This window comes from Candoia aspera, chromosome 12 (genome assembly GCF_035149785.1).
Source record: "Candoia aspera isolate rCanAsp1 chromosome 12, rCanAsp1.hap2, whole genome shotgun sequence".
In the NCBI taxonomy this organism is placed as follows: Eukaryota; Metazoa; Chordata; class Lepidosauria; order Squamata; family Boidae; genus Candoia; species Candoia aspera.
Genome location: NC_086164.1, coordinates 10,999,855 through 11,109,794, shown reverse-complemented (window position 1 = coordinate 11,109,794; position 109,940 = coordinate 10,999,855). Strand labels below are relative to the sequence as shown.

General features: G+C 44.5%; 9 protein-coding genes across 14 annotated transcripts in view; 7 read left to right on the top strand and 2 right to left on the bottom strand.

The window, feature by feature from the left end:
• The first annotated feature begins 3,063 nt into the window (after positions 1–3,063).
• On the top strand, positions 3,064–7,794 carry RAB33A (RAB33A, member RAS oncogene family). The gene is made up of 2 exons (XM_063313612.1): positions 3,064–3,537; positions 7,213–7,794. Exons 1-2 carry the CDS (start codon positions 3,097–3,099, stop codon positions 7,666–7,668), a joined length of 897 nt encoding a protein of 298 aa, XP_063169682.1. The 5' UTR covers positions 3,064–3,096; the 3' UTR covers positions 7,669–7,794.
• Positions 7,795–10,760: 2,966 nt separating this feature from the next.
• On the top strand, positions 10,761–14,952 carry RBMX2 (RNA binding motif protein X-linked 2). Its single transcript, XM_063313358.1, has 6 exons — positions 10,761–10,825; positions 11,412–11,527; positions 11,647–11,698; positions 12,644–12,773; positions 13,145–13,325; positions 14,198–14,952. Exons 1-6 carry the CDS (start codon positions 10,821–10,823, stop codon positions 14,608–14,610), a joined length of 897 nt encoding a protein of 298 aa, XP_063169428.1. The 5' UTR covers positions 10,761–10,820; the 3' UTR covers positions 14,611–14,952.
• Positions 14,953–17,546: 2,594 nt separating this feature from the next.
• On the top strand, positions 17,547–27,793 carry SLC25A14 (solute carrier family 25 member 14). The gene is made up of 9 exons (XM_063313378.1): positions 17,547–17,840; positions 20,344–20,491; positions 20,691–20,785; positions 22,319–22,404; positions 23,674–23,769; positions 24,791–24,915; positions 25,575–25,710; positions 26,146–26,226; positions 27,335–27,793. Exons 1-9 carry the CDS (start codon positions 17,777–17,779, stop codon positions 27,374–27,376), a joined length of 873 nt encoding a protein of 290 aa, XP_063169448.1. The 5' UTR covers positions 17,547–17,776; the 3' UTR covers positions 27,377–27,793.
• Positions 27,794–35,303: 7,510 nt separating this feature from the next.
• On the bottom strand, positions 35,304–36,612 carry GPR119 (G protein-coupled receptor 119). Its single transcript, XM_063313614.1, has one exon. It carries the CDS (start codon positions 36,481–36,483, stop codon positions 35,491–35,493), a length of 993 nt encoding a protein of 330 aa, XP_063169684.1. The 5' UTR covers positions 36,484–36,612; the 3' UTR covers positions 35,304–35,490.
• A 2,826-nt stretch (positions 36,613–39,438) lies between these two features.
• Positions 39,439–68,473, top strand: ENOX2 (ecto-NOX disulfide-thiol exchanger 2). Of its 5 annotated transcripts, none has more exons than XM_063313778.1 (15): positions 39,439–39,542; positions 48,495–48,617; positions 50,022–50,153; positions 51,109–51,264; positions 51,561–51,767; positions 52,976–53,209; positions 54,307–54,519; positions 56,901–57,007; positions 61,654–61,765; positions 62,556–62,731; positions 63,571–63,660; positions 64,591–64,647; positions 64,950–65,058; positions 66,698–66,783; positions 67,964–68,473. In XM_063313778.1, the coding sequence occupies exons 1-15, from the start codon at positions 39,479–39,481 to the stop codon at positions 68,096–68,098; spliced, it is 2,001 nt and encodes a 666-aa protein (XP_063169848.1). In that variant the 5' UTR covers positions 39,439–39,478; the 3' UTR covers positions 68,099–68,473. The 5 variants fall into 5 exon arrangements, with proteins under 5 accessions (XP_063169848.1, XP_063169847.1, XP_063169850.1 ...); XM_063313777.1 differs by having other exon boundaries at positions 39,440–39,542; positions 63,553–63,660; XM_063313779.1 differs by lacking the exon at positions 39,439–39,542 and adding an exon at positions 42,874–43,180 and having other exon boundaries at positions 63,553–63,660.
• A 1,486-nt stretch (positions 68,474–69,959) lies between these two features.
• PIN4 (peptidylprolyl cis/trans isomerase, NIMA-interacting 4) lies at positions 69,960–72,873 on the top strand. Its single transcript, XM_063313630.1, has 4 exons — positions 69,960–70,079; positions 70,681–70,754; positions 71,710–71,829; positions 72,691–72,873. The coding sequence occupies exons 1-4, from the start codon at positions 70,040–70,042 to the stop codon at positions 72,847–72,849; spliced, it is 393 nt and encodes a 130-aa protein (XP_063169700.1). The 5' UTR covers positions 69,960–70,039; the 3' UTR covers positions 72,850–72,873.
• A 3,191-nt stretch (positions 72,874–76,064) lies between these two features.
• On the top strand, positions 76,065–84,982 carry GLA (galactosidase alpha). The gene is made up of 7 exons (XM_063313447.1): positions 76,065–76,345; positions 78,304–78,478; positions 79,286–79,463; positions 80,515–80,606; positions 81,402–81,563; positions 82,460–82,657; positions 83,624–84,982. Exons 1-7 carry the CDS (start codon positions 76,161–76,163, stop codon positions 83,936–83,938), a joined length of 1,305 nt encoding a protein of 434 aa, XP_063169517.1. The 5' UTR covers positions 76,065–76,160; the 3' UTR covers positions 83,939–84,982.
• Positions 84,983–85,917: 935 nt separating this feature from the next.
• On the bottom strand, positions 85,918–90,491 carry RPL36A (ribosomal protein L36a). The gene is made up of 5 exons (XM_063313596.1): positions 90,373–90,491; positions 88,023–88,128; positions 87,283–87,350; positions 86,571–86,693; positions 85,918–85,981 (listed from the first exon to the last, which is right to left on the bottom strand). The coding sequence occupies exons 1-5, from the start codon at positions 90,373–90,375 to the stop codon at positions 85,961–85,963; spliced, it is 321 nt and encodes a 106-aa protein (XP_063169666.1). The 5' UTR covers positions 90,376–90,491; the 3' UTR covers positions 85,918–85,960.
• Positions 90,492–91,985: 1,494 nt separating this feature from the next.
• Positions 91,986–109,940, top strand: part of BTK (Bruton tyrosine kinase) — a 20,695-nt gene continuing 2,740 nt past the window's right edge. The window contains exons 1-16 of one of the 2 annotated variants that reach the window (XM_063313368.1): positions 91,986–92,001; positions 96,577–96,778; positions 98,196–98,294; positions 98,670–98,735; positions 99,581–99,662; positions 100,770–100,898; positions 102,075–102,142; positions 102,267–102,448; positions 103,463–103,525; positions 104,012–104,066; positions 104,572–104,654; positions 105,258–105,385; positions 106,183–106,257; positions 106,680–106,851; positions 107,530–107,746; positions 109,114–109,178. In XM_063313368.1, the coding sequence (XP_063169438.1) occupies positions 96,638–96,778; positions 98,196–98,294; positions 98,670–98,735; positions 99,581–99,662; positions 100,770–100,898; positions 102,075–102,142; positions 102,267–102,448; positions 103,463–103,525; positions 104,012–104,066; positions 104,572–104,654; positions 105,258–105,385; positions 106,183–106,257; positions 106,680–106,851; positions 107,530–107,746; positions 109,114–109,178 (1,625 nt within the window). In that variant the 5' untranslated portion in view covers positions 91,986–92,001; positions 96,577–96,637. The remainder of the gene's footprint in view (positions 92,002–96,576; positions 96,779–98,195; positions 98,295–98,669; positions 98,736–99,580; positions 99,663–100,769; positions 100,899–102,074; positions 102,143–102,266; positions 102,449–103,462; positions 103,526–104,011; positions 104,067–104,571; positions 104,655–105,257; positions 105,386–106,182; positions 106,258–106,679; positions 106,852–107,529; positions 107,747–109,113; positions 109,179–109,940) is intronic. The other variant, XM_063313369.1, reaches the window with a different exon arrangement.

The following is a 109,940-nucleotide window of genomic DNA, read 5'->3' as shown; positions in this document are numbered from 1 at the left end:
GGAAAAGCCTCGCCAAGAAAATGGTAGGGATTTGTCCAGGCAGTCTCCAAGAATCAGACACGATTGACCGGATTAAAAAAAAGAAGGGAAAAGGGATTCATATAATAATAGGGAACTAGTTCAGACCTCTGAGTTTTTGTTATTAGCTTTGTACTCTTTCTGCAGGTTACGTTTTTCCATTCCAGCATAATTCACTTGGGTTTAAGCAATATGAGACCTTTCAAGGTGTATGGAACAAAGTAAATCAAGTGACTGAATGAATGTTCTATTCAGTGAAATAACTCTATTGAAGGAAAATAGAACACTCAAAGCGAATATCTGTAGTTCAGGGCTGAACTGTGGAGTCCTTGGTGCTCTCTCGGCCTTGTTTTCTTGCAGACGTTTCATTGTCAGACTAGGCAACATCTTCAGTGCACAGATGTTGCCTAGGCTGGCAATGAAACGTCTGCAAGAAAACAAGGCTCAGAGAGCACCAGGGACTCCACAAATAGAACACTAGAAGTGCAAAATGTAAGAGTTGCAAGCCTTGTTTGTATTTCACCAGTCACTGCCAAAGTCTTCTAGATCCCTTTTTTTTCTCCCCACACATGCGTTATTGACACTCTGCATCTAAATGCAATCATGCCACTGTGAAAAGCTTTTGTGTTTAGAGTAAGGAAACTGGCTCCCAAATCTGTTCAGTGCTCAGCTGATCTTCCTGGCTGCTTCTCTGTTCTGGAGTTACATTCCCCATATTAACTGCTTGATTTATTTACCACTTTGAAGAGCCAGGGGAGATGAATGATCAGATGTAGTTTTAGGTGATATATTCCTGATGCTGTTGAACTCCTGAAAGAAGATTTAGAGAGGCTACAAAGGCTGTAACCAGAAAGAGTGATTTCTACTGCTTTCTTATTGAGTGATGGAATGCCATTTTTACATGTGTGCATTCAATTTATGGATGCTATAAAAGTCTTTATAGCAGCTAATTCTGGACGCTCCAAGAGATGAAGTAGTTTTTTAATTTCGCCAGAAGGCAGTTTGTTCCCGCTAATGTAATTAAACATTGGCATGCAAATAAGTGCCGAACAGCGCAAGCCTAACCACATTTATTCCAAGTTCTTGTTCATCTTAATGGGAGCTCTTTCCACGTAGGTCTTTAAGACCGCAGTCTGAAATCTTACAAGTGTACTAAAAAATAAATGAATTCTGAGACTAATGCCATTTGAATTGGGCAGAACAGCTCCAAAAGGCTAAAGGAATCTCATGAAGAATTGAGAGTTAACCAACTGAACTCATTAAAGGGCGCACATGGCTAAGGCCCCAGAATAATAAATGCTTCCTCTCTTAATCCCTGGCACTGGTTTTCCCAGAACCTTTCCAAAAGGTCCTAGAGATTTAATCTTTCAGTATGACAGAAGGGAAAATGTATGAAATTAATGGGTAGTAACCATGTTGGCTGTGTTAATACTTTTTTTTTTACATATCAATGTGATTTTTTCCCCCCTGGCATTACATCAGAGATCAAATGCAGATTGTTCATTCATTGAAGTGGGGGTGTTAACCGGGTATTCATACCCAAGCTTCTTTCTCTCTCCTCTATTCTTCTCCCTCCCTCCCACTTTTAGCGTCATGTCTTCTAATAATTTTTAAGCTTGAGAATTAAGATGCTACCCTACTCTCATATGCTGCTAAGATTTTTAATTTGCTCTCTTTCCAATGCATTACTGGTATGATACAATGTTTAAAGTGGCTTTTGACTATGGGAAGGGAGATCCAGGTTGGGATCCACCCTCATCTATGCAATCTAACGGGGTGACTTTTGGCCAGGCAGTATTTCTTAGCCAACCTACCTAACAGGGTTGCTGTTGCAGAAGAAATTGGAGAAAGGAGGGATAGGTATGTTGCCTTAAGCTTCCAGAGACAGGGCGTAAACTAAATGTATAAAATAAAATGCAGTTTTTGTCATGGGCATGGCAAAATAAGGAAGAATATTAATTCCCTCATTTGACTAATTAGTCTCTTTCAACAAATACGCTCTCCATAAAGAAAAGCAATGACATTGTTAATTTTTATGTAACCGTTGTCAGAAAATATTGTCCAGTTATTTTCTTTTTGAGCATATGTATTGAACATGATTTATTTTTTTAAAAATTGCCCAAGTTTTAAAAAGGTGATTCAGTGGCACCATATTAATTGACTTAATCAAATCCCTTCATTAATGAAAAGTTATAAGGTGTTTTACGGGCTGTACATGGACCATGATAATCAGGGCACCTTTAATACCAAGCATTTTTTAACACACAGTAATGATTGCACCATATTTCTAACGGGATGTCACCTTAGTGTTATTTTCAGGGTGCCATTCTCACCCTTCAGGACCGAGGCCCCTTTTAAAGCTGTGCCTAAAAACAGAAAATTGTGATTAAGAGAACAGGCGTGCCCCATTTTATTATGAGACACAGTCCCTTCCCTCAAGTAAAATGTCCTGCCTCTGTTCTCCCCACCCCTGAATAAAGCTGGGGGGCAGTCTGGCCTTCAGGTGTTGAATATCTGCTCAAAGCATGGGAACTGCAAAATAGTATCCTCCAGAGTCGCTGAGATGGGCAGCTTTGGAAATCAGTCAATCAATCCTCCCTTTTTCCCACCTCCTAGATTTTAGGAGTGTGCCCTCTTGATGCCAATGTCCCAACGTGGGTAGGAGCCCCTGGTGCCAGTAGTAGATGGTCCTTTCGTTACCAGCTGCAGCTTCCTCCCCTTTTGTAAGCAGCAGAAGTACTGTAGGTCCGCCCCGCCCCGCCCCGCCCCGCCCCGCCCCCCGCCCGTCTAAGGGAGCTAGACGAAGCCGGGCTTGCGCACCGCCCTGCCCGGCTCAAGGCTTATCACCGTTGGGTGAACCAGCCCGTTGTCGGGTCCGCGAACCGGGGCTCGGAACCCGTTCGGGCGGGGCGGGGCGGGGCGGGGCGGGGAGGGGAGGACGGGCAAAGGGGCGGGCCTCCAGCCCCTGGCGCCTCCCCGTGCCCGCGGGCCGAGCTGAGCGGCGCGGTACCGGCTCTGGCGGCCGAAGCTCCGCCTCGCCGGGCTGGGCGCTGGAAGCCGGCTGGCACCCGGCAGCCAATGGCCGCGCGGCCCCAGGGGCGGCTCCCGGCCGGCGAAGCGAGGCTGTTCCGGCGGCTGCGGCGGGCCGCGCAAAGGCGGCTGGCTGGAGCGCGGGGTGGGAGGCCGCGGGAGGCGAGCGGGCGCCGCCGCCCGCCCGCCCGTCATGCTCGCTCTGCCGGAGCGGCGCCGCTGAGGCCGCGCGGGCGTTCTCCGTTCGCCGCGGCTGCGCCGGAGCGGGCGGCGCTTCCTCGCCCTCTGCCCGGGATGGAGCTGGAGGCCTCGCTGGAGCAGTCGGTGCAGGCGCGCATCTTCAAGATCATCGTCATCGGCGACTCGAACGTGGGCAAGACCTGCCTGACGGTGCGCTTCTGCGGCGGGACTTTCCCCGCCAGCACCGAAGCCACCATCGGCGTGGACTTCAGGGAGAAGGCGGTGGAGATCGCGGGCGAGCACATCAAGGTAGCGTTGGGCGGGGTGGGGAAAGGCGGGGCCGAGGCAGGCGGGTTGGGGGGCCGGGCCCGCTGGGAGCATCTTCCCCGCCGCCCGGTGGGCACCGTCGGTTGCGGAGGAGATGCTCGGTCCCCCCGCGCAGGGACCTTCCTCCGCCGGCGCCGCTCGCTCTTGCGGCCGTTCGCTCGGAAAGGGCCCCTCGCGCGTACCCCGGTGTGAATGCCGTCGGAGGGGGAAATACATATGCGGAGCTCAACGGGAGGGCTTGCCGAGAGGGAACGGCTGGGAGCCGTGGCTTCGTTCATTCATCGTGCTAAGCCTTAATTATTGCATCGGTTTGTGGGTGCAGCCCATAAACCGTGATTTGGAAAAGCACTCATTCCCAGAAACGCCTGGGGTTTGGATTAGCGGGTCGTGTGAATGCAGCCAGACCCTAGTCCAATCTCCAGGGGATTGGAAGCGGACCGGCTGAGGCATGACCTCATTCTCTAAATCAGTGTTTCTCAACCTTGGCAACTTTAAGCTGGGTGGACGCCAGCATCCCTGGCTGGGGAATTCTGGGAGCTGGAGTCCACCCAGTTTAAAGTTGCCAAGGTTGAGAAACACTGCTTCAAATTGCTGAAAGTTCTCCAGCCAGGGGTCGGTGGAAGGGTGAAGAAGGTGGCTTGGTTCAGGTATCTGGCCAATGAGGTTTGCTTGGTTCTGAGCTACGGGCTGTTTCAACTTGGCCATTCGACTTGTAAACATAGTTTCTGAGTTATTTGTGTATTTGCTTATACCTGCCTTAGATTTATATGCCTTGCTCCAGGGGTACTCCCATTTTTCCCCACAACCCTGTGAGGTAAGTTGACCTAGGAAGGTGACGAGCCCAAAGTCACCTGTTGAGCTTCTGTGGCTGAGCATGGAGTTGAATTTAGTCCCACACCTTAACCATTACCCTGCACTGGCTTTCAGATTTAGGGCCTTGCATGAAAACTGCCAATTGTTCGGTAAAGCTTAATTAAGCCTTCTGATGCAGTGTGTGGCTGTAGCCTGTTTTTCATCTGATTTGAATCACTGGTTTCTTCTCCTGGTCCTCCCCCATTTCCTTACCCCAGCCCTGTCGGGTGGGAAGGATGAGTGTGAAGTGACTGGCCTGAAGTCATCTAGTGAACTGTGTGACTAATTAGGGATTCAGATTGGATTTTCCTGGTTCGGTCCTCTTAACAATGGCTTCCCCAGTTTAGTATTTTTGGAAATCTTCCCTATACTGTTGCACCCCACCCAGTTACCAAGGCATCCAAACTGCCATTTTCCCCTAGGAAAACTCAATAAATTTGTTCATATTTGTCGTGTGTGTGTATGTATTAAAAAGAATCATCATGACTGTCTGAGATATGCTTTGTGTTTACATTGGTTCATTACTCAATGCTCTGTGAGCTGTGCATGGATCTCCAAGGTTGCCTTTGAGAGGAACTGGTGTTTAATCAGTTTATCAGTGTTACTGAATCTGTAGTGCTTCATTCACATGTAGACTGCTGTTTTGTCCAGATCCGATGAAGGTACATGGGTGAACCAGTTTGGAAATGCTTGGGTGCACTCATTATGAGGGCCTCGTATATCCCATTGAGCAGAGGTCTGGTAAAAATGTGGGCGGGAGATGTTGGCAAAAAGGAAGAGAGATGAGTGGGAACACCAAGATTACAAACCCATCTGTTAATGCAGGTACTGCTGAGCATCCTTCTGTTATGTTCTCTGTGGAGGAAAACAGGATTAGATGCCTAGAAAAAGCATAATTTTTCTTCCACTTTGCACATTAGAGGGGTCATCTGCAAATTGCACCAGTTGGATCACATCTGCTTCATCCTTGCTATATTCAGCCAGTCAGAATTCTGGTATTGATAAAGGTTAGTGGGATAAATATGAATCTGGAAGAGTTAAGAAGATACTTTACTGAAATAATTGCAGAAGGATTCAGGTTTTTGAGCTGCCCTGAATTCTAGAACAAACACAACTCGTTCTGTACATTTCCATTGTTTCAGAAATAAGAATAATCTTTAGTTCCTACCTGTAATATAAACCCACATGTTATTCAAAAGTGGTATTCATATATATTAAACTTGGGTTATGGAAGCAGAGTTTATTTTATTAACATGTTACCTAGGCCAATGCATCATATACTGGTTTAGTCTGATGGCCTTGTTCACAGAACATACTGAGAAAGTGGTTGGGCTCTATCCATGATATCCAGAATTCACAAACATCTTAATCTTATTTTAGCCTGGTCTAGCACATGTGCAAACCCATTCTGTCTGCCCATCTTGTTCCTCTTTCTCGCTGTGCTGCCCAGTTGTGGATGAGAACAGGATGACCTCAAAGTAGGATGACCTCTTCTTGCAGAAGAGGGAGTCTGTAGAGGCATTGTTCCTCTTAACCTCTTGAGCATCCACCAACAGTCCCAGCTATCAGGGGAAGAAAATTCCATCTTCCTTTGCGTTTGATTTCTCCTTCCATTTCTTTTACGAAATGGGGGAGTTGCTTCTGGACAAGGAACTATTTGATGGTCTACATCCATCACCCAGTTGTGGTCCTGAGGCAAAATTATTTTAAAATGTCTTTTAAGTAAGGAAAGGAGCAAAGATCCTTCAGAAGAGGGGAATAGGCTTTAAGGAGCAGGCAAAAGGCTGAGCCTTTTCTCTCTGATGAATCCCCTTGTCCTTCCAGGATGTTTACTGTTACTTTGTTTTATCATCCAACCTGGTTTTTTTCTCTCCCCCTCACCTGAAATTCTCTCACAAAGCAGTAAGATCCATCTTATCTGCTGTTTTGCTGGGTGTGTCAGTGCAATCTCACACATTCTCTAGGGACAAAAGATAGCTTTGTAGCCACAAGAAGCTTCCAGGCCAGAATACAAAGGCCAGCTTGTGCAAAAGAGCCTTGGCTGGGGGAGGAATGAGTGCAGCCCCTATTTGCTGAGCAAGACAGGGTCTATCATGCTGTGCTGAGTTATGAAGAGAGGATCAGTGCTGTCTCTAGGGCAGTGTTTCTCAACCTTAGCAACTTTAAGATGTGTGGACTTCAACTCCCAGAATTCCCCAGCCATCATGCTTGGGGAGAGATTTGGGGGAGAACTATTACTGTAGACAGAGGGCAGTCCTTGGGTCTGATTATGGCTGTGTGTAAGAAGTGGACAAAAGAAATCAGGTCTCAGTGGACACAAATAAAGCAAATGAAATGCTGGCTGGGGAATTCTGGGAGTTGAAGTCCACACATCTTAAAGTTGCCAAGGTTGAGAAACTCTGCTTTAGAGGGTGCAAACCTCCATGTGCAAATCACTGTGGACGTCCTTGGCTGAGGATGGCCCACTTTCAGCCAGAACAGCGTTGTTATGAGAATAAAATGAAGGCAGAAAAAACATTTGCATCATCCTTGACAGAAGGAGGCAATATAAATGCAAGGTCCAACACCTTTGGTATCTGCACGTTCCTAGTGCTTCTCCCTAGGACCTGTTGGGTGCATTTGAAATGACCCATTGTACTGAGTCAAGTACACACCCCAGGAAGGGAAATTATAGCAAGGGGAAATTTAAAATAGCAATACAGAGCCGGGGATCCCACAGCGGAGGAAAGAATCTGTGGCTTAAAACTGGAACAGGTGGGACTGCTGTATCGATAGGTTTGCCAAGGCTTGTGCTCTCTTTTACAGGTCCAAGTGTGGGACACAGCAGGCCAAGAAAGGTTCCGGAAGAGTATGGTGGAGCACTACTACCGCAATGTCCATGCTGTTGTGTTTGTCTATGACGTCACAAAAATGGCGTCCTTCCTCAACCTGAAAACCTGGATTGAGGAGTGCAATGGCCACGCAGTCCCGGCCCTCGTCCCCAAAGTCCTTGTGGGAAACAAGTGTGACTTGCGGGATCAAATCCAGGTCCCATCCAGCATGGCCCTGAAATTTGCCGACGCTCACAATATGCTTTTGTTTGAAACCTCCGCCAAGGACCCCAAGGAGAGCCAGAACGTGGAGTCTATTTTCATGTGCCTGGCCTGCCGGCTGAAGGCCCATAAGTCTCTGCTGTATCGGGATGTGGAGAGGCAGCAAGGGAAGGGACAGAAAACAGAGCTTGCGCCGGCGTCTAGCAATAGAAATGCCTGTCCTTGCTGAAGTGCAGCCTTGACCACTGAATGGGGGGGAGGGCAGGGGGTTTTGTGCCTCAATAAACTGAATCAACGTTGCTCGTTTCCAGTGAAATCCATGTTAAATTAATAATAAATGTTTGTATGACTGGCACTTGGTTTGGATGTTGCTTTTTGTCTGTCCTCCTCAGGAATCTGGGCTCCTCAATTTCCCTGGCTGGATTCACCCAACATTGACCTGGTTCACACTTGATGCTAAATCTTATTGTGGGTTTATTGAATGAACTGCTTTCAGTTGGACAGACGTAGCCTGTCAATGAAAAATCACATCATGGCCTAGCATGGCCTATGAATCCAGGCAGTGAGGACATTGTAGGGTACATTTTGCTGTTGATTGGAGGCTGAAGTTCAGTTACTTGTTTGGCTTTCAAACAATCCTTGGAAAAGTTCTCTGGCAGGATGTGACGGTCAACAAGGACGGCCGCAGTGGAGAACAGAGCTAAATTGTGTGGTTTTGCGCTCCTCCTCACACTGAACCCGTTAACAAAAGACCTGAATGGCCTTGGATCTCGTGGTATCTTTAAAACTTAAAAACATGTTCCCATTCATAGATGAGAAGTCTCTTCAGCAGATGCATATAGGCTTATCCTTATTTTGGCCAACATTCCTTCTAAAAAGTAGTTGCAAAGTTATCCTTGTTACCCAAAGGGTAAGAGTGGCAAAGTGACTATCACAAGAACAGTAACCGTTGAGGAGCAGCTGGCAACATTTACTGTTACCCACTAACCCTAACCTTATTACCGTATGACACAAGACACTTTGACGCACGTGTCCCCCTTAGAAGTTGTTTCCTCGAAATTTTATTGAAGCAGTGTGGAAAATAGCCAAAACAAGAGAGCTCCCACACCTTTTTGGTAATAAGTTTCACCCCTTGAATGATGCACTAGTGAGATTTGAGATAAAGTAACTGTTCAAGGTAGGTATTAACATCAGAAGCTGTTCCTGGCCCACCTGTGTACTGTACGCTCTCATAGCCATGAGTAATGAATGACCTCTACCATGTAGTTGGGTGTGTGGGCCCACTGTTTTGCAGCCTAGCGTCTCTTGCTGCACTAGAGCAATCTGAATTCTTTCAGTGGTTGGATTTCCACCTTGACAAAGGCATACACTACACCTTAGTAAACCAATCAAAATGGCTGGGCTCATACAACATGCAAAGCTCAAACGAAGCAAACTCTTTGATTACATAGCAGGATGTGGGAACTGGATCAGTCTGTCAGATTTAGCTGCTGCGTGGAGCCATGGCCAGATAAGCTCCGGGTACTCTAAGCTCCATGGAAAAGCAAAGTGGTGCCAGCTTTTAACTCACATCTAACCAATTGATGTCTAACGCAATTACTAGCTTGCTTCAAAGGACATAGCATAAGCCCCCAAATACTGTAAGTTCATAATGACACAGGGCCAGTTTACCTGAAGGATCATCCGTCTCCTGTGGGGTCTGCCCATCTTGTTCAATCTGACAGAGTTGGCACACTGATTGAACAGTGTCATCTGATGGGACCCAGGAAGTGAGCCTTCTCTGTTGCAGTGCCTGCCCTCTGGAAAAGCAACTCCCTGAGATTTGCTATCCCCACATCCTGACCATTTGAATATGAGTCCTTAAGACCTGACTCTTCCCCCAGAACCTAGTTAGGTTGGGTGGTGGGATCCTTCTGGGAATGGTGGTGTGGCTGAGAAGTTTTTTATTCTGTTTTCTCCAGATGGTCATTACTTTTTGTCCTATTGCTGTGGTTAATTTAGTTTTTAACAAAGTACCCTGCCCAGAGTCACTGTGGAGATGGGCAGCCTTACCAATGTGAGGAATAAATGAATAAGAAAAATCAGTGATGAAATCTGAGAGTTATCTGGGCCCAAATCCCCTGAAATTTCTACTCTTAGTAAGGGTAATATTCTTTCCACAGGACTGAACAAGAAATGTTGCTGGACTGCAGCAACCATCATCTGTATCCATCATCCTGGCTAAGGTTGACAGATATTGGACTTCGGAGGGGCAAATGTTGCTCATCCCTGCTTTATCTGACTCCTTACTTGAGGGGTACCCCTCCCCCTCAAATCTGGCACCACCCTCCAGATGTCCTTAGACTACAATGTGCAGGAGATCCTGAAAGTCGTAGCCACCCCATATCTGGAGACATCAGGCTACAAAAGGGTGTGTTTATGTGCCTTGACAACTCACCACTCGAGTCCCTTTTCCAGTCATCCTGGTAAGATTATCGTCTAAGAGTGTTTACCCAAGCTTGCCTTATTGGTTTACCAACAGTAATCTTGAGGGGGAAATTTTGTAGTATCTGTATGGGAACATTCGCTGCCCTTGGAGCACTGGGAGAGTGAGATCTTGACTTACCTTCTATTGTATGCATTGCTCATCTTATCAAGCTATTCAAGCCACCCATACCCATTCTGTTTTCACTAACACACCAGGGAGATCGGATATAGTTTATACTTTTTTATTGGCCAACTCCATAGCTCGCCAGGTCCACCAAGTAGCTCTCTGGGAATCAGTTTAATAAACAGTTATTCAAACCTCGAGATTTATTTGGCTCTTGCCCATGCTTTTTTTGGTACCAACGTTTGGTTTGCTTGGTTATCTTAGGTTGCATTGATCAATGACCGTAATGACGATTTGACTGATATTTGCCCAAGCACGAGTCTATTCCCTTTTAAAAATGATCTGGGCTAGTGGCGGGAAGAAGTTTAAGAATGGATGGTACACGGCAGGCAATGAATTCAAATGCACATGCACACGGTACGTGCAATTACAGCCACAAGAGTTGGTTTTAGCACATTTCGACCCCCAGTGCAACTCCTTTGCAACCTTGCAAGGCGAACTACAGATTTTTCACCATCGATAAGCGAAGTGCTAGAGCGGCGATACAGAAAATCCCCGTTTCCTTCTGCACGGTGTTTAAGCTTTGTGTTACTCTACAGATTTCTATCTCTATGGTTCTGCTACTAAAATTCAGGGGGGGGTTGAATAGGAGATAAAGCGGAAGGAAGGGAAGGTCGCCATTGATACCACACAGGGGGCGCGGCCTATTGGAGGGAGGGAAGGCGGGCTTACGCCTGCGCAGTGGAGCGGAATGTAAGACGCATGTGCAAACCCGGGCGGACGCTCTCAGGATGAAGTAAGTGGCGGTTGGAAAACGGGAAACGGTGATAGTAAATATTTTTTGTGCGGGCGGGAAAAGTGGGAGCAGGGTTCTTTCTGAATAAGTGTTCAACTTCGGAACCATATCTGTGAATTGGGCTCACGTGGAATCAATGAAATACTAGTGCGGAACAGTGTTTCTGGGCATACACAGAGTGCGTTTTCATCTAGCAATAATCACTGCCATTTTTTTTCCGCCCCCGCAAAGGCTAAGCCTTTGAGCTACTAGGATGAGTAGATCACCCTTTTGTAGGGTGGAGACAAGTACAGTACCAGATGGGCTAGAAAATGGGGTAGCCCCAAGGTCCAACATTTGCATCTCAGGAGCCATTCAGCCCCTCTCTTTCAGCCTACCCTCTCTTGCTGGCCTGGTGTGGTGTGGAGGTCAGGGGGGGGGGTGAAATTTGTGTACATCACACGGACCTCTTGGATGAAGGTTGGGATAAAAAGAGACCGTATCAGTGATGGTTGGGTTTGCCAGCTCCTCCTGGAAGGTAGGGGTTTAAAAGGATTGTGAGTTGCAGATTGAGACTCACCGTTTTTATTCTTTTTTCCTTCTCTAGCCCATTAACCAAAGTGAAGCTGATCAATGAGCTGAATGAGCGTGAAGCAGAGCTTGGAGTGCAGGATAAGGTCTCCTGGCATGCCGAGTATAGTGACAGCGCCTGGGTGTTTGTGGGTGCGTGGTGTGCATTGAGGCATCTTCCCATCTCAACCCCTGTGGCACAGTAGTTTGATTAATCATACAGGCGAATGGCTAAAAACTGAATAATCGCTTTCCCTCTTTTCTCCTTCTAGGGGGATTGCCATATGAACTGACCGAAGGGGACATTATCTGTGTATTTTCGCAGTAAGAACAATGAAGAACTAGCTTCAGAAAATGAGAAGGCTTTTGTTTATTTATTTGAGATTGCTTTAATGTTGCTTTTCAATTAAAACCAAACGTTAATGCAAATAACAACATAAAAGGGTAATTTGCAAAATTAGCGTAAAAAGTTTACAGCGAAATCACATACATCTCTTTGGAAGTAACTGCAATTGAGCTGAATAGTGTTTACTTCAAATAGGTCAGTGCGGCCTTGCAATTTCAGCAATTATCTTGCCAGCTGTTGTCTTTACCACAGCGCTGCCAGGAAGCTGCTGCTGCTATTATACACTCTAAATATGGAATTACCCCCATTGGGAAAGTCCATCAATGAATACCAAGTTTTTAAAAAAGCCCTGAACAATAAAAAACAATTTAAATAGCTAAAGGCATCTGTTTGGCCAAAACACAGCCACGAAAAAGAATTTCATGTTGAGTGTCTTGTTGGAGAAAACCCAGGCATTTTGGGACAGCAGCTACTCCAGGGCAGGTTTTCTCTGGAATTGTTTGCTATTTTGCTTTTCTGACTTCTTTGTTTTTAAAGAATTTTGTTTTAACTTTTCTGTTTATTGTTTCTAAGCATGTTAGCTTCATTGTAATGGTTTTATTTAAAACAGTGTTTTTTTTAAAACGGCTCTCCTGTAAACCATTCTGAGTTCCTTCAGGGAAAAAGTAGTGTAGAGAATAAGTAATAATCTTACATTGCTTCTGGGAGGCTTATGAATGCTTATAGGTACCCGGTTGGTCCAGAATGCTGGACGAGCTGTGATCTAGTGAAGTAGCTGTGTTATTAGTGTATGGAACAGGGCTACAGTCTTCAAGCCCTACTTCAACACTTGTATTTTCTCAAAATCATCCCTGCTTGTGCCATTTCCTTCTTGGTCTTCAGACCCAAGGCTAAATATTGTCGACTTCCATTTTTCTGTTCAGGTATGGAGAAATTGTGAACATAAATCTGGTACGTGATAAAAAGACGGGGAAATCCAAAGGTTTCTGCTTCGTTTGCTATGAAGATCAGCGAAGCACCATTCTTGCAGTTGATAACTTTAATGGGATAAAGGTTAGTTTAGCCACTGGAGATGCACAAGTGTCTGGGAATCCTCTGGGCCTTTTGCTGCTGTGGTTGGGCTGTGACACAGTTTCCCACAAAGTGTATGTTGAGAAACACCAAGGCCTCTTACGAAAGGATGTAGTGAATTTATGCAGGGCTTCAGGGACTGTGGCAGAAAGGGAGCAGCAGGCAGAAAGTCCTCTTTCTCATATCAGCAAAAATGAAACCTCTTTCATAATAGTCCAAAGATTATCTCAGGCTTCACAGTTTCTTAAGCCAAAATCCTAATTTGCCTGTATTTGAGGGCTATCTGCTCACCTAGCTTCAGTGGAATAAAAAACATTGATAGCTTAAAATGTGGTTATTTCTAATGTTCACAGATAAAAGGAAGGACAATTCGTGTGGATCATGTGGCCAACTATCGTCCACCGAAAGACTCTGAGGACATCGATGAGGTTACAAAGGCCCTCCGAGACAAAGGATGTGGCGTTAAAACCCCTCCTCCAAGTTCAGCTGAATCCTCAGAAGATGATAAGGTAGAAGTAAAAAGGCACAAGAAAGGTGATACGTCTTTTTCTTTCCGTGGCCAGTTACACAACCTGGGAGGGGAATGGCTTGTTTAATCACATTTGATTAAGTCACTACTAACTTGATTCACACAACATGCTGCGCTATAATGTGCCTAGTTTGAACCAGGCTGCTGTGTGTTTGTGTGCTGTGTGTAAATCTCATTTTAAAACTATGGGAAACTTCCCGGTGTAGAATCCACAAGGTGTGCAGTGATTAAATGAAAAAGCATCTCTGGAAGTCCAGAATTCTGTTACTTTTCTGGCTTTTGAGTTTTATGCCTGGCTAGAGTAGATCGTACTTACACCATTATACATGTGATGTTTCAATCTCTTGATTAACTGGAGTGCTGTGTGAAGCACCCAAAGAACCTTGGGATGAGGGAGAAAAGGCTGATTTCTTATTTTTAAAGATTTGTTGCAATACAAGATAAAATAGAGCGGTGTTTCTTATTCTGAGCAGCTTTAAGATGTGTGTACTTCAGCTCCCACAATTCCCCAGCCAGAATTCTGGGAGTTGAAATCCACACACATCGTAAAGTTGTTGAGATTGGGAAACACTGAAATAGAGAGTGCTGATCATTTCTGTTAAAGGAGGTATAATGAATATAAGGGTTAACAGTCAACCTTTCTGGGTAAGCAGGAGAAAAGCAAAATTAAAGAAAAAATATCAGTGGATTCGGGCAAGATAGTTTTAGGAGCATCTCTTATCAAATAGCTTGGAAGGAAAATCACATGCCGCTTGATAGCAAGGAAAAAAATTTCTTGGAGAGATGGAATACCAGGAAATACATTAAGCAGGCACAGAAAAGCCTCTGAAGGAGATGTTTGTGGAAATCCTTTTGATTGCACTTACTGTACTTTCAGAAAAAAAGAAAAAGAAGAAGAAAGAAAAGCGACAGCATCGGAAACACCTGAAGGAGGGACCTCCTGCAGACGTGCTTTTTTCCAAATCCAGGATTAAAGTGGAAAAGGAAGACCTGGGGTATGAACGCTATGCTGGGACAAACCGGGAAACCTGGGGCAGCACATCTGGGCACCAGCACCCAAGCAGGACGCATCAAGGGCAAGAGCCCAAATATGAGAGTGGGAGAGAGCGTTCTCGAGAAGGAGGCACAGAGAGGGACAGACATGAACGCAGAGCGCCCTTCAGCGAGGAGAAGCACAAGAAAATGGAGGCCATCAAAGATAGACAGCATCCAGCAGGAAGCAGAAGATCCCGAGATCGCTCAGAAAACAGAGACAAGCCTTCCCGGGAAAAGTCCTCGAGCCGTTATTAACTCAACTGTGGTGTTCCCTCCCTGCATGTGAGAAAGGGCCATTGCAGATTGTACTGTCAGAACATCGGCTCTGTGAGATGGGCAAGGGGAGGGTGCAGCATGAAACCTTGAAAATGGAGGAGCCAGTTGTGGTCTGCTCTTTGGAGTAGGGGTTTCTCTCCCCAGAAAGGAAAACCACAAGGAACAAAACAGAACTTCTCTTTTGCCTTCCAGCTGCAGTTAAGGCATGAGTTCCAGATGCAAAGCAGCAGGGTGAGCCCCCTATCCCACACTTCAAAACCTAGGCTTAATAAATCCACTCTGAACTGTTGCCATGGCCTGCAGCTTCTCATGCCAGACTCATTTCTGCTGCTTGGACTTCTGCGGTTATCCTTCTTACATTGCAGTATAATTGTACAGCGAGGGATGAGCAGTCTTTTCAAGGCAGGGGCTGCGTTCCTTCAAGTGAGCAGTCAGGATATGCGTACCTGTGGTGGACTGGCACAAAGCAGAAAGTGTGGGCCATGTCCTTTCTCATCCTCTTGATTCATCCACTCACACATACGCACCCACACATCTGCCATGCCTCCATTCCTGTGTGTGCATACCTGCCAGCTTGCATTCTCTCACCGCTTCTCACATTGTTTGTGCCTTTTCTACTTTATTTTTTTCCCTTTCAGGCACTTTTTTTCTAGCAGTGGTGGAAAGTGTACGCAACATGCTGCTTCTGTTTCTGTTTGCAGCAGCTGTTTTTTTTCCTCCTCCTTTCTTTCTGATAAGGGAGATTTGCCAGTTGCAGCCTTATCAGGAACAGAAGGCCCTGGCGAATGTGACTTAGGCCCTTATCACTGTTAGACTAGGCTGCTGAACACATTTTACATGCACTTCCTTTGGCATATTAGTCGGAAACTGTAAATTGATACAAAATGCAGCCGCCCATCTATTGGGAGGCAAGACCCACCCTGACATTGTGAGCACTGCATTGGCTTCCAGGTGCGGTTCAAAGTGCTGGTTGTAATTGATAATGCCCCACAAGCTTTTGGTCCCAGCTTTCTTCAACGATGCCTCCTCCATGTGAAACCCACTTGTCCTGGACCCTTCTCCCAAGTGGAGATGCTGAGGGGAGGTGAGGGGGTGGGAGCTCACCAATAATGTGTTTCTACAGGGGGCTCCCACCTTGCAGACCAGCCTCCCCCAAGTGGCCTGTTTGGTATATACCTTGGCACTCTTGCAGAAAGCAGTTAAACAGAACTTTTCTGTAGGGCTCTCAAGGTATAACTGCTACTATGCACGTTAGGGATGACATCTGTGATGATTACATTATTGTTCACTGATGGTTGCATCTTTGTAATGTTATAATATGTTTGGCTTCTCTATTGGTAAACTGCCATGAGCCGGTCTGATGTGGCAGTACATAAAGAGGCTGAGCAGAGGAAATATGCAGGATGTGAATTGCAAGCTGAGGCACCAGAGCAAAAGTGTACAAGCCCAGGGCTGTATTTAGCCCCTCAAAGGCTTGTCATGACCATTAAAGAGTTCCAAATTATATTTATCAAATTGTAATTTTGAATATGTCAGCAGGGGCATTTTAAAGAAATAGAGACTAAATGTATTACGGTATTATGTATTCATTTTATTTACTTTTAATTTAAAAAATAGTGGAAGTCAGATCCATTAATTTGTCTTGGCTTTACTACCCTTTCTGGGAGCGGGCCCTGGCACATAATTAAAAGTACAAATACAACAAGCTGTGCACTTCTCCGGTAAGCCATTAAGATCTGGCACGTTTAATCAACACAGAAGATTTTTACAGAAGATAATGTGTTTTGGATAAAAATTATGTCTTCGTAATCTTTCAAACCTCTTCCCCTCCCCTACACAGATAATGAAAAGAGATGAATTGTATTTTTAAATAATATTTTAAGGGATCTAGGGTTGTTTTTTTTCCAATAAAACAAAATCTGCTAACTTCATTTACCTATTGAGAAACTTTGGTGTATGCTGAAGCCAGACTTCAGAGTTGCTAGAAAGGCACCTAACAACTGAATCAGCTTTCTGTTCTTTTATTGACAAAAGGGAAAGTGCATTCTCCTTGTCTTCAATGAAAACACTGTGCCTCAGGCTTTTGGGGAGGGGAGGGCAAGTTCTGCTGGATCATCAGAGTGAAGAAGCATAACCCCTAAAGTGTAGCGGAATAAGCCAAAATTTGTTTGCAAATGACAGTTTACAGCAGTGTTTCTCAACCTTGGCCACTTGAAGATGTGTGGACTTCCAACTCCCAGGATTCCCCATGGCTGGCTGGGGAATTCTGGGTTTGAAGTCCACACATCTTCAGGCGGCCAAGGTTGAGAAACACTGGTTTGCAGAATCAGCTTGTCTTCTGAGGCTGCACGCTACGCTGAACCACAAACCAATGAAATGGAATGGCTTCACACAACATACAAAGCCACAAAACTAAAAAGCTAGCCAAGCTTTGCCTGCTGCACGAATGCATCCACTAGGCCTTTTGACTAGTCTTAAGCACCTGTGCATGTGGCCAGGTCCTCCATACATAGTCCTAAGAACGTAAGTGCTCTGCTGCATCATACTCCTGGTCCCTCCGTTTGTGAACACCAACCAGGGGGAACTTGAATAAGCAAGATTTCCCCTATTACAGATGGAGGCACCCTCCTGAGCTGCTGCCTGCTCTTCAGCCCTTGCCATAGGACCAACCCAAGATGGCTTCTATGGATCTCCGCCTGGTCTGCTCCTAGTCTGCGGGCGATGGAAAGGTGCCCTTGGCAAAGCTAGTCACTCTCTTCCCTCTAGGCTCCGCCCCTCGCGGTTTAGCCACGCCTCCCCCGATCTTGCGGAGAACACCTTACCGGAGAAGAAGGCGGGGCAGGCGCCTCTTGTCCAGGCAAGACTTTTGGGCTCCGCCATTGGCTAGTTTAGCCCCAACCCACGGGCACGTCCAGGCGGCTCGTCCAATCACAAGCCTCCAGACTGTCCTCCGCATTTTCCGAGCCTCCCGAGAGCGAACCTCTTTATTTTAATACTTTTGGCTTCTCTCGGCTGCCGTTTGGACCACCTCGAAGCCTCTCTGGCCGGGGAAGAAACGAGGGAGCGCGACTCGAGCGCAGGAAGAACGAAGCTGCACCGGGAAAGTGGGGAGGGGGCCCGCCGGCTCCCTTCCTCCTCAGCCGCGATGTCCGCCCTGAGCTGGAAGCCGTTTGTCTACGGCGGGTTGGCCTCGCTCGTGGCCGAATTCGGTGGGTGAGATGGAGAGGAAAGGCCGGGCCACGCGCGCATGCGCTGTTTCTTTGATCCACCCCTTTCGCGTTACCGGGCGGTAGGCCACGCCCCTTTCCCCGGCGCCTAGCAACGCCCTCGCCCGGCTCCGCGCCCTTGGCCAGAGCCTTCTGCTTGTCAGGCGGCCCGGCTGCTTCGTGTCGATCCGCGGAGACCGGGCGAGGTAGGGCAGGGAAGTCCGCTGGACGGAGCAAGTCCTGGTTCAGCCCCCCCCTTAACTGTCCAGCAGATGACCTTGGGCCGTCCAGTCGCACCGCCTGCCTGGCCTAGCCGCAAGACTGCTGCGAGGATATGCGGGGAGCGGAAGGGAGAGTTGTCCCGGGGCCTTTGGAAGAAAAAGATATAAAGGATGCTGCGTGGAGGATGAAGGGCCATGTTGGGATAGGGGAGAGCATGGCCTGAGTCTCTGGGCAACCTTGGATCAGACCTCTCTCAGGCTAATCTACCTTGTCAGGCTGTTGTTGTTATTAGATTTTTTTATCCCACCTTTTTTTATAACTAACTCAAGGTGGTGAACATACCTAATACTCCTGTATCCTATTTTCTCCACAATAGCCCTATCAGGTGGGTTAGGCTGAGAGAGAGGGACTGGCCACAAATCACCCAGCGGCTTTCATGCCTAAGGGAAGTCTCCTGCTTTCTAGGCCAGCACCTTAACCACTACACCAAACTGGTTATAAAGAAAGCAGAGTGGGAGAGACTGAATGCCAACCTGAGCTCTTTAGACAAAGACAAGGCTCTTGGTCCTTTGTTGCCCACCAATGAGTTTTGGCTGTTTATTGTGGCTTTCGCTTTGCCATCAGGCAAAACCTTTTTGGGCATGAGATTTTATCACTAGTGGCGGACCAGAGAGAAACAAGAGCTAAAGAGGACTATAGAAATACAGGAAAGTTTTTTAAACAGGTTCAGGGATGCCAAGGTTTTGTCTAGGAGGCCTCCAGTTTCCTTCTCCAGGCTGGACTCCCAAAACCAAACTGCTTGTTTTCCCAACCATTGTCACTTCCAGATGGATGGATCAGCTCTTAGGATTCTGGAAGTTGAGATCCTCCATATGGAAGTAAGCAAAGTTGGGAAACATCCTGCCAAGATCTGGTATGAGGGCATAAGCTGCGTGGTTTTATTTAGCATGCCCAGCTAGATGGCAACCCCTGAACTTGGCTGATCTCAAAAACCTAAGCAGCATCAGGTCTCGTTAGCAACTGATGAGAGACCCAAGCAAATCCAGCTTTGCCTTTATTTTGTAAACATGCTTGTGTGTAAATCCACACGAGTGATGTCAGCATATATTATACCTAAGTTTTTCCATGTCTGTGTGGTTATGTAGGTTTGTAGTTTTAACATTTTTTTTTAAACGTCTTTCAAGCTCCACACCTGATGATTTTGTAATACGCCCGTGTACTTTTCTTAGCCACAGTAGATTGCTCCTGTCTTCTTCCAGGAAGTTTTTTTCTAATTCCCAGTCTAGCTTATAGCTCTGATATCTTTAGAGGTCTTCCATTCTAGTACTAACCAGGTTCAATTCTACTTAGCTTTTCAAGATCTGCCAAGGAAGGGAACAGGAAAACAAGCCAATTAGGAACTAACTGGTTATAGTACCTTTTCAGAATTAGATTGTTATTTTATGCTTTACATGAAAGTACTATTAACCTCAGTTGGAAACTCAGGTTGATAAAAAATGTCCTATTGAAAATGTTGGCAATCAGATGTCCATAAAATCACATTGCATCCATCCTACTTCAGGTTGCAGTTCAAAATACTATTAGCCATTTAAAGCCCTAAATAGCATTCATCTGATAGAGTGGGCTTTAGTCTTCACATTATGATCTTATCCATGGTTAACAGTCATGACTTGCCCAGTTGATTCAGTTTACCGGGATCACAGATACACTCAGCCATGAACTATACCATCTGGGTTCACATAATATCGTAGGTTATAATGTATTTGGCTGAGAAACTGAAAATGCAGCATACATATTGAAAAAATCACAATAGCCACATTGCTCAGTAATATCTGTGAAGTGCTTAGTTTGGAGAAGAACATCACAGTGTCAGAGTTCTCGCTGTGCAGATGCAAGCATGATACCTTACTGTCACAGGAGCTGATGTGAAGCGTATGGAAAGTTTCACGCTAGAATGTTAACAGTTCCCTTTTGCTAAGTAAAATAAAACTGGCATCCATTAAAATTGTACCCCAGAAAATCAATTAGTCGGAGTCTGGTCAGAACTTAGATGTAAGACCATTGTTCTTCACAGCTCCTTGGGCGCTTGTACAATGAAGAATAGCAATCTTATTAGATCAAGATGGATAGCTTGGCAAGCCTCAAGCTACCTTGGGCTCTAGGAAAAAAGGCAGGTCTGTGACTACTATAGTCCTACAAACTGTGGAACAGCTAGCTTGATAGAGCAGTCATTGGATCCCTTCTCAGTTATCACTATGTGATTCAGCAGCCTCTTGTTTTCTAGGGACGTTTCCTGTGGATCTCACCAAAACACGACTTCAAGTCCAAGGCCAAAGCATTGATGCCCGTTTCCGAGAGATCAAATATCGGGGCATGTTTCATGCCTTGTTCCGCATCTCCAGAGAAGAAGGCATTCTGGCACTGTACTCTGGGTGAGTATAGCTCCTCTCTGTTCCCCTCCTGTATGTACAGCTTCTTTCCTGCCATATACAGCTACTAGTTGGGTTCACAGGAAACCCACAGTGTGAGTTGTGTGGTTTGGGGTTGTTTGTTGTGGGGCTCAGCTAAAATGAAGCGTGGGAGTGCTGCTGTTTTCCTAAATAGGTTGTTGTTGTTCTTTGTCTGTTGTAGGATTGCACCAGCGTTATTAAGACAAGCATCGTATGGCACCATAAAGATTGGTATATACCAGAGTTTGAAACGACTTTTTGTGAACCGTTTGGAAGGTTGGTATGCTTGGAAGACATTGTGGGTCTTCCCCTTGCAAAGCTATAAAGTGGCAGGTAGATTAATGGGCCTGTATGGATAATTGATTTACCTGGCTGTGGCTCACATGAGCTTCTTGGACTTTCAGATTCCCAAGGTGGGCAAAGAGAGCACTAAAAATGGAGAATTACACCTAAAGGTGGGATAGAAAATCATCTATGTTCGGCATCAAGTGCTTTCTTACTGTTCCCCCCACCCAAGGCAGTGTGAATTATGTTTTTCTCCTCTTAATCTTTATACCTCTGATTCTTCCTACATAATTTTGTGGTGTATAGCCACTTGTTTCATTGCACTCAGGCCCCAAATGGTGTTCATTATCCATCGTCATCAATAGCTGCTATGTGAAGCAGAAATTGGTATGGAGCACACCAGGGTAAGCCTGCATGGATGCTTCTATTAAAGCAGTGTTTCTCAACCTTGGCAGCTTGAAGATGCGTGGACTTCAACTGCCAGAATTCCCCAGCCAGCCATGCTGGCTGGGGAATTCTGGCAGTTGAAGTCCACGCATCTTCAAGCTGCCAAGGTTGAGAAACACTGTATTAGAGAGAACATGGATGCTTTTCTAGATGAAAATGATGAGATGAAGGGAAATGCTCTTTCACAGAGGCCGGAAAGTTGCTGCAGCCAGCACAGTTTGGGCCTCCATTCCAGCTATTTGTTACTACTTGGTTTCTTCTTGATCCACACTTTTTGACATCCTCATAAATCTAGATCAAGTCTCTGGGTGTAAAGTTCTCCTATTTTCTTTTATGAAGATTATAATTCAGTGCTTTCCCTCTTAAAAGCACCATCTGCAGTCAGGAACGCTGACGCCTGTCCCAAAATGCAAAAGAGCAGAATGTCACGCTGATAAAGACCCAGGTGTTATGCTCCCCTGCCTGTCTTTTCATCACCCAGCAAAGTTACCTCTGCCTACACTATCACATGTGCTGTGTTGTGGTCTCTGCTTGTGGGAACTGTGTCCTAAATGTTTGTTTTCCTGCAGGCCCTGGGCAGCCAGTGACCCGGTCTCTTTGGAGAGTGCTGCGGTCAGTACCCCTGCCCTTCCCAGCCTAACTCTGCTCTAACTCTCGGCTTTTCCTCTCTGAACTAACTGCCTAATCTCTTCTGCTGGATTTTTTTTGGTTCTAGCTCTCAGATTCTACTGAATCTCCCATCAAAAATCCTTTGTGCATAAACCATTCAGAAAGCTTAAGGGATTGGGTGGCATTCCTTTAGGATCTAGCAATTCTGGAAAAATCAAGAAAATTGGTAAGCTACTTCCTGCTTTACTTTAACAATCTGGAAGAATGCTTTGATTGGAATCTTGCAGGTGTACAATATGTCCATGAGGCCTTACGTCCCGGAAAGAGATGGTCAGAAAATTTGAGCACCTTGTCTTTCCCTAAATAAATATTCTTTTTCCTCTTCACTTTTCCTTCCTGAAATCTACTTCTGTTGCTTTTTCTTCATGAGCAGAGTTTTGAGTTACATCTTGTTCTTCCTAATTGCAGATGAAACATTATTGATCAATGTCATCTGTGGAGTGATCTCAGGGGTGATCTCCTCTGCTCTAGCTAATCCAACAGATGTACTGAAGGTAAGAGGGATCTGCTTTGCTGGGTACTTGTTGCTTCCGCATGCTGTTTGCGCTCATCCCTGGTCTGTGGGGGCTTTTTATTTTTTACTCTCAAGCCCACAACACTGACATAGTTGCTATTTGATATACGCCTTCTCTTAATGTCAGAGAAAAAATGAATAAAGAAAGGAACAGTGTGAATACAGTATTGCTCAGTGTTGTGTTGGTGTGAGCGGCTTCCCCTTATCCTAACAGGGAAGAAATGTAAAGCAGTGTTCCTCAATGTTTTCAGGTTCAGGATTCATTGTTAACCACAGCCAGTAACGTGAAATACAAGCACAAGTATACGCGCACTTGAAGACACAGCCATTTCCTTTCTTTTGACTGAACAGAGTAAAAAAAAAGGCTTCTGTACCTTTTGACTCTGTCAAAAGGTGCAGTAAACAAGAATTTTTGTAGTTGTACGTTCTCATTCAGGACTGAGAAGAGCGACCTGCGTAAGAAAATTATGTCTTTTACACAACTTTTTAAAACTACAGGAGGCTGTCCTTCCACCGGACCATCCTTTCCCTGTATTTTCCCCTTACCCCACATAACAAAGAAAACATGGTAGTGGTGATACCGTTTTAGGCTAGAGCAGCAGTGGCATCCTGTGGTCATCATCTTAATTTTAGAAATCCTCTATAAATGATCAGATCTCTTGCGAGAGTGAGCTCTCCCTAACCTGGCAGTTTGCTTGGTAGGATGGAGAAGGAAGGAATACTGTTTTTATTATCAATGGCTTTGGCCTCATGCTTCACCAGTAGGGACAGGGGCCAATTAGAGATGGAAGCTAGATAGCCAACTGTCTAGATTACTTTGGATTATTGCACTTAGCAAAGGCTTGGACATAATGGCTTTTTCCAACTCTATAACTTGCAGCGCCGCTCTATCAATAGATTATACCCTAAGGAATTTGCCCATTAAAACTATTAGAGCATGATCTTGTGGACCTGATCCAGCCATTGAAGACTAGCAGATGGCCTTTCCCAAACTGTGCTACCATGGGGTTCTAGCAGATGTAATTTCTACCCACCTAGAGAGCACCTGGTTAAGGAAGACTGGTGTAAAGCAAATGATTATAGAGGAAGTGGGAAGCGGCGGTAGAAGCTTGGGTTACCATATGAAGCTGGGAATATTCATGCTTAGTACATTGACCTCCAAGCCAATATGTTGGGTCATAGGTGGCTCTCATATTTCCATGGACTTCACTGCTAACAAAGGCCCTTGCAGATGTCTCTTCATTTTTAGATTCGAATGCAAGCTCAGGGCAGCCTGTTCCAGGGGGGGATGATTGGAAGCTTCATAGACATCTACCAGCAAGAAGGCACTCGGGGCCTCTGGAGGGTAAGGGCTTCTGGTATTCCTTCTCACTATCCATGTGTTTTGTTGTTGCTTCCAAAGAAAAATGTGAAGAAGGCTCATCTGTCTAAGACAGCGTTTCTCAACCTTGTCAACTTGAAGATGTGTGGACTTCAACTCCCATGGCTGGCTGGGGAATTCTGGGAGTTGAAGTCCACACATCTTCAAGTTGACACGGTTGAGAAACACTGGTCTAAGGCAACATATTTTATTTTTTGTTATTGTATTTATATTCCGATTTTCCTCCGGGCGCTCAAGGTAGCACTCAAAATAATCATCCCTCATTTTATTGTCACCAACAACACTGTGAGGTTGGTTGGGCTGACAGAGAGTATTATTGGTTCAAACCTGCCCAGTGCCCTCCACAATTAAGTGGAGACTTGAACCAGCTGGTCCATCAGCTTAAATGCTGTTGTTGCATTTAAGGTTCAGCCCTTACGCCTATGTGAATTTTTAGAATCCAGAATATTTAGAATCACAGTTGTGTATAAAAGAAATTTCTAAACATGGTGGCAGCAGTCTCAAAAATGAAAAAAGTGTTGGGAGAGAGATCTCTAGTAGAGAAAAGGAGTTTTAGTACTGTTCCTTTTAACTCAGATGTTGTCCTTCTTTGCCAAAGTCCCTTATTTTTAATTTTCGATGAACGGCCAATAAGACCCTAATGCCCTAGAGGAAAGGGAATTGCAAAGCAAGCAAGCAAAATAACCTAAACCAGAATAATACATAGCAATAAATACATTTTAATTTTTCGTAATGAAATCAGGATTTTGCCAAAGAGGAGGGTGGGAAACCAGATGTATAGATCTATCTTTTCTAGGTTGTTTTTTTATAAGAATCTTGAGATTAGACCTAATGCCAGTGGACCTTTCTTTCCTTTGAAAAATGAAGCAGCCTGCAAACATCAAAGCAGTTAAGGATGGGATGAATGGAAGTTATAAGATGGTGGGCCTTTGATGGTGATGTTGTAGTTAAACCCATTTTAACTTCTGGTCTTTTCATTGACCAGGGGGTGGTGCCCACTGCTCAGCGAGCTGCTATTGTGGTGGGAGTTGAGTTACCAGTCTACGACATCACCAAGAAGCACTTAATACTTTCAGGACTCATGGGGGACACAATCCTCACTCATTTTATGTGAGTACCTGCCCCTGTTCTGTGTGATTAACCTAAATGCACTTTTCTCAGGATTTGTAGGCTGTGAAGAGAGACATGTAAATCCCACGTTGTTGGCGTGGAGTAGTCAAGTGCTCACGTTTCAGCTTTTGGCAACGTGGAGCTTTCCCTGTGACTTCTGCAGGTCTGAGATCTTTCCAGCAGGTGGATTCAGGCATTGCACTAAACCACATTGTGGGCTTGTGTAGTTTTGACTTAATGTGATACGTGAACCTAGCTGTATGATTTATAAACCAAGACTTACAGTTTAATATTATGTGTGGCCCAGACCTTATGGCATTTAAATAGGGTGGAAACAAATGTGAAGCCATGTGAGAAATTATAAGCAGCAAGAGAGAGGGACGCTGCTTTGCCAAAGCCATCTTCAGGTGAGGGACCTACATTACCTGTTCTTAAAGTTTTATGTGACTTGTGGAAAACTCAGAGGAAGAGTTGGCTGTTCCACTACATGCAATTAAAATTTGTGGCTTCTGTCACACATCTTCCCCCTCAGCTGAAAATAACTATATTAGGGCTGCTCTGAAAGCAGTGCATCACAGAAGGAAGGAATCAACCATCTCCAGTAACTCTGTTAGGTGCACCAACTTTTTAATGGTTTCTTTCTGTGCTTGGCTGTTTAGTTCTAGTTTCACCTGTGGACTCGCTGGTGCCATTGCTTCTAATCCAGTGGATGTCGTTCGAACCCGCATGATGAATCAACGGGCCGTAGTGGGGAGCGTGGACCTCTATAGGGGAACACTGGATGGCCTGATAAAGGTAAGGACTACAGTGTAACCATCTTAAGGGAGTCATGGTCGTGTGTTGCACGGGTTGGACTAATAGTGGGGGCACCCTAGTTCATTTCCACCCTAAGTCGTGGAAATCCACTCAGGGACTTTGGGCCAGTCTCCTTCTCACTGCCCTTCTTTTCGTGCTGTGCTGGGAGCAGGTTGTAGGGATAAAATGGGAATCACCTTGTGGGATGCTTCAAGTTCCTTGAGCAATGTTTCTCAACCTTAGTGACTCTAAGATGTGTGGACTTCAACTCCAAGAATTCTGGAAGTTGAAGTCCACACAACTTAGAGTCGCTAAGGTTGAGAAACACTGTCCTAGAGAAAGGCAGGATATAAATGGAATAAATAAATGCTGGGGACGACACAGAAGGTGTGGATCGGAATGTGTTTTGTATGTGGTTTCCTATCGCCTTTACAGACTTGGAAAAGTGAAGGTTTCTTTGCACTTTACAAAGGATTCTGGCCAAATTGGTTGAGACTTGGTCCCTGGAATATTATTGTATCCTTTCGTGTGCAAGACAGGCATTGTCATGCAGGGAAGGCTGGGGAATATTTTTGAAGCAATTATTGGTCATCACCAAGAGTTTTGTAGCTACATCATTCTGGGGCAAGTTTCCTGCGAATGCTGAATTATAAGTTACCCAAGCCCATTCTGACCTAATTTAGCATGTTGTGTGAACCTGTTTGTAAATATATACCAGAAGCCTCCTTGTTATTGAGCTGGGTGAGTTTTGTGAACTCACCAACAAAGCTAGGGTTAAATTTAGGTATCCTTGACCTGTTCTGCAAAGGCAGCTTCTAAATTTTTAACTGCCCCGATTAAGGATATATTAGAACCCAGTTTATGCTATCTCATGGGAACTGGCAAGAATCATGGTTTTCTTTTCTTTTCTCTCTTTTTTCTTTTTTCTTTTCTTTTTTCTTTTATTTTCTAATATAATCTAGCCTTGCAGAACCGTTTGCAGAGACATTTGAACAGTGCACCGTTGCTTGGGGTGTGCTGATTTAGATAGCAGACTTGAATTTGTGAGTTGCATAATTGTGCTGCACACTCCAGTGGGCAGAGAAGAGCTAGAGTGCAGTGATAAGAAGTCAGATTCTATCCTTAGCAAATACAGTTCCTGGATCTTTCAGGCCTGAGAAAAACCTCTGCTTAAGTGATCTGGAGGACCCTGCCAATTTTGTAAGGCACCTTTACATATTCATGACGCACTCAGGGTATTAGCTCATCTTTGGATAGCTGTCGAGAGTTGTTCCTTCCACTTAAGTGATAGACAACAGTCTTTTCCCCCTTTTCCTGCCATGGATGGGGGAAATATGGCTCTTCTGCATCAGCATCACAGATGATGACCAGCCATTATAATACCAAGTTATGAGGGGCAAATCAGGGCTATTTATTTGTTTATTGCTTTTAGTTTCTGCCTTCTTTTCAGACCAACTAATACGTTCCCTTGATTTCTGCAGTTCTAACTGTGTAAATCTCTTTGGGCTCTTGGGCTCTTTGAAATGCAAAACTAGAAATGTTATTAGCTGGAAATGAGTCAAAGAGGAGGGAGGGAGGGATAAGACATTCCTCCCTTGAAGGTATTTCTTTAACTCAGTGGCAGTTTTTTATCACCTACGAGCAGCTGAAGAGACTCCCTTTTTAAGGTGCCCATTTGGATTGGTAATCCAGCTGCCCTTCCTGCTCCCCTCCATTCCTGCATCATCATGTTTTTTTCCCCTACATGGACGCTGTCTTACCACCCCATGCTGAGTGCTCAGCATTGGGAGGGTGGCTTGGGGGGAAGGGGAGGATGGGTCCACAAATACAGTATTTAGAGCCTGGTGCACGTACATTTCCCCCAAGGAGCAAGGTGGAGCATGAAGGAAGAGCACTTGGGTCCGTGTTCGTATCTTCCATGAAGAGCTGTGAGTCAAAGATCCTTTTCACTACCATGTGGCTTTTGCAGTAGGCAATCCCCCTTCCTTTGCCCCATGCCGGAGGCAAGGGGGAAATCAAGGGGGCTGCTACAGTCCTCTTTCCATTGTCATGTAACCCTATTAAACTATTTATTGGAATCAAATCCTGTGGTGTATGTGTATGTGGTGTGTGTGTGTTTCTGCAAACATGTTTTCTTAATTCAAACTAAAAACCCTCGGTGCAAATGAAATCCCTCCCCCCGTAGAGTCTTCTCAAGCTCACAATCCCAGGTGCTCCTAACGGTTTCTGATGGTCTGCGGGAAAAGGCCTTGAACAGAGAACATAACCCAAACACATTCCATTGTACTGATTTCACCTACAGAGCTTGGTACAAGGTCTCACAGCAGCTCCCTCCCAAACAGAAACGCGCATCAGCGCCATGGCATGTGAAACGGTACGATGTATAAACTACATTGAATCAGTGAACATGACACTCTTTTTAAAAGGAGAAAATCAGAATTGCCTGTCCAGCTACGTGATTTATACACCTGCCAGAGTTAAATTAATCTCACTGAATCCTAGTCCTGGAACTACTGCAAACCAACTGTAGAGAAAGGATCACCTGTGTAACCTTCAAAATTCATCCAGTGAATTGAGAGAATTGTATCTGCAGAATTGAGAGAATTGACTGCAGGATAAGTCACACAATAAGGGCTAAATATCAGAAGGAGTCTGATTTTTAGCAGCTCATAAAAGCTTGTGCCTTTTAGTGAAATTTGTTAGTCGAAAATATGTTACTGTACCAGACTCCTCCTGATTTTTGGCTATAATCAACCAACATGGCTTCCCTCCTACAAAGAGCCTTATATTTCTCATCACCATAACCTAACTTCAAACTAGTGAGTTTCTGAGTCTTCTTGCTCAATGACTTCCCTCCCAACCTCTTTTCCAGGGAGGGTAGAAAAACTAGAAATCAACAGATTTCATGATAGACCCTTAGAATGGTAGATTCTGGACACATTAGCAGGAAGCCTCTGTTGCATTGAGTTGTCCAAATCCTCAGGTCAAATTATTTATTACCATTTGCTATGACACACATAATACTAAGACATATCATTCAGAACAAGGGTTCTATCGCTGCACAGTAATAAGGGCTCTGCAACTTCGATAGGAGAAAGGGTGAAGAGCTACGGAAAGTGTGATTGAATTATTTGTCTATGCTTCTAGTAAATGCTGTCATTAAAGATACTCTTGAGCTTTTTAAGACTGAAAACCTGAAAGTGGGAAAATCCTTCTTTGGTTTGTTTTAAACCCCCTCCCTCACCCCCTCCCATTTGCTTACTTTCTTAGAATCTTAGGGTTGGAAGAGACCACGGAGGTCTTCTAGCCCAACCCTCTCCCCAGGGCAGGAATCCTCAGACCATCCCAATCAATGGCTGTCCAATTTTTTCTTGAAAACCTCCAGTGATGGAGCACCCACGATTTCAGGAGGCAGGCTAATAGCTTTCCTCTTTATTTATAATAATAATTAATAATTCCTCCTTATTTCAAATTTGAATCTCTCTCTGTAGAGCTTCCATCCACTGGTTCTTCTCTTACCCTCGGGTTTTGTAGAAAATAAATCCATACCTTCTGCCTTATGAATCCCTTCATGTATTAGAATAGTGGAAGATTGCTATCACGTCTCCCCTTAGCCTTCTCTTCTGAAAGCTAAACTCACCCAGTTCCTTTAACCACTCTTCGTAGGTTGTAGCCTCCAACCCCTCACCGTCTCTGTTGTTCTGCTCCGAAGGACTCCCGTGAGACCCCATCCCCAAGCTACTTGGAAAGGAGGTAGTGCTACATCAAAAGAATGTCTGTATTTGATTTGTCCAGAAGATTAAAAAGGGGGCTATTAAACTGAAGTGGTAAGCAACTGTTTACCTTTGGCAAATAAAGTTGTTTTTTAGGAATGTGGCTATCCAAGACCTGGTGTGGATAGAGATGTCCTTTGGGATAGGAAATGAATCCTGATGATGAAATTCAGCTACAGCAGGTGTGATGACACAGTGGACAATAAAAATAGTCAGAGCAGGTTCCTGGGGAGAGGGGTGTTACTTCCAGCAAGCCTGTGCTATGGAAGATAATAGAACAGGATTTCGTTCTGATTGATTCTTCAGCCCTTAAGCAGGCAGAGTGTGTGTGACAATTCCATACTTAACCGGGTTCTCCGCAGCATCAGCCACAATTCAGCAATTGTACAAAATTGGGTGGTCATCTTGACTTTCTCGATCCATCTGAAGTGATTTGTGGAATTGGCATTGGAAGATTTCCTTGTCCCAGCATCCTCCACCCATGCTGGTCAGAGGGACTTGCATCTTCTTTTGTCACGCTTTCCTGGCAGCTCTCACAGATGGCATTTCTGCTCAATTCCCCCTAATGTCCTTCGGCATATTTGCTAATATTCCTCCTTTCAGGGTTTCTCCAGCATCGTTCGCCTACTCATATGTTTGTTTTTGTAAGGGCAAACACAATCAAAGGACCATAAAACTGGCCCAATGGGAAATTACTCGGAGCTTATGTTTGCATACTCCAGAATTTTTTTGACATCATTAGGGGCAATTAAGCCCCAGAGTTATTAAAGTTTGGATAAAGGCTTTCCTTCCTTAGAAGTGCACAGCCTTCAAGGTAATTCTCAATAGTTGGTATCCCATAACATTTTCCACTAGCCAGCGGCTTGTTTACAGAGTCAGTTGTTTATCACCTGGAAGGAATAAAAAAAAGGGGGCAATTAATTTCTCCCCTGCTCTGTCCCCAAAAAGTTAGGATCACCCAGATCTGAGAATTGTTTACAAGGACAGCCAAGCGATCATACTGCCCTATAAAGCACTCTTGCCTCGCCTTCTAGGCTATGACTTTTCTGAGCACGTTTAGCAGAGCAAACTTCAGGGTAGAATAAAGCATCCCTGTTCATGGGATTATAAGAATTGGAGAATGTTGACATTAGCCTTTCTCCCATCCTCCATTGTCAGGGTTGACTTTGTTCTGGTTTTCTTCCCAGGAGTTAGAATGATACAGGCCTAACTGCTTTCTCCATTTTGCCCTCATAGCAAGCTTGTGAGGTAGATTAGGTTAAGACAGTGTCTCTCAACCTTGGCAACATTAAGATGTGTGGACTTCTCCCCAGAATGCTGGCTGGGGGATTCTGGGCGTTGAAGTCCACACATCTTAACGTTGCCAAGGTTGAGAGACACTGCATTAAGACCTTCTGCTCAGGATCTTCCAAGACAAAAATGTAAACCAGGAACTCCTGGCCCTAATCGAGGGTGAGCAACTTTTGGACCCTGACTCTATTTTTGGTGGGCCTTGTGGTCTCCACTGACAGTTTGCTGCCATTTTGATGTGGAAATACATTGAAATTACCATGCAAATCTTACATAGGAATATCAGTGTGAAAAGCATGGGGAACACCTGAAACTATGCCAAGGGGGGAAAAGATCTCACTTTATGGCCCCCAATGCCCTTCCCAATGTTAAATGTGGCCATTGATCAAGAAGCTGACCATCCCCACCTTAATCTCACACGGCACCTGCTGCGCCACGCGGCAAGATGAACATTTCCCACTTGGGCTTTTAAGAATACAGCTGGCTTGACCCTGCTCTATTATGTGGGATCGCTGTTGCTCCCATACTTCTTGTCCTTATTGTCACTGATAATGCACAAACAAGGCTAATCCAGTTTGCATTCTGCAAGGTGTGGTTCCCGTCCTCCGCGGGTGTGTTTCCATAGAGAAGAAAACGCAAGCGTTAGACAGCACTGCTTTTGAAATGTCCAGTTTCCCCTTCTTGCTTTTCCAAGGCTCAGTTATCAGGATCCAAGTTATTAATAGCTGGGGAGTAAATATTGTCCATCTGTCAATTTAATTGAACAGGAAACCATCAGGATGTGACCCCTCCATGAATGGCAGGAAATTATAAACAATACGTTTTATAAACTTAATGGAATGGATCCCCATATTGGTTTGGGGGCATTCTTTTTTCATCGCTATTAACAATAGGACAACACAGAAAGGCAATTCTAGCTTATACTTTTGAGGCTTAGATTTGCTGCTTTCTGCTCCTGTTCCTATTCCCATCAATAATGTGTAAAAAAAATGTGTTTCTTTTTCTTTACAAAGAAACAGTACTTCATAGTATTTCTCCCATTTTCCCTAATATGAAAGTATGGTATGTTTATGGAAGCCAAAGGGTGAAAATCTCAACACTGTTAACCTCAAATAACCTCAAGTCGACCCTGTTCTTGTAAAAAGCAGCAGTTAACCTTCTATAGAAAATCAACCGTACATTATGATTTTTTTGGCAGGGGGGTATGATGCTTTATTTGACTTCTCAGTTTGTTTACCAGGTTTGTCTTCAAAGCCAGAACTTATCACTTAGGGAATGTTTGCTATTTCCCAATAATAGCACAACCTGGAAGCCTGCTGCAAATTTTCCCAAATTAATTAAGCATCCACTGGGGAAGGCATTTGGGCTGTCTCCCTTTATAATACGGCGGGGTGAGCAGGTGTTCTGTTTTGGTCTGGAGATTCCTGGTGAGCAGAACTATAGTGTCTTTTCGTAGTGCAATATGTTCACACAGAACTGCAGTAAGAAAGCAAGAAACATGGTATATTTTGTCCCATAGCTTGCTTCTGCACATCTTACTGGTGTCATATAGCACGCTAAACATACACTTCTTGCAATATAAAGGGGGGGGAAAAAACAGAGCTGGAGATCATATGCAGGGTTCGGCAAAATAATTTGTACCCCACCTCGGTTCCCTGGCATTTCCAGTTAAGATCTTAGGTCTTGAACCACATCCCAGAAAGATGAAGCATTGCTAGCAGTACCCCCTTTTTCTCCAAACCACGGATTCTACAGCTAAGTATTCCTCATCTGATGTGCTGGCTTTGAATAGCAAAGAAAATTGAATTGATACCTAACGTACCTATTTTCCAACCCACCCAATTTTCTGGGAGGGCTATGCATATTTCTGAAACCAAATGTTTCTAAAAATGCATTAAAAACCAAACAATAAACGCAATCAATAAAGAGGATAGACAAGTTAGCATCCACTTTTCTAGCATAGAAAGCAAATTTATAGAAATCCCAGGCAAGGAGGACTGGATTTTGGTGTCAAAATAACAACAAAGTGGATCCCAGGGGCAATTCCCTCAGGAAGGAATTCTATAAGCTGGGTGCACCCTTGAAGCTTACCCCTTTCTTCATTTGGTAGCGGCCCCCTGAGAGAAGACAGAATATGAAGGGAATCTTCCTGCTCTCTCTAAATCTGATGGAGAAGAACTGGAGGAAGTCCAATCAGTGGATTCATGCAGTGGCTTATCCAGGCATCTCAAGGGTTCTGGGCGTTTTAGGCAACACCTAGAGGTATCACCCCCAGGTTTATATAAGGATGAAAAAATAGGAAAAAGAAAAACTGCAGAGAGAGGAAGAGCTTAAAGAATGCTGAGTGTACTGCTTGATCATGGGCCATTGGCTGATTGCAAGGGGAAGAAAAGCATCTGGGAAACCAGCATGAGATCCCTGCATGCATGTTGTTACCAGTTCCCCTTGTATCCTTATTTCCTTACTCATATTTGGAAACTCACCTGAGAGAGATGGAAACAAAGGGGAGGATAAAAATAGCTTCAGGAAAGCAACTTCTGTGATATATGAGCACAGGTTGCTCCCAACCTGTGTTACTTCATCCATACTGGGTGGAATCCAGCAGGCTGTTGCCTTGGACAGGTATCCATACGCAACTCAGTCTAGAATCAATCACATCAACAAATGTCCTTAGGATCAGACCAATTGTTTTCAACTTCTTGAGGGTAAACCCTGGTGATTGCTTTATTTATTTATTATTTATTAATCAAATTTATCACCGCCCATCTCCCAAAAGGGACTCTGGGCAGTTTACAATAAAAGTGGGGGGACAAGACTAAATCATGGGCTTATAAATACTGTACATAGCACTTTGCCCACTGGAACAAAACGTTCTCATCCATCCATCCTGGACATCAAGCAGATATGATTTATTCATGTATTTGTAAGATTTAGATCTTGTCTTTCAGCCAAATCATTCATGAGGAAGGCTATGCAGAACAGACCTTTTAGCTATCAGATGACTTCTTATGGCTGTTGTAAACATGCTATTGATTTTTAACTGGAAGTTTGATTTATGTTATTGATAGGTTTTACCTGTCTTGTTTTTATGTGGTTGGGTTTTTTAATGACTTTGTATTTTATTGCTCAAAGCTATCCTGAGTGCCAATAAAGAGCTGAAAAGCTGCACAGAGCACTTCAGTATATGGCCAGGGGACCAAGAGGTACATTCTCTGCCTCTCAGAAAAGTCTTTAGAGGCCAGATCAACTTGATCCCACATATTGGCCAAAAGACTCCCAAAATCTGGAGCCAGCAGTGGAAGAGAATCAAGAACCTCAGTCCCAAAGCAGCCCCTATTTTGGATCATCCACGGATTTGGAATGATCTTGGGGTATGTGTGCATTTCCACCTAGTGTGATCCTTACCAAAGTTTAAAAGGGGAAGGCAAAGCTGTGAAGGCTGCTTCTCATCCTGCTTTCAGCACCACTGCTTGTACTGGCTTGGACAGAATAGGTAAAATAACAGAGAGGAAGAAGATCAAGCAGGGTCAAGGAGTTAGTCTTGCTCCAGCATTGGCCTTGGCAAGTATCCTACAGCGTAGTCCTGCCTTTGCTGTCTTTCCTAATGAAGGTGGTTACACGAATAAAGTGTAATTCCAAGCAGGGAACTTTCAGAAAGTTTAGAACATATTGCTTAATCTGGGGAAAATGAAGACGTGGGGGTTAATGGATATTAATGTGACTTCATTGCTAAGGAGATGGCACTCTTCAAGGACCTTAGGGAGAATTCAAACAAGCATACCCAGCTAGAATCTGAAACTGTGTGTCTAAAGAAAGAACAAGAGGCTGGATTCATTACAATATGCCATTGTTTGCTTAAGCACGGTTTATCAACTGAACTGCAACTGGCTGCATTCACAGAAAACAGCTAAGCTAAAACTAATAATGTACAGAGAGAGATTAGCACAATGTGAATGGCACAACGTGTTAAGCTAGGCTAAAAGTTGGTAGATCGATGTATTGTGGGAACCCATTCATTGTAAATCAGCCTATCACGTTTAGCCAAAAATACTGTTTACTTATTTGGACCACACATGATACAAACACCACAATTTGTTTTGTTTGACTGGGGTATTAGTCATTGTCTAGGGTTAACGCACATGGTATGAATCCAGATGATGTGTGTGAGAAAAGGAGGATCTGAAAACAACTGCTTGAATTGGGATGGGGAAAGGAAGTCTGGAAATGTGGGAAAGGTAGTACTTTGGGGCGAGCAATGACCCCCTCGTTTCTTGTTGCATGTGCAATCATGCTAAGAATCCAGCAATTTTAGTCTTATGCCCCATTAAGCATTTTTCTGGCGTGCAGGAAGATACTCCATTGGGAGTTGGATTGGGGGCCCCTCGCTCTGCGTTTAAAAAAGCTGCAACAACGTAATTTTTGAGTGCTAGTTGATTTTAATATTAGTATTAATATTTTTGTTAGTTGCCGTGAGTATAAATAAATAAATAAGGCGGAGTATAAAATAAATAAATAAATTGCTTTGTGAGTTGTGATATACGGTGTTCAAAGTGGCCCTGAACTTCTTACTGCTAAGGCAAAAAGATCAGGAAACCTGATTTCCCCACCCTCTTACCATGGAATAACTTTGCTTCTGGGTGGAAGACTTGGTGAAATGCGCAAGAGAAGAACCTTACCAGGAAATGTGCCCAGGGAGGCACTTTGTTTTTTACCAACATCACTTCTTCAGCTGGGCTAGTGAGTTGATATATAGTGGTCCCCTAGACTGGGTGGGACCAGTCCCAGGATGGTTGTCAAACTGGAAAAGAGGAAAGATTTTGCTCCTCAGGCACAAACACATCTGATAGATCTCCAGGCGAACTTCCTTCTGCCAATATCCATAGATTAGGGGATTTGCTAGAGAGTTGCACACACCCAGCACCCACAGATAGTGTTCAAGGAGGTGATGCAGGTAACAGCGCTGGCAGGCAATCTGGACCATGCTCACAACAAAGAAGGGGGACCAGAGGAGAGCAAAACAACCAACCAGGATGGCCACAGTGCGCAGGGCTTTGGTATCATTGGAAGGCTGAGAGGCTGGACAGGTTGCTGGCAGGCCAGCGTGTTCCAGTTCTCGGATGTGCTGGAGGTGCAAAGAAGCAATCTTGAGCAAGTGGCAGTGGAAATAGAGGAAGATGAAGAAGGCTGGGAAGAAGCTGACGCAGAAGACAATGAGCGTGTACGTGGGCTGGAATACTCCGAAGAAGGTGCACCGACCTTGGTAGCTCTTCTGTTGGAAGCTGTGAACCATCACAGGGAGGAAACCGATCAAACAGGCCAGCACCCAGGGCCCTCCAATGCACATCCCGACAACTGGGCTGCGCATGATTTTGAAGTAATGGAAAGGACGCCTGATAGCCAAGTATCGGTCAAAGGTGACTAGAATCACGGTGAAGATGGAGGCAGCAGAAGGGCAGGTGATGCAAGCCATTTGCAAGACACAGTACTGTTGGGGGGTCTGGTGCTCAGGCCCAGACAGCTCTTCTGCAACCAGACCTGTGATGGCACAGCCCACCAAGGAGTCGGAGACAGCAAGGTTCAAAACAAAGCACAGACCGTGGCAGTGGTTCTTCCAGATCAGCCGCACCAGCACAATAACCAGGACACAATTGATTAGCAGAATGAATGAAGCCAGAACAGCAAGGATTACGCCAAAGCTGACGCTTCCCATGCTGAAGATCCTTTTCTGGAGCAGGCTGGGTGTAGAGTCTCTAAAGCTGCCCTTAAAAATCAGGGTAAACACAGACCCTTTGAACTGTTTTTCAGGAAGATCCCCCAGGTTGGGTAGCTGGTTGGTAAAGGTTCAAAAACCAGGAGGCGAAGAGTTGGGTGCATCCTTAGCCAACCTAGCCCACTCCTTCGGCAGCCTTCAGCTCAGTAGCCTCTCAAAGCGCACACAGTATTGCTGTTGCTGGGTCTAGTCCCTCCCCCAGTTTCCAGACAACGTGAGAAGCAGCAGCTTCCTGCAGCATTACTGCATTTGGCTCTCCGGGAGTATTTGAAAAATAGTCTCTGTCCTCTGCAGATGACCTCAGAGCACGTGCATGTGTTGATGTGTCAATGTGTGAACTCATAAACGGTTTCCTTATGTTCCTGACACATTATAATGAATTCTATGGAGTTTAAACAACAAACAAACTTGTTACAAAAGGCACCCTGATAAAAAGAATTGGTGGGAGAAGTTGCAGCTAGGCTCCATGTAAGAAAAAGCTCCTCCCACTTTTTTTTGGAGTGCTACCTGTAGGATATTGCATCCAAAGATTTCTGTTTGGGCCCAGAGGACAACCCCACCTCATATTCTCATTTTATTTCTTCAGATACTGTCAAGCCCCACATAGCTGGGCAAGAATCATACTGACTCCAATAGAATACCATTATTTATGTATTTATTTAAATTTATTGGCCGCCCAACTCCAGTGGAGTTTAATGCTTATCTGGGTCTAAATATAGAATTGTGGGTGTAAATATAGAGTTTTGGAAACTAAGAGGAATGTCCTACCTTTATGCCAGTGCGGTGGCATATTTTTGAATGATTTGAAATGTTTATTCCCAGGTTTCTCAACACCTGGAGTAAGTTTCAGTTTATGAACTAAGTTGCCAATGGGATTGCCTTCTGGCTCTTCATGGTTTGTATCTACTCTTCCTTCCATTCCTTTCTCAACCCTCCCAGATATAGAAGTGTAAGGCATCAGTAAAGGGTATCCATGCTCTTCTGCAGCAAGAACAGATGCATGGCTGCAGTGGAGCCAGTGACCCATTTCCTAAGGATGTCAGAACAGAGGCCCAACACAGATAATACCCTGATATCAGGGTTTCTCAACCAGGGTTCCTAGTTGCTCAACTAGGGGTTCCCTGAGAGATCACGATTAATTTAAAATATTATTTCAAATTTGGGCAACTTCACATTAAAGAGGTTAGTTTCATTATTTTTAGTTTAAGAACCCTGTTGTTGTTTATTCGTTCAGTCGCTTCTGACTCTTCGTGACTTCATGGACCAGCCCACGCCAGAGCTTCCTGTCGGTCGTCAACACCCCCAGCTCCCCCAGGGACGAGTCCGTCACCTCTAGAATATCAAAGAACCCTGTTAACACATATTTATAGAGCCAGTTTAGTCTAGTGGTTAAAGCAATGGGCTAGAAACCAGGAGACTGAGAGTTCTAGTCCCGCCTTAGGCGTGAAACCCAGCTGGGCGACCTTGGGCCAGTCACTCTCTCTCAGCCTAACTCACCTCACAGGGTGGTGGTTGTGGGGAAAATAGGAAGGGGAAGGAGCGTTTGGTATGTTTATTGTTGTTAGCCACCCAGAGTCACTAGTTTGAGATGGACGGCAATATAAATTGAATAAATAAATAAATAAAGTTTGCCACCTTGAGTTATTTATAAAAATAATAAAGGTGGGACAGAAAATAAATAAATATACAGGCCCACACATGAAACAAATATAATTCTGTAACTTCTGGCCTCTATTTGAGCCTGAATGTGCAGGGGTTCCCCGAGGCCTGAAAAATATTTCAAGGGTTCCTCCGGGGTCAAAGGTTGAGCAAGGCTGCCTTATGTAATACTTCAGACAGGACTCCTGAGCTTAGAGCTGCCACAGTCGCTGAGGACCTTTTCATAGATGTTTTAAACAAGAGTGGCTCTTGTAGAAAACCACTTGTGTTTCCAAGAGGTACACCTAATCTTTTCCTACCTCTCACTGTTATTTGGTATTTCCTACAACCTTTTCAGAATCCTTGGCAACACCTCTCCACCTTGCTCCAATTTGTGTATGTTCTGACATGCATGTACACACACACGCAGGTAGATAAATGATGCTCCCAAGCTACCAATAAACTGGATGGAGGCCACAAAAACTACCCCTTTTAGGATTTGTTGGATTTCATAGTATCTTAAGGAAGCCCAGCACTACACAGCTTTTAAAAAGGAAGCGAGAAATCACCATGAGAAAGGCTGTTTTCATGAACAAAAGAGCAACATTAATCTAACCCATTTTTTACTGGTAAAGATTTCTAAAGTGGGTATGCAATAATTTGAAACTCTCTTCAATAAGACATTAAAAATGTCTTAAAACACAGTTTTAAAACATGGATAGGATGACAATAGCATTCCTCCACTTGCAGAGAAGACACTGGCCTTCCTCTCAAATTATTTCTCTTTAATTTTTTTCCAAGCCAACAGGTCAACCCTTTGGTAATAGCTATAATACCAACCCTTTGGTAATAGCTATAATCCATCCTCCCCAGCCTGGTGCGCTCTACAACTGCCATCATCCGAATCCAGCAGGGAGAGAAAGAGGGGGCATAGATCAGATAAGGCTTCTCCACCCTAGTCCCCTGCAGGTGGTTGGATCAAAACTCCCATCCTCCCCAACCAGGTGGGGAAAGCTCATCTGTGCCCACCACCATTTCCCCACCAAAAAGCCGCTCTTAAACTACATTGCCCAGAAGCCTGAGGCCATATGGCTACGTAGTCTCTCGAGTAGCCAATCAGAGCCTTCCCTCCGCGCGTCGGCAACGTTTCCATCCTGCGGTCGCGCTCTCGGCCACGCCCCTAGAGACCGACCGCCAATGGGGGCGCGCGCAGGCTGTTTGGAGGCGGGGCTGAGGGCGCGGGCGAGGCCTGGCCGGCGAGGCGGGCGCTGTGGCTGAGCCGCGGGCGAAGACCCCGATGTCTGTGGGGAGCCGCGGTCGGAAGCCGGTGGGACCGGTCGGCGGACACGTGGGAAGGCAAGGTGAGGGCTGTGGCGGAGCAGGTCTTGCTTGGCCACCTTCTTCCGGTCCGAACGGGGCGCCCCAACGTCCTGAGCCAGTCGTCCGAAGTACAATTCCCCTGGTCCCCAGCCTTCCTGGCAAATCTGGAGGAGGGCGTGTGGGCCTTGCTGGCTGGGAACTGAGGGAGCTGCTGTCCTGGCATGCCTGGGAGGCGCCAGCTGTCCCCACCGGCATTCCGCTTCTGGCTGGGGAGCATGGGTTTTGTAATCGTGGTGCGTCTTGAACGTGTGTCCGGGTGTGTCCGTCTACAAGTTCTGGCCTTCTGCACTGCAGACTTGCTTGCTTCTCTGGGTCTGCGTAGTTACTTACACGTGGGGAGGGACGCTGCAATTTTGGCACTTTTTTTTTAATTGGCAAGAAAAATGTTAGAAAAATTGGGATGGAGAGATCCAAATTCAGATCCTGTGAAAGTCTGTGGCTGTCTTTAGCCACGATTTATATTCTCTTTTTGACCAGCCTGTCTCCTAGGATGCTGGGAATTGGGTGGCATAGAAGTTTAATTCATCATCATCATCATCATCATCATCATCATCATCATCATCATCTATGGATTGAATCATGGCCAGTTTGTGGAGTTCCTGCAGGAGTAGCTTGTCAACGTTATACAGGGCTTAGGGGAAGGATTATATTGCTAAAGTCCTTGCTGTATATGGCCCTCCAGTCTGCACTCTGGTGCCTTGAGAGGGACTGCATCTCATCTGTATAATAATTGGTTGTCTTGGTGGAGTGGTGGGACACATAATCCAACACATGTGGAGGGCATCAGATTGGGAGCGGCTGCTGTAATGGTCAGATTCCTGAATGACTGGATGGGCATGCCTCAGTTTTAATGTGGTATTGTGTAAATGCACTTATATGCTTGCTAAGATGCTATGTGGCTGTCAGTTTCTCATCTCTGCTCAAAAGTACATGCAATATACCTCAATTTTTAAAGATTTACGTTCTGTTTGCCCACTTCTAAGTTCAGTATCACAGTTAGCAACTCCAATTTTAAAACTATGCAATACTGCCGTAGAATGTCAAAGTGGTGTAAAATAATATTTGGTTAAGCGTCTGTCCAAACAGAAAGGTTTTTACTGTAAGAAAGGGTGCCAATTATGCCAACCAGGGCTAAGAGTTCCAAAAATCAGACTTTGCCATACTTCCTTGTCCCCAGGCAACTCGTCTTTCACCATAGTTTGGACAGAGGAGAGGGTTTCTCTGTCAAAAGGCAACCTGTAAGATATCCTGGACTGAAGTCATTTAGGACTTTAAGAATTATCAACAGTCCTTGTCATCGAGCCTGGCAGCAACACTGGCAACCAGTGCAGAATGCCACCCAGTGCAAGCACCTAATAACTTTGCTGCTACATTCTGAGCAATTGCAGTTTCCAAAAGCTCTTCCATATGGAGCATGTTGCAGTATTTTAATCTGGATGTAACTAAGGTAATCCAGAGATCAGAATGTCAGATTTGGTATCTTGACCCTTTTTTGATGAGGTTTAAAAACCATACAGGATAAAACTTTAAATAACGTATTAGTGTGAACTGCAAAACCTTAGTCAGTGATTCTTGGTATGAGAATTGGATAGTTACACATGTTCCTATTTTAATCTGTGAAGAGTGCATGGCATCTCTCTGAAATCATATTCTTAGGATAGGGAAGGCTTTAATACTGAATATGTGCCTGCCTTAATCCTGGAACTCATTATCAGTATTAGGATATTTGTTTCACTTCACTTTACTTTTATCCTGCCTTTATTATTTTTATAAATAACTCAAGGTGGCGAACATACCTAATACTCCTTCCTATGCAAAGCATTTCTATGTAAGTCTGTCTAATTTAATGGCACTTACTTAGTGCAATGGATAATAGAGAAGAGTTTCCGAGTATATGCAAAATAGGATTATTCCATAGTTTTGCCTGATTATTGTGAACTTCAAAAGATAAAACGCTTAGAGCCAAAGTTATGCTTAAGCCTCTGAGCATAAGCAGGGTGTGAGTTCCTTTAAAAAACTGACAATGACCCAGCGTCACATATTAAGACCTTTAAGTTTTAGACAGACCATTTTCCTGTATTTCTGTTAAATATTATATTTATGCCCATTGCAGAGCAGTTATTCTCAGGCATGGTTAACTGCTGAGCTATTTTAAAAAAAAATGCACACTCATGCACACATAATAAAGCATCTTCCTGCCATTTTTCCTCCCTGTCTTGTTTAAGACCTTAGCCATTTGCTATTTAATGTGCTTTTGTTTACTTGGTTTATATTACTGTTGGAATCTTTCTGCTTCATGGCTTTTTCCTGAAAGTTTTATTGTTGCACTAAAATTTGTCTCATTAAAAACAGTAGGAAGGATAGCTTTGGGAGCTGCTGATGTGATACCTGAAAAATGTTTGATCTTTGCACCTCTACTCTTAGAAATCACATACCTAGTCCTTAATTTGTCGAATGTATCTTCTGTAGCAGCAAACAAGATGAAAAGTATTTTGTCTAATTTTCACTACATATGATTGGCTTTTATATCAAGAGGGTTCATGATTGTTCCTCTAGTGCTGTCTCTCACTTGCTAACTGGTGGCTGTTTCGTATCTACATCAAACATGTCTCACCAGCTTCCAAAAACTCTTGATAGAAATTTGGCATTTTGGGTAGCACTCTGTTTTTTCTTTCCTATGCCTGCCTGCCTGCTTTCTTTCTTCCCCTTCCCCTTCCCCTTCCCCTTCCCCTTCCCCTTCCCCTTCCCCTTCCCCTTCCCGTTCAACACAGTGCAGTAAATGCTTCCTGTGCTTTTAATAAGCCACCCCAAATTCCCATACATGATACCACTATAAGCGGGGTGTGTCGTTTATATCTTTTTTGTATTGTGGATGCTGGTAGAAAAGTTCCCTGCCGCTTGGGAAAACAAGTAGCTGCGCAACTGTATTTTCTGCATCCTAATTGCGTCTCTAATTTATGCTAAACTTTCTCCATCTTTTCATCAGTAGAGTTTGATTTCTTTTGCCCACATTCCACTTGATGGGAGTACATTTGGGGTATGTAGAACACCAGGTTTGAATGGGAACGTTCAGCGCTGGGAAGCCAGGTTAGAGTTTGGCTTGTCTGTTAAGACAACTGCTTGGAAGATTACCGAGCGAGATCAGGGCTTGCCAACTGCGTTCTGTCTCTCAGCGATTTGAAGGCAGAAATCAAATCCTTTGGAGATTCATAGATGAGCGTGCTGTTAATTGCTTCACCACCTGCTCTCCAACCGTCTTCCTCCTCATATTGCGGGACTCAATCTGTTAAGTATCACTGGTTGGTAACTGACAAGGACAGATGCAGAACTGGGCAGCCTTTCAGCTTTTTTCAAAGTCTCATGCCGTTGCACTTTAGCATCCTGGTGTTTTCAGTTGCCTGCTGTGGTAGCTTTGTTGACATTAAGCTCTCCTCTTGTTACCCTTCTTCTGGCACTTGGTTTTTTAGAGAGGCTCAGGATACTTGATGTGTCACCCAAGAGCTGGGATGTGCTTCTCCTGAGTGACGTTTGCATGTTGTTGGGTATATTGCAAAAGATTCCCTGGGACTGAAGGGTTCACTTGGGCAGAGTATCCTCATGTTTGTGGTGCATTTTACAGGTAAGGTGAGAATTCTAGAGAAGTGAGCATAACCAAGGAAGTTTTCCCCTCCAAAATGTTGGTTTTGAGCAGTATTTATCAAGGGGTGGTGATGTTAAACCAGGCCAGCTAAAATCAGTACTCCAGGTAGCCCTCAAATGTAATGCTTAGTCTTTGCTCGCTGATCTTTGCTCTCAGATTATATGGATTTAGCAAGAATACCATTTCAATATGATATTAAATTAAATCTGTACTCTTATCCTACTGAATTGGTAATTATGCCATCCTGAAGCTAGGGTTCCTGTCTTTTAACTTTCCATATCAGTTCTGGAGTTACAGACAGTTTTATCTTCAAAAGAATATCCCATATTTTCTTAACTTCAATTTTTTTTCCCTAGCTTTTTTAATTTCTTGATTCTTTGTGCATTGAGATTTGTGTCAGGAAGGGATTTAAAAATCTCTTTTAAATGTTTCTGTGCATTGATAGAAGTTGGGTGGAAGATATTTCTGGCTGTGGCTTGAAACACAAGGGGACTGAAGGCAAGTAGGTAACTTTTTAGTTTTTAAACTGTTGAGAAAACAATACTGTAAATATCTCAGCTTTCTTTAAATCGCCTATTGGAAACTAAGTTCTGTGTTTTATGCAGTATGCCATGGAAATGCGTTGAGACAAATAATTGTAGAAGATTTTAAATTATCTTACAGGGATCAGTATTTTGAAGGTTTGATTCCATTCTTCATAAACCTGCTTTATGGGTATGATAGTTTTGTTTTTCTCTGTGAAAATCTTTTCCGAGTGTGTTGGAGGCAGGTGATTAAAAAAACCCTGCAAATTTACAGATTCTAATGTATGCCTTCAAGATGTCCTAAGGATGGAGATGAGAGGCATTTTGGTCAGCTTCCACAGACATCACTCAATTTAGGCCATTATGTACATTGATTAATTTAGAATTAGCATGATTTGTGATACCAGTCATTGTGGCTTGTAAACCATGGGTTCTGGCTTAATTGTGGATTGAGCCTAGCTACTATAGCTGGTTCAGCAAACTATATTTAAAACAGACAGTGGAATGCTGTGTCAACTCCACCTTAGTCTGTAGACTACTCATGTTCATTATAAGGTTTTAAAGCTGGAAAGTGTAGAGATCAGCAAAGTGGTAACAGAAATTCAAACAGCAGCATGAGCATAAATATGGTTTTTTAAGAACCATTTGAAAATGGTGGAAAGTCTTGTTTTCATTTACACAATGTCTGAAAAAAGAGGATTTGGATAAATACTAGGACAATTAGTCTTAATGTGCTAATTCAGAAGGTTCTATCCAGTAAAATACAAATCTCCCTAAATTTACTGGATTTTTCTCCCAAGTAGATGATGCCAGTCTCAGTTGTGGCCAAGAGAAGAATAAAGCTGTGAAGGTGAAATAACAATTGTTTATTGCTGGAAATATTTTTAGAAGCACCAGTTATTCAGGCCTATTGCTTATCACTGATTGTATTTTTCCATTTAGGGAATATTAAGTTTAACTGTCAAGAAAATTACTGAATTAGAGGCAGATGTCCTGTTGTACTTCAGTGCTGTGATTTGATGTACAACAAGTTTCCCCAGCTCTTGCTGCTAATATGCACTGAGGATGCCACTCTCAGATGCCTGGACAGCACAGCCATCAGTTGATCCAAGAGAGATTTCTTTTCCAGTTGGCTTTTACTGGGGGGGTGGGGTGGAGTGGACTTTGTAATTCCACCTGTCCCCATTTTAAAATATCCTGGCTGAAGGAGAAAGAATTCTGTGTCATTTACTAACCCACTGAATATTGCATGGCTTTTTATGAGTTCTAAAAAAGCTGTTAGGCAGCTGTGTGACTAGCATTTTAATTCAAACATTGATATCTGCATTTAGGTGAAATTTTAGCTCCCCCATTATGAATTATCTATAGCTAGATACATAATTTAAAAAGGCATTTAAGCAAATAAGTGTGATTTACTTCTGATATCTTGATTCTTTCATACCTTTCATTGGTTTTTAATACCCCCTAATAAGATTGTTGTTGGAAAATGTGGCCTTACTGCTGGTGGTGAGTCCCTTTGCACTTAAAACTGCCAAGATAAAACTTCTGCTCACTTTGCCTTAAAGTGTTGTCAGTTTCATGCACTTTCCAGTCTTTTCTTTGCAAACTGAAAACATGTACTTTTATCTTGACCCTGAAGTGATCATCACTCAACTTCTAAATAAAGGGAGTGGGAAGACAGTGAGAACAACCATTTACAGCATTGCTGTATTATTTAAGGGCACTGTCAACATTAAAGAAATCCCACTGATCGATCAAATCTATGTATGTGATGAAAAGGAATAATTGTAAAGGAAGATATGTGTTTCTGTTTCCTTTTAGATCATGTAGAAGAGTTTCTTTTTCATGTATGAAGGAGATCCTCTTTGAAGTTGGTGATGACCATCTGAAGCTTTTCAAAAGTATAACTTCTTAAAAACCGAAGACTCATTGAGGGGCGTTTTATTAGTCAATATCAGCTTGTAATGAACATACTAGATTTTCTTTGTTCCCTTGTGCAGCCAACATGCTTGATTACATGACAAAACTATATCCCATCTTATAGTCCAGCAGCCTTCCTAATTGCTGATTACCTTTTGTGTTTCCAAAATGCACTGGCATCATAGATCAGGGGCTTCAGATCCAGTGGTTATATTCCTGGCCCTTTGCATTCTTTTCATTTGTCACTTACAAGGTGCTGGCAGCCAAAGGATGTGAATAGATGGCTCCTATTGCTTCCATAGTGTTGAATGTCTGAAGCACCCTTCCAGAGTTCCCAAAATCAAATTACACTGGTTGTCAATGTAACAAATCTCTGATCAGGCCAATTGAATGGAGTCAGGCCATTGTTTCACCTAATTTATTTTCCTATCACTAGCTGTAGCCGTTATTTTGATATTTCAATATTGCTTTTGGCTTGCTAATATTTTTAACACCATCGGATACTCTATGCAAAAGTCTTTTATTGTTTTTTGTCACGTAATTAACTGTTCTCTTGTACTGTACGGATAGGAAATCCATGTCCCTCTGAAGGCTGCTGAATGCTAGTGGTCACCATTTCCAGTGCTGGCTGAGGCTGCTGGGAGTTGTAATTCATCACCTTCTGGAGGGCCACAGATTCTGTATCCCTGATTTAGTGAAATGAAACCTAAACTGATTGGGGAGAAATCTCATTGAACTTGGTAAGGCTTAGTTGTGCTGGACAAGCATCGGATAGGAGTGGCATTTCTTATAGGGTTGGTATAGAGAAAAAATAGAGAAAGGAGTGCTGTGTATGCTACCTTGAGTTCCTAGAGGAAAGGCAGTATGTATACCTAATGAATAAATAAAACTTGGATGAATATGTATCTTTCCCTGTTATCCCAATCTCTTTCCTACGTTGAATAATAGACTGTAAGTTTTCATAAGTGCAAACCAGTTACCATATGCTACATAGCACTATTTGTGTGGATAGTAAAAAAAAAAAAAAAAGAATCATTTGCCATCTTGAGCCCATCTCTATATTCAAGCATTGTGTCTGGAATCTTTGATGGAGAAAGACTGAAAAGCAGTTCAATTAAGAGCTGTGGAAGACTGCTTGACTAGTGGATGCTAAAAGTGTAAGAATGTGTGATCTACAAAGTATGAGGAAATGTGATCTGCAAAGTGTGATCTACAAAGAGTTATTGACAAAGGGATCTGCTTGTAGTCCTTCTTTTGTCTTTTTTTGGATATCTCTCCAGATATAGCTCTGGAAAAGATAGCTATAATGCAGAAAGCTTTGTTTCTAAGATGTCCTCTAACAGCTGTGCCTTTCCCCCCCAAGATTTCATTTTTCCTTCTGGGTAAGTCAAGCCACTCCTTATGAGATAGCAAAAACAGGGGGCTTTTTAAGAGCCCCATCTCTGAGGGGTCTTGGTTTGATGCAGTGGGTCACAACCCCTGTTGTATGCAAGGTTGGTTGCAAGCCTGTCCATTCATTCTAAACCACATCTGCATCTGCTCCAGAACTTTTCAAGAGAAGAAATGGTCACTTTCTCAGTTCTGATTCCATATGGGAAATGCAGGCTTGAGTATTATAGTAAATGTTTATCATTCTGAAGTGCCTAAGACTCTCCAACCATTCCAGGGATGACTGAGGTTCACTGCTGCTTCTCTCTTGAGGGCTTTAGGATTAGCGTGATGTTTAACACCTGACACCACGATGTGCGACTCTGTCAGCAAGAGACAGGTTTGGTTGAGATGGGACACGACAGCAGAACTTCTCCACAGGGGCGCATTTCAGTATTTGACCCCAAGAAGACCTGGTTGAAAATGCTCTGTTTATCCAGACTCTTCCTCCGGCATTGATGGTAGCTGAGCATGGTCTTCAGTCAAGGAAGCTTTCCTGAAGCTTTCAAAGCGTTGCAGAACTGGCCAGATCACGGCCTTTACATCATACATTTGCTGAAATTAAAGGTGCTGGATATTCCCAGGTTCAAGTGCAGTGAAAGTTCCAAAGTGGGTCGTTTGAGGTGACTCCTGCAAGGCTGCAAGACGGAGGTGGACTTTTTTTGCGGAAGATACTGCAGGGCCCTTTCTTGAGTGATTCCTTAAAACTTTCAAAGCCCTGGACAACTGGAACCAGCTGGCTTGCCTGTTCCCATATTTGGGGATTTTCAGGGGTGTTTCTCTAGCTGCTATTGAAGATCTGAGATCTGGCAGGTGTCTATGAAGGAGATTTGTCTTTCTCGGTGACAGCAACCAGATAGTTGAATACGTCCCTCTAGGACAGGGGCAGGCAACGTTTTAGAGCAGAGGGCATGCTTGAAATTTGGAGAGGGTGCTGTGGGTATGGCTAGTCACAAGTCTGTCCTTTACCCAAAGGCAGACTTGCCCCTTGGAGTGAGATCCTTGTGGGACCGAAGACATTTCGGCCAATAGCTATATGGCTAGGCTGGTATTTTGCTTCACAATACTTTGCTTTGTGGTTTTCTATTTTAGAAAAGCCTTTTAAGAAAGGCAAGGGGCCAGGGAGCCTGGTGGGCACATTAGTACCATAAGGTAGCTCATTGTATAGCTTTGCTAAAGGTACTCACTTACTCCAAATTCCTTGGGGTGCCAAGTGAAACCTTCTTGAATCTCCCAGATTTTTAAGGCCCTCTTTTTAGGAGATTGACATTTTCTGCTTCTCAAATTATATGAGCTGCCTTGACTGTATTGTTTTACCTCAGCCCTCCTGTGTAGAATTATTTAGATGCTTTTGCATACTTTAATTTTTCTGTACAGGCTACTTGGAAAACATTTGTAAGCCCATTTTCCTTCTCTCTTAGGGCTAAACCAGCTGCCCTCTGACCTTGGTAACAGCCAGCCCCTGCCATCCAACAGCAGGGCTGGATTTGCTGAAAATGGAGGGAAGGCAAGCCAGAAGCGGAAGAGAATTGATATGCTGCCAGGTAAACTGGGATGCATGTTTGGAGAATGTGGAACACAAACTGAGCTTGTTCCTTGGAGATGTTTTGACAGTGAAGTGGGGAGATTAAGGAACACAGCCAACACCCTTCTCAGAATGGCGGGGTGTGGGGAAGTCTTGCTATTTCTAGCTCATTCACTGCCTGAGTTCTGAGGTTTCTGTTGCTTGTCACCTGATAGCTAGAACTCAACAAGGTAAAACTGTGTCCATGCTTGAGTCAAAAGGAATCTGTCTACCTGGGTTTATTGTGGTTGGTCAGTTTGATAAGCAGGGCAAAAGTGAAGGATTTGTTATCCTACCCCTCGTTTAGAAAGACCCCCACAGTGCCGCAGAGAGTGGGTTCAAAATACAGCACTTACCCTGTTGGTGCCACAAGGTAGGAAAGGAGAAACAGGAGAAAGGGTATCGTCTAATAAATCATTCCAAGCTGGTATAGATCTGGCTGTTATGGAAGAGTTGATTGGAGAAGTCAATTCCTTGGTTGTAAGAATTGTTTTGTGTAGTTCTCCAAAGTGCTGTGTTCTCATGGCTGGATGGAAGCAGAAGTCCAAAGACAATCAGAAGACCACTCGGTCTTCCTTTGTGTACTAGCCCTTTGGGCTGTCAGAGGTGTGGGCCAGAGATCTAGAGTCAAATCTGATCTGATGCAGCACTGAGCAGAGCTTTCTGACCCATCCTGAGCAGTCGGTCCCCATTGCTTCCCCTTCACTGTTAAACTGGAAGAGAGCCATCCTAAGAATAAGGGGAGGAAACCAAGTATTTTCCTAATGGAGGCAAGAATTCTGTATTGTTATGTCTTAATAGTTGAGAGTCACCACAGCAACTCTCTCCCTTCCCAGCCCTTGATCAGTTTGAACTTCTGTCACCATGTGAAATGGAGATGATCATATTCTGCTCTTGATGTGGGTCTGTTGTTCAGGTTGGGGTTTGGCTACAAGAACCCTTCTTTAAGGGAATTTTGCCAGATGGCTTCATGTGTGCAAATAACACATGTTCACTGCTCTGGATCTAGGGGTTGTGCACCTGCCATCAGGGGATCCTTCAGAGGCTGTGATCAGTGCTTGTGAAGTTCCGTCTGTTAAACTTCTATTTTGAGCTTGAACCTTGACGCCTGGAGTTCTGGTGTTGGGAAGAACAAGTCCTTACTAGAGGGAGGAGTCTATATTTTCCATTGAGTTCTTATGGCTTAAAGTACTTTGAATCTCTTGTTACCTCCTGTTCTGTAGTTGGAGTTCACCCCTACTCTTTATCCAAATATGTTTTCTCTCTGGCTCCACCGCACAGCTTCCCCCCAAAGAAAAATACTAGTTAAAAAAAATCTCCCATCGTTTTTTACTAGGTTAGAAAGCATTTTAGACCCCTTTTCTTACCATGTCCTTCTCTGCAGACAGCATCCAAACTCTGAGCCTTGACTCTTCTCCAATGGACTTGGGCATGTCTGATCCAACAGCATGGACCACTGCGATGAATAATTTAGGAATGGCTCCAATGGGAATGACAGCAGATCCACCTTTACCTAGTAAGTAGCACTCTTGGTCCAGAACAGTGCAAATGTGTCAACTGCCCTTGTCCTTGGAGAATTAATACACCTTGAATGCATAAGAACTATGCTCTGAAAGATGCAACTCTCCTTTCTAGATGAAAAAATAAATCCGTTTGTGCTAACATGTTGCAGAAGTGCTGGTGATACTTCAATGCTTTCCTATTCATTCATCTCATATTAACAAGGAAAACAAGCATAAATTGAATTCTTTTGCCATGTACAAATTGCTCTCTATTTTTCTCTTACTGAGCTTCACTGCAATCCGTGACTTGGCTCAATGGCTCAAGTCTTGACTACAGCTATTTATAGGCACGGGCAGTTTTCTGCCTTGAGTTCTGGTTGGGCAGAACTATCAGTACTACTGATAGCCAGTATTCTAGTGATCCTTATGGTAACCAATTTTTGTAGTACCAATTCTAGCTGGAGGTTATTGAAAATGGTGGTTTTGGCAGTGTTTCGATGTGCAAAATGCTATATCACTCTGCCCAGTTCAAGCTCAGGTTCGTTTTTCTCTCTTCTTTAAAGTGGATTGGGGTTCTTCATGCTTCCAGCCTGGAAGTCTTCTTTAGTCAGTCCTTGTTTTTTAACAGCAGAAAGAGCAACCCATCTAGGAGAAAAGAGGGTAGGAGAGTAACCAAGCAAGCGCTCAGTGTGTTGGCATCCACGGCTTTCATTTTAGTTACAAAACAGGAAGAAGGGATGGGGGGCAACTTGATAAGTGACTAGAGAAGCTATGGATGCTTCCTCTTCCAAAACCAGAACAGCCGGCTTTGGGAGAGAGTCCAGGCTGCTAAATAGCTTGACTTTTCCAAGCTCATTGCCTTAGGAATCTCTCACAATCTTGGGCTCTTGATTGTACTGATGCATAGCCTGCTTGGAATCCTCATTGGGATTCTTGTGCTGTCACATCTGAAATGCTTGTGTCTTTTAGACTTTGACCCGGCCCTTGGAATGATGACAGGGATCCCGCCCATTAATCCATTGATGCCCGGCTTGGGAATTGTGCCACCACCAATCCTGTCAGATATGCCGGTGGCCAAGGAGATCATTCACTGCAAAAGCTGCACACTCTTTCCACCTAATCCAAGTGAGCCTTGCCTTGATGCTTGTGACCACCCTGGAGGGATGTGGGAAATCCTTGGGGTTAGAAAGTGACCCTCCATGAGGCTGCCTGGGACTAACAGTAGATTGAGAGAAGGACTGGGGTGCTGTGGAGATCTGGTTTCTGAGATTTTGAAGGAGATGGGAGGTAATGGTGCTTGGCAGAATCAAGTTGGCCAGCTACAGGCAAGGCTACAGAGCAGTTGCTGTCAGTTTGCAGATGACCACCAGATGCCGTTTGCTCATGGAAAGTTTCCGTGTCACACTTCTTGCTGTTCATAGATCTTCCTCCTCCCACAACGAGGGAAAGACCTCCTGGATGCAAGACAGTGTTTGTTGGAGGACTGCCAGAAAATGGGACAGAAGAGACCATTGTGGAGATTTTTGAGAAGTGCGGAGAGATTGTAGCTCTTCGGAAGAGTAAAAAGCATTTCTGCCATATCCGTTTTGCTGAGGAGTATATGGTAGATAAAGCGGTTTATCTGTCTGGTGGGTATTTATTGTCTGTGCTTTAGATGGTTCAGAGAAGGGAGGCTTTGGGTAGTTAGAATGGCACAGGTCAGAAGCTGTCATATCAGCTAGGTGGCATTTTCCCAGTTGCACTCTTACATTTCTCTGATCTCAGCGATGTAATTAAGAAAGGTGTAGTTAGGTAATAATGTTCTTTTCTAATCCAGAATGTTCATGCAGCTATTTTATCTTTCCTTCCTTAATAATTTTTGGGGGGCAAAAGGATAAAGACTGTGGAAAAACACACTAGGCCTACAAGAAGCACACAATATAGGTAAATTCTGTGAATGATTGTGCAGTAAAAACCTCAGTGGGACAACAGACAGCCCTTGGGAAGCGTCTGGCAAAAAGTGTGTTCTGGATTACTGTGAAGTGCTGATGTGTGGATGAAACTAACATAAAGTATAATTTCAGACATCATCTTGAAAGGAACAGGGTTCAGGCAGTATTTGCTCTGGCTCTGATGAAAGAGGAGCTCCAGAAAGAGGATTTGAACATGCCTGCCTTACTACGTTGTTCTTGGAAATAGGTTTTTTATCGGCTATCAACCTTTTAAACTTTCCAAAGCCTACAGTTCTCCTTGAGAGGCTAAAATGTCTTAGGGCAGAGATGGGGACTGCTTGTGTTCCTGTCCTAAATGCCTGGACTCAAAATCACCCCCAAAGGCCCACATCTTTTCACCATGTCAACTGGAAGCTTTTCTGTGGTCTGACAGGCAGTTGAGGGATGAGCTGCAGAATCTGGCTGAAATTGGCTGCCTGCTTCTGCTTTAGAGGAGCACCGGAAGTATCTGGCATTACGTTTGCAATGCAGGCGGTGTTAGGAATCCCCAGGAAGGTCCTTCTCTACTGCTCGCAATGGGTTGGGCCTTGCAGCAGTAACAGCCCTCTAACCCTGCTTGTTAAGGGAATTGCTTTGAAATGCTCTGCAGCCTTTGTGGCTGGTCAGGATGGTATCTTAGAAAATGCAGACGCTGGGAATCACCAATGGGCACAGCTGGGCATAACAGGTCATCATCTCTTATGTACCCGGCTCAAAAGAGCAATATTCCCCAAACGAAGCAGCAGCTGTTTGCATTTCCTCAGATTTGATTACCTGGCAGTGTAGAAACCCCAGCGCTGTAAGTGAGAGGCCAAGGAAGAATCAAACTGCCTGACCCTGCCAGAGATTGATTCTTTGTCCGTCAGGTTATCGCATCCGGCTGGGTTCCAGCACTGACAAAAAGGATACGGGGCGCCTCCATGTGGATTTTGCTGAAGCCCGGGATGATCTGTATGAATGGGAATGCAAGCAGCGGATGTTGGCCAGAGAAGAGCGCCATCGCAGGAGGAAGACAGAAGAACGCTTCCACCCACCCTCCCCACCTCCCATGGTTAACTATTCAGATTATGAGTGCGGTCTCGTGGTTGAAAAGCTAAAAGGTACTTGGGGATGCATTTCGTTGGCGAGGTGATCATGAGAGCATGAGGGTTGTCCTCGTGCTTAAATAATCTCTCCGTTTAGCAGAGGATGGTTGGCTTCGCTTATCATGCAAGGCTTTGGCTTATTTATTTGATTGATTGATTGATTTCTATAGCCCCCCATCTCAGCGAGTGACTCTGGGCAGCTTACAACAATAAAACTATAAAACAATTAAAACAATTACAATTAAAACAGTTAAAATATAAAATAATTACAAAATAAATATACATGGCTGCCAAGCGAGCAATGGGTGGATGTTAATACAGCCAAGAGATGGGACCATCCACACTCTCGAGGCCCCAGGCCCGGGCACAAAGCCAGGTCTTCACGGCATTACAGAAGGCCAACAGGGTTGGGGACATCCTAATTTCTGGAGGGAGGATGTTCCAGAGGGCAGGCGCCATGGAAGAGAAGGCACGCCTTCTAGTTCCTGCCAACCGACACTCCCTGGCTGACAGGACCCGCAGCATACCCAACCTGCTAGATCGAATTGGACGGGCAGAAACAACTGGGAGAAGGCGGTCCCTTAGGTAACCCTTGCTTGTTTGTTTCTTGAGTGAACCTCAGTTGACTGGTTCACACAACCCATTATGCCATTTACAGACCATAGCAGTTGAGTTCCCATTTTGTACAAAGATGCATTTGGCTTGGTTTGGATCAGGCAAGATGGAGTGGGTGAACTCAGAAGATGCTTCTCCAGGATCTCCATCAGGGATCTCCCCGTCACCTGCTCTCTGCATTTTTTAACTGGAATTCTATGAATTTCAACCTAGGACCTTCTGCAGAGAAAGCAGGAATTCTATCCCTGAGCTGTGCTGCTCAACATATAAATACAGAGGAGAACATTGCAACCGGTTATAGGGTGAACCTCCTCACCCACAGTCTTCCAGAATATGCTTTGCTTGAGTGGACTGTTCCACCCACATCTTCACATGGGAAACTCTTCCTTTCTTGTGCTTTTTAAATGTCCTTGCAAAGGGATGAATTCCTTTAATAAATGTGCCCATTAAACAAGTCTGTGCATTGCAACTGAATTAGGATTTTCCTCTTCATTCAGTCGATGCCAAGTTTTTGGAAGCAGTTCAGACGTTGCTGGCCTGGCTCGAGAGGGGGGAAGTGAACCGGCGGACAGCCAACAGCTTCTACACCATGATCCAGTCAGTTAACAGCCACATCCGCCGGCTGATGAACGAAAAAGCGGGCCATGACAAGGAAATGGAGGCAGCAAAGGAGAAATTCAAACTCGCGTTGTCGGGGATTCTTGCCCAGTGTAAGTGCAAGGGGATTGCAACCAGGGGGTTTTGCTTAGTGGGCATGTACATTTCCTTGTTATATGTCCCACCAAAAGTGAGACGGGGCCAGAGGAGATGTAGATCCAAAGTATGCATGTTCATCCTTAGGGAAAATGTTTAGGTTCATTTGTTGTGCATGTCTAACAGATTCTGCCGTTCTAGCATAAAACAAAGAGATGGAGACATGGAGTGTGTTCCTGGTCCCAGTCTCTCTCCCTTCCCACCCCCCCGCCCCCCCGCCCAATTTCTGATGGGTTTGGAAAGAGGAGAACCTGAAAGTCCAAATTCTCCAGCTTAGACTGTTCTGAGTAGGGGAATATGTAGGTTGCAAAGTCTGTGCCCTTCCTTCTGGTGATGAAGTGACTTCACTCCTTTTCCACTGAGGCCTGAAAAGATGGCTTGTTCCAGAACTAAGGTACGTGGAGGCCACGTTCTTCAGCCTATTGGCTTTTGGAGGCAGATTCCAAGGCCCGGTAAATGTCATGCGCTTCCAAACCATTCACCACACCGGAAGACCAGCCCCTCATTTCTGCAGCGGAGGATGCCGCTGACCCCTTCTGGAAGGCAGCTCCATTTTTGCCAGACTCTTTAATTTCTGGGTTATTTTAGGAGCAGGCTTAAGGTTAAGCAGTCCTTTTTTAAAAAATCTCTCTCAGCTCTTAGTGATGGTGCTTTCTACAGACTCCCCTAAGATTTTGCTGATTGGAAAGGGGCTCAGGCAACCAAGGTAGGTTGATAGCCCAGCCTCCCCACCCCACACCTTTTCATTTGAGGATCTGCAGGTCATTTTGCTAACTGGGAAGTTTGGGTCTTCCAGGTAATGTCATTCTGTTGAGTTTTTCCTCTCCTTTTCCGTGTTCTGAACTGCATTCCGGTCATTTAATGCTTTCTCCAGCCCTGGTGTTGCTGTGCAGTTTGCCCTCCCCTGTTTCTCCCTGGCATCCATCTCCAAGCTTTAGAGAGAGCGTCTACAGCCCTTGAGTCAAGGCCAAGTCCTCACTTGACTCGGTAGTTCCCTGGGCAATGTTGGGCTAGTCTCAGCTTCATGCGGTCGTTGGTGAGATGATAAAAATAAAAGGACTTCCCTGGCTAAGTTGCTTCGAGTTTTCTGAGAAAAGGTGGGATTATTATGAAATAACCACCTGGACCGTCAGCTGCAGGGAGGATGGGGAGGAAGAAGTGGGAGGAATGTTCCTGTTTCATTCTCCGCAAAACTGCTCTGGCTGGCTAGCTCCGCCAAGCGAAGACTCTGCGGTCATCATAGCTGGAGGAAGGCCCAAAATGTGACATCTGGGGACAAGGGAGGTCTTGGATGTGCAAAACTCCAAAGCCCCTCCCTGCTCCCCTGAGGTGCCCTAGGATGGGGACCTTCCCCTGCCCCAGGCTGCAGTTTTGCCCTCCTGCTGTAATCTGAGACAACCAGAAATGGAGGGTTTTTAAGGGCAGAAGCCACTGCAGACTCAAGGCCCACATTTTTGTCCTTACTCTCCCTCCAACCCTCTCCCCGCAAAGCAAAGATCAGAAAGCTTGCTGCCACTCATTCTGGGCGTGGTAGGGGCTGCATACAACCTACAGGTTGGGAAGAAGCCTCTCTGTCTTCATAAATGGTGAGGTAGCTAATTAAATTAAATTAAATTAAATTAATATAAATAATTATAATTCTCACATCATTAACTTCATTTTGAAACAACGAGCAGAAACCTTGCCATCAGAAAATCTGTTTGCTGTGATTTTCCATATACGTTCTGTAAAGGTAATGCAGCGCTGGCCCCGCTGGAAATTACGCTCCCTGCTTTCGGCTTCCCAGTTGTGGGTCAGCTTTGCCCATGTGCTTTCAGACCCATCTTTGTAGCACTACAGGCAAGAGATTGGCTAGAAACTGAAAAGGAATGGAACAGGGTTTTGAGCCCAAGCTGCGCTTGCAATTACGGTCTTCTGGAATAGCCCAGCCCTGGTTATGATCCTCTCTTTGCGAACAAGACCTTCTTTCTGGCTAAGCATCTGCTTTTCTCCAGATGTCTTCCTTCAATTTTCAGAGACGTTCCTCCTGCCTTTCCCATACATTGTTCCCTCTACCTTTGGATGCCACTTCCTCCTCTTCCTCTTCCTCAGTATCCCTTCCTGCTTTCTCTCTGATGCGACTGAACCCCCTCAGATCCAAACCCCATGGGCACCCCATGCTGCTGCTGGCAACGCGACCTCTGCAATTCTGGATTTTTTCCCCCTGGGGCCTTCACCTAACGAATCATTTTTTTCAACAAAATTGCGCTTTCTTACTCCTTTACTCCTTTTTCTTGCCCCCCCCCCAACTTTGGATGATATTGTGGCCCGGTTTTGCCTGCTGATTTTGAACCTGCAGTCGAGCAGATAGTGGCCGTGTACCATTCTGCCTCCAAACAAAAGGCGTGGGACCATTTCACGAAAGCGCAGCGTAAGAACATCGGCGTGTGGTGCAAGCAGGCTGAGGTGGGTACCTCCCAGTGTGTTTCTCTTCGCTCCAGGGGCACCTCTAGGCTTGCTTCTAAAGGACGGATTGGTTTATCCCATGGGCCTGCAAGGTAAGTGGCAGCGCAGACACCAGCTGAGGTTATGACAAAGTGTAGGGTAGAGAAGAAGTTCAGAATAAGAGAGTCAAACAGGATGTGTGTGAGGAGTGCCCTTGCTCAGGATTCCTTTGGCCTTTGAAATTTAGCCGGGGTCATTTTAACTCCTTGTAATCTTCATTAGCAAGCCGATTAAAATCTGTACTCCAGGTCACACGACAGCTACTTCCTTTGCCACTTCCCACTTGATTTTCTTTCTTTTCCTCCCCCTAAATTGTTTTAATTCAAATGAACTGGGAAGCCAGCAAGCCACAACCTTGGTTGGTTTGAAAAAAGGCTAAGCGAGGGTCAGACTAGTTCATGCTTTGGAATTCCCAGGACATCCCACTAAACTGGGAAGAAAGTAATGGCAAATCACCTCTGTATTTTGCCTGGCTTTTAAGTGTGTTGCATGTGCAGCGCACATAAAAATGGGGAGGTTTGCTTGCACATCACAGTGCCATCTTGACTTTTTTGACCGTACATTGTGGAAACTTCCGCAGTCAAAAATGCTTCAGGATCTTGCCATAGAGTTTCTTAGAAAGTAAAAATGATACTGAGTTGCAGTCTGGCTCTTTCTTGGAGAGTTTGCCCACCTGGTGAATGACTTTTGGACCAAGCTGTGCTTGTGATGGTAGCCATTTGTGCCCCCCCACAATTCCAAATGTATCTCCCAGCCCTGCACGTTGAGGCCCCCGTGCTGGGCTTTATTGGGATAATTTCTGATCAGCACTGAGATCAGCTTTGTGGCTTCCTTCCTTCCTTCCTTCCTTCCTTCCTTCCTTCCTTCCTTCCTTCCTTCCTTCCTTCCTTCCTTCCTTCCTTCCTTCCTTCCTTCCTTCCTTCCTTCCTTCCATTTTCTCACCCCTCCTTCCCTGTTTTCTCCCTCCCTCCCACCTGACTCCAGATGACTCTGGGCAGCTCACAATATACTGGAACAGCATAAAAACAGCGTAACAAAACCAGGCTCGGAAGAAGAGCAAAAATGGCAAATCCAGAACATTCCACCAACAACTGACATCCAACAAAGCAGGGCTCCAGCCATCCCAGCACAAGGCCTGGGAGAACAGCAAGGTCTTTATGGCTTTTCAGAACGCCAGCAGGGTGGGAGCCATCCGGATCTCAGGGGAACCTCATTCCAAGGGACAGGCGCTGCAGCAGAGAAGCCGGGCGGGGGCGGTGGGCAGGATGCTCTAGGCCCCAGGATCAGGTACTTGCTCTGAATTCAAGTTTCATCCAAGGACTGGGGACTTGGACAGAGTGCTTAACAGTGGCAGTGATTGAAGCAATGGGTTCTAGTTCCTCTTTCTCGACTCTTCCCCTGTCTCCAACATCTGTTGGAAGAGAACAGATGAATCATGGTCAGGATTAAAGGACTTCTGCTGGGGCAGGGGTCTGAGACTGTGACCTTCCATTGGATGCAGAGGTAACGTTTTGAGCCATAGGGCCTGGTGTCTGCTATGGAATATTGGCAAGAGAAATGAACGTGCCAGGCGTCTCTTGAAGGAAAGCATCTTAGCATCAAGATCACTAAGGTGTCCTTCCTCAACCTGGCACCTCCCAGGTGAGCTGAATTACAATTCCCATCATCCAAAGTAGTGGGGGCTGTAGTTTAAACCCTCTGTCAAGCACATGGCAAACAGGCCTGGATTCTGGGATGCTTTTGGACAAATGGATTTGGATTTAAGATCCAGAGATTCTTCTGGGAGGTTTTAGGTTTTATTGTAAACTTCTGAGGGGACCCAGAAACTCAGTTGGCAGGCTGGTAAGCCAGTGAGATTCTTTGATGAGAGATGGAGAGAACCTGGACATGTTTGGTCTTGAGTAGGAAAGCCAAGGGAAATCTAATAGCCCACTGCAAACACGTAAAGGCGTGTTGCAGAAGAAGACCAGCACCTGTTCTCTCTGGTTGCAGAATATGGAATAATATTTGTGGAATAAGGCTACAGAAAGGCCAATTCTAGCTGAATGTTAGGACAGACTTTCTAACAATAAGAGCAGTTCAGGAGTAGAAACAGTTCCAGAGTGGGGGTGGGGGTTAGTGGGATCTCCTTCCCTGGAGACATTCAAGCAGGGGGCGGGTTATCATCGGTCAGGGAGTTTTCCTTTGGAACCACCACCCCCATTGAATGTGAATTGGACTCAGGGCCTGTATCATCCCCTTCTACCCCTTTGTGTACTGATAGGGTACTTACCTTACTTGCTGATAACCCATTTGGGGATTTTACATTATACCATAAGCTAATCAATGTGGCTGGGGTACACGCATCAGGCCAAGCCATCGGACAAACAGATGCCAAGGAGGGCACGTTATCATCTGAATGCAGCCACTCGGTTTGTTACCAACCTGGCTGAGTGTGCTGTGCAAGCCCTCTCGTTATCCAGTGGGTTTGGCTAAAAGTAGCATCTCTGACATTGTCTGGGTCACCGTGACAGCCATCAACCAAAAGGCCTTTTCATCTGGCCTCAGAAAGATCAGTAACTGCAGTGCTCATCACTGGGAAGGGAAAACATCTCCACTCTTAGCAAACCATTAAAAATCCCCCCCACACACACAAGAGTTTCGTTGCAGTCAGCAGACAGTTCAGGTAAGTTATTCCGACATGTAACCTGTAATTCAGGGTGAGGCTTTTTCCTGTAAGAATTCATCGTTAGTTTTATTTTAGTAAAGTTTCAGTGAGAATGAAACTACAGGTGGTCCTTGCTTAACAACCATTCATTTAATGATGGTTCAGACTTAGAACCGATTGTCACATGACTGTTGCAGCATCCCCACAGTCAAGTGATCATGATTTGGGCACTTAGCAACTGGTTCGCATTTATGACCATCGCAGCATCCTGTGGTAACGTGATTGCCATTTCTGACCTTCCAGGCCGGCTTCTGGCGAGCAAAATCAGTGGGGAACCACATGATTTGCTTAATGACCATGTGGTTTGCTTAATACCTGCTGTGATTTGCTTAATGACCACTGCAAAAAAGGTCGTAAGATTGGGTTGGATTCAATTAATGACCACTTTGCTTACCAACTGAAATGCTGGTCCCAATTGTGGTCATTAAGTGAGGACTGCCTGTAAAAGAAATATGGATTCACCCTGGAGAGGAATTAATATGCTTATACCCAGAACGTTTTAATATTTTTCTTTACAAAAACATTTGTGTCTTAATGTTCTTTAAAACAAAAGCAACCAACTCCCCTTCCTCATAGGGACATTGCAAATTCCATTAAGGCAAACCAAAATGAAAAGTACAATGGAATGTCTGGTGGAACACCCGAGTCAGCTACAGTAGAGAAAGTTGATGATCATCTGAGTGTTTTTTAGTGGTTTGAAAAAGCTATACCTTTGGGGCGAAAAGCAGAGGAGGAAAAAACAGCCAAGAGGAACTGAATGTGCCTCTCATGGGACAGCAATTCCCCAGCAGTGGTGCTGCTCTTCAAAAAAAAAAAAAATCCCATATACCCTCTCCGAGTGAGCAGCTTTCCAGGGTTTTCCAGCCCAATTTAGTACATCTGGGGCCTTTTTTGTATGCAAAATAAACAGCAGTTTCCCCACCCCCTTCCCAATTATTTAGCTTTGCACTGGCTGCTTTTTGGTTTAATGATGGTGCAAAGTTTCAAAAGCGGGGTAGCCAGCCACCTTCGGAACTCCCGTGGACCCCTTGGTATGAAAAAAACAGGTTTTAAAATGATGTGTATATTCCTATTGACTATGTTATGAAAGCTGGGATAAAAAATACCTGCCTGAAACCTTGGGAAGCTGCTGCTAGTCAGAGGTAACTAAGTGTGCTCCAGATGTTTTGGCCCACTATCCTGTAATCCTTGCTTCCATAAATACCCCGTTGTAATCCAAAACTTCTGGAGGTCTCTGGGGGGCTTGCTCTGATGTAAACCTAGTAAGCCAGATGGACCATACGTATCTAAGCTAGATATTTATAAAGCAGCATGCTATGTTCCCAGGAGGCCCCTATCCACTGTGGTGGCTGCTTCTCTTTCGAATGTAGAATGAGAGAGAACCTAGTCCTCCATCCTATGACTTTACCGAAAGGCCTCTCTGTGAGAGTGTAACAAGGGTGTTCAAATATTGCAGTAAATACACCTTGTTCTCCAGTAACGTTTACGAGGACACCCCTTAACGCCACCTTCCTTAACCTGTGGGGGCCTTCTGTATGTATGGAACTACATCATCCATCATTCCCATCCCGAATGGCGGCCACTGGATTCCCAGCACATCCCGAGGAGCCCAGTTGTGATGAGGAAGGCATCTGAAGTGAAATTTGAGAGCGGTTTTCACAAAGGCCCAACCTACTGTAGCCTAAACAGAAAAAGCAGCGCGTTCAGTTTCTTGCCAAAGTCACTGGCTTTTGAGGGCCCAGAGGAAGGTAGGTTTTTATTGGATCATAAAAATTCATTGACTCGTATCTGGAATGAGTCAGACTGTAGATTGGTTTGGTTTAGATGCCGGTTTTCCAGGATGGACTGTGCCCAAAGTGGCTGAAAACGAACATTTTTAAAAATGCTTTTTAAATCCTAGGAACTCCGTAACCTTCACAACGATGAACTGATGGACATTCGACGAGAAGAGGAGATGGAAATGTCCGACGATGAAACGGAGTCACCTGAGATCAAAGAAATGGAGGAATCAGGTATCCCCGTAACGCTTACAGTGTGAAAAACTGGAGACGCCCCTGATTCAGCTGTGAGCAGAATTCAGATACGTGCGCTCTATAACTATTTACTACATCCCCGTCACTCACACACTAGAAGTGGCCTATCTAAGTAGCCTGTCTGAGTTATATAAATCAGGGTTAAGGTATCAAATCTTAAAATGCAGCTGGAGAATTGTACAAATGTGGATGGGCAGTAGAAAATGCTTGCTTTCTTGACTTTAACGCTGTTGCTTCCAAGTCCCCTTCTTTGAGGTGAATGTGGTAAGCTGATCTATGCCGGCATATTAACACAGCTCAGCTCAGGGATGAAGGTAAAAGAGGGGGCAGGACTTCGGTCATGCAGTCATATGTGCCATCTTGACTTTTTTGCCCCCCTCAGCTATCTCCGAATCAGCTGTAATGTTGCAAATACAGAAGAAAAGAAAAAGCATCATGTAACTCAAAGAGGCAAGTCCAGTTGTGGATCAGCTACATTTACAAGCACGTGTACAACACACACGCAACAAATGATTGTGGAATTAAGTCTCTTAGAACAGCCTCCCTCGGTGTGAATGCCTCCAGACTTTTAACTCCCAGAATTCCCCTGCCAATATGGCTCTTGCCAAGCATTCTGGGAATTGGTTCTCACATCTGGCGGATCCCTGCTTGCGCTAGGCTGGTTTAGAAGAAGGTCACCTAGAAGATACTTGTGGAATACTGACCTGAAATTTGTGATGGGGAAAACTACCCTGTCTCAGTTTTCTGTCTTCCTCCATCCCAGCTTTAGTATCACAAACGGAAGCTCTGAAGGAAGAAAACAACAGCCTGCGGTGTCAGCTGGATGCCTACCGAAATGAAGTAGAGCTCTTGAAACAGGAGCAGAGCCAAGCAGGGCGAGAAGATGAACCAAGCAAGGAACAGCAGCTGAAAATCCTCCAGCAGACTTTACAAGGAATGCAGCAGGTGCGGGCCCCTCTTCTCTCCTGATGCGAAGGGGAGGCATCACCGAAATGGTCCCTCCGTGTCCTTTCCGTGGAGCAAAAGTTCATCTCCTTGTGAGACTTGTAACTTCTCCGAAATCCTCTTTCCTGGATGGGAGGTACAGCCGGGCTCTGCCCTTTTTAGGACCGACCCAGGTGACACGCTAGAGTAGGCAAACGCTTGAGTTCTCCCAGTTCATCAGGAAAGAAGATGGTGAAAATATCAAGGGCAGGGAAGAGGCAAAAAAGAAAAGTTAAAAATTAGGCCAGAAGTTCCATCTAAGAGGTTTGAGTCGTTCTCAAGAAGGGGCTGTAATCCGAATGCATTTGTTAGTAGTGTCATCTATGTGAGTTTCATTGGGTGTTCAGCAACAAAGAAAACTGGGCTTGCTAAGAACACAAGGCAAGTTGGAAGGATATAGGCCAGTGTTTCTCAGCCTTGGCAACTTGAAGGTGTGTGGACTTCAACTCCAGCAAGCTGGCTGGAGAATTCTGGGAGTTGAAGTCCACACATCTTCAAGTTGCCAAAGTTGAGAAACACTGATATAGGCTATACTAGAAAAGATTCTTTCCTGGGGAATAGATTAGAAGAAAATGGAAGGAGAAAGTGGGGGGGGGGGGGAAGCAGATGAGACTGTGGTATTGACTTTATGTAAAGCTAACATTGACCTTTGCTGTGTTTACTCATGTATTATTTAACTTTTGCATTGTTGGGTTGGAATTGTCTTAAATTACTACATGGCATAGTAGTAATATTAAGTAGTAAATTACTACACTGCACTGCATTTTCCTCCATCATTCCAGCATCTTCTGAAACTACAGAATGAGTGTGAAAGAAGAGAAGCTGAATTGGAAAAAGCAAAAGAAGAAAAATTACAGCTTGACAAATTGCTTAAGAGACTGAAGGAAAAGGTAGGAGTCGTTCTAAGCTGATGCCAGGAAAAAAAAATCATTCTGCGATGTACACTTCTAGCCCACCCTTATATTTCAAAGACTATAATTTTAAATATATGGGCAGTAACAGCTCAGAAATCAAATAGATGGAAGTTGGCCACAGATTTTGAGAAGTAGGTGTCCTGTCTTCCATAACTATGGTTATATTTCCTCTGAAAGAAAGAAAAAAAGCCACTGGATAGATCTAGATTCTGTGCCACGGAAATTTTCAGTTTTGACAAATGCAGATATTTCATATGTCTGATTATTTGAGAATGGCAATACTTAGATGCCTGTCGGTTACAACATTTTAGTTGACTTTTCATACTTCCGGTGAAAAATTTGGATGTTTTCCATATAAAGAAATCGTAGTCTTGTCTTATAGCAGTATTGCTTTTTGTACCAGCTTGCCTTTTTATACAATGCTTCTCAGCCAACAGTTCTCAAATATTGTTGGGTTTAGGTGGTCCATTATTTTATGGAGATTTGTTTTGTTTTATCAAAAACAAAGTCCATTTGATTGATTGATTGATTCATATTTATTTATTTATCCAATTTATATGGCTGCCCATCTCAACAAGGGACTCTGGGCAGCGAACAGCATTAAAATAAAATACAAACAATTGCAAGCATAACAAAAAGTAAAATCCAAAGCAGCTGAGAAACATTAAACCCCAATTGCTAATACAACCAAGAAGCAGGTCCCTGCACACACAGATACAATTTGAAAATGATTAGCAGCTACACTGGCTTTGTTTTCTTGAATAACCAAGCAACAGGCTGATAAATTCCTTATTAAACATGGTAGCAAAGCTAAGCCTATTTTAATCATCAGGAAGGCAGGAGGGTCTTGCATGAAGGATCATACACTCAGGGGATTGTAACTTTTCCTTTTTCCAATGAATGTAGCAAGAACTGGCAGCCGGACCTGACCGAGGGACAGACTCAGTAGATGCTAAAGATCGCGTAAGATGTCTCCTGAACTTTGTGAATGGTAGTACTTGCCGTACCTGTCTGTATGCATTGCAATTCCATTGCAGCTGATTCACTTATTTGTTATTCTGTGTGAGAAGGAATGAATGAGAATTTCATCTGGGAATAAAATATAAAGTAGCTTTTTTCCCCCAACCTGCTTTTTAAACAATGTCATTTAAGTTAATTGCCTGCAACTGTATAGTTATTCCAACATCTGCAGAGCTCAAGTAAGAAATCAGCATGTTAAGAGACAGCTCTTGTGCCATATACTAACTCCCCTTAATTCCTCTTAGGGCAGCAACTTGTTGCCTGTCTGCTCAGTGGGTCCAGAGAAGGAGAGCCTGCTTGAGAGAGGACTTCACAGCAACCCCTTAAGATTGGAGAGGGAAGCTTTACTAGTGGGTAAGGCCACTGAGCTGCAGGATCCTTGGGGTTTAGATTCAGCTTAGGAACATTGGAAGCTGCCTTGAAGGCACCATTCATTTAGCTCTGAAATGTCCACGCTGACTGAGAGACGCCTTCCAGGTTTTCAGATGGAGGCCTGGGCCATTCTTCTTTTGGTCTGAATCTGATCAAACATTTTGTTTTTTAATCCATTCAATCGTCCGATTCTCAGGGACTGCCTGGACAAGTCCCTGCAATTCTCCTGGCAAGGTTTTTCAGAAGTGGTTGGCCATTGCCTACTCCTTCCTAGGGCTGAAGGAGAGGGACTGGCCCAAGGTCACCCAGCTGGCTTCATGCCCAAGACAGGACTAGAACTCTCAGTCTCCTGGTTTCTAGCCTGGTGCCTTCACCACTACACCAAACTGGCTCTCATTGCCTTCAAGTCAAACTTGACTACTGATGACTACTTGGACCAGTCCCTGCAGTTTTCTTGGTGAGGTTTTTCCGAAGTGGTTGGCCATTGCCTCCTTCCTAGGGCTGAGAGAGAGGGACTGGCCCAAGGTCACCCAGCTGGCTTTGTGCCTAAGGTGGGACTAGAACTCCCGGTCTCCCGGTTTCTAGCCTGGTGCCCTAACCACTACACCAAACTGCCTCTCTGATCAAACATGCTGTAGCAAAGCCTGTGGCCTAGCACAGTTTAATATTGAACTCCAGCTCTACTTTTGCTCCAAGCTGTGAACCCAGCCTAGTTTTAGGAGGTTGCTTCTCAAGATGTTGCTCAAGGGCACTAGGAATGATGTCCAGCAGTGCAGCCCATACCTGATCTGAATTAAAACTGCCCATATATGGCAAACCCCTGGATACGAAGGCCAAACAGCTGCCACCTCCAGTGTTCCTCCTCCCACTTTGATGCTGTCCTACTTGAGCATTCCTTTAGGGTGGTGGTAAGGAAACCCCTCCAGTGTTCTCCATCAGGGCTGTGCACAAAGGGATAAAATGAGGGTGTTCGGGCTGCTGTCCAGAAGTGCTGCAAAACCGTCGGGGTCAGCCGTGGTTTGGCAGGAACAAAACCCGGAAGGTTGGGATTTGGGACACAACAAAATCCAGACAGGACAATTTGGGCAAGGCTGGCACACATTGCTGTCTCTTTTCCCTCCTCCCCACAGAAGATCACTGGCCTGCCCACTCTCCAGTCTTCCCACCCGCCAGTGCCCCACAGGGCATATCCTGCTGGCTTGCCTGTTTCCCCAATCTTTCTCCTTTGCCAAGGGGAGAAGGGAAAGAGGCAGTGGCGTGCACCAGCTGAGCCCTTCCTTCCCTCCCTCCCTCCCTCCCTCTCTCCCCTTAGCTGTTGGTCTCAGCATCCTTGCTTTATTCCCTCCACTCTTCCCTGCCTGCCCCAAATCACTTCTGCCTGGAAGAGCCCCATTTTATTCCACCCACAGAGCAAAACACTCCGAACGTGCATGTTTCCGTCCAGGCCCAGATCATCCAAAAACAGCTGTTCTGCACACAGAATGGTTGATGCACAGAACTTTTTCTACTTAGCCCTCCAGAACACAGAAGGACTCTTGTAAGAAATTAGGGTGCGTTCTGTGCTTCTGGAATCCCTGTCTCCTGAGAATAACATCCTCCCCTCCCCCCCCATTTTTTTTAGGGATAATCTCAACTTTTCTACATGTTCACCCTTTTGGGGCAAGCATTGAATACATCTGCTCCTACCTCCAGCGCCTGGATAGTAAGGTAGGCGGGCAGATTAAAATGTAAACTGCTGGGTGGTCTTTGCCACCTTTAAATGCATCCCGAGTTTTTGATACTCAAGGAACTCCTTCTGCTTTTAAGAGTGCCTGCAGCTTCTCTCCCATTGTGTGGTTCAACTTGGGCCAAGTAATGCACACTGTGTGCTTGAACCCCTGTTGACTGAGTTTGCACCTCATCCTGAGATGTTATGACTTCCTTCCTTTTTTATTTTGTGTGAGCTGAGCCATTGGGGTTGGTTTATCACTTCCTGTAATGTATGAACTGGCCACCCTGGTTTATTCAGTAAGCCATGCTTAAAGCATAACTTGGTGTGACGTGCAGACCTAGTCATTGTGCTTTATAGGTCATAGTTTCTGGCTTAGCATAACGTGAATTTCTCTGATTGTAGCTTGTACAGCAAACTGGTTTAAACAACATGTTTTAAAGCCCTACGTGGCTTGGGGCCAGGTTATTTGAAGGACCGCATTTTCCCAGTTACATCTACCTGACCCACCAAATCAGGGAGGCGGGGTATGTTACCGGTCCCCTCCCATTAAGGAGGTCTACCTAGTGGGACCGAGAAGAAGGGCCTTCTCCGTGGTGGCTCCTTCCCTGTGGAACGTCATCCACACAGAGATAAGACTGGCCCCCATCTTAATACACTTCCGAAAGGCCCTGACGACATGGTTTTGCCAGTGGGCCGGGGGACCCCGCATTGATGCAGAGCCCATCAAGTGTTTTGTTTTCAGCAGGGGGTGGGGGATGTAGTGGGTTTTGTATTAGGGGTTGTATTTCAGTAAGCCACCCGGAGTCACTATGAGTGAGTTGGGTGGCCATATGAACTTCTTTAATAAATAAGTAAAAATTAAAATGTTGTGAATTCAGACATTGAGTAAGAAGGTTGAAAATGCCATGCGTCTGTTACAAAGGCCTGCACCCATCTTCCTAACCATCACAGTTAGATGGTAAAGACACTGACTAGTTTTCATCAGTTAATACCATTGTATAATAAAGTTTATGTGGGAGATGCTCTTCAGAAGTCAAAAGATAGATTTTGTCTATTTGGACCTCTAGTGTGGCAATCAGCTTAACCAGATGCTTTTGATAGCAGTTTTACTATCCCAAACGTTGAGGGGTTATCCCGGTTTGTTCGTTTTAGTGAGATCCTCTTCTCTTTTTGTAGATTTGCGCGAGTGAAGTGGAAACCCTTATGACGCGACTCCAGCATACTTTCAAACAAGAGATGAATGGGGTTGGAGCGAGCCTAGAAAAGAGGTGGAAATTCTGTGGCTTTGAGGGACTGAAGACTGTAACTTGAACTTGAAGCCAGAAGCACTTTGAACACTAGCAGAATGTGCAATATTTGCAGTATACGCAGATATGGGTTCTCCTTGAGAAAGCCAATCCTTGAACTACATCAAGAAAATTGGGGGCCAGTTTTTAAGAACTGTAAGGTTCTGGTTGTCTTTTTGTTTGTTTGTTCATTAACAAAACAAGCCCTTTTGCAAAAGAGTGTCATGCACAATTTTGGGTTGATACTAACCCTATCCTTTGGATCTTTGATACTTTTTACAGCTCCTGTTGGCGAAAAACATTTTAATAGTTTCTTTGAACATGACACACTCAGGCCTCTGTTAAATGTTTTTACCACTGAGAGCAGCTGAACAATAAAATAAAATATTCAGTAATCACATTGGAGACACTTCTTTTCCAGCCCCTAATGTCGTTTGATAATATGGAGAGACGCTCAATATTTAGAAGCAGAATGTTTCTGCAACCTTGCAACAAAAGTGTGCTGTGGGCAGTCCGTATCAAAAGGGTGGAGCTTTCAAACTTGTTCAGATTTGGAAGTTGAGGGTGAGCAGTGAACCTTTTGGCGTGGTCAGAGCTAAAAGCAGCAGCAAAAAAAATCTAGATAAATCTCTTCAAACTGAGGGAACGGGTATTAAAATGGCAAGTGCAGTTCCCTGTAATCAACATCCACATATATTCAGACAGGTTCTGAAGTGTTGGTAACTAGCTAGAAAAGGGATCTAGGGTTGTAGTGAGTAGGTGAATGAAAACACTATTCCAGCATAAGGATTTGGTGAGAGACTATGTTGAAAGAGAATTGAGTAAAATCTCCAGAGCCAGAGGAGACAGTCATGACACATTCATATAAATCAAGGGTGGGATCTTGCTCACTGTGGAGGGTAGTTATTCTATAACTAGTTTTATCTCCTATTTGTTAGGATGAATTGCAGCATTTCCAGAGGACCGCAAATGCTGAAACAGGGACATTTAGGGACAAGATTTTGAAGGAGGATTTTGAGCATATTACTGTTTCCCTCCTGTGGTGGATGTAAGACTGGCTCAAGCAATAGTCAAGGATGATGCTATAATTTGGGCAGCCCATTCTAGAATTGCCAATAATCTGAAAGTGATGTGTCTTGCTCATTTAGCATGTTCACAGTCAGATCTACTGTTAGGGAAGGCAGCCATTTGAAGAGACAGATGCTGAAGGGTGGTGATAGTAGATTCTTGGTTGCTCATCCTGATCCTCACAGCTGTTCATTCCCTGGGTCTGGCTGCTCCCCTAGATAAGGGAACTCTTGAGCTGTCCTCAGAGTCTGAATAAGAGGCAACTGTCAGTCATTTTCTATACGTAGAATGAGAGGGAAGAGAATCAGTCTTGGCCAACAAAATATCCTGGTTAGGCAAAGCAAATGACATCTGTTCCCAGAGACAAATATGTGGGTGTTACTCAATAAGTACAGGTGTTTCTGAATGACAACTGCCAGCATCCTTGAACAGCCATTGGCCATAGCAATTAGGCATCAGGGACGCAGGGATTAAGTTCTTGCATTTGGCTAGACCCTTCTACAGAAATTCTCAGTTTAGCCTCAGATGTATATCCAATACCCCAAAAGGGTGGAGCAGTATGAACAAAAAGAAGAAAAAAGATTAGCCCGCCCAACGTCCTGCTTCTGAAATGGAACAACAGTAATGCCCTGCTGAGAGAAGAAAAGAGAAAGAGCCCTGTAATGGGGGTCGACCGTTGGAATATCTGAATTATAAAGCCCTTCTCTGAATCAATGGGCACAACAAGCGGATTTGCAATCTCAGGAGCGGAGATCATACACTTAACACTCTGCCTGCAGGCATCTCCCAGGGCAGTTGCGCCTAGGGGTGGGGGGACCTGCTTGTTCCTGTCGCGCGTGGTGACGTTACAGGGACGCGACTCCCCCGTGCGTTAGAAAGGCAGGAAGACACCGTAAAGATGCCTCCGAAAGGGAAAGGCGGCGGCAAAGGGGCAAAGGGTGAGGCCGATTTCTTCTCTTTCCCAGTTTCTGCTTCTCACCCCTGCTGGGAAAGGAGCGGACCAATTCTGCTCGCCCAGCACGAACCGGTCTTGCCTTAAGGTGGCCTGGCAAGGAATTCTGGGAATTGTAGTCTGGAAGAGGGGCTCTGTAGACCGACAGCTCCCCACCTTAGTTGAGATGGCTGTGACAAATGTTTCTGAATCCTGTTTGTAGCATAGAATAAGGGGTACAAGTTGGCAGCTGGGATGTGCAGGGCTTCCCTTGGTCAGAATACAAATGCCCCAACAGGGCCAGCCAAAATTTCACAAACTAGGGAACAGTTAGCATTTCTCTTCTGCTCAAAACTTGCCCATGGCTGGATGCAAAGAGAAATGCTCCTTATGGGCATTGTGCATGAGGTGGAAGCCCCAAAGAGTTGTTCTAACGTTGTCCTGCTTGCTGTCTGATTCCACCAGGTGAGGAGTGACAGCTGAGGTGCACCGGAAACATGCAGTCCAGCCCTGCCCTGCCCTGCCCATCAGATTCAGCAAATGGAGGTGAAACCGTGTTAACTGTCCACGCAGTTTCACTGTTGCTTTCCCTACTTGTGTCTTTAAAGGAGGAGCATCTTCTGGCAGTGACACAGCTGACAAGAAAGCTCAAGGGCCCAAAGGAGGTGGCAGTGCTGTGAAGGTGGGTCTTCTGCTCACCCCATTTGAGATGGTGTCCGAGAATGCAATTCCTGTCATGAAGAGGGTGCAAGTGTAGAATGAGGTGTCGTTCTCTCAAAGCCAGAAATATTTCAGGGTAGAGAGTCCAAAAAGAAGGTGGCAGTGATCTGGATTTGCCACAAAATGCCCAATGTCATAAGTCTGTTAATATGTTTATGTTCAATAAATAAAATTAAAAGTATTTGGCTTGTGATTTTTAGGGAGTGTCTTCAAGTCACTCTTGACTCCTAGCAACCACATGGACAATGCCTTGCAGTTTTCCTGGCAACACTTTTCAGAAGTGATTTGCCATTACTTTCTTTCCGGGGCTGAAAGAGAAGGACTGGTCCAAAGTCACCCAGCTAGCTTTGTGTCTAAGGAAGGATTAGAACTCATGGACTTTGGGTTTCTAATCACTACACCAATCTGGCTCTCTTTGTTATTTTTACTTACATATTTTTATGGAAATATTTTTAAAAACTGAATAATGCTTTTGGATAAGGGAAAAATCACTAAATTAGACGTTACTACCAAACCCAAATCTCTCTGATTGTTTGCTACTCAATCCCTTCATCTGAAGAAGCCAAAATTTGAATCTAGGACTATCTACCTTCGAAGTGTGAGTTCCATCACTGAACTATCAGCCTTTTCAAGCAAGCACTCTTTGACAATTAGAAATCAATTACCCTGGAGAAAAATGGCTTGCTTCTCAGCCTCTCACCATCCTTATTTAACTAGGCTTAAATTGGGAAACTGAGCTGGGGCACTAGAAACTGCATCAAGTCAAGAATTACCGACTGAGAAGCAAATGACACTATGGCTTGGCTACCAGTATTAAGGAACATAATTGTAGGAGTATTCTTAAGCCAAATGTGGAAGGACCTCTCTGTATGTATCTAATCTATGTTTTGGGTTGTTTTTTTTGTTTTGTTTTGTAGGTGAGGCACATTCTGTGTGAGAAACACAGCAGAGCTCTGGAAGCCTTGGAGAAACTCAAGGCTGGAGTGCGTTTCAGTGAGGTAGCTGCCCAGTATAGTGAAGACAAAGCCAGACAAGGGGTAAGTCCTTTTTTAGAAGCAAGAGCAAGAACAAGGACTGATAGAATGTCTGAAGGTGCAGCTGCAGTTTTCCCCTCTTTATTTAGAGGACCTGTGAGCAGCTCAGTTCCCCCATGATTGCTTCGGTTACCTCCTTTGAAGAATAATAGGCCCAAAGGGAAACTTTGCTGTCCATTAAACTTTGGGGATTCTAGGATATCTGGGATCTGAACTTAAACGTAAGGAGTAGTCAGCTGTAGAGGAAATACAGAGAAGTTAGTAACAACAGCATAGGTCCTTGCTGCATGTGGGGTCACTAGTAGTATGTATGCTTTTTTTTTTTTTAGAGTAACTGAGTAGATGGGCAGAATGTTAGACCTGGAATCTGGGCAATAGGTACTTCCAGAGAAAGCAAGCCATACTTTTAGGAGCCTGTGGTGGAAGTTGTGGGTTGCAATGCTTTACAACGGAAAGTGAGGTTGAGGTTTACAATCTAGACTTTTAACGGCCACTGTCTTTCAGAGCTCTACTGATAGATTGCAGAAGCAACTGTCAAGAGATGAATAAAGTTTTTTCTTTGGTTGCATCACTAATTACTTTACCTTTTCTCTTGCTGTTGCCCAAAATTAGGCTACTTAAGTTCCTAACCTACAGGAACTGAAATGCAGAATAATACACGTATATACAGACTATTCTAGCAAATGGTTTATAGGGTGGAATAGGTCTTGCCACCGCCCTTTGCATTATTCCCTCATTTGCTAGATCTTGTATACTTGTTAGATCTTGGGATTCTAATAACAAAGTAGATCTGAAAAGCCTGCTACCCACCCACTGGCTTTAGAGCATTAACATCGCCCCCCACCCCTTGTGCCTGTTTTCCAGGGAGACCTGGGCTGGATGAGCAGAGGCTCCATGGTGGGCCCCTTCCAGGATGCCGCGTTTGCCTTGCCTGTCAGCAGCATGGACAAAGCAGTGTATACTGATCCCCCTGTTAAAACCAAGTTTGGATATCACATAATCATGGTTGAAGGGCGAAAATAATAAACACCAGATGCTATGCTGAGAGTTGGTCTCTTGTTTTTATCTCTCCTTGTCAAGGGTTGTGAAAAAAGAAAGAGTTGGCTTTTCTTGCAACGCGTGTTGAGGTGGTATGAAGTGCCTTGCTGTTTCCTGCTTTTTTCCCTACTTGCTCCAATCTATGTGATGTTATTCCACAATATAGAGGTCTCCCAGTTTGTCCTGGCTCTTTTTTCGGGGCCCAGAATTGAACTCTGGGAGTACCTGGTAGAATCAGTCAGAAGTATGAGTGACAAAATCAAAAAGGATCCAGTGCATTTGGTTCTTTTGCATGCAGCAAGTCGTCTTTTTTTCATCTTTGGTATTTTGTTTTGATATTTCATTTGCTTTCTTTTGTCCATTGAAAACTCATTTCTGAGTTCTTGCACACAGGTCAGAACAGACCCAGGGACTGCCCTCTGGCTACAGTATATTGTTCTCCCCCAAATCTTTCCGCCAAGTTGTTTTTCAAAGCCTTTTGCTTAGAGATTCTGGAGAGGAAATGGATCTCAAACGAAGCAGAATGGCTCTAGCCCAGTGTTCCTCCACCTTAGCAACTTTAAGATGTGTGGACTTCAACTCCCGGAATCCCCCAGCCAGCAATTGAAGTCCACACATCTTAAAGTTGCTAAGGTGGAGGAACACTGGGCTAGCCCCTAATTACAGTTTGTACATTCCTGGGCCTGCATTTTACCCTTCTAATCAAAGAGAATATTTGCAGCTCAGGGTTGAACTGTGGATTTTGTAGCTCAGGGTTGAACTGTGCAGTCCTTGGTGCTCTCTGAGCTGTGTTTTCTTGCAGCCGTTTCATTGCCGGACTAGGCAACATCTTCAGTGCGAAAAACAAGAAGAAAACAACAAGGCTCAGAGGGCACCAAGGACTCCAGTTTTACCCTTCTGTACCATTGTGCGGTTTCCTATTGAGTCAGTTTATAAGCTAAACCTGCTGAGCTAGGAGTTGTTTCATGCCAGATGCCATGTTATTACGTAGCAGCAACTGCTGAAAAAGAAACCGCTTAAGCGTTGAGGCCTGTCAAGCAGTGTGTTAAGGACCAAGATGCCAGGCAGTTTTAATGCTGCAGCTAGAACTCTTCCAGCCACACAACCAGAGAGAAATTGGAACTCGCCCCCATTCATTTTCTAAATCACAATGCTGAAAACGTTTCCCCAGCTGAGTAGAGTTGTGTAAGCTTCATATAACAAGGCTGTGTGAGGAGACCATCCCCTTCCCTCACAGGCACAGAGCAAGCTGATTTTGCACAGGGAATGAATAGCTGCCAGTCATCTCACAGAGAAAGGAATGTGCTTTTGTACCTTATGGTATGGTTCCACGACAGAAATAAGCAAGCAAGCAAGCAGGCTGGGAGGAAACTTTTAGGCATCTTTAAAAGGGGAGTCGATGAATGCTGACTAGCGCAGTCAGTGCTGTACACTTGGAAATCAGGATAGAGCCTCTAGATCCAAAGCCAGTCTATCTTAAATAGAAGCTATTGGGGGACAGGGGGACTGTTGTCATCCCACACTGCTCGCGCATTCTTTTCAAAGCCACCCAGTTGTGACACTAAATGGGTATTGGGTCTGATGGACAATCTACCTTTGCTATCAAAACAAAGCAAAAGCTCAAATGTATTTACATGCATATGCACATATGAATTTATCCTGAGTTTTCATTAATAGTCTTGCTTGGGGATTGTCGGAGCAATGGTAATGACTGCCCTTTCTCAGTGCCTGGGGGTCTGGATGGGGAACAACAGGCTTCAGCTGAGCCCAGGTAAGACAGAGTGGCTGTGGGTTGACGGCTTCTCAGTATTGGGGAAGCTGTCATCCGCAGGCCTGCAACTAGGGTGTCCTGGCTAAGCAAAGACCACACCGAGACGAGGAGAAAGTCTCTAGTGTTTTATTTAACTGCTATAGTAAAGGTAAAGGTTTCCCTTGACGTAAAGTCCAGTCGAATCCGACTCTAGGGGGCGGTGCTCATCTCCGTTTCAAAGCCGAAAAGCCGCCGTTTGTCCGAAGACACTTCCATGGTCATGTGGCCAGCATGACGACTCGGAACGCCGTTACCTTCCCGCCAAAGCGGTACCTATTGATCTACTCACATTTGCATGTTTTCGAACTGCTAGGTGAGCAGGAGCTGGGACTAGCAACGGGAGCTCACCCCGCCGCGCGGTTTCGAACCGCCGACCTTCCGATCGACAGCTCAGCGGTGTAGACAGAAAATCCCACCAAACTGAAGAAGTGTGGGAAACCCAGACAGATAAACCCCAAAACTCAAGGCGGGTCCATTCTGGGTCTTTTTGAATGACAGCTCAAAGTCTCTAAACTACGCATGCGTTTCCCCCCTGGGTAGGGGCCCTCTCCTGCTCACCATCCATACTCATGGCATAGGGTCTGTCACCTGGGGCAAACATGGATTCCATGCCCATTTTGGCATCCCCCCAGTGCAGTGCCTGGGGCACATGCCCCGCTTGTCCCCACCCCCCAGTTGTGGCCTTGGTCATCCATAGTAATGGATGGGGTTGCACTGCCCCAGACAAACCCAGTGCGGAACCTGGGGTCCTCCTGGACTCACAACTCCTGCTTGAAGAGTTGCCTTTGCACAACTTTGTTGTGTGTGCCAGTTATGGATCAAGATGCCCTCCGAGCAGTCACTCATGCCCTGGCCACCTCCCATATAGACTACTGCAACGTGGTCTACATGGGGCTGCCCTTGAAGAGTATCTGGAAGCTACAGCTGGTTCGAAATGCAGCCATACAGGCTCTTTGGTGCCCCTAGAAGGGCACTTGTAACATCTTGCTGCGCGAGCTGCGCTGGGTGCCAGTCTGCTTCCGGGTCCAATTCAAGGCATTGGTTATCACCTTTAAAGCCCTTCATGGCATGGGGCCAGGCTACCCTCTTCCCCGTCACATCAACCTGTCCCACCCAGTCATGCAGGGAGGGCATGCTGCGGACCCGTCCTAATGGAATTCCACTTGGAGGGTCCAGACTTTTCGGCAGTGGCGCCCACCCTCGAACAGAGACGCACGGGCTGGAGACGCTTTTTGCTAGGGGCGCGGACCGCAGGCTCGGGAGGGTTGACCCTTCCCAGCCCGCCCTGCCACCAGGCGCGCGCTCGGTGGAACGCGCGTCACATGACCCGCCTTCCATCACAAGCAGGAAGGGGATCCGCTCCGCTCCGCTCCGTCGGCAGGTCTTCGACTCCTCTTCCGTCTGCCGGAGGGCGAGCGCGCAGGGCCGAGACTGGCTGGAGCGAGTCGCTGGAAAGTCCGGCGTGACTCGGGGGAAGGAGCGGGGAATGGCCAGGGCGAGGAGCCGGCGGGGCGCGGGGCCGGCGCTGGCCGCGGGTGCGCTGCTGGCGGCGGTCGGCCTGGCCGCCGCGCTGGACAACGGGCTGGCGCGGACGCCGCCCATGGGCTGGCTGCACTGGGAGCGCTTCCTCTGCCAGACGGACTGCGAGCGGGAGCCCCGCCAGTGCATCAGGTAGGCGAGGCGGGCCGCTCGGCGCCCGAGGGGGCGCCCCGGATTGGGACGGGCAGCGTCGTCTTGCGGCAACGCCTGCCTCCCATCAGCCGCACCCAACCCGTGGCGAAGGGGGATAGTGGTGGTAGGCCGGGGCGCCCAGGAGGTACGCGGTGGTGGAGCCGGAGAGGTCACGAGGGCAGCGGGGACGCGCTCCTCGCCCACTGGACTCGGGCTGAGCCGGCGCTCCTTCCTCCTGGGGGAGAGTCGCGTTGAAACCTCCCTCCTCGCACCCCGAATGCCCCCCTGAGCTCTGGCACCCCCCCCACTTTTTGCTCTCCCCCCCCCACTTTCAGAACCCTACCCCTTTGCAGAGGAACCCCGAAGCTCTTTGCTGGGTACAGGATGAAACAGGGCACAACCAGGTCCAGGCTGCTGCTGATAAATCCCAGCCCAGGGCCTGAGGGATACCTCAGTTCTGCCCCCGCTCAGTTGTTCCAGCCTGCTTAGCCATTCCCTCAACCTCAGAGGCACACCTGACTTGCATGTTCCCCTCAGCTAGGCTGGGCTTAAACCAGCTGAGCAGGGCTCAGAGTCAAAATGAAACCAGGCATCAGGTACAGAACAATCTGGAATAGGAACAGAGCCTGGAGACACACAGGATTGGGCAACAGACTCCTTGGTTGCCTCAGACCTTCTTCAGCAAAGGTCCCAGGGCTGCTCCCGCAGGACTCTGGTCCAGCTGGCTGGAGGGCGGCTTCTTCTGGCCCCAAAGCACATTGCTCTCCTGGGACCTCCAGTGCTTCAGCTCTCTCTCACACAGGATTTCTCTTTTTGCCTCAGTTGTGCCCTGCCTTCTGCCACCTTCTTCTGTCTTCTGCTCCAGGCAGTCTGACCTACTCTTTCAGTGGTGTGCCCCTTTTATTTGGTTTTCCCTCCATTCTAGCTCTCTCCTGATTGGTGGCTCTGTTTTGGACTCAATGGTTTCATTGGCCCCAAGCTTAGCCATTTCGTTGGCCCCAAAGTCCGGGAACAGACCAATGCCCAAATGGTTCTGATTTTATGCAGCCTCTTCCCATTGGCTGAAAAGGACAGGTTTTCAAACCTCAGAGTTAGGTGAAGCAAATGTGTATTCTCAGTATAACCCTCTCTTAGTTGATTTACATCAGAATAAAGCACTGATTGAATTCACATTGTGCTAAGCCAGCCTTTCTCAACCTTTTGACCCTGCAGGAACCCTTGAAATATTTTCCAGGCCTGGGGGAACCCCTGCACATTCACGCTCAAATACAGGCCAGAAGTTACAAAATTATTCTATTCGTTTCATGGGTAGGCCGGTATATATGCACTAGCAGTGTTGAGACTAAAAATAAAGAATGAAACCTCTTTAAAGTGAAGTTGCCTGAATTTGAAATAATTTTTTAAATAAATCGGGATCTCCCAGGAAACCTCTAGTGACCTCTTACAGAACCGAGGGGTCCATGGAACCCTGGTTGAGAAACCCTGATCTAGTTTTAAGGCACCAGGCCAGTAGACGGTGAGCATGAAAGCCGGCTGGGTGACTTTGGGCCAGTCACTCCCTCTCAGCCAACTCACCTCGCCGGGTTGTTGTTGTGGGGAATATAGGAGGAGGAAGCAGTATTGGGCATGTTCCCTGCCTATTTTATTATATAAAAATAATAAAGGCAGGATAAAAATAATCTAAAAAAACCCACTACGAAACATCTTCAAGAAAACCACCAAGCTCAGAGAATGCCAAGAACTTTACAGTTCAACCTTGAGTTACAGATAATCTCTTCTATTGGTCCAAGGTTTTGTCTGTGGCTTTTCTAACTTGGGTAGGAAGTGATAGACCGGTTGCTACTCAGAACAGACAACGCTAAGCTACATAGGGAATGAAAGAGGCGTGACTGTTTCCTTTCTTCAGTTTCTGCTTCCCTATTCACTTGCAGCCTTTCGCTCTTCCTCTTTTCCCTCAGTGAACAGCTCTTCAGGCAGATGGCTGACCGGATGGCTATGGACGGATGGAAGGATGTTGGGTACCGTTTCCTGTGCATCGATGACTGCTGGATGGCTCCCACCCGTGATAAACAGGGCAGGCTGCAGCCAGACCCCAAACGCTTCCCCAGCGGGATTCAAAGCCTCGCAGACTATGTGAGTGGGTCCTTGGAAACTTTCTCCTGGGAGCTTCTTCCAACTTGGGGCAGCTGGAAATTAATTCAGGAATGCTGGATGGATGGATGGAAACTGCTGCAGCTGTTAATCCAATTCCTCTCTAGAGAAGGTGGAAGAGGTTTCCGAAACAAAGCACATTCATATTTTGCAGTCTTTATTCATTTCTAACTGCAAACCATAAATTAACAAGCTTGCCCCCTTGAACTACCCTCCCCACAATTCTGTAAGGGCTATTCTGCTGGATCAAATTGAAAAAAACCTACTTTAGGGTGGGGAGGTTGACTTTCTGTTTCCAACTAATTGCTATTTCTCAAATCTTGGAAGCAGGACATAATGGGAACAGCTGATTCCTTGTTCTCTGTCTTTGGCATCTGATATTTAGAGGTAGATTGCAACCGTGGATGGTGGTTTTACTTGGCCATTCCATCTAGTATATGTGGATAAAACTTATCTGCTTATCTGGTCTGAATTTCTGCTCCCTTTGCTAAGTGGAGGCATATTTTTTAATAGGCAGGTTTTTTTGTCTTTCTCTCTCTCTCTCTCTCGGCTCTTTAAAAGCAGCCTATCCAAACCTGAGGCCAGATGTTTTGGAGGTATAATGCCCTGTATTCCCACTGTCTGTATTTGCTGGAGAATTCCAGGTGTTGTAGGTCCACAACCTGGAGAATGCCAGGTTGAGAAAGTTTAGCCTGAGCGTGATTTTTTTTGAAGAATGCTTAGGAAATATAACTTGCCTGCTGATTTCTGATCTTTTCTTTGCTTTTCCTATTGGCATTTATAATTCAGGTCCACTCCAAAGGGCTGAAGCTGGGTATTTATGCAGACATTGGGAACAGGACGTGTGCTGGGTTTCCCGGCAGCTACGGCCACTACAAACTGGACGCAGAGACCTTTGCCAGCTGGGGGGTGGATCTGCTGAAGTTCGATGGCTGTGACTTTGGGACTCTGGACCAGATGGCAGAAGGTGCATGCCTGACTCAGGAAGTGGATTCAGAAAAGGATGGAATTGTTAATGTTTGTGCAACATGCTAAGCCGTGGCTGGCTTACCCATGATCTGTTGAATAAGCTGCAGCTGGAAGGATTCACACAACCAATAACTCATAAACTGTGGTTTACAAGCCATGGTTGGCCTCTACTTTAGTCAAAATATGGAAAGCTGTATAAATATATGCCATAAAAATATGCCAGTTCCAGCAGAACTTTGGCAATTGATATCTGTGCTTTGCTGCTACCTGTCCAGCCATATGCTCTCTTAAAATTTCTGTCATTTTTAATGAGTGGTAAGACTTGGTCTTATGACTTAGGTTTATGAGTTGCCTAGAGATGTGCAATTGTGACAATATACAAGTTCTTGAAAACAATGAAAAGTATACATTGTGCCAGAAAATTAAGTATATGGTGTGTTTCCAGAATTTTCACTTGCTTATTGTATCTCAGCAGCAAGGGGCAGCCCCTAGCCAAGCCAGATTCATCTCAAAAAGCTAAAGAGGGTCAGAGCTGGTTGGTGGTTAGATGGAGGACACAGGAAATCCCAGGGATTTAGGTTATTCTGGGAAGTCAAGAAAATATCCTGGAAGAAAACATTGGCCTAGGATGGTCTGAGGATTCCTGCCCTGGGGAGAGGGTTGGACTAGAAGACCTCCGTGGTCCCTTCCAATCCTATGATTCTATGTCTAAATACAGGTAGTTCTAATTTAGTGACTGCCTCATTTAGCAAACATTGGCAGTTACGATGGTGATTAAAAGGTAACTTTGCAACCAATCCTCTCATTTATGACTTTTGCAGGTCTGTAAAGCAAAGAAAAGCTGAAGTAAGGTGGTAAGCACCGTTGCGGTTTCACTTGCAACCGCTTCACTTAATGACTGAGTTGCTGGTCCCAATTGTGGTCACTAAAGGAGGACTACCTGTAGCCAAAAGAAATCGAGCTTGGCTGAGCATAGGCCTAACTTTTGTTGCAGATGTTGGAAAGGTTGGAATATTTTTAATTGTAGAGGCACTTCTTTTTGCCACCAGGTTATAAGAAAATGTCTTGGGCTTTGAATAAAACTGGCAGAAGTATTGTATATTCATGTGAATGGCCACTTTACCAGAGACGCTTTCAAGAGGTAAGAGGGGACTGTTTTGATCTCCTTCTAGGATATAGTGTTCCTCATTGAGTTCTATAGATTTTAGGCTAGCATAGAATGGAAAATCATCTTTGTATCTGACCTGGCTAAACAAAATTGGGAAAAAAAACAAGGAATAAAATGGAGCTGGATAGTAATTGAGTTTGTGGTTCTCCATTTAGTCAAATTTCCATACTTCAGGTATGGGGAACCTGTTGTTTTTCAGATGCTGAATCTACAACTCCTATCATCCTTCATTATTGGTAACGTTGGCTGGGGTGGTTAGGAGTTATGGTTTGGAGGTACCTGGAAGACCACAGGTTCTCCACTCCTGCCATACTTCCTAGTCTTTGGAGCCCAAAGCAGATCCTTTGGTGATCGAAAACTGAGATGCCTTTGAAATCTGGGGCAAAACTAATATATATATTGGCCAGGAGGGTCTTGTGAATTGGAAAGCTGTCAGGTCTAATTCTCATCCTCGCAATTAGCTTCACCTCTTCTGGCTCTGACCAGCAAAGGACCAGGAGAGGGGTAGTGTAAAATAAGGGAGGGTCCCAGGTTGTACGCCTCTTGTAGAGAATACTTATCTAGGTCAACCGGGGATCTGACTCAGCATAAACAGCTTCCTAGGATTTCTTCGGTTCATTCAACTGTAGTACTCATTTCTGAGGTTCTCCCCCTTGCATCCTGAACAGAAACCAGTCTGTTCCTTTTCTAACTCTGGATTCTCTTCAGCTCAACTTTTAGGGCTAAAGGTATGAAATGAACATTTCTCCTTTCCCTCCTTCCTGGCAGGTCAACTACACAGAAATTAAGCAATACTGTAATTACTGGAGGAATTATGCCGACATCTCTGATGCCTGGACCAGCATCAAGAATATTTTAGACTGGACCTCTCAGGACCAGGACAGTCTCGTCGACGTAGCTGGGCCGGGCGGCTGGAACGACCCAGACATGGTAAGAAAACCAGCTGGTGTGAACGCATCTCAGTTAACGGCCTGCGTATTCATCAAAACAAAACGGAAAAGCGCGCTGAGATCAGGCTGATACGTGCTTCGGTACTGCCTTGGACTGTAACAGTTTAGTGTTGGAAGAATAGCTTTTGTTCCATGGACAGTGACTAGTCCTGGGGGGGACCACCTTAGGGAGGGCAGGGGCCACATGCAATATTTTGGGGGAGCCGAACAGTTGCATAGACAGGGCAGTGAGGCAGAGTGGGTGGGGCCATTCCCCTTGGATTTTTTTAGAGCTTGCGTTGTAAACTATCTTAAACTTGCTATCAGGCTGACAATCCTATTTCTGTGTCTCCCACCCCCAAGCGGCAGGACGTTGCAGCAAAAATGTTTAGCAGTAGTAGCCATCAGGAACACGTTGGCAGTGGAGGAAGTGGCCCTGGGGCTTCAGGTTGCCCGTTCACCCACTACTGGCATGGAACAGCTGGTTTTGAGGAAGGCGGCGGCCTCACCCTCCCAGGCCCCAAATGCCAGGCTTGCTGTAAGCCTGGCTTCCTTCTTCTGCCTCAAATGAGGATCAGAAGCTGCAGCTGTAGAACAGCTCACCACTAGCTCAACCCAGAAGTAGATGGAACTGGCAGGGGCAGCGTTCCAGACATCGCACTAACTCGTAGCCTGGTTTCTTTGCATTTGGGCTTAAGAGTGTGTGTGAACTCCAGCCGTTGTTTCCAAGAGAACTTTCCATCACTTGCAAACTGATTTTTTGAAGGGGATGAATTAGGGGATGAATTAGGAACCCTTTATGTGCCTGGGGAAGGAGGGTTTCATCCCCAGGGTCTCTCAATTCCTGCTGTCCAGCTGGACTGGCATCCATTCTGATCTTCCCTCTTCCTGTTCCAGCTGGTGATTGGAAATTTTGGCCTGAGCTGGGACCAGCAAGTCACACAGATGGCCCTGTGGGCTATTATGGCAGCCCCCTTGCTCATGTCCAACGACCTGCGTCAAATTAGCTCAAAAGCCAAGGGTCTCCTCCAGAACAAGGAAGTGATCGCGATCAACCAGGATCCCCTGGGCAAGCAGGGCTACAAAATTAGAGAGGTAAGACTGTCACTGGAGGCTTCCGCTGCAGAATGTCTTTGTTTTCTAACAAGGAGGGTGAAAAGTCATAATATTGCACTAAGTTTTGATGTAATGGTCACCCTCTTCCCCATTTAGCTGATTTTGGATGCAACTGACAAAATTTCCATTCCTGAATAACATACAAGTCTGTTGCACTCAAAGTAGTCTGGACCCCTTAATATTTATGTTAAATTACATTATATTTACATCACTTGCATCATTTTGTCATTTGTGCAAGTGTCATTACACAAGTAATAGAAATCATCATGAATGACGTAAAGTAAAAGGTAAAGGTTCCCATCTAGTCGTGTCCAACACTAGGGGGCGGTGCTCATCTCCATTTCATAGCTGAAGAGCCAGTGTTGTCCAAAGACACTTTCGCTGTCATGTGGCCGGCATGAGTGTCACGGAATGCTGTTTCCTTCCCACCAAAGTGGAACCTGTTTATCTACTCGCATTTGCGTGCTTTTGAATTGCTAGGTTGGCAAGAGCTGGGACGGGTGCGGGAGCTCACTCCGCCATGCGGCACTCAGGTCTCGAGCCACTGAACTTGCAACCTTCCAGTCATTATGACATACTTTAGAATTCAATGGACCTGGCCTCCCCCAAACATTGTTAGTTTTGATGTACTTTTATTCTGTGTAATTTACGCTGCCCATTTACAAGGAATTTATGCGAACTTAGGGCACTCTCATGTGTATGCTTGGTGAGTTTGCTTTTAGAACTAAGGGTATGTTTCAATCCTTCCTATTGTAAGATTTCATTTTACAATCAGGTTATTAAATGATGATCCCCTGTAACTGGGGATCAGATAGCTAGATCTGATTGGTTTAATGTAATCTGTTCTTGGCCTCTTACTCTGCAGTTTAATTAAGGGCGCATTCATGCTTCTTAATTAAGGGTGTGTTCATGCTTCTTCTCATGGGTGTTATTTGTTCTCTCTAGGGCAGGAACTTCGAGTTGTGGGAACGCCCGCTCTCTAATGGAGCTTTTGCCGTAGCTGTGCTAAACCGGCAGGAGATGGGCGGCCCAGAGGCCTATGTCCTTGCTACCATGATCATTGGCAATGGCTTAGCTTGTAACCCCACTTGTTCGATCCAGCAAATTCTTCCTACCAGGAAAGATCTGGGGCTACACAACTGGGTTTCATTGTTGAAGGTGGTGGTGAACCCAACTGGTACCGTGTTGCTGAAGACAGTGGTGAACACAGACAAACTTTTTATTGGCAATGGAAAAAACTGCCCAAAAGACCTCTTATGACAGGGTTTTCCCCTCGTAAATTCTTTCAAGAGGTTCTAAGACAAAGCCTAAGAAACCCTCCAAAAGAAATCAAGGGAGTCTCCTTCACTCAAGAAGCTGATCAAGAAAGGATGAGGTGACCTTTGCTGAATCCTTTGCTGATTTTAAGTCTGAAGGTGACAAAATTTGCCTTTCTTTCTGGAGGTGCAGCTGGAGACAAAATTAGACTCACTGGCTCTGTTTGTCAAACTTTCAGTCTGTCATTCAAACACAACTGTTGTGGCACAACAGCAGCCTGTTTTCTTGTGCTGTTGATTTTTGAGGACACAAAAAAATGACTTCGGTTGGGTATACTCAGTCACTTGTCAACAATCACTGGATCAAAATTAGGTGTGGGTAAGGATGCAATGAAGCGTTGTGTGGCATAGAGTGGTAGGTGGCAGTACTGCAGCCGAAACACTCCCCACGAACCGAGTTTGATCCCAGCAGAAGCTGGATTCTCTCCCAGGTAGCTGGCTCAGGTCGACTCAGCCTTCTACCCTTCCGGAGGTCGGTAAAATGAGTACCCAGCTTGCTGGGGAAGGTGATGACTGGGAAAGGCAATGGTAAACCACCCAGCTATAATCTGCCAAGAAAACATCGCAAAAGCGGTTTCCCCCCCAAAGAGTCAGATGTGACTCGGTGCTTGCACAGGGGATCTTTCACCTTACCAAGGATGCAATAGTTTTACAGGCAGGTCTGTGCAATAACAGAAGGAATTCTTACTAAGGAGGATTTGGGTGCACTTTGCTACTCCCAAAATCCAACAGCTAGATTAAAAAAGTATTATGTAACTCAGAGCTACTTTTGGCTTTTTGAGTTACAGAAATCTACCCTACATTGGGACCAGAGTAGAAACCAAGATTGGAACCTTTGCACTGCATCAGAATGGCACCATCTCTAATTTGACCTTGAGAATCCCAGCCCTTAATCATGTTCTGAACCTGAAGTTTGCTGTTCATTAAAATGCTTTTCCCCCCCAAGATTCCCCCTCCATGGTTTGAATAAATCTTTTTTGCCTCTTTATGACTTATGTTACCTTTGCCCAATGCGGCCACTGGCTGAGAGTCCAGCTTCTTATGATAAGACAGCCATGCTCTCAAGTTTTATTCCTGTTGCTGTTACTGCCTGAAGGAAAACTAAGGAAGGGTCTACAGGCAGCCCTCGACTTACGACCACAATTGGGACCGGAATTTCCATTGTAAGTCGTTGCAGCTGTAAGTCAAGTCACTACATGACTGGACCTGATTTTACGACCATTTTTTTCTGGTGACTGTTAAGCAAATCACCACAGTCGTTAAGTGAATCCAGCTTCCCCAACAAAACACAATCACATGACTGGGATGCTCCAACCAGTCATAAATGTGAGCTGGTTCCCAAGTGCCTGAAATGCAATCATGTGACTGGGTGGTGCGACAGTTTATGCCACTCTGAAGTGCTTTACAGACCATAAAGCACCCATTCTGAGGCCATTTTAATTTCAGACCGTCGTTAAACGAACAGTTGTAAGTCGAGGACTGCCTGTAATCAGTTCTTTTAAGCCAGTGGGGAAGGGAAGAGAAAAAAATGACCAAGTTCTATTAAGGTTTCTTCCAACAGAAGAGAGTTTCCATCACATTAATATGTCTTTCAACAAATATGCACATTATAAAATGCAACTAGGTCTTGAACAGGAGGAACATGAAACAGTTTTACTACTTTGCTTTTGAGTATAATGTACCGAATAATAATTAAACAATACATTTGTAGAACCTCAGAATTAGAAACATTTCCCCAAAAGGCAGGAGACATCTGGAAAAGCCTCCCCTCCAACATTTATTCCCCCAAACCAGTGGCAGTTTCCTCAGCTAATCATACTCCTTATTTTGTTACCAATGTGCATTTTGTAGGAAGAGCAGTATTCGTATCAGATGAACTCAAGTGTATCTCCCAAAAGTGAGCAACAAAGTACAACAAATCAGTGCATTCTGACAGGATTTTAATGCGTTCCATACCAAAGAATGCCTAGAACTGGATGACTTGGCCCTGTGAAAGAGAAATAAGACACTGACTTAGTATCTGCCATAGTGACTAATGGGAACACATTTCATTGGATGAATTTTCCATTTGAAAAAGAACCCTTATCTTAGGAAACTGAAAATATACCTAGACTTTAATTCCAAACTTAATGGACTTAGGATCCTGGGAAATGCAATTCTAGGAGGGCCCCAGGTAACATTCTCCAACCTGGTTCCTCCCATTTTCCCAAGCCTGATAGGCTGCAATTCCTAGTCCCCATGGTCTTGTGCCAAGCTGGACAGCACAACTCTAGAATTCTTTTAAAGATATTTGTCACAGCATCTTGGCAAGGGTTATTTAAAAAAAAAAAAATTAAAGGTGTAACTTCAAACATTTAAATTTATCATACTCCAATATATTGCTTGCTCAAATACTTCCCGTTTATTCTTCACATTCAACTCAGTTCAGCTGCTATCTGGTGTCCCACATGAAAGCTATTATCTCCATAGCTGCTAAGCACGTACTCCTCTGAGCAGACCAGCCCTGTTTGGTAACACTGAAGTAATGGGTCAACCACTGCCATAATATTGCTCAATATTAATAACCATAGCATTACCTTTCTCTTCTTGTCTCCCCCTAACTCGAAGTGCTTGCACCTCTTAATGGCCAGCATCCTCTTCGACCTACAGTTCGGTTCCACACACTCCAGCCTCAGCACAATCTTTTTTGTGGTCTTTGCCTGCAAGCAGAAAGGAGAGAGAGTCATAAATCCTCAAGCCAGGTCATTTCAGAAACGTCTCCCTTTTCAGCCTCCTCCATGTCCACTGCAAGGCAAAATGGGGCGATGCAGAAGCGGAAGCTTCAGACCTCAAAGGCAAGCAGCTAACTTGGATTTCTGGAAAGACCGTACGTGATTTGGGTCATGTTCAATAACGTCACGGTCAGTCCAACAAGGCAGACCAGACTAAGACATCGATGCCACAGAGGTCAGGACTACTTTTATTGTACCAGCTGCAGAAACAGAATCTTGCAAGTCTGAATGCGCTTCTCCCCTCCTTTACTTTATCTTGGTGTCAGCTAGGGAGGGGCTCATCTGAGACATTTTCTCATATCCTTTTCTTGGCCTGGGCTCAAGCCCCTCTATCTGTCCACTGCCTTGGTGGTAGCAGCTCCTCCTGCTGTCCTCCAAGGCCATTCCCTACGCCCTCTACAGCCACTGCCACATCCCGACAAAGAAAAAGGGTAAATTCTACAGGTTCCAATATTAGTTCCTCAGATAAGATTCAAATAGTCTGGGTAGTCCCCAGGGCCCACCAAAGCAAGCTCACCTTCTTGCGGAAGATGGGCTTCGTCTGACCACCGTAGCCACTGCGCTTGCGATCATATCTCCGCTTTCCTAAAGAAAGGAAATAGTTTCCTCAGATAAAATCACGGTCTGTTTCTTCTCACTTGCAAACTTCACAAGTCAACAGACATGACCAACTTTGTCAACAGAATCTTCCTCTTTATTTAATAAAATGTATGTTTTTTTCCTTCTGCTACGTAAGTCTCATCTGTGGCAAATGTCAGCATCTTTCAGCAAGTGGAGGAGAGGACACTGTCCCCTGGAAATTAGAAATGTTCATGGCTGCTATTTGTGGAATGTTTCAATGCTTCAATTTCCCCCACGCTTTTCAAGATGCACAATCCCAGGTTTTTCCTACTGTTGAGGCTTTTTGTTCTTAATATGCATCATCAGTTATAAACATTTTTCTTTACAAAGGAAGTTTTAGTACAATGTGAAAACTGTATGACCTTTGTATCTCATGTTTAGATGGAAATGAATTGAGAGGGTGACCCTTTTCTATTATACAGAGGTAACAATGGCTTTTAAAAAAACACGGCATATATATTTAGAAACTAATGCAAACAGCAATTATACCTAAGAATAAATCGAAGACAGTGGAAACAAAATAAGGCCTCTAGCTTTCATAATTAAAGAAATCAGGAAGTGAGAAAGTGTGCCGTAATGCATGGAGGGCTGGCAACAGTTGCTAGAGACGATGATGTGCCAAGCACAACAGCTTACCTTGGGCATACAAAGACTCTTTACCCTTCTTGTACTGGGTGACTTTGTGGGGCTGGTGCTTGCCACATTTCTTGCAGTAAGTCCTGCGGGTTTTTGGTACGTTAACCTGTCAAGGAATCAGTTTTACAGCAATTAATGGAACTCTCTGGCCATGCAGGCAAAAACAAGCAAATATTCTAGTCAGACTTCCCCAACTTGGCTACCTTTCTGATGCAGGGAGTTCAACTCCAGAACTCTCCAGCTAGTACGGCCACTGCTGGGAAATTGGGGAGTTGGTCCCTACATTTGGGAAGCCCCCAAGTGAGGTAAAGTGTTTCTAGCTTTTGGCTAATCACAGGCAGGAATGAGGATTCAATCCCTGGGCATCACCAGTTAAAGGGATCTAGATATTTTATTTTAACCTCTATTTATATTATTTTTTACTGTATTTTACTCTTTGTATTTATGGTGATGGTTTTAATTGATTGTTGTAAACTGCCCAGAGTCCTCCAACGGGAGAAGGGCGGGGATAAATTAGATAAATAAATATAAAGGGATCTAGACACAATCTATTTATATCATGCCCTTTTGGTCTCTCTTTTTTTAGATTAAAATATATTTGAGGAAAAATTGGTACATGACATCTAAGGCTATCATGAGTGCTGATCCCCATTTAGGCCCATTTCCCATGCTGTCTATGATCTGAAATTTGTTTAGCAAATCTGAAACCTTTTACATGATTTATTTAGAATCTCTACAGAAGCTATTAAGCACAAGACAGTTATCCCCCATGCAGAGAAAGACTAAGAGTATGGGAGTTACCTGTCACAGTGATAAGAATGGATTTTGTCTTTGAACTTTATGTGACAAATGTAGCTAACACATTCATTCTCACATTCATTCATTCTCTTAGTATCCCCTCCCAACTTCAGGGAGGAGATCCATATGTTCAAATGCTGCCAATGCAGTATTATCTGAGCTCAACAACTCATTTAACCTTAAACCCAGATTAACGAAACCATCTGTAATGCACAAGCCAACCAACATATGATGGCCTGCTCACCAACTTACTAAAAGGGTCTTTCCTGCAACACACAGAACCACAAACTACCACTCCCCATTTTCCTCTAGCATGTTGTACAAACTCTGCCTCTACAACTAGGCATTTGAGTCGCTATTCTCTCCATTGCAACTGCCAGTCTGGAATTCTACTGGGCAACTGAGCAGCTTGCTGAAAGAAGGAAGCAGCACCTCCACCTCTTTCACCAACCTGATCCAAACTTGCTGCAGACAACGGCACTCTTTTGAGTAAAAACAGGCAAAACGTTTTGCAGGGAGGCGCTTTAGGAACAAGGCCAATTGTCTCAGCATCCTGTGAGAATAATACTGGCCACTGAATGTTCTAGGTCAAGACTAAGGTTTCTGGATCGTAGCATTCCTGACTATAGCTGCAATGTCTGGTATTTACCATAGCAGGGAAAAAAGTACCCAGTTTGCTGGCTTCTACTTAAGGAGGTGTTCCAATAAGCACCCCCAATCTCAGATAATACAGCCGGCTTGAAGGGAATTGTCTCAGTCTTGTCCCCTTTTCCCCTCCAGAGGGTGGATTATCTCAGTTACTGGAGCCCCTGGAGGGCTTTCTATGTCCAAAGGCCCCTTCTCACCATTTTGCTGCACTGCAAAATGACCCAGAATCCAGACTGATTTCTAACTATTGGAAGACTTTAGTCCCAGATGAATCCACTGGCTCGAACACGTCAATCTTCTGGAATGAGGGCAAAATAAGATGGCTCTTCACTCAAGATGTGTCCTCGTGCAGGCAAGTCCACTGATCCTTTCAGAGATCAGTGAGTCTAAGATCTTTCCATCCGCGCCTCACAAGAAACGGGGGGAAAAGCCAATCTTGGCCCATGAGAGCCATTCCAAAATCCACAACCAATACTCTTGTTAGAGCGCATAATTAGATTGGGGGATCCACAACGTACAATCTAAGACGCACGATAAAAGAGGAAAACGGGACAGGGAGGGAGGAGAAAAACTATTAAGTCCAAGCACCGGTTCTTTAAGTAGCACAGCGTTCTTTTAAAGGCAGCTGATTGGCCACTGCATTGAGAGTTAGGCCTAAGCGTCGGCAGCGCTACTGTGAGCGCTTTGCTAATTAGGAGGTTAAGAGAACTACGTCCTTTATTCCTTCCATATTTCGCTCCGGCCTTGCCAAACTGAGCTCACGTTCCTTTTCTCCACGTCCCAACGAGCGTCCCTCAAGAACCCCGCAACCATGTCATTCGGTCTTCGCCGCGTCTCTCGGCTCCACTCCGAGGCCCCTACCCTCCGCCCCAGCGGCGGATGGAACCGGATTCGGTCAACTCACCATGTTCCCAAAGTTAGCGGCGCCCAAAGAGAGAAAGCCTCTCGCTGGAAAAGGAAGTAAAGACCATAGAGCAGAAAAAAGGAAGGAAGCCTCGAGGATAGAGCGCCATATCCAACCAATAGAGCTTGGAGGAAACAAGGGAACCGCGGCTGCCACCTATTGGAAAAGGCAGAAAGGGGAGGTGGTGCAAGAGGTTGGGATAATGTCCTTTTTAACAGTTTCTTGGAAGCGGAGTGTGGATTTACGTTCAAATCACTAAAATGACCAGAGGAGAAACCGTGTTTAAGTGCCAGACAAGCAAAAAACCAGAAGGGTTGCTTCCCACCCCGACCTTTTTTCATAAACATTTTTTCTCTGGAAGAAAAACAGGTCATTTCTTTGTAGCGAAGTTCTCGAAAAGAGGAAGCCTCGGTGCTTTGCAATGCTGGAACCTTTTCCTTTGCAGATTTCATCCAATTTGAGGCCAGTCTTGCAAGGGCTTGCATCTCTCTGCATGCACAGAACAAGCCAGAAGGTTGCTGGTTTAGTTTTGGCTTAGTCTGTCATGTGAAATCAGCCAGATGTGGCTTAGCCATGATTGAACAAACTGTGGCCATGCAAGATGTCTTTATCCAGCCTGCCTCAGCCAAGTTAGTGATTTAGACAAGAGCCCTCAGAGAATTAGACCAGTTTGGAAAAGCCAAGTTTTAATTTTGATGTACGGCTTGTTGCAAATATAGCTAACAGGCTGTAGCTAAAATCAGTGGTAATAAATACAGTGAATGCAAACTGTGTATGCTCAGAGACACTTATTTTGCAAGATCGTTACAACTGGACTTAAACCCCAGCTCAAGCTGCAAAGGTTGGCTTGGTATCACATACTAAACCATAATTTGCTTACCCCTCATTTACTGAATAAGCATCACTTAACTGGGTTTATAGGAGCTATACATTTCAGGGTATGAACTGTATTAATTGGGGCCACACAGTACACAGCTAAAGCCAAACAAACCACAGGGCTTAGTGTGTAGTGTAAATCCAGCGTCTACCTTGGTCTGTCCCCTTCCTCAGCTAAACTCTTCCATGCCAAGCACAGCTATTTTGGTCTCTCTTGTGCTTTGCTGCGCCATCCATTCTTTAAATGGGCCATCACAAAAGTAGCAAGCTTTTGAATGCCATAGGACATTTCCAATCCAACTGTTGGAAGAAGACTGTTGTGCAGCCCCTACATGCCCACCAAAGGCACCCCATGGTTGGCTTCCACATCTGCCCAGCTGCCTTTTCCAGTCCTTTCTCCCCTGGAATTGATTTCATTGCCTTTGAGGGGGGGGCAGAGACTAGAGACTCCTCCTCCCCCCGAAAGCTAAGATAATCTTGCCTTGCGCTGGTGTGGCCTCTTGGTGAAAGGAAACAAAGACAGTTTGGTCAGAAACCAAGAAAAGGGGAACTGAAAGGGTGGGGTTAGCTCCGGATGATAGTTGGCCTGCAAGTTGTTCAAGGGAGCTCTTCAAACCAATCTCCTCCAGCTACTGCCATTGCTGTCACCTTCAGCTCAAATACCAGAAAAGCAGCCGGGTCACGTCTTCCAAGGGACACTTCACCGAGAGGATTGCCTGTAACCTGTGGAAAAAAAGAGGGACAAAATAGCCAGTGAGTGAGTCTTCCTTCCTTCCTTCCTTCCTTTCTTTCTTCCTTTCTTCCTTTCTTTCTGGATTTTTTTTCCTAACTGCATTCACACCTACTGCCTCTCTTGCCTGCATGTTCCTTAAGATCCTCTGCCTATAGACTTATCTGGGCAGCATCCAGAGGAAACAAAGGAGATCTGCAAGAAAATGTTGCAGTTTGGAGCCTTAAGTCAGCCATGCCCCAGCCACCACCACCCCATCCTTCCCCAAGATGCTCCATTTTCTTCCCCTTCTGATTTTGGTTTCTCATCTTCTTCCTTGAGAGCCAGCCAGCATCCCATGACCAGTGAGCATCCCCTGAGAGTTGGACAGCATATAAATTTAATAGATGATGATGATGATTAATCCTCAGTGGATAAAATATTTGTGGTTCCCTTCCTCATTCGGTTCTCGCTTTACGCTTCCGTAAAGATTTTTATGCTTATGCAGACCTTGGATCTGCCTTGCGTGTATCTGCATGTTGGGGGAGATCACTTTGGCACCACAGGAATCACCATTATTAGGTGATCTAGGAACAAGGAATAATGGCATCAGAATAAGACCACAATCAAAAGAAGTTAATACAGAGAGGCCAAATACTGCTTTCCTTCTGGGTGTGAAACATTTAATATAAAGAGAAGTCAGAAATCTGCTCAACTTCTTCTGAATGGAATGTTTTTCAAACATTGAGTCATATCATTATGACCAAATTAGCAAAGTACAGTAAGAAATTTGTAGGCAAGTAAAAAGTTTGCTCTAAATCAGTATTGGATTACGTCCTGAGGGAGTAATAAATATCAACATATTATAATGTTAAACCGCCCAGAGTCCCTCTTTTGGGGGAGATGGGCAGTAATCAAATTTGAATAATAAATAAATAAATAATATTTACATGAGTCTAATCCATCCTCCTCTATCCTGGCACCTTTCTGGGAAGACAGCTCTGAGAATCTTCTGCCAAAGCAACCAAGGAATTCAGGTTTGGGGAACACAAGTGCAGCTGTCCTCAACTCACACCAATACTGGCAGACCGAAGCTCACAGTGCATATAATTGAAGGCGATTCTTACTATTATTCCTTTTTAATGTGCAAAAGAGGCACCTGTGCTCTCCAACAGATGTGTGCATTTTCAAAAAGAGAAGCCTTCTTTCTTCCTATTTCGCAAAGGCAGTTTGGAGAGGCTGAGGTTTACTCAGAAAAGTTCCACTTCATGGAATGGACTTGCTCATGGGTCACTGTGCATTGAACTGCAGCTTTACCAGGCATGTTTCCTTGAAGTCTTCAGGATCAGAGTCTGGATCTTTTCTTGATCAATAGGCAAAAGGTTAGGGTAGCTATGGATTGGTGGACTCCATGTTGTCCAGGACTAATGTCCAGTTGATTTTTGTAGGATTTCACCCTTCAGACTTCTACAGAGATTCTTTGAGTGGATTCACACATGCCACTCAGCTATGTAAATCATGGTTTGCAAAGCACAGTGGTTGAATTCACACAATCAGTGAAGCACAACACAAACAGGTACAAAGAAAGGCATCCAGGACAGATACAAGACAGTATTGGATATGGTTAGCTTGAAGGAAAGACAAGCAGGGCAAGGGTTAGTGTATGACTGGGCTTTTCTAGAATCTGAGGGGACCTTGTCTCAACCTTTTCTGAAATTCCTAGAAGGCAAATTCCAGTTATTAGGAAAAGCATCCTGGCAGGAACAGCACTTTGACCATGGAGACAATCATCAGGGGAAATTGTAGAGTAGTCTTGGCTGAATGTCTTCAAGCAGAAGCTGGTTAGGAATAGAGGCTTCCCTTGCTTGCGGCTGGGGTTATGTCCCCCCAGACCTCTCATAAAGCAAGTTTGCATACTGTAAAGTGAGATGCTGAACCAGTGTGAAAAAGGAGTTGCAGGGTATGGTGTCAAATGTTTTGAACATGATATTTCCATCCCAGAAAAAGTAGATTTTGGTGTAGTGGTTAAGGCACCAGGCTAGAAACTGGGAGATTGTGAGTTCTTGTCCCACCTTGGGCAAGAAGCCAACTGGGTGACCTTGGGCCAGTCCCTCCCTCTCAGCCCTAGGAAGGAGGCAATGGTGAACCACTTCTGAAAAACCTTTCCAAGAAGGGACTTGTCCAGGTAGTCACCAGGAGTCAAGATTGACTTGAAGGCAATAATAATAATAGTAATAATAATAATGCTAATTGAAGTTGAAAGGTTATGGCATAAACTGGCCATGCTGGTCCCAGTGCTTAGCAACACAGTGGGTGCCATACCAAAAAACCTTGGATGGCACTTAGAAAACAGGCGCATTGATAAAATTTCTATGTGTCAATTACAAAAGGCCACACTGCTTGGATCCGCCCATATACTATGCTGATATATTACAACATCCGAGGTTCTTGGGAAGAACCTGATGTGAACGAAGGCCAACACCAGCTAAAGAACTGGCAGCTGTGATTTCACGTTGTATATAACAATAATAATTGGGGGAAAACCATGGTCCTCAATCAGTTGTCAACATGTGCAGGAAAGAGTTTCTGGGTTAAATTCACAGCCTCTCAAGGTAGAGTATTCCAGGTACACTTCTCACCTGTCCTGGGAAACAAGGAAGAAAATATATTTCCTGGTGCTTCTCGAAAATTGCTACCACTGGTCCATACTAGTCTGACTCACTTTGCGTCAGGTTAACATGTCTGTGTTTACTTACTTTTTGTAACTCTTCTGTTAACTACAGAAAGGAGGGCTAACTTTTCTCTTAGGGTTACCATATCCGGGCTGCAAAGAGGAAACAAAGAGATACAGTCTTTGCTCCAATTTTTTTGTAGCCCAGAACTGGTAACCATCAGGGAAAGGAAGTAAAGCTATGAAAAGCACTGAGGTTCTTGGCTTTGAAAGAAAGTCTAACATTTTTGGACTCCACTGTTCTCTTGAACTCTATACCTCTCACATGGAACTTGACAGCTGGACAATGGAGATGGATTCTCTGTGCTTAATGCTTGGAGACCAGTCTTCAACACTGGAAAGGTAAATTAATAGCTCCAATTACTCAGTGGATTGAAGATCTGGTGCTGTAACTTATGAACAGGTTGCTTAAGGGCACAGACTATGCATGAAGGATTTAAATGAAGTATAGTAATCCTTTATTAAAACTGCTGTGTAAAAAAATTATATACATATATACATAGATGAGAAACCCCTTTTCGCCCTTTTAATCTTTCCTTTTGATTTAGTTTAGCATTTCAGAGAAGGAATATAAACCATGAATGATAAAAAGATATATAAAAAGAGTAAAGTATGGTTAGTAAGATGCAAATAAATAAACGTGGAGTCTCAAATGTCATGATTACATCTTTTTCTATCTATTAGTTATATATGAAATTATGAAAAGTATCACTTTTAAAGGGAAACCTAAAAAATCATTATGAAGCCTTGACATGCCTAATTCTTGTGGCTCTATTGCTTTCTTTTCCCCCTTTTCCCTGTTTTATTAAATAAATAAAGGACTTCTAAGAAAAATGAAAAGCACTGATGCTACTTCATTTCTCTGACTAGAGGCAACTGTGGCACAAGGAAGTAGTACTTCCTTTTTTTTTTCTTTTTAATTCAAGCTGTTTTCTCAGGATATTAGGGTCTATATGCACTACTGTCTCCATCTGTATCTGCATGGCACAAATGAAAAACCAATTAGCCCTCAGCAGCATTGCTATTTTCTGGCTATGTGTACTATTGCTGAAGTAGATTTAAAGTAGGAAGACATAAAATGAAAAATATGAATATTTGTTCACTTGGCTACCCTCATGTTTGCCCCTTCAAAATGATGTTGTTCAAAGATACCAAGACTTTTCTGCTAGTTACACAAATAAAGAATATTGCCTAAAGCTAATACAACCGTGTGAGCCTATATTTCACAATGCCACATATACAGGAAGTGGATAATGGCAAATAATAATAATAATAATAATACATTATTATTAAATTTATATGCTACCCAACTACCAGCAACTCTGTACAATTTAACATCTCTAGCTACAGAATTAAGCATCTCTGATTATGAAAGACAGACAGACAGACAGACAGACAGACAGACAGACATATATATATATATATATATATATATATATATATATGAATGACTAGACAACCCATAGAATGGCAGAGCTTCTAATGTACTGCCTTCATTGGAAAAGTTCTAAAATTCAGGGAGATATTCAGAGATATATCTGCCTCGAAAATATACCGTGTCATTCATATTGAACTGTGTAGCACAGTCAAACGTCGAGAGCTGACCACAGGAAATGTTTTATGAGATTTTGTATTATGTCATAAAATGTTTTATAAAATTTGCCAAATTTCAATTCCATGGGAGTCATGGGTTCTGGATTTTGGACACATTCTGCAGGTTAGCCTGTTTGAGGTAATTTGGTTCAAAAATGGTTGCCCTACGATGCACCGTTTTGCCCAATTGAAGGTTACAAAGTATCCAACGGACATGAGTTTTGTTAGTATATAGATAAGCCAGAAATAAATCCCACTTTTCAATAATGCTTAGTATTTTTATGATTGTTGGCAGCGGCAGTCCAGCGAATTGATCACGGAGGAGGAAGAAGAACAAAAGGAGGAGGAGAGGAGCCATGTCAAATGTTATCCTAGAGAGCATCTTTCTGAAACGCTCCCAGCAGAAGAAAAAGACTTCTCCACTGAATTTCAAGAAGCGCCTCTTTCTGTTGACGGAAAGCAAGCTCTCTTATTATGAATATGACTTTGAGCGTGGGGTGAGTCCTGGAGACCTTAGCAGCAGAAAACAAGATTTGAGTGAAGTCTTCTTTAATCAGATTTATTGAAAGGGAAAAGGGATTAGGTCACAGAAATCTCAACAACTGGATACTTTCACGTTATCACCCAATTCATCCCTAAGTTTGTTAGAATGGGATTTCTTAATTCTCTTGCTAATGAGCGTTTGATGGACTGGGAATTTGGCTAATCTTTTTCCTGATGATGGAAGGATGTGCAGATGTTCTGAACTAGCAATATTTTGCAGCTGTTATCATGGAGTCTGAGAAGCCATAACAACACAACTTAGAATTGCAGGAGAAGTAGAAAGTCCTGGAAAGGGCCTGGACATTCATTCATTCATTCATTTAATAGTTTGGTCACAATTCTGTGATTGCAGGCTGATGCTCGCTTCATTATTTTTAGTCCAGTTTCCTGGGTGTGAACTCGCACAAGTTTGCATCATTGTTTCTTTGTTAATGCACATTTGATATATAAAGGCTTTTGTCAGAGAACTGTCTGGGCTAAGAAAGAAAAGGGAACATTTAAAAATATTATTAATGAAGAGCAAATGGTTGTTTGAGTGACAGGCCTATTTGGGGAAAGGTGGTTAATCCTTCACCTTCTGAGAAAAAGAGGTTCAAAGAATTCATAGAGACCCCAGCTTAATGAATTCACTTGTATTTTAGGATGGGAGTTTTGCTTATTCAGTTTCCAGGGTTTTATTATCTTAATCCTTTATTTCTTGACATTAAACCTGACTAATGAAACTTTGGGTGAATCTTGCTTCCCTAGTCATGCTGTGCTATGAAGCACTTGATCGCTTTTTAAAAAAAAATGTTTGCAGTCTCTTAGGAAAAATAGAGATAGAGGGTACCTTCTTCCTCCTTCTGTACTCAGTTTCACAAGCCCAAGCACATCAGCAAATGAGTCAATTTCATTATGCTTAGTTTCATACCTGGATAGGAAACTCATTGAAATTGATAGCCACTGCTTTCATTAACAGTCTGCACCTTCCCCTTGTGACTTCTCACAAATACAGTTGATAATGTATTGCAACTTTAAAATATATTGCAATTGGAAATGCATGAAAAGTGCCATTGCCCCAAAGCCTCAAAATAAAAAAAGCACGCAGGGAAAGATGGATCTTGGAGGAATATAGTGTCAAGGGCACGTATGATTGAGTTATCTACAAAAATAATAAAGGCGGGATAAAAAAATTAAATAAATAAATGAAATGGTGCATGAATGAAGTCATCATCATGCTGATATAATATAGGGGCTGTGCAGATACGTCCTCTGAGATTCCTAGTGGGTTAGATCAATGTATTTTACCCATCTCTCCAGCTGCACAAATCATAGATTGAAAATTGGGGTCTCCAAAAAAACCCTCCAAATATTTTTGCTTTCTTCTTGCAGCGCAGAGGAAGTAAGAAGGGCTCTGTGGATATTGAGAAAATCACCTGTGTGGAGATTGTGGTTCCAGAAAACAACCCTCCCCCAGAACGACGGGCGCTGGTAATGAGACCTTTCAGCATCTTCTAAGAATTCTGGTTTAATCCCAAATAAGTGGCATGTTGGTGGGTCATTCTCATTGCACCCTTCCTGCTACAGGGAGCTGCCAATCAAACCATAAAAAAGCCTTCTTTGTTCTTTTGCTTTTTACTGTTATATCCAAGCTGGGATCCTTGGCTAGGAATTAAAAGCCAACGACAAAGGATGGTGTCTAACTGGCTTGGTTGGAGGGAAACTCCACAGCCAGTTGATGAGGATGAGCTTCCCAGCTTCCTACTGGGAGCCAAGAGATCTCCAGCTTTCCAGGTTTCCAGGCCTGTGTTGTGATAGCATAGAACTAGCTTTGATGTACTAATGTCCAAACTCTTTCACGTGCAGCGAAAAGAAGACGTCAATGAGCATGAGCAGATTTCCATCATAGAACGGTTTCCGTATCCCTTCCAAGTAAGTTTCCTTTCCATCAGGTTTCTGGTCTTCACTGATGAATCATAAACCAAAAAGTTTGGCCTGTCAGGCTGGGCCACAACAGAAGTAACCAAGCTTAGGAGGTTGGGAAAATATAGTGCTGAGAGCTTTAGATGGCCTGCTGGTACATACTGTGTGAATAAGAAAATGGATAACTAAGGGTCTGAGGGTTGAAGATGTCTTTTGGTATCTAGAGCATTCTGAAGATCTCTCATTTTGTTCTTCTAGTGCAGTGTTTCTCAACCTTGGCAACTTTAAGATACGTGGACTTCAACACCCAGAATTCCCTAGCCAGCATGGCTGGCTGGGGAATTCTGCATGTTTAAGTCCACACATCTTAAAGTTGCCAAGGTTGAGAAACACTGTTTTAGAGGAACATTTCTTGTATGTAAGAATCCTTCATCCAGACAGAAGGTTTAAGTCTCCCGCATCTTCTTCCTAAAGCAGTTATAAAATAAAGGATCTAACACCATCCTTTATCTCTCTCTTTGGAAGGTTCGGACTAGCTAATCTTAGACCTCTCTTAACAGTAGGAATGTTGTGTAATTTCTTTCCAAAATTCTGTGTGTATGAATATGGTCTGTATGTAAAGACAGAATAAGGGCATTTTTAATACCCCATCTTTTTTCAAGAAATTTTACATAGCGGTTTGCCCTAATTTTGCCCCAACAACAATCCTATAGGTGGACTGGGCTGAAGAAAGTGACTGTCTCAAGTCACCCAATGAATTCTGGGGTCAACCTGGCTCTTAAACCTGACTTTTTTTCAGTGCAAGTCTAATATTTTAACCACTGTACTTCATCTCTGCTTTGTGTGTCCCCAAGGTTGTATACGACGAAGGACCCCTTTATGTTTTCTCTCCCACTGAGGAATTACGAAACCGCTGGATTCAGCAACTGAAGAACAGTCAGTCTCCATGTGGTTGAAATATGTGTAACTGCTGTGGCATCAGAGAAGGGCTGTCTTGTCACCCAGTGAAATGTAGTAGGGTGCCCGCCAAAGTGCAGAATACGATTCTGGGGGTGGTGATCCAAATGTACTTGGAGACCACCAGTTTTGGGGAAAGGCTGTTTCAAAACATTGAACAAAATGCACTGGTGGTTTTCTAAAGATCTAAGGCTTTCACAGAGAGTAGTATTTCAACACTGTATCATTATAGCTGCTTGCTGTCATTTATTTATTTACTAGGGTTCATGGTTCAGCTTTCGCATCCCCTAATCTGCTTTTCATGTGTTTTTTAAATGTGGTTAAACGCATGGCTTAAGTTTACTACCATGATTGGTTCATCAACAGGCTTTTGTTTTTTGTTGAAAGGCCAAAAATGTTTAAGCCATGGGAGAAATGGAAGGAAGGAAGGAGGGAGGGAGGGAGGGAGGGAAGGAAGGAAGGAAGGAAGGAAGGAAGGAAGGAAGGAAGGAAGGAAGGAAGGAAGGAAGGAAGGAAGATTAATTATGGGGTTGATGGTTGCAACCAAGCAAGTGCCTAATAAGAATAGTATAATGGCTGGGTTTGTACCGTATGTGAGACTCAACTAAAAAGAAGATTGATAGTTTGTGTTGTAGGAAATCGACTTTTTCCAGGTAGGAAAAAAACCCAGGCCATCAGATTAAGCTATAATATGATTGATGAGTTGGTTTGTGCATTGCATGTTAAGCAAAGACAGTCCTTGTGTTTTGTTGACCCAGGACTAAGGTGAAGTGAGTTGTCTGAATTTAGACATAATGTTGAATTGCTAGTGAACGTTTCAACAAATAAACTCTCTTCCCCACAGCTGGGAAGTCTAGTAGCATATTTCAGGTTTTGTGAACTAAGCTTATGCCTTTTAATGAAATTGGTTGGTCTGAAAAGGTGCTACCCTACTCTGCCTGATTTTGGGCTGCTATAAGACATCTCTTTCCTACAATGTCTGCAGTTGGCAGTGGAGTGCAAAGGGATGAATATTTTTAATAATGTCTGAGTTGTTAGTTCGTACTGCTCTTCAGAGATCTCTTCTCTCATTCCACCTTGCTGCAGTGACCTACTATAACAGCAACCTGGTGCAGAAGTATCATCCCTGCTTCTGGACAGACGGACAATATCTTTGTTGCTCCCAGACTGCAAAAATGGCCATGGGTTGCAAAGTTCTGGGAGGCAGGAGTCAAAGTAAGGGATCATGCCACCTTTTCCTTGTCTTCGCTCTGATCTCAATCTCTACTCTTCCTTGTTCTACAGCAAGGAGTTTGTATGGCTATCCCTTTACCAAATCACTTCTTTTTCATGGAATTAAAACCATCTGTGTAGGGCTACCAGATCTGGATTGCAGAAGTCTGAATTTCTAGCCCTTTGCTGCCATCTAGTGGTTGTCTGGAATTCTGCAGCCCAGATCTTGTAACCCTATCTCTGCACGGAATGGCAGAGAATGAAATGTGGCAACTCGGCTACTAACCAGTGCGTGATATTGGGAGCATATCATGCCGAAGTTGAAAGACCCACCCAGATTGCTCATTGTTTCCTTGAGCACAATTTTAAAATGTTGTTTTTGACTTTTAAAGCCTTCAGCGGCTTGAGACTAAGCTGTTTGAGGGGGTCTCCATTCCTTTGGGCTTAACTCCCCTCTTCTTCAGTTTATCAAGTTTTTATGAAATTTAAATATGGGAGCTGTCGTTTGCTTGAAACTGTGGACAGGGCCTTTTCTGTGTTACTCCCAAACTGTGGACAGCACTTCCTTCGGAGTTATATCTCTTTCCCTACTCTTCCTGCTTTTAGGAAAGGAGTGAAAACCTTCCTCTTCAGCCAAGCATTTCCACTTTGAGTTAGCCTAAAAGAGATTTTAATTGCAGGTAGTCCTTGCTTAATGACCATTTATTTAGCAATGGTTCAGACTTACAATGGCACTAAAACCCAACTTGCAACTGGTCCTTGCACTTATGACTGCTGCAGCGTCCCCACGGTCATGTGATCGTGATTTGGGTGCTTGGCAACCTGTTCACATTTACGACTGTCACAGCATCCTGCAGTCATATGATCATCATTTTCGACTGTCCCAGCCAGCTTCCGGCAAGCAAAATCAACGGGAAACCACGTGATTCGCTTAATGACCATATGGTTTGCTTAATGACTGCCGCAAGAAATGGCCATAGAATCAGATCAAACTTGCTTAATGACTGCACCGCTCAGAGACTGAAATTCCTGTCCCAACTGTGGTCATTAAGCAAGGACTACCTGTATTTTTAAATGAGAACTTGTGACTATTTTATTTTTAATGGTCACCAACCTATGGGCAGAAAGACAGGATATCAACCATATCACCAAATCAATCAATCAATCCTGTTCTTGAAGGTTTCAAAAGTGGCCGTTCCCTTCAGAAGCCTGAGAAGCCGTTGCCCCCAACGCCAGAGGAGAACCAGGTATCCACAGTGGCTAGTGTGGGTGGATTCCACGCTACTGACTCCTGGGCAGTGGACAAGCCTTGTGACAAGGTCCTTGGAATGCCTTACCATTTTCCTGCTTCCTTTTCCAACCTTTCAAAAGATCATGAGGAAGCCACCGCCTCCCAAGCCAACCTCCAGCACTCTTCCAAAGACGAGGAAGGTGATCGCTCTCTACGATTATACCCCCATGAATGACCAGGACTTGGATCTACGGAAAGGGGAAGAATACCTCATTCTGGAGGAGAGCAGTGAGTCTTGGTGGAGAGCGCAAGACCAAAATGGGTATGAGATGGGAGAAAGGCAATGGCTGGATTGGCACATTGTCTTGGGTTAGATTTAGTTGTAGTTTGGTTTATGGTCTAGATTACTGTTTCTCAACCTTGGCAACTTTAAGGTATGTGGAATTCTGGAACTTGAAGTCTACATTTCTTAAAGTCACCAAGGTTGAGAAACACTGGTCTAGATTTATGTTGGCTTAACATCCCGGGAGATAGAGTTCCCCGGGGGTTTATTTTGAAGAGGGGTGGGCAGATGCCTTTGATGGGTTTTGTGGTGGGATTCTCATCCAAATGACACTTCAGTGCTTGGAATGATGGGATGGATTGATGCTTTCCATTCAAGGTAGTAGGACTAATTGGTCACCATGCAGTCCTGAATTTTTTTTTAGTTGTTGGGCTTCCCCATACAGTCCTGTGTACTGTGTATAATTGATTGCAGTGAAGACAAAGGAGTGAAGGAGAAAAGGGTTGTATCGGCACGAAATGCAATGAGAAAAAATGTATAAGCAGGGGAAGCTAACACAAACATTCTGCTGACCCTCTCAGAGCTTCAAGGTCTGGGTTAATTCCAAAATATCAGTAGAGTATCAGCTTGGGAAAGTTAGTCTACTTGCACTAGCTAAAAGATCTGTCCCATCGCTTCTGACCTGAGTCCTTTATTCATGGAAAGTCCCTCCTGGACAGATATACAGTGTCAGTTTTGAGCAATTGTTTGTGACTTTCACTAAGTGCCTATATTCCACTTAGCTATATAAGCATCAAGACTCTGGTTTCTGGATTTGTCATTCTGTTAGATTTAATCAATGAAGCCTGAGATATTCTGCATGAAAACTCTAGTGGTCTTATCATCTCTCCCTTTCCCCTTTCCCCTTTCCCCTTTCCCCTTTCCCCTTTCCCCTTTCCCCTTTCCCCTTTCCCCTTTCCCCTTTCCCCTTTCCCCTTTCCCCTTTCCCCCTGTCCATCCTTCCTTCCTTCCTTCCTCCCTTCCTCCCTTCCTTCCTTCCTTCCTTCCATCCAGGAAACAAGGTTACATCCCCTCCAATTACGTCAGTGAAACAAGAGATTCTCTGGAGATATTTGAGTGAGTGTCCTCAGATCCATGGGCTGGAGGATGGAGTCGGCGATGATGCCGTATGTTGTCTAACACATCTAATGGAGTTCAGGTTGCAGAAGATTGACTGCCTGCATTATTCAGTCCAAGTCTGAGCTCTTCTGCCTCAGCGTCAGTCAATTTTTTTCCTCCAGGTGTCTCGTGCATCCTCCACCATTTGAGATATATTTTGTCCATCTGGACTCCAGAGAGAGAAAGTTGGCTAGTAATAAGATGGGTGGGAAGGAAGAAGCTGAGGCATTCTACCAAAAAAAAAAAAAAAAAAGCAGATGTTCAACATTGCATTGTCCTATATTTGCATCAAACAGGAGAGCAGGTTTGGGAACAAACTACTAATAAGTTGTTCTGGAGAATTTCATGTTCATTCTTTATTGCAAATAAATTCCTCCCACAAGGCTCTGTGCCTTACCTTCATCCTAGGAGTTCTTTCTTGACAAGTATCTTGTCATGTTTTAGGTGGTATTTGAAAAACATAACCAGAAGGCAAGCAGAAGAATTGCTGAAGAAAGAGGTATGGGTACATATTCTTGTGTCCGTCTGCCCGTCCTTCCTCCTCCTCCTCTTCCTTTCATTGCAAGGGATTCTAAGCAAGGATTTGGGGGCATCTTGGTTTACTGTGAATGAGCTCTGTGTGTGCTGTGTCCCTTTTATTTCTGCTTAGCTCCTGGATGCTATCAGAAGTAGCTACATGACCAGGAACTACTGTAGTTTTTTTAGTATATCATTTGACCCAAGGATCCCAGCTTGTGGCTTTTTTGTATGCCAAGAATTCCTCTTTGTTTGAAATCCTTGAGAAGGGTACAATAGATCTGGACTTAGAGTTCAGGCAAACCTGGCTTGTTTTGCTGCTAGGGCTAGTAATCCAGCATTCTATGTCAGTGTAGCTTTATCAAAGGACTTAGAGGCAAACTCACAAGAAGGACTTCTGTCAAGAGGCCTGGGGCTTCTCGTACTTCTCGAATTAGTCATTCCCCCAATTCCTACAAGTGACAAATTTAGAAATTTCTATCTTTCAGGGCAAAGATGGCGGTTTCATTGTTCGAGATTCTGTCAGCAAGACGGGCAAATACACCGTCTCTGTGTTTGCTAAGTCCTCTGGGTGAGTGACCTGCTGATAAAAAGGTAGATGTGAATCCCACACCAGGCTAGTCCTCAGGAAGAGCTCCATCTGCAGATTTTAGCTATATAATAGGAGAAACTTCGTTATGGATTCTACTGATTGACAGTGGAATAGGCTGCCTTGAAGGTCCATAGCTTTTGTATGGAAAAGTTGATCAAGGAAAAAAAAAGACAGCAATATCATGATCACCCAGAAGATGATTTTTAGTTCACTTGGCTTAAGCTTATTAATTATGCATGACAAAGGCATAATGATCATCCTTATCCAGTTCTTTGTTCCTAGATAATATAATCACATAAAGTGATATGTATTTTTGTTTCTTATATAGTCCACTATATTGTTAATTGTTAAGAAATTTAAATTAAGTGGAGGGGGCAGATTCCTGCACTGAACAATGGGGTAGACTAGATGACCTCAGCATCCCCTTTCAACCTTCTAATTCTTTGTTTCTATACTGGGTGGACCTTCATCCTCTTTTCCTACAGCAATGACTCCTTCCTGCTGGAGTCCCAATTTCTCATGTCACACTTTTTGTTTCTCTTGGCACCCCTTTTTAAGGTTAACATCCAATTGCTTCCATAGGGAATCTCAAGGCACAATCCGCCATTATGTGGTGTGCTCCACATCTCAGAACAAGTATTTCCTGGCCGAGAAGCACCACTTCAGCACTATCCCTGAGCTCATCAACTATCATCAGCACAACTCTGCAGGTGAGGATGAGCGGTTCCTTCAAAAAGGTTCCCACAACTGACAGCTTAGCTGGTAGGAGCAGTTGAGTCTGTGAAGCTGCACCCCTTCTCCCTGGTTTAATTTCCCACAATGCCCCAGAGAAATGCCATGTTGGGAGCTCCAGAGCATTGTGGGTCATTTATGCCAGCAACCTCCTGGGAGGACCAAAAAAGGTGTCATTTTAGACCCTGTTGGCAGGTCTGGACCTTACCAGTAGTGCAAAAGTACCAAACAGTTGTGCTAATATGTGTGATGTCTCCTCAGAATACTTCAATAATACTGGGAATGGGCCTTTAGAATCCCACCGAGCCCTCACAAGCAGCCCAGCCCCACTCAGTTAAACAAAACTGATGCTGTTTATACATATTGCAGCATGTGGCTGACTATCCATGTGGTAAAAACGTCGGTGGTTTTAGCAAAAGGCAAAGGCTGCTCTGCAGATAAAACCATACCTCACTGCTTTTTGCATCCATACAGATTGTTCATGATGATTTGGGAGGGGGTGCCTTTGAATTGGCCTTGACTCCTGGCATCTACCTGGAAAAGTTCCTGCATTTTTTTCCAGAGCAATTTCAGAAGTGGTTTGCCCTTGCCTCTTCCTTCCTAGGGCTGAGAGAGAGGGACTAGCCCAAGGTCACCCAGCTGGCTTCTGTGCTCAAGGCAGGACTAGAACTCCCAGTCCCCCGGTTTCTAGCCCAGCGCCTTCAGTTACTACACGAAACTGGCTCTTCTTATGTTGAATACCCTTCCAATAACAACATTATTTTTATTCACCCAGGACTTATCTCCCGATTGAAGTATCCTGTGTCAGCACAACAAAAACCTGCTCCTTCCACAGCAGGACTTGGATATGGTAATATCTGAATGTCCTTAACTGGGAGATACCTATGGTTGAGTTTACACAGCAGGCTAAACCAGATCCATAAGCAACTTAGCAGCTGCTAAGCTTTGGGTTCATTATTTGTCATTTAGTGTGCTGTGCCCACTCAGTAATTCAGAGTTCAATGTATTGTGCAAACTCAGTTAATTCAGTAGCCAACATTAAACTAGTTAATTCAGTAGCCCATTGAGTGGACACAGCCTATATATTATACCTGATGTGTGGTTGTGACTCCAAAGCCATCTATTTACTTCCTACAGGGTCCTTCAGTGATGTTATATTAGGTGCTTTGGGGCATTGTGGGAAATTGCCCATGGTGAATGTCTTCTCACCTACTACATTCTCTCCAAATGGTTCTCTCCTTTTACCCACCCCATGTTTTGTGTCATTTCTAGGGGCATGGGAGATAGACTTGAAAGAACTGACATTTCTGAAGGAGCTGGGGGCAGGCCAGTTTGGGGTGGTGAAGCATGGGAAGTGGAGAGGTCAGTACGACGTGGCGGTCAAGATGATCAAAGAAGGCTGCATGTCAGAAGATGCGTTTATTGATGAAGCCAAGGTCATGATGTGAGTGGCAGCCAATACCTCCTTTTCCTCTTTTCTCTATTAAGACTTTCCTTTAGATCAGGGTGAGGAAATTGTAACCTTCCAGATGTTGCTGAACTACTATTCCCAGCATCCTTCACTTCTTGCTATGCTTGCTGGGATTCCTTTTCCAATTCTGAAAGCTGCTCCCAGCTTTGGACTTTCAGGTTGCCCAGTGTGGTCCATCACAAATGGTGGAGACTCAGGCTGAAGTTTTTCCAACTTAGTTCTTGTTGGAGCCCTGTCATTATAGGAAACGTATTTGGGTAGATACTCCTCAATGATTACCTTGAAGACAATTCTCTTCAAACTGTAGCTAGAAGGAAGACTTTTCTTGGCAATGGATTTGAATGTTACTCTTGGATATTTTTCTGCCTGCAACTTATATGAAAAGGCAATCTAGAGTGAAGCACTGGGTTTGCACACCATGCCAACTAAGGTTGGTTTAATCAGGATTTCTTAAATAAACCATAGTTGGTGTTTAGTAGAACATGATGGTTTTCTGAATGACCACAGCGGAGTTCTCGAAACATGCTAAGCCCAATCTGAGCAAATTATATGACGGCCTGATCTGCTCCATATTGCATCTGCCATTTGATGGGAAAAAGAGTGATGCAGGAAAAATGTGAATTTCTAAACGAATGATGCTCTTCTTTTCAGGAATCTTTCCCACGCAAACCTGGTGCAACTGTTTGGTGTTTGCACTAAAGAAAGACCGATCTTGATTATCACAGAGTACCTGTCCAAAGGTTGCCTCTTGACCTATCTGCGGGACAGCCGGCGATCCTTCCAGGCCACCGAGCTTTTAGAAATGTGCAAGGATGTTTGCGAGGCCATGGAATACCTGGAATCCAAACAGTTTCTACACAGAGACCTGGTAGGTGACCCACTGCTTAACTCAGCCAAGGGAGAAAACTCAAGTCTGTGGGTTGTACTACTGCTGTGACTTTCTCTGATCCCCAGGGTGTGGGCATGGATGACCCGGGGCCCTCCTGATGTTGCTGAAGGACAGTTCCCTGCGACCTTAGCCAACATACAGCATCTACTGTATGAGGGGAGATGGGGGGTGAATAAATTTAGAAATAAATAAAAATAAAAAATCTACTGGTAGGGATTCTGGAGATGTCCAACAACACCTGGAAGACCATAACTTCCTCCCCCAATGCAGAGTACTGCAGTTGAGCATTGAAAATAGGCCGTCTTCTCTTTACCAAGATAAGCAAACAGATTTGGAACAAAATTTGGGGGGGAAATGACACATGGCCAGGCAGATTTGAATCCTGACCTCCCTGTTTAGAGAAATTAACCATTATGTGTATCAGAACACAACCATTTTCTGAACCCGCTGACTGCCAGGGGAATACTGATACCAGTTCTGATAGAAGAGCAGAGGTAGACAGGCATCAAAGTGGAGAGTTGAAAACAGATTTGATCTGTTAATGGGGCTGAGTAGAGAGCCTGTCTGGTGTAGTGGTTAAGGAATCGGGCCAGAAACTGGGAGACTGGGAGTTCTAGTCCTGCCTTGAGCACAGAAGCCAGCTGGGTGACCTTGGGCCAGTCACTCTCTCTCAGCCCTAGGAAGTAGGCAATGGCAGACCACTTCTGAAAAACCTTGCCAAGAAAATGGCAGGGACTTGTCCAGGCAGTCTCTGAGAATCAGACGCAATTGAATGAATTAAAAAAAAAATGGGGCTGAGTGGAACTGCATTCCAGAGGAGTTAAAAAAAACAAAAACTAGCTGCTGCTTTATTGTAACAAAACTATTTTCAAGGCAGCAGTCTTCAAATTGGGAGCTGTCACCAAGAAACCTCTTTCTCTGTCACCTTGTGTGTGCGATGTTGGCATTCACTACAGGTCTTCCTCCACCTACGGGGGTCCTGGAGTAATTATGGAGGTTCTAGAACTGGGGCGAAAGAGTCATCAGGGGCCCTCAAACTCACACCATGCAGCGATGGGGTAGTTTACCTGCCACGGTGTCTTCAAGGGGATTATCTCTCCCTGGCACTGTATGAACTCAATCCTGAGTAAGGCCCTGTTCTTCTTTCTGTCCAAAGGAAATTTATTTATTTAAAATATTTACAGTCAGCTCCCTGTCCAGAGAATCTTGTAACAAGATTGGGCTTCCTGACTCTCAGCAGCCAGTGATTTTTAGTTTATGCTTGTCCATGACTGTACTAAAGATTGGTTTGCTTTCTTAGGGTATCATGCTATTAATATGAGGCTTCCTCTCTTTGTCTGCCACAGGCTGCTCGCAACTGTTTGGTCAATGAACAAGGTGTGGTCAAAGTCTCTGATTTTGGTCTTTCCAGGTTAGTTTCGGTGCCAATGTGTTTGTGGGCCGGGTTGTCTGTTTTATTCTCTCCTGTTTGAACGTTATCCATGCTAAGCCCACATTTCCATTGTGGAGACTAAGTCTAGGAGAAGAACGGCTTCTCGAAGGTCTTCACTGAGCTGGCAGTTAAAATGAGATTTCAGCCTGGAATTTTCCTGCTCAGATTCTTAGCCCTGATCTTACACCAGCTGGGTGCTTTCTTAAAATTTGGATGGGGTAAAAGAGGGAGTTATGTAGTGTATTAAGCCAGACTGCCTAAAACGGTGCAGCTTGCTTGGAATAATCAAAAATCTACCGGTGGAATATTTAAGATTATTATCTTGTTTTCTAGGAGGGCTTTCAATGGCTGAATGGCAAACCTGTTGTGTAGCTTAGGCTTCCCCAGTGGGCGTTTCATTCAGGAGGGCAGACTTCCGTTCCCAGAATTCTCCGGCAATGTGGCGCGGCTGAGATTTCTGAGATCAGAGTCCACACTTTTGGAGGGTGCCCTGGGCGGGGTTTGTGTAGCAAAGGAAATCTACTCCGCCTCTGAATGTGATGTTATTTCACTGAAACGAAATGTTAAAAACAAAGCTCAAAGCTATAATTTTGTAGGACATTCAGGTCTCAGTTTATGGAATATTTCTGGCTTTGGAAAACTGACTCTAAGATGTCTTACTATTAGCAATGCTTAGCTGAACATGTATGTTTGACAGACTGGTTCGTTCTGACTTGATGTTTTTTTATCCTCATTTGATAG

Excerpts from the sequence above, each read along its gene's own strand:
- RAB33A (XM_063313612.1), top strand. The coding sequence starts at position 3,097 with ATGGCCGCGCGGCCCCAGGGGCGGCTCCCGGCCGGCGAAGCGAGGCTG. Across the intron at positions 3,538-7,212 it reads TCGCGGGCGAGCACATCAAG|GTCCAAGTGTGGGACACAGC; the intron begins GTAGCGTTGGGC and ends TCTCTTTTACAG.
- RBMX2 (XM_063313358.1), top strand. Across the intron at positions 11,699-12,643 it reads ATTATCTGTGTATTTTCGCA|GTATGGAGAAATTGTGAACA; the intron begins GTAAGAACAATG and ends TTTTCTGTTCAG. Across the intron at positions 13,326-14,197 it reads AGTAAAAAGGCACAAGAAAG|AAAAAAAGAAAAAGAAGAAG; the intron begins GTGATACGTCTT and ends CTGTACTTTCAG.
- SLC25A14 (XM_063313378.1), top strand. The coding sequence starts at position 17,777 with ATGTCCGCCCTGAGCTGGAAGCCGTTTGTCTACGGCGGGTTGGCCTCG. Across the intron at positions 20,786-22,318 it reads TTTTGTGAACCGTTTGGAAG|ATGAAACATTATTGATCAAT; the intron begins GTTGGTATGCTT and ends TCCTAATTGCAG. Across the intron at positions 22,405-23,673 it reads ATCCAACAGATGTACTGAAG|ATTCGAATGCAAGCTCAGGG; the intron begins GTAAGAGGGATC and ends CTTCATTTTTAG.
- GPR119 (XM_063313614.1), bottom strand. The coding sequence starts at position 36,483 with ATGGGAAGCGTCAGCTTTGGCGTAATCCTTGCTGTTCTGGCTTCATTC.
- ENOX2 (XM_063313777.1), top strand. The coding sequence starts at position 39,479 with ATGTCTGTGGGGAGCCGCGGTCGGAAGCCGGTGGGACCGGTCGGCGGA. Across the intron at positions 62,732-63,552 it reads CTTTACAAGGAATGCAGCAG|CATCTTCTGAAACTACAGAA; the intron begins GTGCGGGCCCCT and ends CCATCATTCCAG. Across the intron at positions 63,661-64,590 it reads TTAAGAGACTGAAGGAAAAG|CAAGAACTGGCAGCCGGACC; the intron begins GTAGGAGTCGTT and ends CAATGAATGTAG.
- PIN4 (XM_063313630.1), top strand. The coding sequence starts at position 70,040 with ATGCCTCCGAAAGGGAAAGGCGGCGGCAAAGGGGCAAAGG. Across the intron at positions 70,080-70,680 it reads CGGCGGCAAAGGGGCAAAGG|GAGGAGCATCTTCTGGCAGT; the intron begins GTGAGGCCGATT and ends GTGTCTTTAAAG. Across the intron at positions 70,755-71,709 it reads GAGGTGGCAGTGCTGTGAAG|GTGAGGCACATTCTGTGTGA; the intron begins GTGGGTCTTCTG and ends TTTGTTTTGTAG.
- GLA (XM_063313447.1), top strand. The coding sequence starts at position 76,161 with ATGGCCAGGGCGAGGAGCCGGCGGGGCGCGGGGCCGGCGCTGGCCGCG. Across the intron at positions 76,346-78,303 it reads GAGCCCCGCCAGTGCATCAG|TGAACAGCTCTTCAGGCAGA; the intron begins GTAGGCGAGGCG and ends CTTTTCCCTCAG. Across the intron at positions 82,658-83,623 it reads AGGGCTACAAAATTAGAGAG|GGCAGGAACTTCGAGTTGTG; the intron begins GTAAGACTGTCA and ends TGTTCTCTCTAG.
- RPL36A (XM_063313596.1), bottom strand. Across the intron at positions 87,351-88,022 it reads AGAGTCTTTGTATGCCCAAG|GAAAGCGGAGATATGATCGC; the intron begins GTAAGCTGTTGT and ends TCCTTTCTTTAG. Across the intron at positions 86,694-87,282 it reads AGCCCATCTTCCGCAAGAAG|GCAAAGACCACAAAAAAGAT; the intron begins GTGAGCTTGCTT and ends TTCTGCTTGCAG.